Here is a 144179-nt window from a genome sequence, read left to right on the forward strand (position 1 = left end):
CAGGGCCTTCTCGGTGGTGGCTCCCCGGCTATGGAACACCCTCCCCAGAGTTATACGGCAAGCCCAACCCTTTTGAGTTTTAGAAAAGCCTTAAAAACATGGCTTTGTGCCCAGGCTTTTAATGAATAAATGATAAAGACGACCCAGATTGTTATATAGATAAAGTTGGAGGATATTGGACAAACGGATTTTAAACACATGTTTTATGTTTTATATTTTATACTGTATTTAATTGGTTGTATTTTTTATATGTTGTTGTTTTTAATGATGTATAGGCATCGAATTGTTGCCAATTGTACGCCGCCCTGAGTCCCTCCGGGTGAGAAGGGCGGGATAGAAATATTTTAAATAAATAAAATAAATAAGTATCTATCCACACTGTGACCAAGTTCCTTTGGGTTAAATTGCATTCATTCCGTGGCTGCAGAAAAACAGAAAAGTGCCAACGGAGGAGGAGGAGGAGGATTTAAGAGAAGGGCAGGAAGGAGGCCTCAAGGCCAGGGAATGGAGGCGAGGAGGGGAGGCAGAGGCACCTGCGGGAGGGGCGGGGCTAAGGCGGCTGCACCTGTCGGCGAGCCTCCTCCTCCTCCTCCTCCTCGAAACGCGGGGCGCGCGCGTCGTGGTCTCGCCTCCCTCCACGCGCGCGAGGGGAAGCGCAAGGCGAGCTCCCGCTCCGGCCTCCGCCCCGCCTGGGCAGGATGGTGGGGACGATGGGCCGCCTGCTCCGCAGCCTCATGGACTCCCAGCCCGTGGCCCGCTTCCAGCGCCGCTGCGGGCTCTTCCCGGCCGAGGACGAGGAAGGAGCGGTGGTGGGAGCCAACGGCGGGCAGCCTTCGCCCCGGCCTCGGCCCGTCTGCAATGGGATCGGCCCCGCCGAGGAGAGCCGCGACGCCGCCCCGAGCAAAGCCCGCAATGGCTGCAGGCAGGTAAGGAGGGCTGGCAGATGCAGGCAGGCCCCACCTTCCCAACAAGACAAGAGAGGTGCTGTGTGCTTGTTCTTCGGCTGAATTGGTTGCATTGTAACTCCAGCTAAATATCTATATGTGTGTGTGCTTATCTTCTATCTATACCAGGCATGGGCAAACTTGGGCCCTCCAGGTGTTTTGGACTTCAACTCCCACAATTCCTAACAGCCGGTAGGCTGTTAGGAATTGTGGGAGTTGAAGTCCAAAACACCTGGAGGGAGTTCAATTGTGGGAGTTGAAGTCCAAAACACCTGGAGGGCCCAAGTTTGCTCTTGCCTGATCTATACACACAATAAAAGTGAAACCCCATCAGTAATGGTTCAAGGCCACACTTGGCCGCACAGACCCAACATGCCCAACTGTGAATACAGGTGGAGTTTGGGGGTGATTGCTCTGGAAATCTGGAAGTTGTAGTTCACCTGCATCCAGAGAAACTGTGACCCCTCACCGACAGTGGGCCAGGACCAGACTTGCCACAGAGAAGTCCCATGATCAACTGAGCATACTGCAGGAGTTTGCTGGAATTGACCTTCGTATTGGGAGTTGTAGTTCACTTCATCCAGAGAAACAGTACCCCCCCCCCCCCCAAACAGTGGACTGGGACCAAACTTGAAACAGAGAAACCCTGTGACCAAGTGAACATGCTGCAGGGGTTTGTGGAAATTGGCCTTGATTTTGGGAGTTGTAGTTCACCCATCTCCAGAGAGCACTGTACCACAGAGACCTAACATGGCTAACTTTGAATGCTGGCAGGGTTTGCCTTTTTCAAATAACCTGGGCACCACCAGGTATCCAAGCTAGTGTGTGTGTGTGTGTGTGTAAGCTTTGGCAAGCATAGGGAAGGGTTAACACCCCTGTGGTGTTTGTTTTGCTGTCTGTTCAGAAGCTGTCCCTGTGATAATCGGATTTTGAAAAAAAAAATGGTCTTGTTGTGGAGACAAGGATTGGTGATAAAGCTTCAGTGGAGACATCTTTTCTCCATGATAACACTTTCAGGAGTGAATTTCCCCTTCCTAGGGGTAGATTTCTCTCACTTCCTGTTGTCTCACCCTGTCCTTAACTATAAGTCATTTGTAAGTCGTACTGGGTTTCATCCCTGAACTGCACAAGTCTCTTGTGTCATCAAGTTTCCAGTCCTCAATGAGTATCTAGCTAGTCTAGAGACAGGGCTGAGCTGCGGGATTCTGTTCTCTACATTCCTATGCATGTTTTCCCTAAAGGGCTTTGTTTTGCCTCCTCCTGCTAGCCACTGTCTCCAGCCCCTTTGATAATATAGCAATGGAATTCTGTGAGGGAACTTCCTTTTAAGTTTTTATGACTCTTAGCTGGCCATGTGGCCATTTGTCATTGTTTTCTGCTTTTCTTTTTACCTGTGAGGATGCACATTTTGCCTCTCTCTAGGCAAAATATAACTACATGAACTTTTTACCCTTTTACATCTTTAGAAGATGAGATTTAGTAAGCTAGATGGAACCTCTGGTGGCACAGTGGGTTAAACCCTTGTGCCAGGAGGACTGATGACTTGAAGGTTGGGTTGCTGACCTGAAGGTTGCCGGTTCGAATCCAACCTAGGGAGAGTGCAGATGAGCTCCCTCTTTCAGCTCTAGCTCCATGTGGGGACATGAGAGAAGCCTCTCACAAGGATGGTATAAACATCCAAACATCCCCGGGCAACGTTATTGCAGACAGCCAATTCTCTCACACCAGAAGTGACTTGCAGTTTCTCAAGTTGCTCCTGACACAAAAAGTAAGCTAGTTAGCTCCAAGACATTTTCTAACAAGAATGTATTTCTTTTACTTCAATAAATATTTTTGAACCTAAAATTCTGACTTTTCCGAACCATCCTGAGGAATTGAAGCTTATCCTAGCTCATCACACGTAAGTTTCTGCTGGTTATGAAGTTTACTTCTGGTGCTCTGCTATATTTATCACCCTAACTGAGGGTTATTTTTGAGCCTAACAGCTCAGATTTCCCAACAAGTTGGATGTTTGTAACTTGGGGACTGCCTGTAATGTTAATATTTTCACAATGCAGGGAAAGGCTGCTTCAGGTGCTTCCTTCTTAAAGGGAGGATGATCCACGTTATAGGCTTGGCCATAAGCATAGAACTGGAAGATACCACAATTCCAATTCCTTCCAAGCAAGAAAATATAATAAAAGCACTCTTGACAGATGGCCATCTAGCATTTAGCCAACAGAGAAGGACATTGCAGCCCCTTCCATACTGCCCCTCTATCCCAGGATCTTATCCCAGATTATCTTCTTATGCCAGATTATCTGGCAGTGGAGACTCATAATCCAGTTTAAATAAAATAATCTGAGATCAGATCCTGGCATTTAGGGCAGAGTAGAAGGGGACTGCTTTACATATTCCACTGTTAAACAGCATTCACCCTCAGGAATTTCTTCCTAATGTTTAAGTGGAATCTCTATTTTCCTGCAACTGGAATCCATTGCTCCGTGTCCTAGTCTTCTGGACAGCAGAAAACAAGCTTGCCCCTTCTTCAATGTGTCCTCCTTTCAAATGTTTTAATACAGCTGTCATATCCCCTCTCAGCCTTTTGGATTTCCCCAGTTTAGGCCTCTTCCCATCACATTTCACCTCTTTCCCTTTTTAAGTACACATTGAGCATCCCTTATCCAGAATTCTGAAATATTCTCAAATATTCTCAAAGTGCCCACCTAGGTGACATAGTTATTGGCACTTATCTGATCTCTGCTATCTGATGGTTCATGGTGTATTTAATAACGTTGGCTGTTTCGTTGCCAACTTTATTAAATGCATAAAATTAGCCTTCAGGCTATGTGTATAAGCTATATTGGAAATACCAATGGCTTTTGGGTTCAATCTTAGGTCTCATGTGCAAAGTATTTCATTATGCATGTAGATGCAAGTAGAGGTATTCCAAAATACAAAAAGAAGTAATTACTTCTGGTCCCAAGCATTTTTGATAAGGGATGACCAACCTATATACATGTGTGTTTGTGTGTCTGAGAGAGAAAAACTTCCTGTCTGTATATATGTCTGTATACAGCATGTTTCGAAATGATGGAACCAATTTCAAAACAGTATATTTCATAATGGCAACATACTACAATTACACATTGTGACGAGGGAATCTCTCTCCCTCCCTCTCTCTGACACAGTGAAGGTGACACACAAACACACACACACACACACAGCCAAACATGGCTCAGGGCAATTTGGTATAGACCCAACAGCATCAAGCATAGGATTGATTGCTGTTCGCAGGGAACCTGAAACATTAGGACTTGGCCAATTGGGCATCTTGCCAGCTTCCCAGATACAGCTGTTGATGTGCCTTTTGAGATAAACGCAAAATAGGTAATTAAGTTGTAAAAAAATAATGACAGCGGAGGATGAGAAATAATGGCTGATGAAATGAGTGCTTGGTAGCGCCATTTCGTGCAAGACCTGTCATTTGCAAAATATTGCTTTTTGTTTGTTTACATTGAAAAAATAGTAACGTTAGGCTAGTGAGGGTGAGAACCTACCTAGTCTTGAATGTTCGATTACTACTCTGGAGCCCAGGGTTTGAATCTCTGTTTAGAGATGGAAGTCCCCTGGGGCAAGTGACAGTCTCTGGGCCTCAGAAGAAGGCAATGGCAACCCCACTCTGAACATTGTGGGCTGGGATATAGAATTGAAAATGTGAGAGCTCTATACCTCTGATGGCCATGTTAATATAATAAAGTTTTGCCACTAAAGCAAAAGCCGCAAATAATACTTCCTGTCTAATAGATCATTGTGAAAATATTAACATTACAGGCAGTCCCCGAGTTACAAACATCTGACTTACAAACGGCCCATAGTTAAGAACAATGCTTGTTTCCACAACAAGCTGAATTTTTCAAAATCCAATTATCACAGGGACACAAAGTGAGTTGAAATCTTCTGAACAGGGGCATAGACAGCAAAGGAAACACGAGAAGAATGTTAGGCCTTCCCTGTGCTATCCAAGAATATGTGTGTGTGTGTGTGTTTGTGTGTGTGTGTGTGGTTGGGACTACACTTAAAAATGCACCTGTTCTAATTTATATACAAATTCAACTTAAGAATTTGTATGTAAGTGTTCGTAACTTAGGAATTGCCTGTACTTGAAATAAGTTGGCTAGTCATTGATCCAGACTAATTGACAAATCCCAGATTTTGTTTCTTATTCTGATTTTTCCAGAAACTGACAGAAAATATTATTTAAAAGGGGTGTATGGATGTCCAAAATAAAACTAGAAGAGAACAGGGGAAAAATCTGGGACTTTATGGACTTTTTCATCAATTTGGATACCTCCTTAAAAAAGTTTTAAGAATGGATGTCATAAGAAATTTCATTACCCGAGAAATAGCAGATAAATGGACCTTCCCAATTCCAAGTGCAGAAAGTCAGATGATGGTTAAAAGGTGGCATCGGGTTTAGTAGTTATAGTATAAGCCAAGTAACCTTTCCGTGTTGACATGTCATGCTCCCTTATCATTGGCTTGGTATACCGTATTTCCTTACTCTGCCTGAGGGTAAGGCTAGTCCTGAGAAAAAGTTTTTAAAAAAACAACTAAAAAAAAACAACCATGTACATACACACCCAGAAGCCTACACTGTCCAGGATCCATTAAAGACACTTCTGGGGGAAGAGGTCACAGAAGTTGACAGATTGGAGTAAGGAATAGGAATCTTTCTTTCCATGAACTTCTTTAAAGCAGTCTCTCTTTTTTTTGGAATTTGATATTTTTATTTGTTTTTACAACTTGGAATAATTATGTTAAGTGAAAACTGGATAAGGTAACATTAATGTCCTCTTTTAAGAGATGTACATCTTTGTCAGTTCTTGTTGGCAGGAATTGAAAGTTTTACTATGTTTGCCCTTGCAATAAAAAGAACACCAAACTACACAGTTTTCAAGAAGTGTTTGCTAGTCAGAGAACTTACTTTAGGTACTCATGTATATAAAGTTTAGACAACTCCCCAAAAAACTGGGTCAATTTATCCATGGGTCAATGTGAGTATTGTATCCTCTTATTTGAAAAAGGAACTATCCTTTTATGTGAGTCAAGTGGCATAAGGCAAAACATAGTCTGTCCTGGGAAAACCTAAAAGAGGCACCAGTCCTTTTTGCTCTCTCTATCATGGCACCATTACTTGCCTTTCTGAATTACTGGGTGGGCAAATGGTGGTCGTGGCCAGAATTGGCTGGCCATTTCAGGTGGCATTGGTGCTTTCCTCTCTCCACAGATAGAAGATATCAGCAGGTCATATCAAAATCCATAATTTTGACCCCCAAACCTGTCTTCAACTTTTACATCAGGTCATGCATACATGAGTATGTCTGGTACTCAATTTCAAAAATGCACCAGTTTTTCATGAAAAATATATCTTGAACTGTGAGAATTGTTAACCCTCTAGTATTCTCCTCATCAAGGTATCATCAAGCCCTTTTTTGGTATATCATATGCATTTTTATAATATTTTTTCCTCTTTTGCAGCCATTTGTAAGACTTCATATTAGCACAATAGGACTGTTTGCAAGTGATATGGCAGAAAGCTGGCAGGAGTAAAAACTGGACAGAAATTCAGCAGTGCCTCTGGGAAGGAATCCATTGGGTGATAGTGACAATTCTTGCCTTTTCTCAAAATTGTATTTAGTTAATGAGAGTTAAGGCCAGTTCAGTAGCTGTGTTCCTAGGTGGGCACCATATCCCCTAATGTCAGTGTACTTCCTGGAGCCCCCTTGGCGCAATGGGTTAAACCCTTGTGCCAGCAGGACTGCTGACCAAAAAGTAGTGGTGGTTCACATCCAGTGATCTCCCCATGCAGGGACATGAAAGAAGCCTCCCACAGGATAGCAAAACATCAAATATCCCGGTGTCCCTTGGGCAGCATCCTTGCATATGGCCAATTCTCTCACACCAGAAGCAACTTGCAGTTTCTTAAGTTGCTCCTGACATGTAAAAAAAGTGTGGTTCCTATATAATATTGGTAGGGAGAAGAAATGAGCGGGGAGGGTGTTTTTTTTAAACTTACATTATGCAGGTGGAGTTCAAGCTCGTAATTTGATTTGCTTAATTTCTGTTTCTCCATAATCCCAGCCTCATATATTAAATTGTGGGGAGTTTATAGGTAAGGATGTATCAATGAAGGATACACCACTATCTCCAAAACCTTTGGACATTTTCAGATATCAGTTTGTCTTCTTACTCTATCGTTCCATGTTCTTATTGATCTCATCTTTGTTGCTCATTTCCTCTGCTACAAATGATTTCATTTCTATCTGCCTTGTTCTCCTCTTCAGCTACCTCTCTTCTTCTTCAGCTCAAGTTGGATTTCTTTTGTCATATGAGCCAACCTTTTTCTCCCCAAGATCTATTTGAATTTTCAAGGTTGTTTTCTTTTTTTTAATGGATAACCAAATTTTATTGCTCTTATTTTACTGTCTTTGTTTTTTCCTGGTTTGTTCAGGGAGATACTGTAGTAGGTGAGTAGGTGTGACTAGATGACTTTACTTTATTACTCTGTGAACTTTTCCTCTATCATTCCACACTGTGTGGCACTAACATTTTCATTATTCTTCCACTTTTTAATTCCCTCTCCTGCTTTCCCCCCCCCCAAACAACAGAAATATGAACATGTCAAAAGCTTGCACTGAAATTTTCTGCCTTTGGGATTGGCCCAGTTGTCACAATTTTGTTGTCATAGAATCAGAGTTGGAAGAGACCTCATGGGTCATCCAGTCCAACCCCCTGCCAAGAAGACAGAAAATCACATTCAAAGCACCCTCAAAAGATGACTTTTATATTGATCCTCCCTCTATTTCTTGTAGATCCTCTCTTCCTTAATATTTCTTTTTTCCCTTCTAATGTGAGAACCTGTGTGTGTGATCATGTTTAGAACTAGCATACTGTTTGCCTTTCTATTGCGTCTTAAATTCAAAAGCTATATAATTTCATTGCATTCTTTTACCTTTGAACCCAATCTTGAAGTGGATTAATCTGGGACTCATCTTTTATATGCTCTTGAAACTGCTTTAGTGTTTCCAGTGATGTTTTTCTACTAAAATCTCATTCTCAGTCATTTGACTATTTCTAGGTCTTCTAGTGATAATTTGCACACATGCACATGCATTCATTTCTTTCCAGTTTATTTGCTCCGACACTTATTTGTTCTACTTTGGAGCCACATCTTAATTTCTGTGGTGAGACATACGCAGGCTTCTTCTGTACCTGGTTTCTTAATCCACACTTTATTTTTCTATGATTCTGTTGTAACTATGCATCCTTATCTTGTGTTTCTTGCTTTTATTCCTCTCCTGTATTTCTTCACATTGTTTACTAAGGCACTCCCTAGCCATGATTCCAACCCCACCTTCATGATAGTTATCAGAGAGCAGCATTAGCAGACTTCACTTCAGTTTTATGGCAGTGACACTGTAAGGTTGCACAAGTTTCTGTTTTGTTTCTTATTCTATTTAACATCTGTATGAAATCACTGAAATTGCCATTTGTGCATTTGGGACATGGTGGGCCCTTCCAGAAAAGCCCTATATCCCAGGATCTGATCCCAGGTTTTCTGTTTTAAACTGGATTATATGAGTCCCCACTGCCAGATAATCTGGGATAAACAGAAAACCTGGGATCAGATCCTGGGATACAGGGCCTGTCTGGAAGGGCCCAGTGTTACTATCTGCTACCCAGCTCTTCTTCTCTGCTCCATCTAAACCAGGATAGTCTGAACAAGGATTGCACTCATTCCTGAAATCAATGGTGAGCTGGAAAAGGGCGCAAATGGAATTTAAATCCAAATATGAATATGAATTTAAATCCAAATATGAAGGCTTTCTTGTCAGGTGGTTTTTTGATGTACCAATCACTATAACAGTGCACCTACGAAGGGACAAATACATGAGTCAAAGCTGAGACTGGAGGATCAAGCGGCAACTGCCTGTAGCCAGCAAATGTAACCCATGCTCTTCATTACTTCTTTCTGTTGGACTACTCCAATACACTCTACATGAAATTCCCCTTAGAGGCTGTAGCCATTGCAGGAGGCCACTGCCCATGTGGTGACAGAGAGGTAGTGAAGGATTTCAAATTATTTTAGAAATCTGTTTTGAAGTGTCTGCTGGTGTGGAATGACCAGGCTGATTCAAAGTGGTATTGTTAAACTGCAGAGCTCTAGAATAGGAACCAAATTCTTAAAGGCCCATTTCCCAGAGTACACTCCCACCTGAGATTTAAACTCGAGTGAAGTACACTTTTGGCACCCCATAGTTAAAGGGGTCTCAAGGAATATCACTCATGGCAGGATTTTGTCAAGTCACAGCTGACGTATAACACTCTTCTGTTTGCAATTCACTAATCCCCATTCTTTTCTCATCCAGGAATCAGCTAAAAGCATATTTATTTCCACAACCTTTGGGGAAACAAGCAAATATTTGTTCTGCTTTCACATATTCGGCAGTCCCTCCCTCTTCCCTGCTACAACCATAAGAAAGACTTAAAAACATATCTTCTTCCCAGCTTGGTTTGATTTCTGGTATTGTAATCATACAAGAGAAAGGAAAAGAGACAGACAGACTATGGGGAGGATTCAATATCTCATCTTCTATTTTGATGGAAGGGTTGCCTATGCAGAAACAGGTGTATGCTTCAAGTGCATTTATATTAGCCCACAGAAAGCGTATCTCAATTTAAAATTTGGTAATTCATTACCATGTCCAAATCTTCCATATGATGCTGTTGCTGTCCTGTAATATAGCTGATGCTTTTAGATTCAATAAGTGAATTCTTCAGAATCCATCTTGCCTCCAGTCCTACATAACTGAATCATTGCTTAAGATGAGATAAATAATTGATTCCATTATATGTATGTTGCAATATTAAAGAAACCTACAGTCTTAATTAAAGGTTCTGTTGCAATCATTAGTTTACTTAAAACATTAGTCTGTCAGAGAGATTCTTTTAAAATGTTTCCCAACACATGCATGAATTTGGCTACACAGAAGCAGGATTGACTTGTGCTTTCCATTTGTCTGATCCACAGTAAATCTGACATTATAACCCCAAATCTCTGCACCATTAGCAACTCATTTCTATGTAAAAGATCAATACAACGATTTCATTCACATGAAAAAGCTTTATTTTAAATGCTGTGTAGCATTTTGAAGAGATAAAGTTGTGAATGCAGCATTAGGAATAAGTAATTTTTGATCATATCCTTCCATTGTTTATATGGAATTGAACCCAGTATTGCATATATTTCAGTATACTTGAAAGTATAAGCAGTCACTTCACAAGTTTCCACATAAAGAGGCTGATTGAAATACCACTCGAATCTTATTCAATTATAGAACAAACTCCAAGAATGGCTAAGTTGGAAGGGATGGCAAAGACCATATTGTCCAACCCTCTGCCATGCAGTAATGCATAGTTAAAGCATTCCTACAAGATGGCCACCCAACTGCTATTTAAAGGGCTACAAAGTAGGAAAGTTCACTCCTTTGAAGAGATTTGACTGTTGCACAGCTCTTATTGCCAGCAGGTTTTTTCTAATGTTCTAATTAATTTTCTTTTAATTAGTACATGTTCTAATTTGTGGCACTGAAGGAAACAAGCTTATTACCTCTCCTACATCAGGGCTTCTTAAACATTTTCATTCACAACCCCTTTTGACCCCAAGCATATTGGTATAAAAATCATACACTTACTGATAACAGGTTGATTTTCCCCTTTGTGGAGTATAGCTGAAGCATTTTCTGCAGAGTCCACTGTAAATATTTCACATTGTTGCCAACAGATTTACATAAATGTTATCGAGAATGTATACCCCTGTTATCGAGAAAAACATGAATTATATAAAATTATTTGAACCTTCATGAACTGACAGGGCCTCAGCCTGCAAACGGCCAGCAGACTATTTCCTCCTCTTCACCTTCATTCACCAAGCCTCACTCTGGGAAATAGACCAGATACACAATGGAAAGGATCTGCATAATCTTCCTACTAAACATATCATCTTGGGGAGAATCACTAAAAAGGAAATGGCTAGCCACTCGGATCTCCCTGATACAATTAGGGCAAACCATGTTCATTTATAACTGATTTTCATTCGTGAACCTCCAGAAATCCACTTTGCTCCCCTTCACTCACTCATGAATTCTATAAGTATATTCATAAATGTATGTTTAATGTTTTTTCCCATGATTTTGGATTCCCAGCAGATCGCCACCCCAGGGAAGTCAAACAGGCTGCGACCCCCTTTTCCTTTCTAAAGTGTAATCTAGAATGTCTATCTAGCTCCACCTGGTTGCGTATATTCAATTCAAATAATCTTATCACAATAGGACAGGGGAGCGTAAGGTGAAAGTACTAAAGGCACACACAAAGCACTCTTCGCTCCTATAGATAAGGCCCATACAATTTGATTAGCTGTAACTTCCTTGCATTGATAAATTTCTGTTCCATTGACCTGTTTTCTGCTGTCATTGAGGGGATTTTCCAGCTTTCCATATCGATGAATGAGAATCAGTGCCCAATTGTACTGTTTCACCCATTGTACTGTTTATTATTCATAATTTATCATTATCTTTTACTGGGCCCACCCTGTGTACCTGAACTGAACTATTCAGTCAAAGAGTCATTTACATGTTATCATATCAAATTCCTGGTTTCTGCACTCCTCTCAGGGGGGTGGAAAAATGAATGGACTCAGACTTCAAACAAATGAATGACAGCTGTTTATTTTCCAGCCATGCAAAAACACCAACTAGTGATGACATCAGAGGGAATCCTCAGACAATGGGATTTCCCCTCAAATGCAGTTTGTTTCATAAAGATCAAGTAGACAGAACACATTGTAAAGAACAAAAATAACACTCTGGCCTTGCATTGCACATTTTAGTGCAAATATTAAGACACAAATAGTGTTCAATTCAGCAAGTATTGCAAAATGTCATGCCACACATCCTAGCTCTGTCATTTTTTAGCCAACCAGAGGTTGGTGTGGATATTCCAAATAGTTGTCAAAAATGAATAAATATGCTCATTATTTCCCAGTAAGGCATATCAGATCTTTGAGAGTGCAGAGTCTATTCTGGCATTCTTTCGGGCCTGAAATAATAAACCAGTGTTCTCTTTGCTTTCAATCTTGTTTGTGTCCTGATTTAACCTTTTGTGTGTTGTGACATGCCAGGCTCTGGACCCGTGATTTTAGCAGTTACTGAAATCACTCAACATTCAGAAACTTTCTGCCCTTGCCAAATTTTTGTGACCCTAACAGTAAGCTTGGAGTCAAGACCTTCAAATTAAGGAGTGTTCTAGATGATGTCACTTGAAATATGTAAATGTCACTTCTTCATATTTTCTCTGAAATAAATGTGCACAGTCCTATGTGCACAACCTTAAACAATTCATCATAGGATTTCCCCTAAACTATTTTTCATAGGTCTTGAGTTTTATGTTTTTTCTCATCTTGTTCACTCTCCTTTGGAGGCATTTGAACTGGTCAGTAGAGCTGATCCACACATTCTTCTGGAAGGTGGGGACATTTTCCAATCAAATGTCAAAGTGGATTTCATTCTTCTCAGGGCCCACAATGCAGTAGTCGATGAGGCCAAAGGTACAGAATGAGAGCAGAAAGACAGAAATTACTATCAATAATTACACATCAAATAGGAGATTTGAATTTTTTAGAGTAGGGCGGAAGCTGTGTTTTAAAAATCTAGGAAACCACACAGAAGAGACAATGTAGTCATGTGGGGAACCTCTAGATCAGAATTGTCAAAAATATTTGACCTACCATCCCTTTTTCAGAAAAAAAAAATCAGCTTACTTTTTGGACTATGTATTTCTGCCATTTTCTGGGAGGTTTAGGGCATTGCAATCAAGAAAGTCACTTTTCTAAGCTCTGGTTTTATTAGTATCCATAATGAAATCAAATGAACTTTCTTACAAGGGAATATTCTTACTGTATTCTTCTGATTGCCTTACATGCTTGTTGTTTTAATTCATACAAAATTAGGCTTTGGGTTCCTAAGTGTACTGTGTCTTCTCTTAGTACTTGGGTCAGGAACAATAACTAACCTAGGAGTGAAGGAAGTGCAATATACTCATTGAAAGAACACTCTTTGTACCATCCTGGAAAAAGAAAGAACCTATGAATAGAGTTGCCTCAGCGAATCATTTTGTTGCGCTGCCTGCTTTAGCTAATCTAGTTTATAGCTCAACTCATATTCATTTAGCGTTGTTACAGTTGTGCCCAAACAATGTCTTTATTTCTCTCATCTTTTTGCTTCACCTTATTTGTGTAAGGTAATTTAGGTTGCAAAAGCAATATGAGTGAATTAATATCCTTGATTTGAAGGGAGGGGTAGAATTAGCAATTGAAATGCCACAGAGCAAATGATTGTTTTAGAAGAAGGAAGAAAATATTGTTATCTCTAGTAATGAAGTTTATTTCATTCAGGTTTTTATACAGTAGTCCATGGATTTGTCACGTTTGTGTATGAATAACATGCTTTTCTCTCCAGTTTTAACCCAGTTCCAACCCCATGTATCACTCACTTAAATTACACTTGAGTTTTCCAAGTTACAACACAGAGGGTAAATCTATAACAAAAGTGGAAACTAGACAGGATTTTGTTATATGGGAAGAGATTATTACAATATATACATTTCAATGTTTAATACATCAGTCTGAAACAGTGTAGCACACTTACATCTTTAAGTTTGTCTGTGGTTATCTCAGTATATGGTGGTGGTTGTTGTGTGTCTTCAAGTCATTTCTAACACAACTCCAAAGAGAACTTATCATGGAGTTTTCTAGGCAGAACTATACAATGCTGACTCTCTGACAAGTTTACTAACACATATATATATTTCTCTCTTAGGACATTCTGCAGGACTATGTTGTCAAGAATTATTTCTACTATTACCTGTTCAGGATATCAGCTGCAATGGGCCAAGAAGTTTTCTACATTACATTCCTTCCATTCAGTTACTGGAGCATTAACCAATACATCGCTAGAAGGCTGATTATCATGTGGCCCGTAAGTACTGCTCAGTGTCTCGTTAATATAACATTCTGAGTACTTGTTCCACAAGATTTCTGGTTATATTTCAGGCTTTTTATGTATCTGTTAAAATGCTATAAAGTACAGTAGGTGCACCTATTATGTGAGCTTGTTGAATGCAGTTTCAATTATACACAAAGAGCTTTGCATATGATAGAATCACATTGGAGAACCTAGCAATGCCTAGAGAAGTGTTTCCTCTAAGCCTCTGGTATTATTATGTGGCTAACCTCTGATGAAAGGACACTTCCATAGACATCTATAGGTCCTCCAGCACAATTCTACGGTATGCTTGGGCAAGAAGTCCAAGGCATCATTCATTTTGGGTAAGAAAAATAAGGTTGTTACTGTATATGAAAATGATATTAAAAGAAGGACAAATCACTTGCATAGTATATGGGTCTATTGTATAACACACTGGATGTCTTCTGAAAATATTAAATAATATTTAAATCAATATTACTATATAATTTCAATTTTTAGATGAAAATTTTAATCAAGGGTTCCACCCAGTGTCAGACAGTCTCATAGTGAGATTTCCTTTTGCTCTAATCTTTTGCTTGTCTTCAGAGCATCCTTCAATCCTGCTACCAAGAAACACTGATAGATAGGACTGTACTGTACAGATTTCACACAGCCTGTAACTTTCAGTGTGCAAAATAATATACTTTGTTTTGTTTATGAAACATTCTGATTTCAGAAGTTATACCATATTTAGGTAAAAGTAAAGGTTTTCCCCTGACGTTAAGTCCAGTCGTGACTGACTCTGGGGGTTGGTGCTCATCTCCATTTCTAAGCCGAAGAGCCGGCGTTGTCCGTAGACACCTCCAAGGTCATGTGGCCAGCATGACTGCATGGAGCACCATTACCTTCCCGCTGGAGCGGTACCTATTTATCTACTCACATTTGCATGTTTTCAAACTGCTAGGTTGGCAGGAGCTGGGGCTAGCAGTGGGCGCTCATTCCGCTCCCTGGATTTGAACCTGGGACCTTTCGGTCTGCAAGTTCAGCAGCTCAGCGCTTTAACACACTGCGCCACCACCAAGGGCCCCTATACCATATTTACCAACATTAATATTTACCAACATTAATCTAAACCGCCCAAAATAGAAATATTGGGCTGACCAGTAGAATCCCAGCTAGAGTAGAAGACCTACTTGATCTGTGGAGTCTACTGTATTTGGAACTGACAATTGAATTTAGACCAAAAATTCTGGTGAGTGAACTGTTATAATAATATGATATATTAAATTGGGCTTTTATATTGGTTTATGATGTTTTAGTTAATTATGTATTGTGTGCAGATGTATTTGTATTGGTTTTGTATTTTGTAAGCCGCTTTGAGTCCCACCCATGGGAGAAAAGTGAGATAGAAATGAATAAATAATAATAATAATATTCTGAAAGTAGTACTAAATACCTACTTGAAAAAAGGAAGGATGGGTATTCATTGGATCCCCTATCCTGTCCTTTTTTTCTCTCTCAAGAAATAAATGATCAGTGTTGTCAAAACCAATGACTCTGAACATCTGCTGGTATATCTGATGTATAGGTACTTTCAATCCAGCACTTAGAACTGTACAAAAAGGCCTGGTCGTGCAATTTAGCCATCAAATCACAGAGTTATAAAGACAGACAGGGGTTGAATAGTTCAACCTTCTGCCATACAGGAGGCCGCTGCTAAATCACCCCTGGGATGGAGCCATCTAGCCTCTTAAAAGCCTCCAGCGAAAGGGAATCCACCACCCTCCAAGCTAAGCTACTGTCAAACAGCTATTAACTCTAGAAAATGCTTTCTAATGTTTCCCCAGAATCTCCTCTCTTGTAAATTGAGCCCATTGGTTTGGGTCCTACCCCCTTTATCAGCAGAAAACACTCATCACCTACATGACAGCCCTTTGGAGATGTGAGGAGAACTATCATACCCAAGTCTTTTTTCCCCAGGCTAAGCATACTCAAGTTCCTCACAGGATGTGATTGCCAGAAATTGTGAATGACACTCCTTTGACCAGTTTCTGACCCAGCAAGGCATTCTTGGTGTGGCTTCTTGTTTCTCTGCTCAGATGCTTGGCTTAGAACTCCCATTCAGTTTTGTCCCATCAGTTTCCTCACAGCTGGAGGCTTGTTTGAACTTGTGCCACTTGGAAGTGTTCTCTTCCACATGTTCTCCAAAAAGCACTTTGCCATAAGAGAACTAAGATGGCAGAGACATATGGTGGATTGTATTATCCTAGTTGGCAGGCAACTTAAATTGGCCTTCGTTTATGCCCTACAGCTGAAGCTAGATTGAAACTATTTGATCTGCATTTTAAGTTCAGGTATATAACAATGCATGCTTCGGTGCATTCCAGACACATTTATTCATCTTTGCTAATGATTTGAACTCTCTTCCTTTCTCTCTATTTTTAAGAATGAGTTCTTATAATGAAAAAAAGTGGCAAAAAGCAAAGTAAATAGCTTCCCTCTCTTGTGATTCAAAAATTGATTCTTGTGCATTATGATTTTACATTCATGCTTATTTTGAAATTCATCTAATTATCAACATAAAATCTTTTCCATCAATATGTGTAGTGACCTCTGCTGGAGCTTGTTGCATAATAGCCAAAATAGCTAAGTTGACACTTGTCAAGTAGTGTTGCGCTTCCCATTCCACCACATAGTTTGGATTCTTCTTGCAGAATCTTAAACAACAAGCCAGGAGGAAAGATAGTTTCCCTTCCTTGCGTCACCATACATTGCATTAGGTAACATCTGTAGGCACATAAGAGACTATTTGTGCAGTGATGCCATTTTTCTTACATTGCCCATTGAGTTCTCTCTCATTCTTCTAACACTTAAGAGGTTTTCTATTTGTAAATTTTATTAAGGAATTTAAAAAACAGTTTTGCAGTTAAATTTTTGCTATCTCATGTTATTTGACTACACCAATTTAGGCAGAAGCAGTGAAATATATTGTTAAAACAGGAGTGGGATAACCAAATGGTGAATGCAGGAGGTTGGAAGGAGGCACACCATTCTCTCATAGCCTAAGTTCCACTTGGCACTTGCTTTCACCAGACTCACTCTCTGCATGCAGCAGTGAAAGTGATATCCATGTAGCACTCACAGAGGAACTGTGTCCAGCCACTGCATCAGACTAATCTACACTGATTGTGATGAGTCATGGGCCATGTAATCCCATTCATGGCACTGTAGTCCCAGATGAAGAGGAGAACTTGGGTTTTTCACCGTCTCAGTCAGAATTGGAACCTTCCCAGCCAGATCTGGGAACCTTGCACCTGCAAGAGATTTGTCTTCCAGAAGTCTGTCAAACAAGCCCTGAGCCTAAATCTCCTGTGTTTTCTCGCCACGAGTTTTGTAAACAACAGAGAGGAGTTCAAGCGGCCTCTCGCAGGAGTGCTAGGATAGCTGCTAAGAATTTAGCTGATTAAGCCTGTTTTCCATGAGAAACTTTAAGGAGTCATGCATCTGGACTCAGAGATTAGCTTTCGTTTCTGGTTCCCCAGTGAACTGTTCTTTGGTGGGAAAACTAGACCCTATTTAGGTGTTTTACCCACAAAGGGATCTTGCGGAGTCAATTCGTCAGCTACTGGAGTAAGTTGTGTGTGGACAGCGCGCTCCGTTTCCAAGCCTCGTTCCTGTTTCAAGCCTTGTTCCTGATTCCAAGCCTTCGCTCCCGTTTCCAGCCTTGTTTACCTCCACGGACCTTGCCTTGTTTTCCAGGACTCAGCCTTGCCTTGTTTCCCGGGTTTTGCCAAGTAATTCCACGGACCTTGTTCTCGCTCCTCGTTCCTTGTTGCCTTGTATCAAGCCTTGTTTCAAGTTATTTCCTAGCCTTGCTCAAGTTCATGGACTAAAGGACCTTGTCATCTCCCCTCACTTTGCCTGGCAAAGTGAGTGTTTCGGTTATTGGATTACAACTTTGGACCTTAATATTTCATATTGGACATTGTTTTCTTGGACTAATTTTGACCTTCCCTGAAAGGTCTACTTCTGGACTATTTCATACACTTGCTTTTATTAACTTTATATATTTCCTTAATAAAGATATTAGATAGAATCTGGCCTCTGTGTATGGTTATTGGTGCTCTGCAGCCTGGGTCGTGACAGTTTGACTCCGCCACCCTAAGCACCAATTAACCTAGGCCAGAATGTCTACCGGAGCCGGACCGGGAGGCCAGCCACTCAGCTACACCATCGACAAGGAGGAAGTGGATCGCATCCGTGATAAGCTCAATGCGCAGGAGGGAGAAATAAAGGGATTGAAGGAACGCGGAATCCGTCTCCCGGCCCTGGCGTTGCCAACCAAGTTTTCTGGAGAAGCTTCTAAGGTTCATGTTTTCCGTCGCCAATGCCAGGCTTATCTAGAGGCCCGCAATGCCGAGTTTCCCCAAGAAGACATCAAAGTGGCGTGGATCTACAGCCTTTTAGACGGGCCAGCGGCCAACTGGGCGACGGCACTGTTCGACCAAGTTTCCCCACACCTAAGATCAGCGCAACACTTCTTGGATCACATTAAGGCGACTTGGGGGATCGAAGACAATTTGGAGGCAGCCGGCCATAAACTCCGGCGCCTCTCTCAGGGGGACAGACCCTTGTCCCAGTACATAGTCGAGTTCCGAGTGCTGGCCCACAGCACCGGATGGAATGATATAGCCCTCAGAGGACAATTTCGGGAGGGTCTCAACATCGAGATGTTGGAGGAAATTTCCAAGGTGGATCCCCCCCACTCTCTTGAAGCACTCATTGATCAATGTTTACGAGCTGAAGTCATGCTTGCCAACAGAAAACAATGGGTCCGAGGCCAGAGCGGTAGAGCTGGGGTGAAACCTCCCGCTCCCACCAGCGTCCAGCCGCGTCCAGTATGGAGACCCCCACCACCAGCCCCATACCCCAGGGGGAGCGAGGAGGTGCCGATGCAGTTGGGCAATGTGCGTCCCAGGTTAGATGCCGCCGAGAAGGCCCGCCGCCAACGCCTAAATCTCTGTTGGTACTGCGGGAACGGGGGCCACTTCGCCAGAGAGTGCCCAGCCAAAGGGAAGCCCGCCGCCCGTCTGGCGGCGGCGTCCTCCACGGAGACTAAGGCGTCTGAGGCGGCTGGCGCACAGCCGGCGGGGGAAGCCAGCGACCGGGCGTAGAGAGGCTCGCCAACCCGGTCAAAAAACCCACTCAAGAGCCGCCAACCGGGGTCCTATTTCTTCTAGTGGTCACCTTGTGGTCAGCAAAAAAGGGGCCAGTCATGGTCCATGCCATGATAGACTCAGGAGCCACAAACAATTTCATTGATAGAGAGTATGCCGACTCTCTGGGATTACAATACCATGACTTCAAGAATGCCCGTGTGGTGCAAGCCATCGATGGCCGCCCCCTCAAGACGGGTCCCGTAAGCCAGTGGTCGGAACCCACCAGAATGTGGATAAGGGAACATATGGAAGAGATTTCCTTCTTTGTTACCGAGGTTCCCCATTTCCCTGTGATTTTGGGAATTCCATGGCTGACACTTCACGACCCAAGCATCTCCTGGTCCAACAGAGAACTGCAGTTTGCTTCAAAATATTGCCAAAACCATTGCCTTGTAGCCAAGGTCTGCCATGCCACAGACACTGAACCCATTATCACCTTGCCCAAGAAGTACTCAGAATATTGGGATGTATTCAATGAAAAAGAGGCCGAGAGATTACCCCCACATAGACCTTATGACTGTGCCATTGACTTGGTGGAGGGGGCCCCGATCCCGCGAGGACATCTCTACTCCCTGACTGAACCGGAGCAAGAAGCTCTCAGGGAGTTTATAGAGTCAAACCTTCGCAAGGGATTCATCAGACCCTCTCAATCCCCAGCCGCTTCCCCAGTGATGTTTGTGAAAAAGAAATCCGGGGAATTACGCTTGGTGGTGGACTATAGAGCATTGAACAATATCACTAAGCGGAACAGCTATCCCCTGCCCTTAATCTCGGACCTACTAGACCGACTTCGAGGAGCCAAGGTCTACACCAAGCTGGATCTTCAGGGGGCGTATAATCTAGTTCGCATCAGAGAAGGGGACGAGTGGAAGACCGCCTTCCAGACTAAATTCGGATTATTCGAGTCCCGAGTTATGAATTATGGATTATGTGGAGCTCCCGCAACGTTCCAACATTTTGTCAATGACATCTTTCAGGATTATCTAGATCGGTTCTTGATCATCTACCTGGACGATTTTTTGGTGTTTTCTAGATCACAATCAGAACATGAGAACCACGTCAGAATGGTGTTACAACGATTGCGAGATCATGGACTTTATGCCAAGCTGGAAAAATGTGCTTTTGATCTACAAGAGGTAGATTTCCTGGGGTACCGCGTCTCGCCACTAGGGCTCTCCATGGACCCGGCAAAGGTTTCAGCAGTATTGGAATGGCGGGCGCCCACCAACAAGAAAGAGGTGCAACGATTCTTGGGGTTCGCGAACTACTATCGCAAGTTCATTCCAGACTTTGCCCGCTGGTCTGACCCAATCACCAGCTGCATCCGTGGGAAACAGCCCTTCCGCTGGACAGATCAAGCAGAGAAAGGGTTCCAGCAACTAAAGAAATTATTCACGTCCCAGCCAATCCTTCAGCATCCAGATCCTGAAACCCTTTTTGTCGTGCAGGCGGACGCCTCCGATGTGGCAATTGGGGCTGTACTCCTACAACCGGTGGGAGATCATCTTCATCCTTGTGCCTTTTATTCCCGTCAATTGACCGCACCAGAGAGAAACTACACCATTTGGGAAAAGGAACTATTGGCCATAAAGGCAGCCTTTGAAACTTGGAGACATTGGTTAGAAGGGGCCAAATTTCCCATTGAAGTCCATACTGATCATCGGAATCTAGAGCATCTAAGAACTGCCCGCAAGCTAAATCAGAGGCAACAACGCTGGGCTTTATTCTTTGAACGTTTTAACTTCCAAATTCATTATGTAACCCCAGCCCAGACCAAGCAAGCAGATGCTCTGTCACGAAAACCGGAATACACTGCAGGGCGCAAGGAGACCTTTGAATCTCAGCTGCTACAACCCGAGAACTTTGCCACGCTCACAGTGGGAAACACCAAATCCACTCCCATTGAATCAACTCCCTCTACTCCAGGGCCCCTTTGTGCTCAGGAAATCAGGGCCAGCCAGCAAGTAGATGCCTGGGCACAGGACCAACTTCGCCAAGGACTACATTTTCCCTTTTCGCTTAAGGATGGGCTACTTTGCTATAGAAATCATGTTTACATCCCCCCAGGACCGGGCAGAGAAAAGGCACTTCGTCTGTGTCATGACTGCAAGCCAGCAGGGCATTTCGGACTATTCAAAACTATGCATTTGATCCTAAGAGATTTCTGGTGGCCCAAGATCCGCAAGGATGTGGAAAAATATGTCAACACCTGCCCAGTATGCCAGCGCTCCAAGACAAGAAGGGAGAAGCCCTCAGGGCTTCTGCATCCCCTCCCTACCCCATCCCACCCATGGGAAATAATCTCTGCGGATTTTATCACTGATCTACCACCTTCCTGTGGATTCACCACAATCCTAGTGGTGGTGGACCTTTTCACCAAGTTAGCCCATTTCATTCCCTGTGAAGGCCTTCCCACGGCCAAAGAGACTGCAGATCTATTCCTCCAACATGTTTTCAGATTGCATGGATTGCCAAGAGTTTGGTCACAGACCGTGGGTCCCAATTCACCTCTGGTTTCTGGAAAGCACTACAAAAACTATTGGGCATAGACTCTCGTTTATCTTCGGCTCATCATCCCCAAACAGATGGGCAAACTGAGCGCACCAATGCCACTTTGGAACAATACCTTCGCTGTTATGTGAACTACCAACAGGACAATTGGGCTTCCCTGTTATCGTTGTCAGAGTTTGCCTACAACAATGGGGTCCAGGCTTCTACTAAATAAACCCCGTTCTTTGCAAACTACGGCTTCCATCCACGTTTCTTTCCTCCTGTCATTGAAACCTCAGAAGTTCCCGCAGCAGAGGACTGGCTGCAGGAACTCACAGCGGTGCAACAACTCTTGCTCCAGCAACTAGACCAAGCCAAGGAGGACTATAAACGTCACGCGGACAAACATCGCCAGCCGGGCCCCGAAATCAAGGTAGGAGACCGGGTTCTTCTGTCCACTCGCTTTTTGCCCTCCCATCGCCCTTGCCGGAAGTTAGATGCCCGTTTCATTGGCCCCTATCCAGTGGTGGCGCAACTTAACCCCGTGACTTTCAAACTCCAACTTCCGCGCTCAATGCGCATTCATCCAGTGTTCCATCGCTCCCTACTCCTTCCGGCGGATGGTGCGCGCCCTGATACAGACCGGCCGGCCCCCCCTCCTGTTTGGGTAGATGGAGAGGAGGAGTTTGAGGTTCAGGACATTTTGGATTCTCGCTTTCACCGCCGCCGCCTACAATATCTCATTGACTGGGTGGGTTTTGGCCCCGAGGAACGCTCTTGGGAAGACGCTTCCACAGTCCATGCTCCTGATCTAACCCGCCGCTTCCATCAGACCTATCCCGCCAAGCCGCGGCCTCGCGCCTCGGGGAGAGAGTCCCAGTTTGAGAGGGGGCTTGAGGAGGGGGATAGTGTGATGAGTCATGGGCCATGTAATCCCATTCATGGCACTGTAGTCCCAGATGAAGAGGAGAACTTGGGTTTTTCACCGTCTCAGTCAGAATTGGAACCTTCCCAGCCAGATCTGGGAACCTTGCACCTGCAAGAGATTTGTCTTCCAGAAGTCTGTCAAACAAGCCCTGAGCCTAAATCTCCTGTGTTTTCTCGCCACGAGTTTTGTAAACAACAGAGAGGAGTTCAAGCGGCCTCTCGCAGGAGTGCTAGGATAGCTGCTAAGAATTTAGCTGATTAAGCCTGTTTTCCATGAGAAACTTTAAGGAGTCATGCATCTGGACTCAGAGATTAGCTTTCGTTTCTGGTTCCCCAGTGAACTGTTCTTTGGTGGGAAAACTAGACCCTATTTAGGTGTTTTACCCACAAAGGGATCTTGCGGAGTCAATTCGTCAGCTACTGGAGTAAGTTGTGTGTGGACAGCGCGCTCCGTTTCCAAGCCTCGTTCCTGTTTCAAGCCTTGTTCCTGATTCCAAGCCTTCGCTCCCGTTTCCAGCCTTGTTTACCTCCACGGACCTTGCCTTGTTTTCCAGGACTCAGCCTTGCCTTGTTTCCCGGGTTTTGCCAAGTAATTCCACGGACCTTGTTCTCGCTCCTCGTTCCTTGTTGCCTTGTATCAAGCCTTGTTTCAAGTTATTTCCTAGCCTTGCTCAAGTTCATGGACTAAAGGACCTTGTCATCTCCCCTCACTTTGCCTGGCAAAGTGAGTGTTTCGGTTATTGGATTACAACTTTGGACCTTAATATTTCATATTGGACATTGTTTTCTTGGACTAATTTTGACCTTCCCTGAAAGGTCTACTTCTGGACTATTTCATACACTTGCTTTTATTAACTTTATATATTTCCTTAATAAAGATATTAGATAGAATCTGGCCTCTGTGTATGGTTATTGGTGCTCTGCAGCCTGGGTCGTGACACTGATATAGAAATATGCAGGCTTTTGTGTTTGGCAATATACTTCCTCTTAAAACAGGGCTGAACAATGGTGGTCCTTCAAATATCATTGGACTACAACTCCTCATCAGCAATAATCAGCATGGCCAAAGGTGCGGGATTATGGAAAATGCACTCCAAAAACATCTGGAGGCCCAAAGTTGCCAACTTCTGATGATGCTGATATTATTATATTTATTTGCATCCCATTTTATCTCTGTGATTGAGATGCACAGTGGCTCACAGTAATTAATGAATAATACAATTTCACATTTCCAGCATATAAATATTAAAATAGAATTAAATATACATTATCTGACTTACTGCTGCTCTCACCAATCTGGACATTGAATTCAAAATAAGTAACTCTTCTCCCTTTCTACTTAATCTAGTTCAAGAGAAAAAGCAGAAAACTTTGATTTAAAAGGTCCATGATTTGGGAAGAATTAGTAACTAGTCAAACAACACTTAAAACCAGGTAGCCTAAAACACGTCAAATGACAATTCATGTGATATGACAATTCATATGGATGAACACGAATTAGAGAAATTCTAAGGAAGGATGTGGTTTCTTTGACAAGTGTTACAAAGAAATACAACAATTATATCTCGTACTAAGGTCATTACTTTTAAATCCTGTGGTAGAGCAAGTTTCCTCTTGCTTTAATACAAGTGCTGCTTATTCAGTTTGGCATCTTGTGTACAGATGATTAAGTAACTTGGATGTAAATTACTAACACTTGAGCAGGAATTGCTTTGGAGCTTTGCAAATATTTTCACACCCTGCTTATTCTTTGACACCTACAGCCAATGTATTGAAGGATTGTCCTTAAACGATGCCAAGGGAGTGTCCGATTCAAGGTGATATACTACAGGAAAAAAAAATTGAAGTACTTGGCAGTATCTAGCCAAGAGCTTAAAAGTCCCTGAACAAATCTATTTTTGCCTGAAGATGTGAAGTCTCCACATTTTTATGCAGACATTTTGGTGAGCTCATTTTTGGTTTTGTATGCTTCATGTCGATTTTATCGATTGTTTTACTGATAATTGAGGTTTTATTGGTATAATTGTTTTATTGTTGTATCATTGATATTTGATCGTTTTATCGGGCTAGGCCCCATGTAAGCCTCCCCGAGTCCCTTCGGGGAGATGGGGCGGGGTATAAAAATAAAGTTATTATTATTATTATTATTATTTATTACATGCATTTATACCCCACCCTTATTATTATTTTGTGCGCATCTGTTCTCAGAATTTCACCTCCAAATTTAGTACTCATTTTTTTCAGCTATTTGATGAGGAACCCTTCATTGTATTCTAAGGTGAAAATATTTACAATTCTCCTCCTACTAGAAGATTGTTTACACAGGGTGAGACTCCCTTGCAAGAACTAAAACCTGAATTTACAATAGAATTTGAAAGAAGACTGGATCCAAACTGAGGGACATGATGAAAGTGGGTTTCCTTAATTGGTCCTTTTGATGGCTGCTCCTCCAGTCCAGTCCTGCTGCATAGAAGAATGTGGGGTCCTGTTGAATAGGGTGCTGCAAAAGGCAGTCCTCAAACTGATCAGAGGTGACTTCCCCAAACGGAGATTTTTTGGTCCATGGAAGGTATCACTGGGTGCAGCTCTTATGCAAAGTTGGAGCTGTCGAGTGTTAACTGTATAAAAGGAATCAAGTCAGAGATACCCAACTATGTTGCAATGGGGAGTATGTTTGCAATTTGGAGAGAGTCATGCATCAAGCACCCATGCCATGAGTGCTAATTTGGTATGGGGGGTTGGCCATTCACCACATAGTCACTGTGATGGTTGCTTATCAGTCATATACACATATACACACAAAACCATTCCCTAGGATGGCAAACTAGTGAAGGTAGATAGGTTCTGAGACCCCACACACCTTTGAATCCAAAGTTTTTGTTCCAAGAGAAATCCATTTCACAGAAAGGCAATTCAGTGATTTCACCAAATCAATTATGAAATTAACTTGTTCTTAGAAATATACTTCTGCATCTCTCAAATAGAAAAATAATCTCCCTCCAGATTAAAAAAAACCTTTAAAAGTAATTAATTCATGTTGCTTATTAAATAATTTATAAAGTTATTAATGTTGTCAATATCTCTATCAATGCATTTTAATGTACCTAGGAAAATTAGCTACTTTTACTTAGCTACAAATTACTTATGTATCCTCTCCCAAATTGATACCACTTCCCCTTCTTATGTTACTTTTTGAATGTAGCAATCTGTCAGGACCCAGGCTGCAGAGCACCAATAACCTTACACAGAGGCCAGAATCTATCTAATATCTTTATTAAAGAAATATATAAAGTCAATAAAAACAAGTGAAGAATATAGTTCAGAAGCAGACCTTTCAGATGAGGTCAAATATAGTCCAGAAATGTATTGTCCAATATAAGATATTAGAGTTCAAAGTTATAATCCACTTGACCGAAACACACACTTTGCCAAGCAAAAGTGTGGGGAATGACAGAGTCTTTAAAGTCCAATGTAGCTTGACACAAGGCTGGAAAATAAACTTGGTTCTCGGCTAGATTCAAGACTTGAAACGAGGCAACATGAAACATGAACAGAGTCCAAAGAAGTCCGTGAAACAAGGCAAGGCTGGAAACTTGATCCAGGAAACAAGGAACTGGGGTTACGAAGTCCACACACGATCTCTCTCCTCAAGCTGAACAATTGACTACGCAAAGTTCCCCTTGCAACCAGAACCTATATTGGGTCTCGTTTTCCCGCCAACAGAACACTTTCCCTAGAGAACGAGAAGCGAAACCCAACTCTGTCCAGATGCATGACTCCTTAGAATTTCCCAAGGGAAGCAGACCTAATCAGCTAGTTGTTTGGCAGCGATTCTCAGGCTCCGGCGATTAGCCTCTCTGGCTCCTCTATCTCTATTATAATTGTCCCTCCGGGAAAACGGGGGGGGGAATTCTGCCCAAGGCCTGTTTGGCTACATTCTTGAGGACAAACATCCTCCAGGTGGAGAGGCTCCGATTCTGGCTGAAATGGCGGAAATTCCATGTTTTCCTCTTCGTCTGCCACAATAGTACTAGGAACAGGACTACAAGGCCCATGAGTCATCACACAATCTAATATTGTTATGAAAAGACAAAAAAGTAACTACCAGAAAATATTGTATTACTTGCATTTTATTATTTCTAAGCTTCTCTCCATACATTTCCTTTCATAAATGTGGAGTTATGCAGCCTATTCATCCACTACCCAGGCACATACAGGTTGATCTCTTCTCTAATGTGAACCATCACAGAGGAAACCTAGGTAAAAAGAAATGTATTTTTAAAATTTAGAGTAGATGGGCCACTTGACCTTGGGATTGCCATGAAAGATGTGATGCAGTTTGAGGACTCCAAGATCACATAATGCACAGAATTCTTCATTGTGTCACAAGTTTCAGCATCCATTAATCACAAGTTTCAGTGTCCATTTAAAACAACAACCGTGGATAATAGTTTCTTAGAAAACAGCAAGTAGATCATAGAAATCTGCCTAATTCTCTAAAGACCAGACTACATGCTGATTACAGAATTAGTTCCTATATCAAGAGCCAAATGATAAGTCAAACTCAGCTGTCCAAGTTGTGCTTGAGATTATTTCAGGTGGGAAGAGGAGTAGGACTATAAGTCAGCTGTTTCCAGTATGACAGGGAAACAGATTCTTGTTGAACGCAGTGGCTGTTGTCCAGTAAATGGGGATTAGAAGAATTTCTTAGTCCCTGTGTATCCTCTAAATTGTGTAATGATCATGAATACAGAACGATTATGAAGTTATGCATTCATTACTGTCCAGCATGATTCTGGGTCATGATTTTAAAGACATCTGTTAAATTAGATAACTAGAAAAGTAATTCCTTTCCTAGAAATTGTGGATTCTAGATAATTCTGTGCATTGTCTCTTTCTAATAACACTTAAATATGCCAAGTTTATATCTCACTTGGAATATTTCATACTGTTTCTTATATCTGCTATGGCATATTGTGAAGAGGGGTGTGATAGTGAGAGCCTGTCATTGTTTGGTCCCTGTGATCATGTATTGCCCTGAGATACATACTCTAAATATGTGTATTAGGGAAAATACATATAAGATGTATAATAAATTAGGGAAGAGTTCAAAAATGAATGGACAAACTGGACAGAATGCAATTGTGATAAAATATAGTGATAGTATGGATCTATAGGGTAAGTAAAATATAAAAAAACAATGCAATCAAAAAGATATAATAGTCTCTAAAAACAGAATGGCAGTCAGCTCTACATGTCCACTAATTGAAACATCCCTGGTTTTAAGGTACCCGACCACCACCACTAAAAAAAATTCCCAAAATCAAGCCTTGATTTTTGTCATTTTATACAATGAACACCTTATGTGTACTCTGCTGTTGTATGTGATGGGTTCTGAACATCCACCAATGTTGGTATCAATGATGGATCCTAGAACTAAATTCCAATGAATATCATTGTTGCAAAAACACCTACTGGAAACAGACTGCCCCAACCATTTGGTTGTCTGAATTGTGTTTTTCTTGTAATGGTAGGTAAAGGGGTAAAGGTTTTCCCCTGACATTGCCTAGTTGTGTCCAACTCTGGGGGTTGGTGCTCATCTCCATTTCTAAGCTGAAGAGCCGGCATTGTCCATATACACCTCCAAGGTGATGTGGCAGCACGACTGCTTGGAGCACCATTACCTTCCCACCAGAGCAGTACCTATTGACCTACTCACATTTACATGTTTTCGAACTGCTAGGTTAGCAGAAGCTGGTGCTAACAGTGGGAGCTCACCCTGCTCCCTGGATTCGAACTGCCGACCTTTCAGTCAGCAAGTTCAGTAGCTCAGTGGTTTAACCTGCTGCGTTATAGGGGGCTCCTCTTGTAATGGATCATTGGAAAATGATTTTCAAGACTTCTTTAAATGAATGCCGGAGTCAGTAGTACTCTCATTGGGCAGTTGAGAGAACATAAACATCTAGATGCAGTTGTCTTCTGTTACAGTAAATGTTGCTTTTAAATTAGGCTCACTTCCAAGAGGAAGAGACTTTGTCTTGAAGATTGCATTTAGATTTAGACTAATTGGTTAAGAGCTTGCTTTATGGTATTGAGTAGGCAAGGAAGAAGGCTTGGGTGTGTGCCTTTTTGTCATGATTTGAAACCTGAGACAGAGTCATTCTTTGGATGGATTATAAATTAAGTACAAAGCAACTTTGTATGTGTGGGAGAGGATGGAACAAAAGACATGAGCTGGATAATATTTAAAGTGATCAGATAGCTTTTGTATAGAAATTAGTGAAGCACAAAGGAAGTGAGACACTGTACTCAGCGGAGACTGTTGCTAGTGTGAGTGGGGCAAAATATTCCTGCCCCATCAGCTGAACAAAATATAATTGTGCATGTGTCCTGCCATGCTCCATACACAGGCATGCATATACCATTGTCTCTTTTGTCGTGTAGCATCCCATCCTTATGGAAAATGGGTGACCATGTCACTTTACCAAGACAGAGTCTGTTTTCAAAGAGTGTGGTGTCCAAAGTCTGCCTGGTTAGACCTCTTCAGGAAGACTGCTTCCAATTCTGGGCAGCAAAATTTAAGAAGGACATTGAGAAGCTGGAACTTGTTTAGAACAGGATGAACAAAATGGTCAAAAGTCTGGAAGCCAAGTCATATGAGGAATGGCTCAGGGAGCTGCGTATGTTTAGGTTGAAATATAAATAATTAAGAGGGAACATGATAGCCATGTTTAAATATTTGAAACCATGTCATATTAAGGAGGGGTAAAGCTTGTTTTTTTGTATTGAGACATCCTTATGCAAGTGTTTCTGCCACACTTACACAGCGTTAAGGAAAATGAGTCACCTACATCTTTGGCCTGATGATCCGTCTAGCAAGACTCTTGACTTCATGCATTTGTGGCATCTGTTCTGTACAGAAAAAACTGCAGTGAACCCATGTGCAGGTTTGGAAGAGAGACAATGTTCCTTTTAGGTTCCAAATTACTATGAGAAGGTGCTTCATCTTTTTTGTTTAAACCTGGAACTAAACCTCTTTCACTTGCAGCCCTCTATTATTCCTTCATTTCTTTCCTTCCTTGGAATCAGGAAGTATTGAAGGTTGCAGTGAGGAAACGAAGGCAGAAAAAACTTAACAGCTTGAACAGAATACCACTTGCTCATCACATGGTTCAAAGCTGTTGAAAAAACATCTCTCTCTTTCTCTCTCTCTCTCTCTCTCTCTCTCTCTCTCTCTCTCTCTCTCTCTCTCTCTTTTGAAAGAAGTGTTATATTTCCCTAGTTATATTATACATAAATGTTAAAAAAAACAATGAACTGGGAAACAAAAAGGGAAAAAGCATCCTTTTCTGACGGTATAGAACTGAGTAGGTGCCATCTTAGTATTTTGTTGTTCTCATTATCTGATTTACTTGTTTTATTTAAATTATTTTAGAAACAATTTCCATACATTCACATAATGTAAAATAGTGTTGCCTTCCATATCAAGTTCACAGTGAATATGTTAATATTGGTCACAGAGTAGCCTTGGTTAGCGTGAAAGTACTGCTAACACATTTCCCTTATCTTTGGACATGTGCCTTGGGGTATAAGACTGCTATCAAACAATTTCTAAGGAAAGTTTTGTGCCTATATTTGTTCAGTGTAATTCCTCTGTGTGTCATTAGTGCATCTCTATTATTTTGCCATTTTGTGAGAAAGGCCAGCATGACTAAAAAGGATGCAAACACTGGATGAGAGATGCAAACATTGCAGGAGACTTGGCAGCAAGTTTTTTGAGTTGGTTCATCACTGCCCTCAAGTGGTAACTTGCATATCTGAATGAACAATTGAAACTGAAAAAGTAAAATTCAGTGATTTTTAGTGCAGTTGCTTTACACGGACATCAACATGCCTCTTCCAACAGGATCAAGTGGTCTATTTAGAGGTATGTATGAAAATTTAGTATCACAGCTAAAGGAGACAGATGTAGGAATGTGTCTGTGGTAGTCATCAAACATATCCCCAGTCACATGACCTAGTACAAAAGGATTCAATAATTGTGGCCCTCCAGATGTTTTTGGACCACAACTCCCATCATCCCTCACCCCAGAGCTCTTTGTAAGATGGGGAAGCCCAATATTGGCAGGAATGTTGCTGATTAATTTTTCCTACTTGCTGGTACTCGCAGGAGGAGGGTAAATTACTTCCTCCATTCCTTATCACAGAATACTCTTAAAAGCACCATGTGTTTTCCGTATGTTCATTGTAGTTTACTGTCAAATAAGTGTGAACAGGGTAGGTTGTAGATAGCCTTTATTGTTCTTGGGAGGGCTTAGCAATAGTGACAGATTTAATAGTTCTTTACATTCACTGGGGGACATTCAAATAGCGAGAGAAGTGTTCTCTTTGGGAATCCTTTGGTCCTGCAGCACAACTCACTGAGGGAAATTGACCATAGAATTGCACTGGAGGATCCTAGAGATTCCTAGAGTAAACATGTTATTCAAATCCTCTAATAATCAAATTCACAAAATGGAAATCTGCAAATATGGAAAGCTGACTGTACATGTCTCATTGATAATTCCTGAGGAGACTCAATTACATAGCAGTCTTATTGGAACAGTAGGCCCAAAATATCTGGAGGGTCAAATTTTCCTACCTCTGTAGTACGCAGCATTGGTGCCAATTGGGCCTCATTATTTCTCAACCAAGGTGCCATAGCAGAGAAGGCCTCATTGTATGATCTCAGGACCATATTGCTCCCAATAGTGGAATACAAAGAAGTGTCTTTCCACTAGACTTCCCTTGTCAGGGAAGCATATACAATGAGTCTTGCCACTTGTTTAGGTCAGGCTCTCTGTGACAACCAGAGTTCCCATTGTCTTCCCTTCCACAGTAAAACACTTGTTTGCTATGGTTCTGGAGGAGGCCTTTAACGTTTCCAGGAATGCTGCTTCTTCTTTAGCGTTGGTTCTACAACTGAAAGCTCTTGCTCCTTTTCTCTTCCATGCATTCTGCCCTTCATACCTTGACTTTCCCTAAGCAATCATTCCTCTGTATTCCCTACAGTGCCTCTTGTTTTTAGGGTTTGTTTTGCAGTTTTCCTTGGTACTGAAGAAGTTAAACTGGAGCTCTGAATGCAAACTAAGTAGCATGAGGTGGATGCTTTTGCTTCAGTTTTTCAAGCACCGTACAGAAAAATTAGTCATGCTTCGCCCCTCAACTTTCACGAGTCATACAATTTAATCCCCATGCATTGCTTTGAAATTGTCAGGCCGGCTATCTTGCACCACCCATTATGTTTAGGTTTTGTTGCTTCACAAACTGAAGGCAGAGCTCTAAAACAGTTTTTTGTATTGCAAGACAAAGAGATTTAATGACAATAGATTCTTCAAAAATAAATATAATCTTTTCATTCTTGTTGCTTTTCCAATTATCACTCTGCAATTCATCTCCAGGATTCATACATTGCACTGAAACAGAGATACCTTTAAAAGGTAATTTGGCAGAAAACCAAAGCTGAAATCTATCTTTGCAGAAAGCATAGGTCTTTATTACGCAAGGCTGTCCAGTCACAATTTTAGCGTGATGATTGCAAGTTCCAAAGGAACTTATCACAACAAAATCAGTGCTTGTTTTTTCTTTTCCCTCTGCCACTCATATCTTCTTCTGTGTGCCACTCAAAACGTATTTCATTTCCGCTCAAAGGGTCATTTAAAAAGTTCAGTAACACGTTACGTCCGAAATAGTAAAATTAACTAGGATTTTTTAAATTACAAAAATGTGAGTCAAGCACTGAAAGGGTTAAATAAGCTGGTGTCACCCTGAGTGAGTAGCCTGAAACCTGTTAAGAGTTAGTGGGCCAAAGCTAGTGTCCTCCTGAGGAGTGTGAGAAGGCCTGGTATGAGAAGCTTCAGTGAGAGAAACCCCAAGTTGAAGGCTTTATGTGTGAAGCTCCAGTGTGAAGGCTGTTGTGTGTAAAGCTCCTGTGTAAGTTCAGTGTGAGAAGAGGTTCTGTGAGAACGAAGCTGTTTATCTGCATGAGAATGAAACCCAGCATGGAAGCAAAGAAGGAAGTACTGTATAAAGAACTTTGAGTTATGGAAACCTTGTTTTTGTAAATAGGGCAACCATATTATTTTGCTACAAAGAAAAGCCTCCAAAGAAAGAGATAACATTGATCTTTATATTTTTGTTCTTTTTATCACTTTTGGCTACTGGTGCTGGTTCACACTGCTGCTAAGAATTTACTCTGCTGTACATTTATGGGGAAGGTCTTTTGTTAATAAGCCCACTTGTCCAACATGTCATAAGACTACTGTTTCTTTTTCCTCACTTTCTTACACTTTCTCTAACTTATCACCACTCAAATAGAATTCTTGGGATGCAAACAGCGGATTCTCTGCTTCTGGTAATGGAAAGGCTCACTGTTAGCAATTGTTGTCCCCAGCTGTTGACTTCCATAGCATTGCAAGCAATAAAATGGTAAAATTTATCTCATGAATGCAAACATCCTAATTCTGCTACAAGTCATAATTTCTTTTTCTCCTTCTGTGTTAGCAAGAGATTTAAATGTTGAGATGGGTCATCGGAAAATTAGTTTAAAATTCTGTTCTGTGCATAGATTACCATAGGGTTCCTATGCTCATAGGGCCCTGGGTAACTGCCTATGTGTTAAAACCACACTGGCTATGATGCATTTGCAAGATTCCAGACATGTGGCTCTTAAACATGGAATAGATGGCCGTCTCTCAGGAGTGCTTTGATTATTCCTGTATGACAGGGGGTTTGACTGGATGACACTTTTGGTCTCTTCCAACTCATTCTGTAGGCATAATTTTCCTCCCCCGTCTGCGTAGTTGCACAATTATGGAAAAATTACATATGAACTGAATAGGGCCATACATGGAAAGAAAGGTGGGACTAGCTACATGTAGGACATCAGTAGAAGGAACAATAATAAACAACTTGTCATTAAAACACTAATGATGATAAAAGTGAACATTTTATTATCAGTGTGTTTCAATTGCTTTCAAAATGTGATTATTGCAATAAAACAGCCTCATGTGATAAAGGCCATAAAGTCTCAATTGCAAATAAAACTGACTTTGAGAAAGAAAGATTTGGGGCAAAATCCAGTTATTAGTCTCAGTTACAGTTGACCAAATTAATTTGCTGAATGGCATTCTAAGACTTGTGTAAGTCCCAATATTTCAGTGGGTCTACTCCAGTTGGAGAGTAGTTGAATTTAGATACTCATAAAACCATGATTTATTGATTTATTGTAATGATTTATTCTAATGGTTGCTGCAATTTCTATTCCATTAGTATTTTTTAAATCTAGCATAAAAGGTTAAGGTAAAGGTTTTCCCCTGACATTAAGTTAGGTTGGCAGAAGCTGGGGCTAACAGTGGGAGCTCACTCCGCTCCCCGGATTCAAACCGCCAACCTTTTAGTCAGCAAGTTCATCAGCTCAGCAGTTTAATCCACTGTTATAGCTTATTTCTGCCTCAGTTTGTGTGAAGGTTTTTGAAAATAATGTTTTTTATTCATCCTTTTGAAAAATACAGTACACACTTTGTTTCTTTAAATTTAGGTAAAGATGAATAGTACTTTTCTGTGTAACATATGAGGTTCTGGGTGTTGACATTGATATACATATTTAGAACTCCATGCAAGTGCTATGTTGCTCTTCTCCGAATCTCCCTCTTTTTTCCTCCCCATGAAGAGTTTCAGATGGCATAGTACAAAAATTGTTTGTTGTGTCACACAATATGGGTATTTGTAGTGGTAATTTCTGTTCTTTTTGGTTGCATTTATTTTATATGAACATAAATATATGTTTCTTGGAGCTCCCAGTGGCACAGCAGGTTAAGAAATGGAGGTGAGCACCAACCCCCAGAGTTGGACATGACTGAACTTAATGCCAGGGGAAAACTTTTACCCTTACTATATGCTTCTTGCAGATGTTGACGGGGTTTTGTACTTATAATTGATCCTCTGTACAGGGCCGGCCGGAGATATTTTTAAATGTTAAGCGGGGGTGCTAAAAAGCGCCACCGCCACCGGCCCCGCCTCCCACGCCCTGGCCCCGCCCAGCGTGCCCTGGCCCCGCCTCCCACGCTGTGTGGGAGGCGGGGCCAGGGCGAATAGTGCGGGGGGCGGGGCCAGAGTTGGCCCCGCCCCCCGCCCAGCGTGCCCTGGCCGCGACCAGGAAGTAAGGCCCGAATGGCCTAGGTGTGCTGTGCGCGTGCGCACAGCACACCTAGGCCATTTTGCCCTTAGTAACAAACTAAGGGCAAAAATGGCTTATCTGGCTGTGCGCATGCGCACAGCACAGATAGGCCATTTTTGCCCTTAGTTTGTTACTAAGGGCAAAATGGCCTAGGTGTGCTGTGCGCACGCGCACAGCACACCTAGGCCATTCGGGCCTTACTTCCTGGTCGCGGCCGGCGATCGCCCGGGCGATCGCCGGCCGCGACCAGGAAGTAAGGCCCGAATGGGCTATCTGCGCTGTGCGCACGGGCACAGCGCAGATAGCCCATTCGGGCCTTACTTCCTGGTCGCGGCCAGCGATCGCCCGGGCGATCGCCGGCCGCAACCAGGAAGTAAGGCCCGAATGGCCTAGGTGTGCTGTGCGCGTGCGCACAGCACACCTAGGCCATTTTGCCCTTAGTAACAAACTAAGGGCAAAAATGGCCTATCTGTGCTGTGCGCATGCGCACAGCCAGATAAGCCATTTTTGCCCTTAGTTTGTTACTAAGGGCAAAATGGCCTAGGTGTGCTGTGCGCACGCGCACAGCACACCTAGGCCATTCGGGCCTTACTTCCTGGTCGCGGCCGGCGATCGCCCGGGCGATCGCCGGCCGCGACCAGGAAGTAAGGCCCGAATGGGCTATCTGCGCTGTGCGCACGGGCACAGCGCAGATAGCCCATTCGGGCCTTACTTCCTGGTCGCGGCCAGCGATCGCCCGGGCGATCGCCGGCCGCGACCAGGAAGTAAGGCCCGAATGGCCTAGGTGTGCTGTGCGCATGCGCACAGCACAGATAGGCCATTTTTGCCCTTAGTTTGTTACTAAGGGCAAAATGGCCTAGGTGTGCTGTGCGCACGCGCACAGCACACCTAGGCCATTCGGGCCTTACTTCCTGGTCGCGGCCGGCGATCGCCCGGGCGATCGCTGGCCGCGACCAGGAAGTAAGGCCCGAATGGGCTATCTGCGCTGTGCCCGTGCGCACAGCGCAGATAGCCCATTCGGGCCTTACTTCCTGGTCGCGGCCGGCGATCGCCCGGGCGATCGCCGGCCGCGACCAGGAAGTAAGGCCCGAATGGCCTAGGTGTGCTGTGCGCGTGCGCACAGCACACCTAGGCCATTTTGCCCTTAGTAACAAACTAAGGGCAAAAATGGCTTATCTGGCTGTGCGCATGCGCACAGCACAGATAGGCCATTTTTGCCCTTAGTTTGTTACTAAGGGCAAAATGGCCTAGGTGCTTGTCGCGGTTTGGCGTGGGCGCGGGGATTGAAGCCCCGCAGGCCCGCGCCAACACCGGAGGCGTCGGTGGCGCTACGAGTCGCTGTCGACGCCTCGACAGCGCCCCTAGCAGCCAGCGCCCGAGGCGGCCGCGTCCGCGGCCGCCTAGTAACAACCGGCCCTGCCTCTGTATCCCCAGCTTGTGCACCCACAAATGCAACTAACCTCAGCTCAAAAATATTTTTGAAAGTATTGGGGCAGGGGTGGAAATCCCCCAAGAAACCTTAGTCCTGAACACTGTTCTAATGTATAGGCATACCTTGCTGTAGCTTCTCATTTTTTCACAGATCATCAGGCTCTCTCTGGCACTCATTTGAGTTGTTTAACATCTTTTATGTCATTTTACTGTGCTGTTGTATAAAATGGGATTTGAGGATCCGTGGAGAGGAGCAGGAGGTTCTTGAGACAAACCCCAGCTGATACCAAGGACTCGCCTTATATTTCCAAACCTTGGATCCTAATTGACAGTGATTATATTTGGATATGGCATACATTTATCATAGCAAAACAATGTATACTTCATGTTGGAAATTTCATTTTTCAGTGATCAGCATATTTTATTTTATACATGTATGAATGCATATTCACAGATTCCAACCTCAAAGTATGTGCCTAAGCCATTATTTACTTTTTAAATCATTTTTTAAAAAGTAGTTCTACATTATAAATTTTGCAGTACATCTCCAGTAGTCAGCCTATGCAGCTCTATGACACTTCTCACATGTCTTCTAAGTGCACGAGTGGTTTCAGCTGAACCCCTTATTATTAATTGCCGTTTTATCAGTTACTGGTTGCAATTGTATCCCACCTTTCATTCAGTGAGTTCAAGTTGCTGCACATGCCTCTCATTTTCATTTCCTTGTTATTCTCCAACATTATTATAATGTAAGTGAGGCTGAGAGAGAGTAACTACTCAGTGAGGATTTGAACCTTGCTGTCCCTAGCCCAGCTGTCTGACCACTATACCGTATTGGCTCTCATACCAATTCATTCTGATGCTAACCCTAAAAACAAAACAAAAAATGATGCTAGCTTGAAACATGCCACTCTAACAGGATATCAGCAGTTGAACTCTCCAAAGCCCATAAAGACTGGGGATGTGATCCATCATTTCGGTGTTATCACCAGATCCAACAGCATTAGAAAACCGGTTTCCTCCACTTCTTAACCCAGCTGCACAGTTTTGTATTCACTACCAGTGGCTTGTCTTCAGGCATTCTGCAGTTGTGTTCTGAACAAATGCCTTCTTGTTAAGTGAAACCCATGTGTGGAAGTGTAGCTAAAATGATGACAGAAGAGCATTCACCAAAAGAAGGTCAGTTTTCCCTGAATCTGCAGATGTGAACTGATAATAAAAACCCCACTTAGCCTTTTTCTGTGATCTTGACCGTATGATCCGACCAGACACCAAATTAGTACAGACACAATTCATAGTTAAATATGTTTCATGGCCATCAAAGGGACACTAACACTTCTGAAACAGTATTTTATGCCAGCAGTGAAGGCAAAAGTAGCTGTTGACGTGCTCCAAATCCTTTATTGGTACATGTGTGAAAGTTTGCTGATAAAGAGATGTGGAGATGGCAGCCAGATTCTGATGCTAATGTTTTCTTTGACTTGGTGTTACTGTATATCATTTGATCTTCAGCACTTTCATAAACTTTTCAAAATAACGCTTTGTGTTTCAAATAACTTCTTAAATACATAATAAGCTATGTGGGATTTTCTCATTTTTAGGATGAAAAATTCAGCCCCAAAGGACAGATGTCTTTTTCACATTAGGCATGTATAGCATTATCGGCCATAGCCTCATCCTATGGAAAACTGGGATTTGTAGATCCATATGATACATGTAGACATAGCCAGAGAGCTCTAGTGTCTTACCAAACTACAAGTGCCAGTATTTTTGGATGCAGCCATGGCAGTTAAAATAGTTTCAAAGTGTGATAATTGTAGGTGTAAAAGAGACTGTGATCTTGATAGAAGAGTGGGAAGTACTTCAAAACTGAAACTGGAGTTACATCTTGGAACACTGTGCAAAGAAGAGGGAGGGAGAATGAAGAAACACAAATCCTGTAACTAGAAGATAATTTATGATATTGCAATAAGATTCTGTAGATTCTGTTTTTAACAATCTAATTCATGGCTTTCCAGAGAATTCCTCGAGGTGTCTATAAGTAATTAAAGGAAAATTATGCTTCAGTTTTTGAACCTGAAAGTAACTCTTGCTGTTTAGGTTTATAATGTCTTGATGTGTCCTTAGAAAATATTATTTGCTCTATTTATAATGACATTCCTTTACTACCTCTCTATAAACCCCTATTTGACAATGGATAGAAAGATGTCTGACTTGAGATGGATTCTCCCAGCCCTTGTGATAACATTGAGTACTGTTGGTACTGGTGGCTACTTGGTTGCCAAATCAGTGGGGTGGGGAATACCCTTCAGGTTCTTGTCTCAACTTCTAAGGAGCTATCCAAGGTGCTAAATCTATTTGGATGGTTAAGTTTGGCATCTTGGATAGCACCTCTTAACTTTTTGGTTAAAACCCAAGGTGGATTCAGTATCCCATTGGAAACCACAAGCACTCATTAGTAGAGTTCTAAAGTGGAGTTGGTCAAAGGGCATAATGTGGGCAGCCTAACTTGTTTCAGAAGACTGTGAAGATAAAGTAGGGGAGGCAAGCATGTATATTCCCTCCAGATTTTTTTAAAAAGGAAGCATAATTAAAAAAACAAGAAAGTCCTGCTCTTGGGTATTAATATCACTGGCGATAGCAGTGATTTGCTAGACAAAAGAGCATCGAGTAAATTGCTCTTTGAGACTTGAACATAAGGCCATCTGTGTTTGCTATTTTCAGGTGATCATGTATATCGGCCAAGTCTCGAAGGATCTCCTGAAGTGGCCTCGTCCTTGTTCCCCACCAGTTATCAAGCTAGAAGAAAGGACAACCGCTGAATATGGAATGCCATCCACTCATGCAATGGCAGCAACAGCCATCTCTTTCACTTTTGTTCTTGCATCCACTGATCAGTATAAGGTAGGGACAGTAAGAAGCAATGTGTAACCTTTCTAGAGCATTTGACACTTCCTGCCAAAACATTTAACTGGGTCTCAGCCTCTAGGGATTACTCCATGTGTTGTCTTCTTTTTCTTTACTGCCATCTCAGATCAATCTGCTCAGGAAATATTTCTAATTAGAAGCACTGGTGATTGCAGTAACTATGACTGCCAGGTGACCTGATCCAAATGTTGTTGTGTTGCTTATCACAAAGCTAGATGATTGCATCAAGGTTTTATCATTCCTAGAGATTGGACTGAATCCATGTGTACCTGGGTTGGATCAACATATACAAGTAATGGTTTTTTTAATTCAATAATTATTTTGATTTAGTCATCTAGATTTAGTTTCAAAGTAGATGGATTTGAGGCTGTGTTAGTCATGACTATTTTGTCCCTCCACATTTCCAGGTTCTGTTTTTGTGAATTTGATTATTAGCAGATTCAATTAATATGTTTTCTCTAGGAATCTCTAGGTCCTCTAGTTTAATCCCATGATCAACTTCCCCATTGAGTTACAGAGCAGAACCTAGATATTTCTAGAGAGAATAAATAATAATAAAACTTTATTTATACCCCGCCACCACTTCTCTAGACATCTGAACGTGTTTAAGCATCATTCTGTGATCAACTTCTGACACTGTACAACCTGGATATTTCTTGAGAGCTGTTCTCTCAAGTTTAAAAATATTTTTTATTTCATTTTTTCCCATTTTTAAGAGATTCTGTGTCCCTACCCCCTGTGAATGTAGATGCTAAGTTCGTCATGACTATTTTGTCCCATTGTTTTCAGTTCTATGAAATCTAGATCCCAGTCCTACATCGCATGGGTGTACAAAGATACTGTAATTGCTTTGGCTTCCAGTCCCTTCCTGAATTTGCCTTTTCTAATCATTGGACTCTTTCAGTGAACCTTTCACTTAAAGAGAGAGAACCCTGGAATGTGTGAGGCCAGTTTACACCAAAAGTGCACAACCCTTGCAGCCCTGAAGACCATATATGATGTCTCCTTGTAGTCAGCCATCCTGTCTTAAGAGATTGTTTTGGTAGTGATCTGGTTGTTGCTAATTTGAATATAGATGGAAAGAAAATCCAAAATATGTAAAACAATGAAAACTGGGTTTGGTGAGTATTGGAAAACCCTTGTGAAGAAAATCCTATATGGATGGGATTTTTTGAATAAAATTGTATTTCTGAGAAGAAAACATGTTTTCTCAATAGAAAACTATTTTTGTGTAGAAAAATTCTGTATAGTGAACACATGTCCTACACAGAAGATAATGCTGCCCCCCCTCCCCGAAACTTGTTTCATATATATACACAATAAGTCTAAAGCTGTGTGTAGTTTTTGAAAACTGGAATTTTCCATTATTTTCTTGCAGTGGGGGAAAATTGGTGAGATTGTGCATTCTTGTCTGTGATAACAAAATTTACAAAATTGTGCATTCCGAGCTCAGATTGGATACTCTATTTCAATGTGATGTTTTCATCTTGACTCCATTTCTTGTAAATAAGCCAAACACACAAGTCTAGAAAAAAAACTTCAATCACTACATAATCTCTATTCCTCTTTCTCTCTTTCCTTCAACTTTGATCACTGTGGGTCTTTACATTCAATAGGTTAGATCCAGATGTACTTATATTTAGATATCAGTGGACTTGGGTTAATTATGATTCCTGTAAGTCTTGTTGATTTCAATCAGTTTGCTTCTAGTATAAGTACAGAATCAAATACATAGAGGCACAGAATCATAAAGCTGAAGAAGACTACATGGGCCATCCAATCCAACTGCCTGCCATGCATCCTAATGTTTATTTTTGCAATGCTGGCATCTTCTCAATATTGAAGCCTGTAGTTTTCATCCTTTGCAAATAAATTATTTTAAGAGCAACATGAATACATCACTGTTACATATTTCATTCCAGGTTGAATTGAAATGATTATTTTAATTTGCAGAATTTCTAATCTCTCAGAATAGTTATGATGCTGAATTCTAGTTATAGCTGGTCTGTTGGTGCTTATGTAATTGTGTAAAGCATGTAATAACCAGTAATATTTTCCATCTACTTTTATGTTCACAGTTCCCCTTGATGCTGGGACTGATGGGGGCCTTTTTCTTTTCAACTCTGGTATGCCTCAGCAGAATTTACACAGGAATGCACACCGTGCTGGTAAGGTGATTTCCCATTCGACGGATGCACTCGCTGCTGTGTTGCCACTATATTGCTGTTCTTGGCCTGAAGCATACATATAAACCAATACACATGCAGTAATACACTAGCACTAAAAATCTCAACATACTCCATGTAATCTGTATCACATCCTGTATTCCAAGAACAGTCCTTTTACAGTCAGATCTTAACATACGATTGTTAATCTGGTCATCGTATGGAGCATTGTGGGAACTGTGGAGTCTGTGGGTTACATGCAGTTCTTTGGGGAACCCAGTGCCGCCCTGGGGACCACCCCCAACCTTATATGTTTATTTTGTGTATATGACGTCTTTGTGTTGTCAAAGGCTTTCATGGCCAGAATCATTGGGTTGCTGTAAGTTTTCCGGACTGTATGGCCAATTGGCCATGTTCCAGAAGCATTCTTTCCTGACAAGTAAAACATCAGGAAAGAATGCTTCTGGAACACGGCCATATAGCCCGGAAAACTCAGAGCAACCCTATGATGTCTGTTTAAGAAAGATAGCAGTCATTCCAGGGGTATATCTGCATTCACAGTAACGACAGTGTGATACTGCTTTAACTGTAATAGATCTGGCCTAAAGGATCTTGGGATTTGTACCTTTGTAACTTATAATATATAAAACTTTATTTCTATTCCGCACTATCTCCCCAAAGAGACTCAGGGCAGATTCCAACAAACAACTGCATACATTCAATGCCTTCAAAAAACAGATAAATATTGGCATAAAATCCCAACAAGACCCCACATATGAATACAGCATTAAAAACGTAACATCAAATTAAACCTAATATCAGTGAACTGAGTTTAACATCAATAACCTAACTTAGAATTCTCTGCTCTATTTACACCCTGCTATTATAGTATTAGAACTCCCTAACAAAACAAAACAAAACAAAACAAAACAAAACAAAACAAAACAAAGGCTTGTTTAAATTGAAATAATGGTTAAAAGGGAGACTATTACCAGTCTTGTCTTAACCAGTGATCCCATATGAGTCAGTAAAATTCTCTACATATTCGTTTCAGTACTCAGTGACAATAAAAGACTTATCTATATTCAGATTGACCTGGTCATGGTGACTTTCTAAATAGCAGGATTGTACGAAAAGACTTACAACTTTCTGTGCACAAGTATCTTCCACAACCTGGTGCCTTCCAGATGCATTGGGCTTTCAGTTCCACTTATCTCCAGCCTAATATATACTTGGTGGCTGGGGAGGTTTACACTATATTTTACATATAGCTCTGCCTGCAAGAGTTCTGATATCATAGGGTACTTTCCAAAAATGTTTGTCTAGTGTAGTTGGAGTGGCAGAATGAAACACTTAAAACCTTTTGCTTTTCTTCATAAACCAGTCTAACAGAACTGGTTTTGAGCTGCTCCCCAATTACCCAGACTCCAGCTATTAAAATTTCATCCTCCTTTGCCTGGATTGAACTAGGGAGAGGCAAAAGCTCCACCCTTTCTCCTGTCTTTATGGTGGTTTCCACCTTAATCCTTTCATGACTTCCTCATTGTGCAAAGTGAGTGAAGGAAAATGTAATCCTCTCTCAAGAAATGATGAAACTAAGATTATGGGTGGGCAAAGGTTTGTATTAACAGAGAAGTGTTTGAACTTGTTTTAAATGTTCTCCTGAAACTCTTTGCTTTCACAAATTAGTCATCACTTGTTTGCTGGGTGGGAGGGATATTGATAGTTTTCTTTATCCTTCAGGGACTAAAATCACTGAAGGAAGAGTTGTATGTGTGATATATAAATATACACAGTACATCTTAAATAGTATCTTCATTCTCTAAACCAGTGGTTCTCAACCTGTGGTCCCCAGATGTTTTGGCCTTCAACTCCCAGAAATCCTAACAGCTGGTAAACTGACTGGGATTTATGGGAGTTGTAGGCCAAAACACCTGGGGACCCAGAGGTTGAGAACCACTGCTCTAAATATACAAATAGAGGGGTACCGTTTGATCTTCCCAGATTCAAAATCCAAAATACTCCAAAACTGTCCACATGGGTGGCTCAAATTGTGACACTTTTGCTTTCTGATAATTCAGTGGACACGAACTTTGTTTTATGTAGAATTAATAAAACATTGTATATAAAATTACCTTTACGCTATGTGTGTAAGATGGATATGAAACATAATGGGATTTTATGTTTAGACTTGTGTCTCAGCTCCATTATATCTCATTATGTAAATGCAAGTATTGTAGAATCTGAAAAAAAAGTCTAAAATACAGAATGCTTCTGGTCCCAAGCATTTCAGATAAGGGACGCTCAATTTGTTTTCCCTACCTTTACAAAATCCTCTTCCCATCAATTCCAATGTTTGGAGGAGAGCACAAGGGGGAAGCATTTTAGCTCTCCATTTTGTCAAAGGTGTGGCTGAAATCTAGAGTACATATATGATTTGCATATTCTTGTGGCTCCTGCAATGAAATAATGTGCGGGTCTGTTGCGGGTGTGATAAGTCAAATTGCTTTTCCAAAATTTCTACTAAGCTGCTTTCATGGTATGTGTGAATGCTGGACTTCAGCTTTCAATCTGTCAGTGGAAGTAGCCTCTTTTAAGTAATTAGGTTGATGTATACTAAAGGCGTTCCATGCAGTCATGCCAGCCACATGACCTTGGAGGTGTCTACAGACAACGCCGGCTCTTCGGCTTAGAAATGGAGATTAGCACCAACCCCCAGAGTCGAACACGACTGGACTTAACGTCAGGGAAAACCTTTACCTTTTATACTAAAGGCACCAGATCCCATTTGATCTTGGGAGAAAAGCTGTGTCTTCTCTGATTAGGACTTAAATAGGAGATCGCCAATGAAGAAAGAGGAAGAAACTGGCAAAATTACCCTCTGAGGATTACTTGCCTATGAAAACCTGATGAAATTTATGGGTCACCATAAATCAACAACTTGAGAGCACACACACTCACATACATTTTAAATAGTAGTGCGATTCATTATAATTAAATTGGAGGGATTTGGGATAATTTTGTTTGTATAATACTCCATTTAACAAGAGATTATACATGTAATAATACTAAATGAAATAAAATTGATTCAAGTGTAAGTGGTGGCTGTACTTTCATTTGTATCACTCAGAAATATAATTTTTTAAAACAATAAAAAAATTCTGCCATTGCTCCTGTGCCAGTTGTCTATCTGTGTTGTAGCAGAGGTAAGAACATATTGCATATCCACTATCTTTTTCTTTTCTCCTGTATCTTTCCAGGATGTGATGGTTGGGAGTCTGGTCTCAGTGCTATTAACTGTCGTCATGTATCCTGTTTGGGACGTCATTGATCACCTGATGGTAACCAGCCCCTTGTGCCCTGTCTTCTGCATTGTTGTGCCCCTCGTCTTGTGTTACAACTATCCTAAACTAGACTACTACAGCCCTACTAGAGCAGACACCACCACGATTCTGGGAGCTGGAGCCGGAGCAATTATAGGATTCTGGATAAACCACCAATACATCTCAAATACTTTGACTGAAGCTGTTTCACACAGTGTTCCTTTTTTCACCAATGAGATTCTCCTGACAGCGCTTGCACAGTTTTTGGTGGGAATAGGCGTGGTGCTGGTCACACGGCAGATTATTAAAAATGTGACTCTGACATCATTGTGTTTTTGGTATGACGTTTCTATGGATGATTGTGGTGCTAAGCAGCAAGTAAACATAGAAGTGCCTTACAAATATATAACGTATTCTTCCATTGGCCTGAGTGCTACAGTGCTTGTACCACTACTGCATAGATTTTTAGGCTTATATTGAATGCTGTGCATTTTTTTAAGGAAATAGTTTGGATGATGGAATGCAGTAACAAAAAGTGTATAATGAAGAATAGAGATTTTAACAGAAAAGTGTGCAGCCTTTCTGTATAGCTCTAAAGCTTAGGTAATACTAGAAATCAGAAGGGCCGTTCTTGATGGTCTACCATTCTGTGGGGACATCATTAATTGCCTCTGCCTTCCTTCTCAGCTTTTGTGGTTTGATGAGCTTCCTAAACATAGTCAAACTTTCCACTTTGTAGTATTAGAAGGTGAGGTGTTAAAGGGGAGCTGGCTTTAACTGCTGCTCCACAAGAGCCGTAAGTTCTAAGTTCTTCCCCTTTACCAGTTGAACTCTGTATGTACCAGGGCCAGTCTGGTTTGTTATTGGTTGAACACAGCAGGCACAGTCCAGCTGTTCTCCAAGAATTTGCTATGATATAGTTGGTAGGAAGGTATGCATGGAACCCACTTTACAATATCTCAAGTAAGAAACAGACCCTATCTCTACTGACAACATAGCAGTATGGCTGCATAGAATCCAAGGGTACTCTGTAGGGTAGTGGTTCTCAACCTGAGGTCCCCAGGTGTTTTTGACTTACAACTCCCTGAAATCGCAGCCAGTTTGCCAGCTGTTAAGATTTCTGGGAGTTGAAGGCCAAAAACATCGGGATCCCAGGTGGAGAACCACTGCTGTAGGGGGACATATTCATATAAGTAGTGGCATTATTTATGTGGCGAAGAGAGCTGAACAGTTGCATCTGTATTCAACAAGAGGCTGATTTGACATTACCATGTAATGGTGCCCAGTGCCCATTGTGCAATGGTACCTACATGAGTGACTGTTGGGCATCATGCCCCAAACTGTATCAGTGGTTGTTGTGAATTTGGGATGCTCTGGCAGGTACCATTATGCATCTTCACAGTTCACTGCAACAGGGTGTCCTTGGGCCTCTGCAGCTTAGTTACTGATGCACTATTGACTGCAATGTTGAATCTTGGCCGGGAATGTCTGTGGAGTAACTATGGCTGAAAGCCCAATTATTAAGCAATGACCGTATTTCTTTAGTTGTAAAAAGCCATAGATTTCAGTACCACCCCCACCAACCAAAATACATAAGACATACCTGTGATTCTAAGATGCACCTCATTTTAGAATTGTTTTTATAAGAAAAAAATACAACTTTGAATTGAGGAAATGCACAGTATATCATTAAAATAACTCCCCAGCACCAAAACTATTTCAAATGCTAGTCACTTTGAGTCTCCTTGTGAGAAAGAAATACAAGGATACAAATATAGGATACAAATATTTTTACGGGGGATTTTAACGCCAGACTAGGCCCTTCACCTGTGGCCTTTGCGTCCTCTATAGGCCTACCCAGTGGGATACCCTGTTGGTCTTCCTGCGACACAAAGACCAATGCAGCAGGTGCAAAACTTTTATCACTAATCAGCAAATGCAGCCTGCTAATCCTAGGGGGCAACGGTCCTAACTTCAAATACCCCTACACATACCATGGGACACACACGAGTAGTGTACTTGATTTCATCTGCGTCTCTGTTGGAAAAGACTATCTCTTTTCACAAATTGAAGTTCTCCCCAGAGCTGATAGTGATCATCAACCAGTCAGTGTTAAGATCAAGGTACCATCAGACCTTAGATCTACTAATGAGCTAGATCACTGGATCACAAACACCGAGGTACGACTAAACAAAAGAATCAGGTGGCATAAGGTCAATACCGATGCGATAAACAAGTCCCTTAATTCCATAGACTTTGCACATTGGTCAGCCACAATTCAAGCCCCCTCATCCCATTGGACGGCAGTTAACTCAGCATTCGAGAATATATGTGACCAACTGAAAAACCATTTAACTGTGAATGCTACCCCATTAATTTCCAAAAGAAATAGAGCGGACTGGTTTGATACTGATTGCCTATCCATTAGGAAAAGACTTAAAAGCCTAATGAGAAAGGTGCAGGGGTCTCAGTCTAAGACTGAACATAACAATATGTTAGAACTGAGAAGGAAATATAAGCAAACCATTAGAGCGAAAAAGAAAAACCACTCAATTTCCATCTGGAACGAGTTAGAACTCGCAGCTAAAGGGAGGAACACAGTCCTCTTCTGGAACTCAGTAGCTGGACTTCTCAAAGAAAGGAAATATGCATTTGATGCCCCTATTCCTGCAGCAAACTGGGAGAACTACTACTCAGAACTGTTTGCCCCTTCACCCCTTCCAAAGAAATATATTACTCCTAATATAGAAAGCCCTGAGAATCTGCCAGACTGGACCCCGACTACTGCACAAGAAATAAAGGGTATAATCAAAAGCCTTAACAACAATAAAGCCCCCGGAGAAGACTTTTTACCACCAGAGTTATTTAAATCCAACCCTGACTGGTGGGCCCCCTTAATAGCAGGTCTATGTAATCACATAAATAACACTGCCAATATTCCTACAGGTTGGAAATTGGCAATAATTATCCCTATTTACAAAAAAGGGTGTAAAAAAGATCCAAAAAACTATAGACCTATCAGCCTAATAGATATAGTGGCCAAAATCTACTCTAAAGTGCTTCTTTCTAAATTAGAACTTTGGGAATATGAAAATAAAATCCTGCCAGAAGAACAAGCCGGCTTCAGATCAGGAAGATCCACCATGGATAACTGTTTTGTCATAAACCACCTAATTTATAAACATCTAAAAAAAAAGAGCAGACTTTATGTTGCTTTCATTGACTTAAAAGCAGCCTTTGACAGTATCAACAGAGAGCTCCTATGGCAAAAATTAACAGTACATGGTATAGACCGTAGACTACTACTCCTGGTCAAAAGTTTATACTCCAATAACCATATCCAGGTTAGAATGGGAATCAACGGTGCCTTGACAAAGAAAATAGATTCTTGCAAAGGTGTAAGACAAGGATGTTTATTGGCCCCTTTACTTTTCAACCTTTATATCAATGACCTGCCAGAGCACCTCAGCAGCCCCGAGGTCCACATGCCTAAAATAGGTAACAGACACATAAATACCCTTCTATACGCGGATGATATGGTTTTGATGTCTAGTACTCAAATAGGATTACGAAGACTATTGATTAAACTTAACACCTACGCCCACAAAAACGAGTTGACAATAAACAAATCCAAGTCAAAAATCATGGTTTTTGGAAAGCACCCATCTAGACACAAATGGGTTCTAGATGCAGAGTGTATAGAACAGGTGAGCTCTTTTACATACCTAGGCTTAGTATACTCAGAAACTGGCTCTTGGCTGGCACACTCCCAGTCTTGCGCGATCAAAACTAGGGCACGCTCCAATACACTGGCAAGATTGCTAACCCACAGATATCCTGGCTCTTTAACTCCAATAATCAAAGTTTATAAAGCAAAAATCCTCCCCATAATATTATACGGAGCAGAAATCTGGGGCCTAACCAGATTATCAATATTGGAACAAACACAATCAAAATTTTTAAGACAGATCCTTGGCGTTGACACTAAGACCACCGCTGCTGCAGTCAGAGCAGAGTTAGAAATATATTCTATTGAAGGACTTGCCAAAATCAGGGCCTTTAATTACTGGGCTAAAATAAAAAATCTCGAAAATAACAGACTCCCAAAATTGTGCTTCTTAGAACAATCTAATGGCCAAAACCAGGATTCATGGGCAGAACAACTAACTAGGTATCTTCACATCTGTGGATTACAAATTACTTCCTTAGGCCAGAATAGGGAGGCTGAAAGAAGGACAGTAACCCAAAGGATCCTAGATATTGAAGCCCAGAAAGACATAGCCACCCTGTCAAACACAGGATCTCTGAAGTGGTTAGGACGTTTTAAACATAATTTCCAGCGGGCGTTATACCTAAAAGCAGATATGCCACGACATCTAAGAATCGCGTTCACCAGGGCAAGATTCGAACAAAGGGAGTCCATGGAGAGACATGGCAGATTCAACCACATCCCATATGGAGAAAGATTATGTATTTGTGGCGCCCCTGAAGTCGAAAATTTGAACCACACTTTGCATAATTGTAACTTATACGAAAAAGAAAGGAAACAATACTTATGGCCTTTTATTTGTAATAAAACAAGCTGGGACATAGCAGCCAAAACTACATTTTTATTGGCCGGTTATAACCCCATTGTGACAACAAAAGTGGCCCTGTATTTGCTTAAAGCTGCTAAAAGGAGATCGGAGTACATAGATCAGATTGGGGTGCAGTGTAGGGGTGATGAGGATAGTTGATGCATACATCTATGGCTAAGCTACTTTGGCACCAAGCTGGCAAATACCTGTATATTTTTATTTTATTTTAAGTGTACCAGATGTATGTTGTATTTCATGTTTGTATTGTCTGTGCTTGATAAGGCCAACTGGCTAATCAATAAATTGTTGTTGTTGTTGTTGTTGATACAAATATAAAATAAATAAAGCAAAATAATGGGAGGGAAAAGCCATAGTCACTTTTGGTCAATCCAAGAACACTTTTTTGGCTGATTTTTTTGGCCAAAGTACAGTAGTACATGGAAGCCAGCAGAAGTGGGACACTGGCCACAGTCTCAGGGATATCCAGCAAAGAGGGCTATCAGTTTTAACTTCTCGGTGTTAAAATCCTTTCCAACTTGCGACGGTAGTTGTGCTAATAAGTGATGTCATGCCTAGGTTGTCTGAAGGTGACATTTTTCTATGGCAGAGGTTTATATTGTTTTTCCAAGATGAACCAGCATCTTGGCTTGGGTCTTGTGCAAAGCAGGCTTTTGAATCAAATTGCTGATCTGGGCTTGAATTCTCTCAGACGAAGCATTCTACTACTTTTAGCTTTAATATATTCTGTCAACAGATGTAACATAATTCAGCAGCTTGACAGTTCTTAAACTCAGTGTTGGAAGACGTTTTTCATACATAGACAAAATATTTAGCTTCTAAAGCTTTGCTGTGGTACAATTTTCAGACACTGGTATCACAAAGTAAGGTACATCTCCTTTAAATTGCTCAGACTGTTAAAAGTTATGATTTATAGGTGACTGAGAAATAAAGCACAACAGCAAATGTGGCTATACTGTAGATGTAAAGTTTTTGTTTGCTTGTTAATGCTAGATCTTTGTATCCTTATCACGAGTCATTTCTGAACAAACTGATGGTTCCCTTTGCAGATGAAGGCTTTAAACAAGAACTCGGAAACATGGTAGCATTTTTCTTTTTGATAGCTTTTTAGAAGGCTTCTCTGTAGTTAAGCTTCAGAATAGTCAACTCAAGTTTTAAAAATACAAAAGGGCACTGTTGTTCTAAGCATATTGCTAAATTGCTACAAGGTTGCAGCTTTTCATAGATTATTTCTATAAGGAAGTAAACATAGCACCATTTAAAATCAAATGCTGTTTCAGCATTATGAATTAGCTGGTGTCTCGATATTGATGTAATTTTAACAACATCCCCTCAAAACCCAAATCCCTATACCTCATGGCTGCTTAAGAAGGGAGAAACTTCAGTATTACACTAGGTTGTAGTTTAATAAACAGTAAATGAATTTCTATTCCCTAACCTTTTGATATCTACCATGGTTTGGATAAGGCATATGATATGTAATGAATGGGTTGCATGAAGGGCATAAATCCTGAAACCCATGAAGTTCTCATGTCAAAACAGAAAGTCCTCAGGGGCAGAAATGGACAATACAAGGAAAGCCAACACTATGGTCTATTTGTGACGTTATTGTATGGGTACTGGAGGAGGGAGGCCAGGGAATAGGAAATGCACACGGTCCCCATCCTATTTCTGCCACTCCTTCCCAATCAGTACCAAAATGGCAGAAGGTGGCATATGCATGGAAGACATTAAGAACTCCCTCCCATCTGCCACCCAGTCTTTTCTTGTAAGTCCTTCATCTTAGAAAATGTTTGCACACAAATTATGTTGGGTTCAGTCTCAGGAAAATATATCGCAAATAGATTTCTTAACTGTCTGTCAGAACTTGGATCTGGGTTTAGCTTTAACTTTCATTATTTGCAAAATTGTTTTCACGCAATGCACCAATCTCATTTTGTTTCGTGCACATTCATGCAAGTTCACATTTATAAACAACCACCTGGAAAACTTCTATTTTTGTATCGTTTAACTTTAAGTTGTCAAATATGTAAATTGTATTCTACCTCTACCATTATTTAAATTTTAAATATTTGCAAAACTCTTTTTATTAAAGCTTATTTTGTCATCTGTCTGTGTGTGTATATTTATTGTTGTGAGCCAAATGCAGCTTTCTCTAATATTTTCATGCAAATTATGTTAATGCAGATATTGGAATCAGTATTTCACAGTCAGCACTCAACTGACTCAACTCAGCACTAACTGCTTGAAAACAACAAATAAGACTAGCCTTCAGCATTGGAGCCTTGTGCTTTTAGTTTGTGATAGGCAAAGTGTGTGTCCCTCCAGATGCTGTTGGACTACAACCCCCCGTCAGTCATAGCTATCTCTCTTTCCTCTGAAATCACATAGTGTGTATGTAAATGGCTTCACAAATGCTATAAACAATACAAGTGCTACTCCATTACTCCATTCTCATTGTTGAGTTCTTACTTGCGGATTTAATCTGCATTTAGTGTATACTTCAACTCAGAATCTCAAAGCAACAGGGCAAATTGTATACATCAACTGTGATCGTGCATCTTGAGAATAGCTTGTTAGATAATGTACTTACAATATTAATAAATATAATTTTGTAGCAGAAGAATTATTCCATGTTTGCATATGTTTGATTCTCTTCTTTTAACTGCAAAGACCCAGTACTTGCATATGTGTTGGGCCTTTTAATAACAGACATAATGCTGGTCTCTTTCAGAGGAAGTAAATAAATATGTAGAGACCAGCATTATGTCTGTTATTAAAAGTCCCAACACATATGCGAGTACTGGGTCTTTCTCCTGTTTTTAATGGCCCTGCAGCAAAGGCTTCTTCTAGCAGGTCTAGATACTGATGATTTCACCACATTCTCCATTGGCGCATATTTACAGACATAGGTAAATACAGGCCCTTTTTGCTTTTATTTTGCTCCCTTATTTTACAATAAAAATGGCTGACATGCAGCTATACACACTGTAGGAAGTGACTAACAAAATTACTCTAATTTGGAAGGAATATATCTCTACCCTGACCTCTTCCAACAACTGAAGAGTTTATAGAAACCTGAGAGAGGGAAAACTCATTTCTGTTAACATTTGTTTGACTTTTTAACAATACATTTCTTAATTCATGCAGTAAGAAAAAGATTGTAATTCCATTTAGACAACTGCTGAAACACGGAGTTTCTATTTTGATGGCTGCAGCTTCATTGCACCCAAGAAACATTTTATCAAAGGCCAAGAGAAGATTGATCCAATCCATTTAAAGGTAGGGATGAATATTTGATGTAGCAAGTGGTTACTGTGAATGCAAAATGATGTTGCTGTCAGGATTTCACACGAAAGGTTCAATTGTAATTTCAAGAACAGAGCAGGGCATAGTGAGCTCAAATTTGGTGATAACATCCGGGTGAAGGACTCCTAGGTTCCCAATACTCCGCCCTTTGGCAAAGATTTCAGCACAGCGGCCAGGGAAAAATGCAGGGTCTGAAAGAAAAGAGAGGGGAAAAATAATGACTGTGCCTCATAGAAAACACAGGACGACTATCAAGAACAAATGTTATTGTGTTATACCATGTTTTGCTAAAAAAAATTAAAATGGGCTCTCATTTTGTAGCATTAGCAGAATGGGACTTTTGTTGGCATAAAAAATAGCTATGCCCAGGTTTTGCCTGCAGCCCAAACTCTGGGTAGATAAGGAACAGACATTACAATACAGCAGTGATGCAGTGCAGCTGCTGCATATATTGTAAAACAAAACAATGCTTTCTGGATTGATGATGATTAGAACAATAAAGCTTCTGGTTGTCAGGCAGCCAATTCTTTGATGGAGCCCACTGCAGCTAAAATGCTCCTCTTTGCACTAATACCCCAGTTGTCTAAATTCTCTCATTTCTCCGTTCAAATCTTCTGAAACTATAACAAAACTAGTCAATCTATGCTTATTTTGATCATGACAAAGTCATCACACAGGAACTTTCCCATGTAAATCTGATGTAGCTACATTTTCATATAGGCACAGATCCAACACTTGGAGTGAGGGCAATTCTTAAGAAAACTATGACTTATGCTAATGCTCATACGTCTGCTCCCGCCCTCAAATATAATTGCTGTTTCATAGGAATGAATAACTATGCAGACACTGTGTGAAAGTTATCTAGAGATTGTACACTGCAAAGGAAGAAAAAGGATGATGGGTGAACACTATACTTGGGGTATGTAAAAATGTGAAAAATCTAGAGTATTACCAAATAATAACTTTATAATAATAATGATTTTATTTTTATACCCCGCCTCCATCTCCCCGAAGGGACTTAGGGCGGCTTACATGGGGTCAAGCCCAGACAAAACAATAACAGTATTAAACACATCAAATGAAGAAAAGATATGCACAGTTATAAAAATTTTAAACATTAACATATAAAGATAAAATACCAAACTTAATAAAACATGATTTAAACACAGAAAAATCATAAAAACAGACTGAATAAAGTGTGCCATGTGAATTTTGTAAACACGAGGTAGATGATAAAGTGCTGCAAATTCGTGAGAGAGCAACTTGGGATGGGAATGGACCCTGTGGCTGTATAAAATTAACAAGGCAAGAAAAGTGCAACCGGTGAGGAAATGGTCACAGATATAATAAGATAATAAGAAATACAATATTTATCATGGAGCTGGGCAATCCTTATCCAAAGGCCTGTGTGAAGAGCCAGATTTTCAAGCTCTTGCTAAATGCTACCAGGATGGGGGCTTGCCTAATCTCCCTGGGGAGCGAGTTCCAGAGCCGGGGGGCTACCACGGAGAAGGCCCTCTCTCTCGTCCCCACCAACCATGCTTGTGAGGGAGGCGGAAGCGAGAGAAGGGCCTCCCCAACGAACGAAGAGTTCGTGCAGATTCATAGAGGGAAATGCGGTCCCGAAGGTAGGTGGGTTCCGAACTGTTCACGGCTTTGTAGGTGATCACCTGAACCTTGAATTGGGTCCGGAAGGTGAACAGCAGCCAATAGGGCTCCTTAAACAGGGGGATAGACCGTTCCCTATAGTTAGCTCCAGTTAGAAGCATGGCTGCTGAGTGTTGGGACTAGTTGGAGTTTCTGGGCCATCTTCAAGGGCAGCCCCACGTAGAGTGCATTGCAATAATCCAGTCTAGAGGTAACTAAGGCATGGACTACCATGGAAAAGAGTAGTAGAGTTGGGTGTCATCTGTGTAGAGGTGGCACCGAACTCCAAAACTCCAGATGACCTCTCCCAGCGGTTTCATGTAGATGTTGAAAAGCATGGGGGACAGAATAGAACCTTGCAGGACCCCACAGGTCAATGGCCAGGGGTCTGAGCAGGTGTCCCCCAGCTTCACCAACTGGGAATGGCCCTCCAAGAAGGACTGGCAGCCTTCCTGGCTGCCCGCAAAGCCACGGAGTAGGCCTTAATAGCGGTTCTAGCCCATGCTCGATCAGAGACGCTGCGGATTTTCCACCAGTAGCACTCTAGTCTCCTTCCCAAGCGCTTCATCACTGCCAGCTCCTCCGAGAACCAGGGAGCTGAAGTGACTCTTCGCAATGAGAGGGGACGTTCAGGAGCGATCATGTCTATAGCCCTGGTCATCTCGCTGTTACAGCAATTCACCAAGGCAGCGACAGGATCGTCAGCCTCCATGACAGGAAGATCCCGAAGAAACTTCAGGAATCCGTCTGGATCCATAAGTCTCCTGGGGCGGACCATCTTAATGGGTCAACCACCCCTGTGGAGCTTCGAGGTCACGGTAAGTCTTAAACTGATCAGGTGGTGGTCGGACCATGACAATGGAAGAATGTTTTGCTCTTCCACGCTGACCTCACCATCTGCCGCAACGAAAACCAAGTCAAGTGTGTGTCCAGCTTGATGAGTGGAACCAGATATCACTTGGGACAGCCCCACGGTTGTCATGGCGACAATGAAATCTTGAGCCGCACCTGTTGAGGCGGCCTCAACGTGAATGTTAAGGACCCCCAGCACTACCAGTCACTGGAAGTCCAACGCCACACCAAAGATCACCTCTGCTAGCTCGGACAGGGAGACTGCAGTGTCGCGGGGTGGACGGTACACTAGTAGAATCCCCAAGATGTCCCGGGTTCCGACCTTAAGATGGACACGCTCAAAACCTGAAAATTGCGGGAAAGCGCATCTGACCAGGGAGATGGACTGCTGAAAGACCACCGCAACCCCACCTCACCCCCCCCCCCGGATCTGGCCTGCTGATTCACCCCAAAACCTAGAGGACACAGCTGGGCAAGAATAACCTCAGAGGTGGTTGTTACCTCTCAGAATTCCTAACAAAGAAACAAGCAACACATGTTAACTGTGAATAATTCTCCCAATGCATTTTTCTTGCAATGAAAGTTGTGGCAGTGAATCTAACCCTTTCTCCTGAACTCTCCAACTCTTAAGTACTGCCCGGTTTAATCATGGTTTGGCTTTGAGCTGAACATAGCCCATTCTGCTGCTATGTAAATATTAGCAGCAACATTAGCCAGGGACCAGCCCAACAGAACACTACAGGTGGAAAAGGTACGATGTTTCAGCTTAAACCACTTTCTATTTTTGCTTAACTATTATTCTCCACAAGCATATGTCGTGTTGGTTGGGGCTGATGAAAGCTAAACTCACCCAAAATATGTAGATTTCAGATTCCCCATTCCCAATCCATTGGCTCGAGTCCCTGGAAGCAAAGACGTGGACTACTTCATGACTCTCTAAATGTATTCATATATTTAATCCTGGTCAGGATTCTATTTAAAGTACTTCATTACAGTTCAGAGACATTCTAAGCTTCTCCATTACTTTCCTCCTCAGTTGCAAGGTATGCTTTGTCTCAAAACAAAAGGGTTATCATAACCAACCACTCATATATTTTTTGTAAAGGTCCCAAGTGTTAGTTGGTTTAACAAGAGCCATATTATAGCTCATATTGATTCATTTTCAGACTACTCACTTTTGTAACAACACAAAGTCACGCACAGCCCCAGCTATTTTAAAAAGGCATCTCTGTATCAGATAATCTTCAATAAAAATTCATAAAGCGCAGGGCTGCTGAAGTCATTGGTTTCAGACACAGTTGAATTAATGCAAAAAGTCCAAGTTACATACTTTAAAAAAGCTATTAGCAAAAGCCTCCATGACATATCCCAAAGTGGCTCAGAAATTATCTCACAGGAGCTGGAAACCATATCTTAACTACATAGTTCTGGAAACACCATACTTCAAGAAGCTGTGTTACAGCAACATGTGTCCATTTCACTCCAATTTAGGGAAACTGCTACAGGAGAGATCTCTATTGAAAATCAAATCCAACTCTTAGCTGCATTTCAAATACTGCATTGCCAGAATCCTACTGTGTGAAGCCAGATTTGTAAAAGGAATGAGAGAAGGCTATAGAAAGACAGCTGGAAACATACCACCCCAAATATTTTCTGTAAAAGGGAGGCAGAGGTTCTTTTCAAAAACATTTCCCTATCAAAGTTTAGCTACAGAAACCAAAACCAAAAAAAAGAGTATTCTACAAAATCTTCCCAGACATTTACCACTTGAGACAAAGGAATCTGAATATAAACTATAAAGTGTGACAGTGTTCTATGTCAAAAACTCAGGAAAGATAGCTTGGCAGTAAGAATAATTCTGGGCTATCTCTTCCTCCATGAAACAAAAGGTACACATACAAAATGATTGCTTGATTGCAAGAATGTTTTGGCTGAAGAAAATTGCTACAGCTCAATACAACTAAACAACTAAAGTACAAAGTGTCTTAAGCAAATATATGGAATTCACTCCTGAAAATTATTTATATAGTCACCCATCTCATTATCTTGGCAACTTACAAAGAATGAAAATAAAGCAAGTACACATAATATAGTTTCCAAGGTCAGAAGGGGGGGGTATAAATCTAATAAATAAATAAGTAAAATATAGCACAGCTTGGATCAAAACCAGAATGGCCGTATCTACATTATTAATTCATTAGTGGCCAGGTATCATTCATCTTATATAGATTTCATTTTCAAATACAAACTTGAAACTGCCTTGCGAGGGAGAAAGGAACATAGGTCCAATTCAGCTCATTCACCTACTGACAAGTCTTAGTTCTTCCAAGAGTACCTAGAACAGCATTAAGAATAATATACTAGGACAAATCCTCATTTCCTCAAGTGTTTCAAACACTTGATCAATTGGATTTACTATTATTTAAATGTGAAAGGACTACACTTCATCTCTATCAGCTCGGATCAGCTAATGTTGTTTCTTAAAAACAAAGATAACCATGCTGGTTCATGATTAAAAACCCACATTTGAGCAATGCCTTTATTGGGATCAAACAAAATGTCACAATAGTGTGGAAGTTTTCAAGTTCTCTGGAACAGAGATTCTTATACTGTGGGTCCTGATCCCAAATAATAATAACAATAACAACAACAACAACAACAACAACAACTTTATTCTTATACCCCGCCCCATCTCCCCGAAGGGACTTGGAGCGGCTTACATGGGGCCATGCCCGGACATAACAATATAAAAGCGAACAATGCAATAAAACAAACAATCAACGAAACAACAATATTGATAAAAACAGTCATAAAAAGTCAGCATACAAGATAGATATTTAAAAACCTGAGTATTTACGAAGGTGCAAAATATGTTGAGGTCATCAGGGAGCTGGCGTAGTCATTAAAGTGCTAAGTGTGATACTGAGAAGGCATACCTATGGGTCTATGCTCAGTGGGCAAATAGGTTGAACCTACAAGGGTCAATCATCAAAGGCCTTCTGGAAGAGCCAGGTTTTCAGGCTCCTCCAAAAACAGAGGAGGGTAGGGGCCTGTCTGATCTCCCTGGGGAGTGAGTTCCAAAGCCGGGGGGCCACGACGGAGAAGGGGTCCCCTTAGCTCAGTGTTGGGATCGGAAAAGGCTTCCTCCCCCATCCACCTCCAGTAGGAACAGGCATGGCAGTGGCCCCTGCTGCTATGAAAGGGAAGAGAAACAGACCCATCCTGGCAGCCAGTCATGTGGAGGGAAGTAACCATTTGGCAATGGAGGAAGAATGAAAAAAGGCAATGGATATATGTAAGGGTGAAGAAAGAGGAGAGCCTCTCCAGGCATTTATTGGTTTTCCTTTTCCCCAATCAAACCCTGATATATTTGTTCTGTATTGTTTTAAGGTTTTCACCTGAATCTTCCTGCAAGAGTTTGGCTTGCAAAAGGATGGGCCGTCTGCATCCACAAATTCTACCATCCACAAATTGAATATCTATATCTATCTCAAACCTTGACTTTTTATATAAAGAACATCATTTTACTATATATCCTTATCTATCATGGGATTTGAGCATTCATGGGTTTTGTTATCCACTGTGGATTCTGGAACCAAAGCCCAACAGATACTATTTTTTACTTAAGAGGTTTGATTTGTATGTACCTAGAAGATAGCCATGCTCTAATTGTTATTGCTATGGTACAACTGGATCTCCATATCCACAAATTTAACCATCCAATATTCAAAAGAAGTTTAATTTGTATACCTATTTCATATACTCAGACACCCAGGGTTACATTAAAAAATAGGGCAAAAAAGTTGAAAAGGTTTAAGAATCCCTGCTCTAGAACACTTCATCAGTTCTACCAAAAATTAAAAAATTAAGTGTCAAGAAACATTCAAAAATTAGACCGGATATTGGTGACAATCACGAGTCAATGCTCACCCAGAAAAATACTGTTGACTGAACAAAGGGTATAAATACCTTAAAGGCACCAGATGTCATCTAACCTTGGAAGCTAAACAGGGTGAACCCTAGTTAGTACTTGAATGAAATACTTCCAACAAACCTCAGGTACTGTGGCTTATTTCAGGGGAAGACCCTGGCAATATTACCTCTGCTTATTCACTGCCTAAGAGACTACTAGGAAATTCATGGCATTGCCATGAGTACAGGCAACATGAAGTCACATATGTATGCACACACAACCAAACACAATCAATGGTCAGTGTGCAAGTATGGGGTTTCACTTAGCAATATATCCTGTTTAAACCACCCCTTTAAAAAAAAAGCATAGTTGGTTTCCATCTCTGAAAGATACAAAGGCTAAAGGAACTTGAAAATATATCCCTTGCTTTGGGCAAAACATTCAAACTCTGTAATCAGGATGAAAGAGAAATTCATTCTTTTAGTGTATGAACACATGAACATACCCCATAAACATGTGCAAATATCATTTAAATTCAAGAATGTTATAAAGTTCAGTGGGATTTCCATATCCACAAATTAAACCATCCATGTCTTAAAAATATTACATTTTTAAAATAAAAATACGAAAATCAAACACTGATTTAGCTATTTTATATAAGGGACAACATTTTACTACACCATTATATACAATGAGACTTAATTCCTTGGGGGGGGGGGGGAGAGGTAGAACTAAATTCCAGAAAACACCAAGGGCCCACTGTATACCAAGACGTTTTTTAACCAATCATTGGCTCTGTTTTCTGGCATTACATTCAAATATTCAAGACTATGCATCTCTAAGCAGCATGTGAGTAATATTTTACCAAAAGCTGCACAAAGAGCACTGATTATTGGGCAGTATGAAAAATGGTGGGAAAGTTACAGTTCTCTAAATGTTGGACTGCAACTACCTTCAACCATGTAAGGGATGCTCAGAGCTATAGTCTAACATCTGGAGTCTCAATTTGTTCAGTGGCAATAAAATGAGAAAATAAAATAGTACTTATATTAAAAATCAAATTAATAATACTTGATATGAAAATCAAATTAAAAGTTATATATACACCTATATATACCGTAATTAAGTTACTACATGGTCATGGCTTTGGAACTTTCAGAATACATGCAGAAGAGAAGACTATGTACCTAAGTACTGTGTACAATTTTCATAAAGTAGAACTAAGAAACGTGAGAGCATAAAGTTGTTTATAACAATTTCAGGAAAATGCATGTGTATGGGAATAAAAGTTCTGGAGTAATTCCTATGGAAAGGACTGTACATGGAAGTAAGAAACAAAAATAAATTTGTAATAAGAAATGGGAATCCTAAATGCTTTGAGGTTCAAAGAATTCAGTTATTACAGCGATTAAACATGCCCCTAAGAACCAATAATTTTCCTGGTGTTGAGACTGCAGGAGAGCTTTGATTACTCAGACCATAACTCTTTGGTCACTAATCCAAAGAAGTACCTGGTCTTTAGCATATTTTCTGGCTAATTGACCTTCAAAGGGTTTGCTGAATTCTCTCTGTGCTTAGCTTTCAGGCACTTTATAGGACTTCTATTCTCTGTCCAGTTTCCTTCCCTTCTTCCCATGTTTGGGAGAAAAAGATTAAAGGAATCATAGGAGATCACAGAATAAGAGGAAGCTTTAGAGATAGTAAGACTTCAATTCCTGTACATTGAAAATAAATACTTATGTAACAGAACAAAGTTCCAAGTCATATTTTCCACATTTTGTTGTTACTGCTCAACTCTGAATTGTAGTGGCCATTTCATGGGCATTCTTGGAAAGATTTGTTTTTCACTGAAGTTCACCATTGCCTTCCTCTGAGACTGAGAGAATGTAGTTTGCCCAAGATCACCCAGTAGGTTTCCATCAGGGCTGTAGCGGGGGGGGGGGGGGGGGGAGGGGAGGCAGGGGTTCAACCCCCCCCCCCCCCCGAAATTTTTCAGGTTAAAAAAACCTGGTTTACTCATGAATTTTAACTGGTTAACCAACTCCCCATGCTAAGTCTATGAGACGCAAAAAAAATTAAAAGTCCCTCCAGAATTATAACACTATCTCAAGCAAATATTGACAGGCCTGTAGCGGGGGGGGGGGGGGGGAGGCAGGGGTCCAACAACCCCCCCCCCACACACCCCCTAAAAAAATGTTCTGGCTACAGCCCTGGTTTCCATGACTGTGCGGAGTTTCAAACCCTGGTCTTCGAATCATAGTTCAATACTCAGACGACTACCACACTGACTAACTGAACATAAACTGGAGCATACCAACCTACAAATACTTATCTGAATATGACACACAGGTTATATAGTTATAGTCGTAGGAGGCAGTCTACCCAACAACATTTATATTTAGTGGTTTTCCAGTGTGTATAAATAAATCTTCCATGGCTGGTCCATCCCTGAAATACTAATGTATCTATAAAAACTTTCTAATATATGATATGAGAAAGTAATAACCAATATGTCATGCATGTTCTAAAAATATTTCATTAAATATACGCAATGTTATGCACTTTTCTTGAACATGCATGTAAATAGCATTTGTTTCTCCAGTGAATAAAACAAAGCTTTTGCTGGTTGTTCTGAGTTACAAGTAATATTGTCCTTGATTATATATGACTTTTCACTTCTAAACCAAAAACAATTCACCACAAACTAGAACTAGTTACACACTCTTCCCTGCAAAAAGAAAAAAGAAAAAAGGGGGGGGGGGTGGAGGATGTGGGCAGAAAATTGAAGGTTTTCCCATTACAGGCAAACAAGTAATGTGATCTAGGTAAAGACCTTATGCTGGAAATGAAACAGTTAATAGCCTCTGAAGGTCTTAATACAGGTAAGCCTAATCCTCCAGTTCAACAGCAGCCTGACATCCCTTTTCTGAACATCAAACAGAAAAACTCCTTATTGTATCTATAAATCAGTGGGACAGGTGTGATAGTCTGCACAGGTATGCAGATGCAAGATGAAAAAGAATAATTACTTAGTTAACCCATTCTGGAGTGTTTTCAAACAGAAAAGAAATATATTCATTTTATAACTTCTACTGTATCAAAAAAAATGAAACAGGTCAATGCTTACATCACTCTACCATCTATTTTTTCTCCATAGTATTTTCATGTACAACCTCATGTAGGTTATCACCAATGGAGTAAATATGTTATACACATTGGAAACCTGAAACTATCAATCCAACAATGAGAACCTTCTTTCTGTCCCCTTCCCATGCAGAATTTCATACATTCTTTTTCCCCTGCTGAGTGAATTCTATAGCAGAATTAATCTTTCAATGTCATATTTGCTATCATCTGCCAGGAATGGCTTTCTGCATTTGTAAGAAAAAGAAGGAAAGGACAACCATCCAATATGCAATATTCTAAAACAAGTAAGAAAGTGCTTTAGTCTAACAGGTCATTCTTATACTATTATTAGGATGATCATCTTGGGATAAAGAAATACAAAAGAGATTCTTCTATGTGAAATTACAATTCCTATGTAACTTTCAATTCTTATGTGACTTGCAATTCACCCAAAGCTTCAGTTCTGTTCATTCAGATTTAAACAGAGACAGGTGTTAAGACAATAATTGTAACATTGGTGGATAAAATCAATCACTTCTTCCTATGAAGGATCATTTTGCATGCATAACATCTATGCTTGAATGGAACTACCAGTTACAATTTTCTGTTCTTTGTACGTATATCAGACAATTGAGGATTGCTGAAATATTATCTACAAAGCTCTAAAGTGATGACTTTATACTAAAATATTTAGCTATAATTCGTTATTGCCATATATACTCATGTATAAGTCTAGGGAAGACTTTGTGGCCAAAATAATGGCTTTTGATATGACATCTGGATAAGTCAGCAGTCATTTCTCAGAGAGGGGAAAGCACCAGTGCCACCTCAGGAACCAGCTGCCCCTGGTTGCCTCTACCACCATTTTCCGACCTAGGCATTGAAAAAAAGGCCAGAAACAGTGTCACAGTTCAGAAAGTAGAGAAGGTTGATGCTTGTTTTAGGTTATCCCAGGAAAGGCTAAACGCTATTGAAGATGGGGGTGGTTCTTTTCTTGATAAGAGTTACGGTTCGGTACTTACATTGACCCGTAGATAAGTGGACCCTAGAGTTTTTGATAATTTTTTGACTGAATTCCTAGACATATATATGTGTGTGTGTGTGTGTCTGTGTGTGTATTATATACTTTGGGTTTTCAAATCACAAGATGGAAGCAGTTACAAACAATGACTAACCTCATTTCTGATCAGGGTAAGAGAAAAAGTTACAGTAATGCATGGGAAACTAACAATCACTGTTTCTTTTGCTTGTGCCTTCACGTCATTTCCCACTTTGGTGGCTAAGGCAACACTATTATAGGATACTAGCTGTGCCCGGCCACGCATTGCTGTGGCGAAGTATGGTGGTATGGGAAATAAAGTATTGAGGAATTGGTGGTAGTTAAGGTAAAGGGTCAAGGTTTTCCCCTGACATGAAGTCCAGTCGTGTCCGACTCTGGGGGTTGGTGCTCATCTCCATTTCTAAGCCGAAGAGCCGGCGTTGTCCGTAGACTCCTCCAAGGTCATGTGGGATGACTGCATAGAGCGGCGTTACCTTCCCGCCGGAGCAGTGCCTATTGATGCACTCACATTTGCATGTTTTTGAACTTCTGGGTTGGCAGAAGCTGGGGCTAACAGTGGGGGCTCTCTCCGCTCCCCCAATTCAAACCTGCGGCCTTTCGGTCCAGAAGTTCAGCAGCTCAGCGCTTTAACATACTGCGCCATCAGGGGATATTATTTCCTAAAGGTTGTGAATATACAATATTTCTGATTGTTTTTTTTGTCTGTTGGAGGCAAGTATGAATGCTGCAATTAGGAAAAATGATTAGGATGTAATGGCCTTGCAGATTTAAAGCCTGGCTGTTTCCTCCCTCAGTGATTTTTTTGTTGGGAGGTGTTAGCTGGCCCTGATTGTTTCCTGTCTGGAATTCCCTTGTTTTCAGAGTGGTGTTGTTTGCGATATTTTATGTGCTTCTACTGTCTGTGGCCCTGAGGAAACAGAGGATTTGCCAGTCTTTGATGATGGGAATACTTTGTTGGGAGGTGTTAGCTGGCCCTGATTGTTTCCTGTGTGGAATTCTCCTGTTTTCAGAGTGTTGTTCTTTATTTAGTGTTCTGATTTTAGAGATTGTATTGTTCTGTTTTATTATACCACATTAATTTTTATATATTTTGATTTTAGTGTTTTTGAATACTTGGAGCCAGATTGTATTCATTTTCACGGTTGACCGCAACACAATAATAATAATAATAATAATAATAATAATAATAATAATAATAATAATAATAAAAGTAGTAATGATAGTAATAATAATGACTTCGGTAATACACAGTGCTTCACTGCCTTCTCAGCTTCCTTTCTGGAAGAATCCTTTCTTGGGAGGTGTTAGCTGGCCCTGATTGTTTCCTTTGTGGAATTTCCAATTTCCCTGCTTTATTTACTTTCTTTATTTACTGTCCTGGTTTTAGAGATTATATTGTTCTGCATTATTCTATCCCAGAAATTATTTCATATCAAAGTAGAATCTCACTTATCCAACATTCGCTTATACAATGTTCTGGATTATCCAATGCAGTCTGCCTTTTCATAATCAATGTTTTTGTAGTTCATTGTGATATTTTAGTGGTAAATTTGTAAATACAGTACAGTAGAGTCTCACTTATCCAACATAAACGGGTCGGCAGAATGTTGGATAAGCGAATATGTTGGATAATAAGGAGGCATTGAGGAAAAGCCTATTAAATATCAAATTAGGTTATGATTTTACAAATGAAACACCAAAACATCCTGTTAGACAACAAATTTGACAGAAAAAGTAGTTCAATACGCAGTAATGCTATGTAGTAATTACTGTATTTATGAATTTAGCACCAAAATATCACGATATATTGAAAACATTGACCACAAAAATGCGTTGGATAATCCAGAATGTTGGATAAGCGAGTGTTGGATAAGTGAGACTCTACTGTAATTACTACATAGCATTACTGCGCATGGAACTACCTTTTCTGTCAAATTTGTTGTATAATATGATGTTTTGGTGCTTAATTTGTATAACGATTACCTAATTTGATGTTTAATCGGCTTTTCCTGAATCCCTTCTTATTATCCAACATATTCACTTATCCTGCCAGCCTGTTTATGTTGGATAAGTGAGACTCTACTGTATATTGATAATCTTAAATTATCTTCTTAGAACTGGGTTATATGAGGCCCCTTCTTCACAGCTGTATAAAATGCACACTGAAATAGATTATATGGCAGTGTGGAGTCAAGATAATCCAGTGCAAAGCAGATAATATAAGATTATAAATGGGTTATATAGCTATGTAGAAGGGCCTTGAGTCTACACTGCCATATAATCCAGTGCAAATTAGATAATCTGTGGAAGAAGCCTAAGTGAGGCCTAAATTTGCCTGTCCCCTAACTGAACGCTGGCTGTCCTTTGGCTGAATTGGTTGCTAGGCAACCAAGTGGGCAGAGATTAGCCCTCTAAACTGGCAGAAATTGGATAAAAACAATTATTGCTCTCCCTCTAATTAGGACTTTATTTTTCTTTTGTTTTTGTTGTATCAACCCTGAGGCGTGGGTGATGGGTTGTGTTGTCAAATTTCGAGGTTGGGGGGCCTGTACTTTTGTTGTTTTGTGGGTCGCCGTGATGCCATCACTCTTTTATATATATAGATATATTCTTGGGAAGATTCACTCAGAGGGGATGTATCCTTCTCTGAAGAAGAGTGTATGAGACTTGTCCAAGGTCCCCCAATGGTTTCCATGGCCACATAGGGATTTTAGTATTGGTCTCTCAGAGTCCAAATCTAACACTCAAACCTCTACATCATGCTGGTTGTACTTTCCCTACATATTAACTAAGCCAGGGATGGAGAATGTGTGGCTCAGTGTTGCTAAACGGCAGCTGCCATTAGCCGGCAAGGTGAGGGATGGTAGGAGTTGCAGTGGAACAACATCTGGAGACCCACATGTTACCCATCCCTGACGTAAACACTTGGCTTCATGTCAGCTTGAACCTTGGTCACCAGCGTACAGTTGTTCCTGCAGCTCAAGTTACTATAAAACGTAGAAAGTTCAACAGTTCATTCGTCAGGGTTTAAGGCATATTAGATATTTGTAAAAGGATTTCTTTTCTTTTCACGAAAGCTCAGAAAACTAACTAACTTAGTTTGCATAATGCCTGACTGAAACAGCCTGCAATGCATTTGTAACGCAAAAGCCATTATAAACTCTGGAGGAGAGTGTGACAAATCAAATACAAATGTTTCAGCTTGGATTGGTCTTTTGGAGGGAACTTGTTACTGAAGAATGATTTTTATTTTGTTTTCACTTCTCACACACCTTATCAGTCCTCAACACACCAAAAAATGCCAAGAAGAAATGGCAAAATCCAGTAATTCATTTCCTGTCAACCTTAGAATTTGTAATCTGAGATGTACTGTAGGCCTGGCAACCATTTAGCCACTGCCGTCATGTTTGGGCCACCATAAGATCTTGTGGGGAATGCATCTCCTGTTTAGAAACAGGATAAACTGAGGATGAATCCTACATGTCTAATCTGCAAATGCACAGCAAGTGGCAGGGCACCAGTTACTGGCTCTGCCCATAAATTTATCAGCATGCTAGGAAACCTGACACAAATAAAACTAATTAATGCATCAAATAGAGAAGTTACTGCATTGTGAAATGTCTGAAGTGGCACTTACAGCGGTTGCTTCGGCTTCTGTTTTTAAGATCTGGGACCTGCATCAATGGGTCTGACCAGCTCATTGTCCCAAATGACATTGAGATTCTCATTACATTACAGCAAAGTTAATCTTGCACTCCTGAGAGTTGTTTTTCATTTATGGTAATACAAACATGCAGCACATTTTCCAGCTGATGTAATGACTGTCTGATTGCCAGCCAAACTCTAAATGAAAAGCTGTCACTATAGTTTACTGTCATTGGTGTTCTCTACACAGTACCACACCTTCAATTAAATAAATGGATGCTAGAAATAGATAAGAGTAGAACATTATCTAGCAGGAACACTTATGGAGAAGCTCAATATGTAGAGAAGAAAGATTCAAGATTTTAAAAAGGGGACATTTTTTCTCAAATTGCTGACTTCCAAGCATTAATGAATGAATGAATCTTTATTTATAGCTCGCCCTATCTCCCTGAAGCGACTCAGGGCGGCTCACAACAAAATATACAATGGCAAATATTCAATGCCAACAGTAATACATATCATTTAGTTGATAATGTATCAGTATCATTATTGATACATAATTGCTCTTGCTATCTGATCTTTCTTCCGAGACCAATACCACAGCAAAAGCTGCATTGTTTCCTTTCTTATGCTGCACAAAATGGCAGTGCAATTGGTGGAACTACAACACATAGCTTGATCTGCAAAATCCCAAAATTTGCAAGGCCATTTATCTACATTATTTGTGCACTATATAAAACATGAAAGTATTATGTGTCTTTTAAGGACTAAATTCTCTGTTATTTCTGAACGTGGAGGAATGCTTTGGAATTTAAATACGGAACAATCCAATAACATAAAATATGAGTTACTTCTAGCTTGTTTAAATAAAATAGCCCAGGGTTCAGATAAAAGTGCAAACTCTCAATTAGAGGTGGAAGCAGATGCTTTCAATTGCTTCTTCACAATTGTCCCAGAGGAAAAGAGGAAGGTTGGAGAGCATGAGCCCAAGGCCCATTGCTATTAATGCATGTAACACTAAACCAGGACAGAAATCATACAAACTGCAGGATGCATGAAATCCGGGGGGGTGGGGGGGGGTGGGGTATAACCACTGAATGCCCAGGCCCTCTAGGACTCCCCCAAATCTTAATAATGTTATTTACAGTCCATAGTTTGGACTATTTGGGAACCTCATGTCCAAACTAAGATAAAAAGAAAAGAAAAAGTTGAACAGGAGCAATATTAATCAGTTCCAAAATTGTTCCAGAAACAGGAGGCTTGCAGTTAGATCTACTTGGTCTAAATTAAAAAAAAAAAACAGCATCACATACTTTCTCTAGAAACTGGGAAGAGTTGCATGTGCAATGGCCAGAAGGGGACAAGCCTGGTAAATGACCTGTCATTGGCAGCTATCATACTGTTGTGCCTCTGAACATTTAACATTTGATCCCAGTAAAGTATACTGAATTTCAAGATAACATATGAGAGAGGTTCTAAATAACATGAAATAAAAACAATCTGGGAATTATCTCAATATGAAATTTTTACTTCATGGTTTTTAGGAGAAAAGAAAAAAATAATTTTAGAAGGTGAAGAACAATTTAACCACATCAGTTGATTTCCATAATAAGTTAGACATGTCTAGTCTCACTAGAATTAATGGGACTAAATTGTGCCACTGATTCCAGTGAGGCTAGAATGTCACTAATTCATCTGGACCCAACATTGAGACTGAAGTTTGGAAAGGGGTGCTATATTGAAGAAAGTTCTATAAGAATCCAATAAATTTCAAATGATAAACATTTTGAATTGTCCCAAAATGCTCCCAGAAATGAACAAGGGTTCAACTTTAACATGCTTGTTCACTTGAGGCTAAATTTTACCCTCAGTATATTGCTTGACTCCAATTACACTAAACACTAGTGGGAAAGCCTGGGGAACATCATAATTTCACCCATATCTTCAAGCATCAGCAATTCTTGCACAGGTGTTGCTACAAGGCCATAGAGGTTATGACCCAAAGATTAACTTAATGGATATTTAGGCATTAGTGGAACAGACTGTGATCTAGCATCCATGCTTAGCACATATGGAACAAGAATGAGCATAAAGCAAAGGGACACCTTATTTTTCCAGCTAAATTGGGAAATGACTCCGATCATTAGAGAGATCTTAGCAAGCATTTTAAGTATAAAATGTACAGTCATTGACTCAAGCTTCTCAAACTGAAGTCAGTATGTAATTGGATGCATCTACTTGCAACAAATACATTGACTGAGCAATAAGAAAACATAGAAATATACATCCTTACACTGATTTATAGCACAATTTTAATGCTTGCTTGACAACAATGCAGCTAAGTTGTTTAACTCTTTTAAAAAAAGAATACTTTCTCAAAGAAGCTGTATTAATGACCCTTCTTCTCACGCTTTTTGATCCAACTGTAGTGGATACTATGTGCAATCAAGTAGACTCTGACTTAGGGTGATTCTATCATAAGGGTTTATCTTGGTACGGTTTAGTTAGAGGACAGTTGCCATTGCCTTCCACTTGGGTTGAGTGAGTGATCTTTGCTCAGGTCCAAGCAGGGATTTGAACCCTGGTCTCTTAGAGACCTAGTCCTGCATTCAAACTAGCATACAGTACCATACCAATTCTCTGATGGCTTCATACTATTGACATGAAACTTCTTAAACCTCCTAGCCACATGGTACAAAGTAAATATCACCTAAGATGCTACCACAAGTTCTAGAACCAATACACCATAGACTCTTATTGCAAAAGAGGATGTATTTTTGTTAAATCTCTTCCATCAACAGAATGACACATTGTCATGGACCTTATGCTGTGCAAGCACAAAGAAGCTTATACAAGGTACCTCTGCCTTATTCTAAACCATTTGATCCTCTCACAGTAACCAAGTGCACACCTTCCTGATTGCTTAGGGACACTGCTCATAATTTGTGAAGGACTGTAGGAGAAACACAAAGCTGGCACGAATAAAATGTCCTCTAGTGTGACATTCCTTCCATATGTCTTTTTAAGGATGCAAACAAGTATCTCCAAGTAATTGCTTTTGCATGTGACAAGCTAAGTCTTATGCATTTATCTTTATAAATCAGGGATAAAGATTGTATTATGGAAACTAGGATTAATAGCAAAAGATACAGCAATCTGGCATATTCTCTGCTATGGGGAGTGACAGGAAAAATCAGTGCATCTGCTGAAAGCAATTGCAAATCTAAAGACAAACATCACTATCTAAGAATGAGTCAGACACTGCCCCATGCACTTAATTTTAAGGGATGTGCTTGCAATTACTTAACACAAATAAGGGCATCTAAGCTTTTGTTACCTTCACTTGCTTTTATATAATATCCATTCTCTTTACTTGGTGAAACATCCAAGAGCTGCATAATTCTATCCAGCAAACCATGAATTATTTCAAAACCCGGATTTTTGTTATAGTAGATGGCACAGAGATGTCTGTGGTTTCTAGCACCAACATCTGAAGAAAAAGAAAGGCCAAATTAATAACTTCATAAAATCTAGATTTAAAGGCACTTCAAGGATTAAGTACTGTCTAATATCATATACATTTTGCAGAGTCTGTAGGTGTAAAGGAAAATAGACATTGTAGAAATTTATTGATTTTTTAAAAGAATTTATCAGACAATTCATGGCAGCTCACAATTAAATATCTTGCCTGATTCTGTTTTTAAAAAGGATTCTAGAGTAGAATTCTTCTAGAAATTTGCATTTTCCAGTCTTAGGGCGACTCCTAAGTAAGAAGTCTAGGCCTTAAATTAACATCTCTAGTGGCCTCTTCTTCACAAGCACAGCATACAGATTTGAAATACTGCACTTGATCATGAAGTTATTCACTAGAGAGCTCACACAGAAAAATTGCTGCCAAAGCTAAGCTAAACTTTTAGGGACAAATCTCACCTTTTCCAGATTAGCAAGAAACCTGTTGCATCACTCCATACAATATTTCTGTTCTGTTTTTCAAAGAAGAGAACTACCATGTATGTTAGCATAAATTACACATGTACGGCAGAGACTTCAAAGTGCTGTCTGAAGACACTGTTAAATGCAATTTGCAGGACTGATAACTGACTTTACATAACCCAAGAAAATGCAATAAAAACCAGACTGGTATATGCTGCCCCCTAGCAAGGAACAAAGCACAAGACACCCGGATTGAAAGAGTTTATCTTTCATACATTACTGTCTGTGTCACTAGTGTTAATAACATTTATCTATTGCCTAAAACAATCTTTTCATGCAATAACAAAATAAATAAAAATGAAGTGTCTTGCTAAATTCAGCATCTTTCCCTGAAGCCTTTCTCCCTAACTGCTTTCCCCACAAAAAGGACTCTCTTACACTGCTAGTGTTTAGCTGAAGGCACAGAGCGTGAGAAGAGAGGATTCAATACCAGGAACCACCATGAATGTCCTAAAACTCTGCCAATTTGGGGTACAATCCAATGTAATATAAAGCCTAGTGTCCTCTAGCAGATTATTTCCAGACACTGAGAAGACCTCTTCTCCTCCTACACCTATACATGGGCTTGGGTGTATTGTGCTTGTAAGTTGCACCAAGGGTTTATAGGGCTGAATCAGGATACAGAAGGCATGCAAAGATTTCTGACTCTCTCCAGGAGTGAGCATAGGCAAAAGAAAAAATAGTCTCTATCAATCCTACAGGAAATGTCTGCAAATGTGTGCTATATCCATGGTGGAATCTGATACTGCTGATGTTTTAAGACAGTAGAAAAATCCTCTTACCCTTGGTCGAATCTTTCACTACAATGTCAGAAATTTCAAAGAGTTTCAGTGGTAAAGGCATCTTCCGATTAGCCGCCACAGTTTTCAGGATCCCAGGCAAGAGGGTAGTGCGTGCCACCTGCAGGTCACAAAGGGAACTCTATATATACATCCAAAGACATTTCCCACTAAAAGCAGACTATATCAACATAGGCAAGAACAGGATATGAACATTCATAGTAAATATGATAATTTCTCACTGATTTCTCAGTGGTTCCTAGTCTGCCAGCAAAGCCAAAAATTTGCAGCATTGGACTGGAAAAGTATTCTGTGTAAATTGTCTTGAAATCTTAGGCCAGCGAAATGTTCAATAAAATTAACTGGAATATAGAGCAACGATGGGAGGTATCATAAAAGATCCTCCAACTCACCCAAACACTAACAATAAAACAACAAGTATTAAAAATGATAAGAGCAGTCATTTGAGTGACCTTCACATTAAGAACCAACCAATCTAAAGTAGGAAGGATGAGTGTAGCGTAACACAGCAACTATGCCATTTGATTCGGAGTCCCGCCAACTCATGCCACTCAAGGAGTGTGTGTCCAGTGGGCCCATCATATCCACAGGAATTTGGTGCCGAGATCCACCAGAAACACTAAAAAACACAGGCAGCCATGTCCCATATTATAAATAACCTTGTCTATTTACTAATATGGGGCACAACACTCTACAGTGAATTGAAATTATGGATCTGGACCCCATGGATCTAGATCAGGCATGGGCAAACTTTGACCTTCCAGGTGTTTTGGACTTCCACAAATCCTAACAGCCTACTGGCTGTTGGGAATTGTGGGAGTTAAAGTCCAAAACACCTGGAGGGCCAAAGCTTTCCCATGCCTGATCTAGAGGGTTCAATGTATGAGTATCTGGTCTTTTCCTCTCCCATTGTGGCAGATTATCATTTTTTAAACATCTCTCATTGCAAGCAATGGGGTAACTTTCATTGTGCTTCCTTCTGGCTAGAGTAGCTGAGTGATTTAAGAAACTGGGAAGATGAGGCTTTCGATACAGTGGATACAGGGATAACACTGCCTTGTTTTGGCAACACTGCATTTGTGAGACTTATTCTTGCTACTGTAGAAAGAAGACTACCTGATGCAAATTTATGCCTGCAGTTCCCAGTGGGAGAACTGAGGCTGTTGGAATGGACCAAGCCTCCTCAGCCAACCCCAGAGAGACCTCCTCCACTGGAGAGGCCTTCAATGGCCCCATCTACACTGCAACGTATTGCAGTTTGAAACTGCAGTATATGGTCAGTGTAGACTCATGTAATGCAGCTCCATCTAGTTAAACTGCATTATATGAGTCTACACTGATAAAATGCATTATATGGCAGTGTAGATGTGCACAAAGAAATATCTCTGCTGGGTCCCAAGTCTCTTCAGCAAAATAGGTTAGGATGTCATTGTGATTCGTACCCCATCACACTAAAATACCACTAAAATGCCATCATAAAGTAAGATGTTTTCTTATATTATAGCTCATTTAAATTTTCAGGCAAAAGTATAGTTCATACGTGTTAAACTAAATCGATCTACCATTCTTACCTGAAACTCTGCTGTTTTGGGATTTGCTATATGAACAGCTTTTGTTGCCGAGATGTCAATTCCCAATTTATTAGCAATGTCTTCCTGGGAACACTAACATTAAGGGGAGGGAAAAACGAATTAACTGAATTCATTAATAGTAATTATATCACCAGTATAAATGTAACTTTCATTAAAAAAAACTCCAGGACCCTCCCTCCTCCAATGTTTTAACCTGGGTGCCATGGTACCAGCGGTTATCCAACTTTGTATGATTATGCTTTATTGGTATGTACTGAACAATACATTCTGTGTATTGTGACTATATTTTCTAAATATCAACTCAGATTTCATTTTCTTGAGTAATATTACAATCGACCATTTAATAATACCATTGTTATTAACATCCCGACATCAAAATGTGTTAAATACCAGTATAACCCGAATCCCTATAATAAGTACAAGGTATTACAAATACATTTTTCATATTGTGCCACATTTAGAGAAAAAAAAATCAAGCTGATTCCTAATGGTACAACTCTCAATTGCTAAGAAGATAAAGCTAAGCAGAAGACATGTCAGTTTTTTCCAAATTATATACACTGAACAAAAAAGCAAGATTGAATGACTTTTTCACAGCATATGTAGATCAAAATAATACATTCCTTTTGCAATCATGTGTTGATTTATAATATATTTGGTACATATAAGGACATTAATGCCAGACACAGTTTGTGAACAGTATTTTTTACAAACTAGCTACTATATTTATTACCCACAAGGAGCGGTGGGTAATAAATACATCATCATCATCATCATTATTTCATCAATTCTAAGACTCACATTTTCCCTAAACAAGCATCTTTAAAAATTGGGTGTGTCTTAGAATCGCAGGTATATCTTATGTATTTCTGTTGGTGGTGGTTGAACTGAAATTAGGGTGCATCTTACAATCTATGGCATCTTACAATTGAAGAAATACAAGTTTAATCCAACGAATGCATGTGTACACTCCACATGGCACATCAGAAAAAAGGTTAACAGTATATAAGAGACTGTGACCCAGTTTTCTTTTTCACTGAAGCTATAGCTGATGAAAGGCATGCAGCACCAGTAATGTTTCCATGGTCTCCATGGGCAGTGCTGGATGCAAGAGCATCCCCAAACTTCAGGGGAGTGCAGACCCATCCCAAATGCAATGAAGACACTTTCCTAGTCAGATTAACTGTCTGGGCTTAATTTAAATGTATATAGCCTCTTCCAGACTGCCTGAGTACTTCCAGTGAGAATAAGCAGAGATGTGTGCCATCAGCATATTTATAGCACTACATTTCATGCCTCAATTACTTCAGCTGTCTCATTAGGTGCTCAAAAATGCTAACCTAATAAGAGAATGGAACGCTAAGGTGATCCACAATAAAATTCAGCAAAAACAAGAAATCCCCAAAATTAACAGCCTACATTCAAGAGCAGAATTTCTGGAATACAGTGTCTTGAATCTGTACTCCTCGGGTCTGACAACTTATGCAGGACACTAGGAGAAGACCAGGAAAAATAGTAGGGTGCCTGTCTTTTTTGCCAACAAAGCTCATCCATCAGAGTAAACAGGATAAAACCAGATCTCACGCTAGAATGTAATTATTGCAATCAGCCAGCTGTTATTATAATCTTCATAGTCCAAGTGCTTCTTAAGAAGTTGTCTTACAACTGTCTTTTTCAAAATGGCAAAGACCATACCCTCATGCAAAAAGGCAAAAATCACCTCTTACGCCCTTCTCTTCTAATATTGCATGTCTAAAACTTAGGTTTCCACATTAGGAAAACCAAAAATTGTTTTTTGTTGAGAAGAAAGCAAGACCTATCAATTCAGTCATAACCTTTTTGACAGAAAAGGTAAGGCTGGCAGATCCAGAAATATCTTATGAAAAAGGTTTTTCCACTCAATCTTAGTTCTTGTGATGACTCATGGGCCATGTAGTCCCGTTCCTAGTGCTGTTGTGACAGATGAAGAGGAAAACTTGGGTTTTCCACCATTTCAGCCAGAAAGGGAACTTTCCCAGCCAGAATTGGAGCCCTTGCACCTGCAGGAGGTTTGTCTTCCAGAAATCTGCCAAACAAGCCCTGAGTCAAAATCTCCCCCATTTTCTCGCCGTAATTATTATCAACAACAAAAAGGAGTTCAGCAGGCTAATCGCAGAAGCCTGAGAATCGCAGCAAAGCATTCAGATGATTAAGCCTGCTTCCATGAGAAATTTTAGGGAGTCATACATCTGGACACAGAGATTGACTTTCGTTTCTGGTTCCCCAGAGAAGTGTTCTTTGGTGGGAAAACGAGACCCTATTTAGGTTCCTTGCCCCTTTAGGAATCTTGCGGAGTCAATTCGTCAGCTACCGGAGTAGTGTGTGTGGACAGCGCTACTCCCGCTTCCAAGCCTTGTTCCCGTTTCCAAGCCTCCGCTCCCAGCCTTGTTTACTCCCCGGATCTTGCCTTGCTTCCCGGACCTTGCCAAGAAATTACCACGGATCTTGTTCTTGCTCCTCGTTCCTTGTTGCCTTGTTTCAAGCCTTGTGTTCCAAGAATCAAGTTACTTCCTAGCCTTGCTCAAGTTTCATGGACTAAGGACCTTGTCATCTCCCCTCACTTTGCTTGGCAAAGTGAGTGTTTCGGTTATCGGATTACAACTTTGGACCTTAATATTTCATATTGGACATTGTTTCTTTGGACTAATTTTGACCTTCCCTGAAAGGTCTACTTCTGAACTATTTCCTACACTTGCTTTTATTAACTTTATATATTTCCTTAATAAAGATATTAGATAGATTCTGGCCTCTGTGTATGGTTATTGGTGCTCTGCAGCCTGGGTCGTGACAGTTCTCAAGACTGCATGAATGCCTTACTGCTGACGCCTCTGGAAAGAACTACCTGCCTCTAAAATTCTTATTGTTCCTCTCTTCTGCTTGCTGAATAGATTGGATTGGGAGAAAAAGAAGCATAGGGTCAGTCGTGCTGATCATTAGAACTCATGTTCCACTACCAGCATGAGTCATAGAAATCTGAACCAATACATTAGCAAATCGGAACCTGATAAGAGTATCACAACTCTGTTGAGGTTTGAACTCTGGTAAAATACAGCTTCCTCCATTGATGCCTTAACATTCATTAATAAAAAAAGTTTACACGCACCAGAGCAAAAGTCAGTGCTTCGGTAAAGCCTGCTGCTGCCAGGTCTTGTCTCAGAAGTTCTGTGAGCTTATTGAGAGGAAGCTGGAAGAGAAAGAAAGCATTTTTAAAAAGTCTTTCAGCTCAATGAATTAGAAAAGAACCATGGAAACTGGCCTAAAAGAAGGTAACTTCAGCTAGCTACATCTGGTCATTACAGAGGAAATGCAATTCCCAATCAGAGATTTAATATGGCCTCCAGGTTTTAAACCTTGTTTCTTTTCTTACTGTTTTTTAAAGCTCATCCAGTGCAGGTCTTTTGAGTTTCTCAGATCAATAGGGCATCTGTTTTGTATCCATGCTATGGTAAACTCCCTTTACTATAAGACATGACAGAATATTGTTTTAATTCTTAGAAAACTGTGTCTCACAGCCCTTCTGGCATACTTCTAGCCTTCAAACTGACAATACAGACTGTTTACTCAAAGGTGCAATCTTACTTGATTAGCTATGGTGTATGTTTTCGGGATAGTCATCTGAATGTTATTATAGCCATACGCTATTGCTGCGTCTTCTATGATATCACATGCATGGATAATGTCAGGTCTGGTAGGAGGGATTTCAACCTCTATATTGTTCCCATTCCCTATGACGTGTGACTTCAAACACATCCTGGTGAGCAGCTTTGCAAGGTTTGATGGAGTCTCACTAAAACAAAAGCAAGAGCAATGTTTTAAAAAAAATCGCATGTTTCCTTCTGAAATGACTGCCTTTCACATCCTATGATTAAGCATTGTCACTTGAAAAGAAGTGCAATTCACTCACAAACCAAACTATGAAATAAATAGTTGTCTCTAGAAAGACAATCTTGACCCATATGATGCTTGACGTGCATTTAGTACATTAGAAACTTAAACGAGAAAAAAATCTATGTTACATTTTTCAAACATTAATGTGGGAAACCTCAGCAAGTATCCTAACCCAATCTCCTACTTAAACCAACATGTATTCTCTTTATATACATCTGACATGAATTCCTCAAAGTTAAAATGTACTACAGGTATAGGAGAAAGCTTGCAGTAAGAAAAATATCCCAATCTCAAAAAAAGGTTGGTTTTAATCTGTTAAAGCTGTTTGCTTGAGGAACTGTGATCTGAATAAAATGGCATATATAACATTCTGAACTTTCTAGGCTTTCTGTGGACAAGGGAGAAAAATAAGATACTTTCTGAATGTCTCACAAAGTATACTCTGTCCTAAAGAAATGTATTATAACTTAGATAGATGAGGCTACATAGATAATATTACTAGAAGAGAAAATTGAGAAGTATCAGGAAGATGGTTTAAGAGAACATGATATGGAAAGATTCTGGCAAGTACCTATAATTTGATGATAATAATTTATGGCATATACAGTAGAGTCTCACTTATCCAACACTCGCTTATCCAACGTTCTGGATTATCCAACGCATTTTTGTAGTCAATGTTTTCAATATATCGTGATATTTTGGTGCTAAATTAATAAATACAGTAATTACTACATAGCATTACTGTGTATTGAACTACTTTTTCTGCCAAATTTGTTGTCTAACATGATGTTTTGGTGCTTCATTTGTAAAATCATAACCTAATTTGATGTTTAATAGGCTTTTCCTTAATGCCTCCTTATTATCCAACATATTCGCTTATCCAACATTCTGCCGGCCTGTTTATGTTGGATAAGTGCGATTCCACTGTACAAAGGTTTCAGTTTCCGTTCTTTGCAAAAAGGAGACTGATAATGGATTCTATGGGGTATCCTTTTCACTAAACAACAGTATGAAATATAATAAAACCACATAGCCAGCAATATATAAAAAATCAAAAAGTACCATGCTTTATTCCCCTGGGAAAGAAAAGAACCAGGCCAGCACACCTAAAATCTGATACAAAGTAACAGGCCAAGTCATGGTCCTACAGATAACCCCAACTAGAGCAGATTCACTGAATCTATGGAATTTACAAATATGTCAACTCAAACCCATAATTGATTCAGTTGCTCTACTCCTCTAATATCTCTATATCAGAATATGTATTGCCCCAAGTGCATGACTATAAAACAGGATACTGATCAAAGCTTGAAGTCTTTCGGTAACAACCTCTAGAAAAAAATTTAAAAAACAAACCTGAGGGACAATTTTGAGATAATTTTACCCCGTGGCAGCAAACTGTCTGCAAATGTGCCAAGTTAATTTTTCAATTCCCAGACGCCCCAATACCTCCCAAATGCTGATGTCCAGCAATATAGAGGCCAAAACTGGCCCTCATGCTCCATACAACTGGCCACTCAGGATTTACATCAATGGCTTGCACCGCCAGAGCAGAGTCAACAACAACTTTAATATGAAGAATAGCTTCTTTCTCCAAACTCATATTTGGAGATGCAGCATGGCTGGGTGAGATCAAGATCCTTCTGTGTGTTAAAGAATGGGAATTTATGGCTCTTTAAATCAGAGTGACTGGTAGAGTGAGACGAAGAGATTTCTTGACAGCAGTGCGGTAACTTTCTTGGCAGCATAATTAAATACTTCAGTGGAACAGCACTATAAAACATGACTTTGGAGCTACTGTACCTTTTTGTTCAAATCTAGCCATGAAGACTAATAACTTAATCATGGGGCAAAATCTGTTTAGAAAAACAGCTGGCACTGTATCACCATCATGATAGTATGCTACCCTTTTGTAACACATGCATATTCTTGGCTCCTAACCAAACACATTTTATGTCAATTATGAAAAAGATTTGTTCAGCTCTACTGCCATTTTTATTCTATTTGATACTTTATTTTGCAAAATTGTTACTATTTTATTGTATTTTTGATATTTTATGGCACTATCTTTTGAAGAGAATTTCCCATGGAGTGGGTTAAACCTCACAGTAAATAAAATATAAATCTCTTGGCTTGATCAGTTAAACAGGATCAGTTTATGCTTGTTTTAACATATGCTCAAAAATGAACACAGCATGCATTAGAAATGTGGCACAGATGCTATGAATATCATTGTTCATATTATCTGTGAAAGTAGAGAGATTTAACATACCAGATTCCTATTTTCTTGTTCATTATCTCAGGCTTTATCTTTTCACGACGATAGGGCAGCTCCTACATGAAAAGGAGGGGAAAAGGTTTTCACGTACATCAATGCATCTCCTTCGCCCTTTCTCTCAGTATCAAAATTTGTTTTCATAGCAAAACATTTGATTATTCAGCTCTCAAAGGTAGTAATCAGATACATGCCATTTTTAAACATGACAATTTTTCACAATTCTTCAACAGTCACACAACAGACATATTCTCCATGTACTGGTGTAATAATTTAAAAATAACACACCAACCATCAAAACATATTGTAGAAAAATAATCATTAAAAACCACAAATACTCCTTCTTCTACCATTTAATCATAAAACTTTGATATGGTGAGATCCTTAGTATCTACAGTCTAAATTAAATGTATATGTAAAGCAAGGCAATATTAATCTTGCATGAAAAGACACAGGACAAAGTTTTCTATGAAGCTTCTCTTTTCTCCATATGGAAAACTGCCACTACACACAGAATGTCCCCAGGCTCTCAGCCATCAAGATGTTACTCTCTAAGCTCTTCCCTGCGAAATTATCAATGTATGATAGTCAAGCTCATCTCTATTGCCAAAGTATAGCATAAAACTCAGAACAGAATGAAGTCTCAGTGCCATAACTAGCTGCTGGTATCTTCCCCCTTTCTCAGAGCTTAACTGACTCTGAGCAATAGGGAAATGATGGTTAATCACCAGCGAAGAGTGGCAAACTTTACCACTGCACACTTTCCAAGCAAGTATATGCAGCAACAGAGCCAATCCTATTATCATGAATATTCTATTCTAATGTGTCTGAATGCTATAACAAAAGGTTCCATCACATGGTCCCATCTGGTTCCTGATGCTATTTAATATCTACATGCATCAAATAATAATACTCCAGCTCTTGAGCAGTTCAATGTGATCAATTTTCCATGATACAAATGTTCCACTAATTCCAGAGTAGTGGTTCAGTACTTGAATGAATACCTTATCCCAGAAATGGGCTCAAGGAAGGAAACAAGATGACACTTAATCTAGACAATACATAGGTCATTAGGGATGAGAAGATATCTTATTCTATGTTCTATGTATCATAGACTGGTTGTATGTATCATAGACTAGCCCAGCCTTCCTTAAAAGGCTATTAGAACAGAAGCCCTCTTGACTGGTGGCTTCTCAAGATGCACCTTTTTGTAGCTGTGGTAACTTCTCAGACAAAGATCTCTCCTCAGTCATCCAAGTTTTAGCAATTTAATATACTAAGAATGGTAATATTGTTCCTTTTAAAAAGTGGATCCCTAAAAAAGCACATTTTAGCCCGTGATGTTTTTAGTCACTTCTGTTATACTCACTGGAAAGATGTGACTTTTTCCATTGGGATAAAGCACTTCAGCTGCTTCAGCACTAAAATAATGAAAACAGGCACACTTGTTGAAAGTGCAAGATACAGAAGGTATGTACATATCAACAATAAAAATAATTCACACTAACTCACGTGAATGTTTTCTGACAATATTCACTGAACATTGCGACGAGGATATCGAGGACAATTTTTGCCTTAAAGATAGACAACAGACACACTTATTGAATTAACATATGTGACACATCTTGAAATATAAGATCACAATGTACATTCACAAGAAGATACCTAACTATTGTACTAACTTTCAGAAATAGCACCTTTCCAAACAAAAAAGTAAGTTCCGTTGAGTTTTCTTCTCTAAGTGTACCAAAGATGCTGGAAAATCAAAGCTTTAAGTGACTATGGCTCATATAATCATGGATCGTACCTTAAATTCTCAGAGGGGCTAAAGTTTAGCACTGGTCCATCAAATCAATATTATAATGATATTCTAATACTGGCTTCAAAAATAGGTTTCTTTTGCACAATATCATCCCAAACTCACACTAAACATCTCTGTTTAAAACATGGAATTTATTGACACAAGTTTCTATAGTGAATTATTTCCATTAAATTTTGCAAGTCTGAACTATCCTTTGTTGTACATTTTGGTTCTTTAACAAGTTGATTTACCTTGGTAAGATCTGTAGCTGTACATTCAATCAGCACATTTTTGGTGTTCAGACTTATTTTGCTATGATCTCCTAGAAAAAAAGAAACCAAATATAATTATCTGAAGTTGTTCAATGTTTTAAAATGTTACTCTTTTATTAGAATATGGCTCACTTCATATATCCTTCTACTGCTTAAGCAGCATTTCCACTGAGCATTAAGAGTTAGAGTTACTTGCAAGACTGATGAGGCAATATGACAAATATGCATCTGGGCTAGGATCCAAATAGGCTTTTTAGCCATGCACAAGAGCTTGTAGGTGTCCAGGAGGGCTTCTTGCCTTAGCACAGCTGCTCACATGGTTCAAAAGGGTATTTGAAAAATGTCCCCCTTCCACTACAGAAGCACTACAGTGTTCGGTTTCTAGACAGCACAGTAAGCTACTCTCAGGAAGAAAAGGCTGTGAAATCCAGCTGTGTAAGGTTACATATGCAGCTTTTGAGATGGATGTCCTGGGAAAGTGGGGGAGAGTGCAATATGTTCAACAGAAATTTCATAATAATACTAATTATTATTATTATTATTATTATTATTATTATTATTATTTTAAAAAGATATTAATCTTGCAGTAAAAACAACAAAGCATAATGAAAAATTAATAATACATGTTCAACTGGACTTAAGCCAAAGTAATGGTATTTCTTTTTAAAAGACATGCAGACGGCAGTATCCCAGGAACTAATAGGTATTAACTATAATCCCCAAAATGTATGTTTAGAATATGCTGTTTGACTCAAGAGACTGAATATAATGTAGATGCTGTTAAGCAGAGCAAAAACTTAACAGTAAGCCCAGTCCAGGATTATCTGCATGCACAATATCATAAAAAAAGCCTTTGTTGGCAGTATCCCTGCTTGGGAAGTTTGGTAAACAATTGAATAATGGGGAAATTAACATATACACAGAAATTATTAATCATATCCTGTTTGTATTGGACCCAGTTAGACTTCATAGAATTTATACAACACCATGTTGCTATTGTAAGCAGCCTGAAATAAATGTGTTTAATATAAAGTAGTCTTGGTTAACCAAGCCCCGGTTAACCGAGCCTCTGTATTATCCGAGGCACCACCAGAGCACCCCTCCCTCTCCCTCTCCTTCTCTCGAGCAAAGAGAGCTTGAGAGGAGAGGGAGAAGGAGGGGCCTGGCCGAGGGAGATCCAGGACACGTGGGGCGTTTCTCAGAGGGACAGGCCCTTGCTCCAGCAAGGGACTGTCCCTCCGAGAGATGAGGAGCGTGCCGCAGGTTTTCCTTGGCCAGGCCCTTGCTGGAGGAAACTTTTTCCTCCAGCGAGGGTCTGGCTGAGGGAGATCTGAGGAGACATCCCTTGGCGACCACTCGCTTCTTAAGCGCCCGTGAGTGTTGCTAGGCAGCAGCACTCACAGGCGCTTCCCTGGGCCAAGTGGTCGCCAAGGGACGGAGCCCCGTCCCTCGGCGACCACTCGCTGCTTGGGAAGCACCTGTGAGTGTTGCCAGGCAGCAGCAGTCATGGGCACTTCCCTAAACCGGATTGCTGGGAGGGATAATAGGGCCTCCTGGCAATCCGAGGAGTTTGGTTATCTGAGATTGGGCCCACCCCATTATCTCGGATAACCAAGACTCTACTGTAGTAATAGAAATTGCCTGTGTTCGCTTGTTTCTACCATATGTACATGTGGATGAAACTTAAATACCATAACATTGATTGAATGAAATTAAGTTTAATTTAATCTTTGTTAATTTAAGTGTCTAGAGTAGTATAGTCTTCATTTGTTACATGGCTGATTCTCTTAACCTTCCCTAGAGGTGTAATGACGGTTAGAACAGGGATAAAGTCATTTCTTCGGGGGATCTCTGTTAGCTATAATTGGTCTAGAGCAAGCATGGGCAAACTTCAGTCCTCCAGGTGTTTTGGAGTTCAGCTTCCAGAAATCCCATCCATCTTACTAGCTGTTAGGAATTGTGAGAGTTGAAGTCAAAAACACCTAAAGGGCTGAAGTTTGCCCATGACTGGGCTAGAGATAATAGCAATTTAAAAAAAACATTATAGATGTGACTACCATAAATGACTCGAATGCAAACAACAACAAATTGTTCCGCACAAACCCTACTATGCTTCACCTCACATCCAATTACAAAAGGGGGCAAATCTGTCATGTTATTTTGCCTCTCCTGGATATTTTCTAAACCACAAAGGGAATTAGAAATCAAGGCAGAAAGGGGGGAATTATATTCTTAAAATTGAAATCTTAAATCTTGAAATCACACACAAAAAATTTTGGATTGTTGGGGAGGCCATGGAGGACTGTATGCAGACTGCAGGCTACATGTTGCTCACCTTTGATTCATACAGATAAGCTAACAAATACAATTAGATTGAGATAACAACAACAAAACAATATTTGCTGACCATGTAATACAACAATGAGATTCATGGTGCAATAGAATCTTATACTTTATTGGGTACAATTAAAAAGCAGCAAATAACAGAAAAGGAGCAAAGAAAAAGCATACCATTAATTATTGGTGGCATTGACAGGACAACACCATTGCTATCATAGATAACTGGATACTGTGGTTCATTTTCAATAATATGCAGATAATGTCTAAGATGGCTGTCCGTCTAAAAAAGTAAAACATAATTAGAATGAATGCATTTCATTCTCTAGATATTACTATAAGAATGTAATGTTTAAATTCCTAGATTTAAAAATTTGTATTGTGAATACCTTGACCAGGAAACTAAATATATGCAATGTTGTTCAATTAACTAGACAGATCAACTTTATTCCTTGTTCCTGGTACTATGATTTCACTTCAGAAGCCTATAGTGATAGATTAGCCATCCTCAGTAGCAACATAACTTTTTTCTTTTTTAAAAAAAAGGAAATTATCCATCCCATGCTGACATTGCTACTTCACAACAAATAAGCTGTCTAAAAGTTTCCATAATGAAAATTGAGATTTCAAGAATTGCAAATATTAATCTCAACCTAATCAATAGGAACTTCTTAAAACAATATATGTAAGTTCCATTGATTTAACAGTCTACACTAGCCAGAAATAAAAAATGGACTTAGGCTAAAGCAAATATTCAGGGGTGGCTTTTGCGCTTCTTTTATAAGAGAAGAAAGTTCAATCTCCTTTAACCACAAAAGTACTAACACATTATTCATGTTAGAATTTTTTTAATTTGCTTCCTATAACAAATTATATACAGCTTAACTCCATTCACTCCCATTCCTACTTCTCAGGTTCACATTTTTAAGTGTAAATCCAACCAAATACACACACACACACATACACGCATACTTTCGATAGTGTAGGGAAGGGTTAACACCCTTGTGATGTTTGTGTTGCTGTCTACACTTTGCTGTTGCAAACTGGCAGATTTTGAAGATCTAGAGAGACACAAAGTTTTAGAGATATCTACTGAAACGTATGCTGTGCACATATGCACACATATACTAAATTGCCTTTGAATGTTTCTGGTGAATGGTTTTCAATATATTACAGAATGCTGAATAAGAAGCAACAACAAGCTGGGTTAAAAGAACAGGAACCTATAGGTTTCAAACAACATACCTCTAACAACACATGCATTCCTTCTAGAAACACATTTTATTGCTTTTAAAGGCATTTACCCGATAGAGATCCATGAGTTCAGCAGCAGTGTATTCCTTGTCTTGGTTTAAGGGTTTAAATTTAATTTCAGATGGTGGTTTAGCTGTGTATGTGAAGGGTCCACAAACTGTATCTAAATCATGGGTACCAATTGCAACTAATGATCTTTTCCTAAAAAGAAAGCAAGCCAATTAAGCAATGCAGATTCTTCCATTAACATGGGCGTTTTAATTAAACAATGTGCTGAGAAAAATGCTGGTGTAGAATATTTATAGAAAGGTTAAGTTATATTTACTTATTACTCCAGGTGAGCACACAAGAAAATTTACATCAAGTGTGACAACATATAATTATGTACTTTAAAATCACATGGCAAATACTCAATCAAATGTAATCAAAATCATTACTGCTATGAAACATGGTTTCATCATTAAAACAACCAATTGCATAATGAAATGTATTAGTGCCAACTAACCTGCATATGTTCTGGTGTAATTTTTCTTGTAAGTCAATGAAGCTATCATAGCGATCCTTGTCAAAAGTTATATTACGAAGAACTGCAGCCACAGCATAAGGACGGACTTGGACAGTCTGCATTACAAAATGGTACAATTATAGACAGTTTGGTATGCAAATATATACATATACATTGACATTAAAAAGCAATCAAAACACTGATGCCTTAATAAAATTAAACCTTCCATTTAATCAATCGAACAAAAATTAATTATACAAGAAGGAAACATTTGATGAGGAGCTGAAGAATTACAGATGTAGTTTTTGTAGATTTTAAACTTGAATGATCAATTGCTTCTGTCCCAACCCTATACTCATACCACACAGGATACCATTTTCAGGTTTCAAGTATATATTGTGATATGAAAGCTTGTGTTGTTCAAAGATTTTTAGAAAGTAAATATTTCACTGAGTGAATGTAAACCCCATGCATAAGCTTCAGCAACTCTTTGGATTCCAATCTTTGTCTTGCTAATACTGAGTCAATGGCTTTTAGATTAATGGGTGTTTTATTTTGTAAAAACACAATTATGACAGGCTCTGAACACTATCTAAGAATATTCTCATATCACAAGGCTCTTGACAACTGGAACACAATGAAATACAGTGAACATGGATTTCATACAATGTATGAACTTTTACTCCCACAGTATGTGTTCTGTAAATACTACTGTAAGATTCAGAAGTCAGATGTTTTGATATTACTGCATGTAAATGGCCATCTTGTGTGGCCCATATGATCTCTTCCAACTCTATGCTTCTATTATCTCAAACTAGAAGTCATGTTTTACCATGTATAGGTATGATTTTGAGAGAGTACAAAATTCCCTTTATTTTAATAATGATAAATATTATTTTCAAGAATAATATTTTATATTCAAGCAAAATCTTTATGCCTGAAAATACTGAAATAATATTTTCACTGAAAACAAATAATCACTGTTTAGAATTTCTAAAGAAAGAATGCACAAATTAGTCAATGGCCAATAATCACATTCAGCAAATAGGTGGTAGTGTGGCTGTCTCCTAAAATCAGATGTGACTTGAACTTATAACTTCTCAAACGTCCCTCCAAAAGAAGTTCCAAAAGCAACTGCAAAAATATGACTACATTCACAGAAAAAGTATCATTTGGTTATAATGGAATCAAAGTGGACAGCTACAACATTGCTAGCTACTTCTGCTCTACAGCAACAACTGTGACTAATATTAATTGTACAATCTAAACATCAGTTCAAGATAAAATTCCGTTTTATTTACCTCTTCTGTAATAACAAGCTTTTGAATTTCACCACTAGGTGGCGTAATCTTTTTGTATCGTGGGGCTCGAATTCTAAAAGAGTAAGAATTGAGATTATTTCTTCACATTAAATGACAATATTACAGGCATAAAAAGAAGGGATACATCAGAGCATCCCCTCCTGAATAAAGTCACAAAACCATGTTCTGTCATCTTACCATTACTCACCAAAGCATGAAGAACAAAGACAGTATTCAGCATTTGAATAGTTTAATTTCTTTTCTTTTTTTTCAAAATCTTAAGATTTGCTGAAAACCTGCACTTTGCTTGCTAAAAAGATACCTATCTGTGTTCTTCAGAGGTGTTTTCTAAATTTTGAACATTCTCATATCAAAGAACATATCATCTTGTGTAGTTCACATATGTTCACTGTACGGAATTTTTAAACACTCGCAATGGGTATCCGAGGCTGCATATCAAAACTCAACTGTTGACTGGGATCACAGCAAGCATTTGCCAAACAGATGGTTGGTTCTGATCAATCGAATACAGCTGGGAAATGATGGTCTATAGATCATGAATTGAGTTCCCTCTCTTTCCCAGATTACTGCAACAGTGAAAGCTTACAATGATAACCACCTGTTTGGTAAACAGTAGGCTTGCTCAAATAATTCGATTTCCCCGTTACCCGTTATTAATTCGTTATTTTCGTTTGTTTTGAAGCAATATACGGCCTTGATTGTCCACACGTCTGGATATCGCGGTTTCGAATCGCGAGAGGCCGTTTTTTTCGTTAGGAAAAAAAAGCTTTTGCAAATCACCCAAACTCCCACCATTCAGGCCCTTTCCTTTTGCCCCTCAGCAAAAGGGGCGTCACGGGCTCAGCCAATGGGAGGGGGCGAGGGGGAAGGAGGCCGAGGAGGAGGAGGAAGACGGAGGGGGGAAATGGCCGCCGCCGCCGCCGCCTCGCCTCAGCTCAGGCCTGGTGTCTCTCTGTGAGGCGGGAAGGCGGCGGATGGAGCCGGGAATGGAGAGACCGAGAGAGACAGAGAGGGGCCCGGCGGTGAGGTTTTGACGTCTGTGCGAAGCTAGGCAAGTGGGGTTTATATATCTGTGGAAGGTCCAGGGTGGGAGAAAGAACTCTTGTCTGTGGGAGGCAAGTGTGAATGTTGCAATTGGTCACCTTGATTAGCATTGAATAGCCTTGCAGCTTCAAAGCCTGGCTGCTTCCTACCTGGGGGAATCCTTTGTTGGGAGGTATTAGCTGGCCCTGATTGTTTCCTGTCTGGAATTCCCATTTTCTGGGTGTTGTTCTTTTACTGTCCTGATTTTAGCTTTTCTGTAGCTAAAAATGCATATAAAATTGATTCTATAGGGAGGATAAATGATTGGATTTCAACTCCTACAGCTTGGCTTTCTCTGCCAATAATGGTACCCATCTTGGATATTGTAAGGGATTTTTTATTATTATTATTATTATTATTATTATTATTATTATTATTATTAGACCTTGCTCCCAGGAAGGTGCCTTCGCTGTGGCTCCCAACTTATCTATCTATCTACCTTTCCACATATTCTCCACATTGTGTGTATGTGTATGTATATTATATATATATATACATGAGCCCCGATGGCGAAGTGTGTTAAAGCACTGAGCTGCTGAACTTGCAGACTGAAAGGTCCCAGGTTCAAATCCCGGGAGCAGAGTGAGTGCCCGCTGTTAGCTCCAGCTTCTGCCAACCTAGCAGCTTGAAAACATGCCAATGTGAGTAGATCAATAGGTACCGCTCTGGCGGGAAGGTAATGGCACTCCATGTAGTCATGCCGGCCACATGACCTTGGAGGTGTCTATGGACAACACTGGCTCTTGGGCTTAGAAATGGAGATGAGCACCAACCCCCAGAGTCAGACATGACTGAACTTAACGTCAAGGGATACCTTTACCTTTACCTATACACACACACACACACAAACACACACACACATATGCAGGGACTATATATATATATACACAGTATATATCACACACACACCAATTTAACAAAGTTTCAGCCACAAAAAAAGTTTCTGAAGTAGAACAATGACTTTCACAGTAAAGACAACCCAATTTAACAGGAAATAAGACTTTCAAACCAGGAACAGATTTCTGCAATTATTAAAAAATGGTTTATTATAAAAGCTATGAAAATTCGCCAAAAATCAGAGGATAAGGGAAACGTTCCAAATTTTGGTGAGCTATCAGTGTTAAATGTGTTCTACCACTGTACCAAGTTTGAAGAAGATCACTCAAAAAATGAGGGTGGGAGAGTCCTGTAAAGTCCTCTCCCTCTGTGCTGTTTTTGGGAATTGCGCATGTGCGTCCGCCATTAACGAATTAATTTAGAAAATAACGAATTTTCGTTAATTTCGAAATTTTTTGGGGGCAAAATTCGGAAATACCTTCAAAAACGAAACGCTGCCCCCCTCTACGTTTGCAACGAGTTTAGAATCAAATTTTTCGTGGATCGATCAAGCCTAGTAAACAGAGACTGAGACTACATGTATAAACCCAACAATTGCACATGAGGGTCCCTACTAATATCTTATAAACAGCATTTGGACCATTGCAATTATCTGAAAGTCATTTTAAATAATATTGAAATATCATGCACATTTATTTAAGAAAAAGTTTTAATTAACACAATAAGATTGGTTGTTGACAAAACACAGTTATTGAGAGAACACAGTCTCATGGTGCATGTCTGAGAAAGTCTAGACTACTTATATTTGACAGAACTTCTTCCTCATTCGCGCAGTTGTTTCTGACTCTTCGTGACCTCATGGACCAGTCCACGCCAGAGCTCCCTGTCAGCCATCGCCACCCTCAGTTCCCTCAAGGTCAAGCCAGTCACATCAAGGATACCATCCATCCATCTTGCCCTTGGTAGGCCTCTCTTCCTTTTTCCTTCCATTTTCCCCAGCATCATGATCTTTTCCAAGCTTTCCTGTCTTCTCATGATGTGGCCAAAATACTTCATCTTTGCCTCTAATATCCTTCCCTCCAGTGAGCAGCCGGGCATTATTTCCTGGAGGATGGACTGGTTGGATCTTCCTGCGGTCCAAGGCAATCTCAGAATTTTCCTCCAGCACCAAAGTTCAAAAGCATCTATCTTCCTTCGCTCAGTATTCCTTATGGTCCAGCTCTCGCATCCATAGGGTACTATGGGGAATACCATTGCTTTAACTATGCGGACCTTCGTTGCCAGTGTGATGTCTCTGCTCTTCACTATTTTATTGAGGTTAGTCATTGCTCTCCTCCCAAGCTTTTTAATAATTCTAATAATTACTTCACTCTCTTTAGAAATCAACTAAAATCAAAATACTTTGTTTCTTCTTTCTAAATAAGCTTTGCTGGCTTTCAGAATCAATTGCGTAAATGCTTTTTGGGTTCAAACAAATTTAAGTGCTTCCTCTGATTGCCAGCTAGAAGGTCAGCATAATTATCATATAAAAATAATATTTCCAAATACCACATTACCTCTCTTTAAAGACCTGAAGACCTCTGACTAGACCTTCCAAGCAAAGAAGATCATAGCGATTAGCAGGAACGTCAATTTTAAAAAGAATGACATCTGATGCACCCTCTGCTTTTCCATCACCTTTCTCTTTACTTATTATTTCCTTCTCAGAAGTCTGAAATAAACAAAAAAATCAAGAAATAAATCTCAAAACCTTGTACAATATGTGTGTGAATTGGGAAATATTGTGAGTTTAATATGCCCTCATACAAAGGTTAACAAACAGCTACGGAAATAGTTGAAACCTAGCTTTTAATAAATTTAAAATGTAGACCAATCAGAATCAACCCAGTCCAAATTGGCTCAAATCATCATAATACTTGATAGAATAATCCTAAACATGACTAGCAAAAATATGTGTCCTACATTCAATCAAGTTTCTTCTAATAACTGCACACATGATTTCAGCCTATGTTAAAGAAAAAACCTCCTAGTTTGCACCAAGCTACCTTAAAGATAATTGATGCCCTGGTTAACAATATGCACCTAATAGTACATAATGATAGCAATTGTTCCTCCAATTCAGTTTCTCAAACTGGGCTCCTCCAGATGTTTTGGACTTCAGCTCCCACAATTCCTAACAGCTAGTAAACTGGCTGTGATTTCTGGGAGCTGAAGTCCAAAACACCTGGAGGAACAGAGTTTGAGAAACACTGCTCCAATTATACATTAGACTATCACACTCCTTACAACTACAGGGTGTTTCAAAAGGATATGATTCAGTTTGAAATTTGATGTTGTCCGTACAGCAGGTGGAGGGCATACAACTGTAACATGTTGCCATTATGAAATACACTGCTTTGAAATTGGATCCACCGACCCTGTATTTTTTAAAAGATGTAAAACTATAGATTCATGAAAGATCCCCATTTTCTAAAAGAAAATGCAAGAAATCCCTCAAAGTATTTATGCTACCAGTTACCTGCAGGTACAATGTTAAGTTTGCATAGGTAGCAACAAACTGATGGGGTGCAGAATAGAAGACATAATGTAAACCTAATAGATTGGTTGCCAGTGCTGAATGTTTTAAAATCCCACAACTTGGGGACTCTTTTTACAGCAACTAACTCACCATAATCAAGACAAAATACAGTCTGTAACTCAATGTTGTAATATTTTGGAGGCCTATTACAGAAACAAGGTACATTGTTTACTTCCTGCTATCCTATTCACAGGGTATTGAAAATTTGAGAAAAAAACATCCAGACTATATAATGCTCTGAGATTTCATCATAAGGCCAAGCTATTTACAGGATAGGATAATAATGGTTTTAGAACGACAAGAATTAGATTGCACTATGTACAGTACATCATAGTTTACATTGCTTTTTTTTACAGGCCTCACACCTGGTAAAACAGACTACAACCCATAAAAGCTGACACTGGATTTTTTCTCCCTCAAGGCAGTCTCCTAGGTGCTACAGGATTCCTTTATACATTTCTATGGCTTTTCAAGTATAAAAATAAAAACAATTACTTACAATCTCATCAAGTTCCAAACCAAATTCAAAGCACAGCTCATCAAATTCTTCATCCGCTGAAATTAAATCACAATACATCAGATTTTTCATCCTATAATTAGTTGTAATATACATAAAACTTTCTATCCAGCGAGTCCTCTTTCTTTAAAAAAACAAAAACAAAAGAGTATTATTCTGTCTTGATATATAATTAGGATTTACTCCAGGAGTACAGACAATGGTGTCCCAACTGTGAGGAAAAGACATGTTCTGCTGCCTTGGAGACTAGGGCCCCTTCCACACTGCTGAATAAAATCCCACATTTTCTGCTTTGAACTGGAATATATGCCAGTGTGGACTCAGATAACCCTGCCACTCTCCCCAAAGCCTCTTTTCAACAACAGTACAACATTCCACCTGAATGGAAAAAATAAGAAAGAGAAAAGGGCTTTTACAAAGCATCCTGACCACAAAGGGGTTGAAGAACTAAAACAGGCATGGGCAAACTTCAGCCCTTGGGGACTTCAACTCCCACAATTCCTAACTTACTTAGTTACTACTTAGGAGATCCTTCATTGTCCAAGTATGATGGCCTTCCAAGTGCAGTGTTTTGGCGGTGGATACGTAGGTGATTGTAGAACCCTATTTTGACCCACATGTTCTTCCACAGTGAGGGCAATGTTTTCTAAGTGGAAGGTTGTACTGGTCAGGGTTGGCCTGACACGCCTTCCTCTTGGCATGTTTCTCCCTTTCACCCCCCAGTCATGCCTCTTCAAATTCCACAGCACTGCTGGCCATAGCTGACCTCCAGTTAGAGTGTGCAAGGGCCAGGGCTTCCCAGTTCTCAGTGTCTACACCACAGTTTTTAAGGTTAGCTTTAAGCCCATCTTTAAATATCTTTTCCTGTACATCAACATTCTGTTTTCCATTCTTGAGTTGGAAGTATAGTAACTGCTTTGGGAGTCGGTGATTGGGCATTCGGACAACGTGTCCAGTCATGCGGAGTTGATGGCGAAGGAGCATTGCTTCAATGCTGGTGGTCTTTGCTTCTTCCAGCATGCTGACATTTGTCCGCCTGTCTTTCCAAGAGATTTGCAGGATTTCTTAGAAGCAACGCTGATGGAATCTTTCCTGGAATTGAGTGTGACGTCTGGAGACAGTCCACATTTTGCAGACGTTTAACAGGTTGGAATCACAGAATCATAGAGTTGGAAGAGAATTCATGGACCATCTAGTCCAACCCCCTGCCGAGAAGCAGGGCATCGCATTCACCCCCGACAGATGGCCATCCAGCCTCTGTTTAAAAGTCTCCAAAGAAGGAGCCTCCACCACACTCCAGGGCAGAGAGTTCCACTACCGAACTGGCCTCACAGTGAGGAAGTTCTTCCTAATGTTCAAGTGGAAAGACAATAGCTTTGTAAACAAGCACTTTGGTATCCCTACAGATATCCCAATCCTCAAACACTCCCTGCTTCATTCGGGAAAATGCTGCATTTGCATTCCTACAGTCTGTTAGGAATTGTGGGAGTTGAAGTCCAAAACACCCCAGGGGCCAAAGTTTGCCCAAGCCTGAACTAAAGCCATTTAAGGCTTCAGAGATGGTTCTACAGAACATCAAGGACACATCAAATTGTGATTCCTCCATCCCATTGGTCTTCCTGATATTCTGGACTTCAGCTCCCAGAAGCCTCAGCCAGCCTGGCCAACGATTAGGAATTCTGAGGGCTGAAGTCCAAAATATCAGGAAGAACAACATTTAGGAATCACTGGCATAAAGTGCATTAAAACTGTAGAATGAATGCAGCTTGGCACCACTTTAACTTCTATGGACTGGTGGGAGCTGTAGTTTTACAAGGCCTTTAGCCTTTTCTACCAAAGAGGGCTGGCCTGCACTAAACTACAGCTCCTAGGATTCCATAGCATTGAGTCATGGCAGTTAAAGGGGTACCAAACTGCATTAATGCTACTGTGTAGAAGCACCCATTCAAAGGCACCGAGGTTGAGCCATGACATTGACATTTCCCTGGCAACGGTTTCCCTGGCAACCCCTCAGGCCTAAGGAAGGAGGGCTCCAAAGACACCCAACCGCCCTCCTCTTCCTCTTCCTTCTTACTGTAACTCCTTCCCAGTGCTTGGAACAGCAGCTCCCGCTTCACGCTGACAGTCGGCATGGCTGACTGGAAGAGAAGCACATCAGCGCGCATGCGCGACTCACACTCTAACGACGAAGGACCCTTCGCCGGGCAGGGCCCGTCCCTCCACGGCTACCAATAGTTCTGTCGTTACCCGTGCCTGCTCCAATGGTGCCCTTCCGATTCCCTCTTCGGTGGCCTAGAAGAATAAAGCCCTCGATATTATCCCCCACGCGTTAAATATCCCTGCTGTGCTTCGCCGAGAGATTAAGAACTTGCACGAAATTTGAGTTGTGTGTTTCTATCAGGCGTACTATAGACAGCTGAAATTTTAAGTGTTTCATCAGCCGGAGTCTCTGAAGACTGACATAGACGTAGACAAATTGAAGGGACGGACTGCACTTGACTTCCGGTCTGGGGAGGCTGGGGTTTTAGCTTCCGTGGTGTACTGGTTTCAGCGGTGGACTGTGACTCTTGGAGTCTAGGGTTCGATTCCTGCTCGGTCCTGGAAAAGACACGTGGGTGACTTTGGTCAAGTCTGTAAATAGAATTAATGTACAGTAGAGTCTCGCTTATCCAACGTAAACGTGCCGGCTGAACGTTGGATAAGCGAATATGTTGGATAATAAGGAGAGATTAAGGAAAAGCCTATTACACATCAAATTAGGTTATGATTTTACAAATTAAGCACTAAAACATCGTGTTATACAACAAATTTGACAGAAAAAGCAGTTCAATACTCAGTAATGCTATGTAGTAATTACTGTATTTACGAATTTAGCACCAAAATATCACTATGTATTGAAAACATTGACTACAAAAATGCGTTGGATAATCCAGAACGTTGGATAAGCGAGTGTTGGATAAGTGAGACTCTACTGTATTGTCGAAGGCTTGCCATGGCCGGAATCACTGGGTTGCTGTGAGTTTTCCAAGCTGTATGGCCATATTCCAGAAGCATTTTCTCCTGACGTTCCGCCTACATTTATGGCAGGCCATCCTCAGGTTGTGAGATCTGTTGGAAACTAGGAAAGTGGGGTTTATATATCTGTAGGGAGAAAGAACTTGTCTGCCAGAAGCAAGTGTGAATATTGCAATTGGCCAGCTTGATTAGCATTAAATGGCCTTTCAGTTTCAAGGCTGCTTCCTGCCTGGGGGAATGCTTTGTTGGGAGGTGTTAGCTGGCCCTGATTGTTTCTTGTCTGGAATGCTGAGTGTTGTTCTTTATTTATGCTGGACCACTCTAACAACCACCATGTCAGACTACACGAAGAAGCAATTGAAATCCACAAACATGTGGGCAGTTTCAACAGAAAGGAGGAAACCATGAAAATGAACAAAATCTAGCTAAAAACCCTAAAATCAGGACAGTAAATAAAACCATTTTCATAAAATGGGTTGTTGTGCATTTTCCGGGCTGTATGGCCATGTTCTAGAAACATTCTCTTCTGACGTTTCGCCCACATCTATGGCAGGCATCCTCAGAGGTTGTGAGGTATACAAAATGAGCTGGAGCAGCACCAAACTACAACTCCCAGCATTCCATAGCATCAAGCCATGGCAGGTAAAGTGGTGTCAAACTGCATTCATTCTACATGATAGATCAAGCATGGGCAAACCGGCCTGCCAGGTCTTTTGGACTTCAACTCCCACAATTCCTAGCAGCAGATAGGCTGTTAGGAATTGTGGGAATTGAAGTCCAAAACACCTGGCAGGTCGAAGATTGCCCATTCCTGAGATAGATGTACCCACAGTCAGAAAATACAGCCTTGATCCATCTTTCTTATGGCTCATCTTGAGTGTCAGCTAAATTACGTGGTCCCACATATATTAGTATTGTAAAATAACAAAAAGTAAAACAAAACTTCTGGATCTAAATAGGAATGCTACATTTGTGTGGTGTGGTGGGGGCATGTCAACTTTATAAGGCAGTGATTGGAAGCAAAACAATGGCAAGGAGTTCTGGGAATTGAAGTGAAAGAACATCTGAAGCTTCCTGGTTTCAGAAATTCTGCTGAAGGGGGCACTGTTGCCTTTTTCAGAATATAGGGATTTATTACAATAAAGTTCTTTAAGTTTGATTTTCAATGTTTTTATTTGTGAATTTAATATTTTGAATGCTTTTATTTCTTAGGCCCCTTCTACACTGCCATATAATCCGTATTATCAAATCAGATAATTCACATTACGTGCTTTGAACTGGATTATATGAGTCTACACTGCCATATATCCCAATTCAAAGGAGATAGTCTGGATTTTATATGAAAAGTGTAGAAGGGGCTTTAGAGATACTGATGGTTTGACAGCAGTAGATAAGCTCTGTCTATTATAGCACAATTCCATGCATATTTATACAGAAGGTATCTCTTTTTCACCAGACCTTGAAAATGTTACTATAATCCCAAGAGTGCCCCAGTCCACGTTGCCTGGTGTGAATCTTAAGAGTATTAGTCCTAAAGATTAATTTTACTATTTTATTCCCCACTGAATGTACTTGGAATGATGGCCATAGGCTTCAATGTTGCAACCGTTCAACTGAGGAAAAAATCCCATCAAAATCAATGGTACCTACTTCTGAATAGAAGTATGAAAGGATTGCAATACACTTGCCACTTTTCCTCCAAAATGGATGCTTCCCTCCACTTTATTCTTACTGCAGTCCTGTGATGTTAATTACTCAGAATTTAAGTCCTATATTTTAGCAATTTCTGCTTTTACAGCACAAAGTGATATAATAGAATTAACCACACATAAAGAAGAGCTGCAGATTTTCAATGGGATTTTGCTTTCAGCGGAAAAAGGAAAAGTACTGTACTCTTTAAAACTAGCAGAGAGAGAAAGATAAAATTCATCCCTTTTTAATAGATTGTCCTGTTCAGTGTCATCCCTCTTTTCCAACTTTGTTTATCCACTGAGGGTATCCTACAACACAATTTTGTGAGAAGATCAATAGGTATTGTCTCAGCGGGAAGGTAAAAGGGCGCCCTGTGCAAATATGCAGACATGCCATCAACAGATGTCTATGGACAACAGGCTCCTTGGCATGGAAAAATGGAATAAGAGCACCTCCCCATGGCCAGATTTGACCATCTTGGTACAAGAATAACCCAATGTAAAGCACATTGCAGAAGTCCAACCTTGAGGTTACCAGTGCGTGCACTACCATCTAGATGGGCTGGGCTGTGGCAAGCTGGTTAGTAGGCAGCTGCAATAAATCACTATTAACTGAGAGGTCATGAGTTCGAAGCTAGTCCGGGTCAGATTGAGCACCCAACCATTAAAATAGCCCAGCTCGTTGTTGACCTAAGCAACCCGAAAGATATTTGAATCTATCAAGTAGGAAATTTAGATACTGCTTATGCGGGGAGGCTAATTTAACTAATTTACAACACCATAAAAATAGTCCAGCAGTGTGCATAATGAGGAAGTAATCCATCAAGGACTCAGTGTCACAGTGGATGATGAAGCAGCTGCCCCCCCTGTGGAAGCCGGAATCTAGAAAATGTTGAATTATCTCTGTGTCTTTGTCTCTGTATGTTGTATGGCATTGAATGTTTGCCATGTATATTGTGATCCACCCTGAGTTCCCTTCGGGGTGAGAAAAGTGGAATATAAATACTGTAAATAAATAAATAAATAAATAAATAAAGGATGTCCTCCAAATCTAGGAAGGAGTGCAATTGGTGGATCAGTCAAAGCTCATGGTAAGCACCCCTAACCATTGCATCTACCTGAGCTGACATTTGGAAAGATGGATCCAGGAGGACTCCCAAGCTGTGAACACAGTCTTTCAGGGAGAAAGTCTTTCAACCCCGTCCAGGACTGGTTGACACACCTCCATCTCCAGATTAGGACCCTTGATGGCAAGCACCTCCGTTTTATCTGGATTCAGTTTCAATTTGTTTTTCCTTATCCAGCCCATTACCTCTTCCAGGCATTCATTCAGAGGAGACACGCTATTCTTAGCTGAAGCTGTTTTGAAAGGCATGGAGAAATATATTTGGGTGTCATCAACGTACTGATATCCCCCCGCTCCATGGCTATGGATGATCTCTCCCAGAGGCTTCATGTAAATATTAAAGAGCATTGGGGATAGAATGGCACCTTGTGGGATACCACATAACAGCTCCTTTTTTGAGGAGCAGCTATCCCCAATCGCCACTATCTGGAACCTGCTTGAGTGGTATGACCAGAACCACTGCAGCAGATTCCCAGCCCCTCCAGGCATTCCGGAAGGATACCATGGTCGATGGTATCAAAGTCTGCTGAGAAGTCTAGAAGCATGCCAATTTTGAGGAAAGATTCAGTTGTCATTCCAGGTGGAGTGGAGGAGAGGGTTCCCTCTTGCTCAGAAAGTAGAATATTTTTTGCCAGGCCTGTCCCACAGACTCATTTTTTTGTTTGTTCTGGGCAACTGGAAAGCTTGCCTAATCTTCTGTGGCCTGTACCAAGGAAGCATCCAGCTCTGGGATTTCCTCTCCTGGATTTTCTTTTCTACTGTAGAACAACTCCACTATCTTGGTTGGTTTTAATTTAATCATATTAGGGCATCTATCCACTTTGCATCCAGTTCCTGGCTCCTGCAGGATTCTGAGGTTTGTAGTTTAGAGAAGGACCTTTAAACTGCTCAGCCAGAGAGGTCCTGGGCCTCACTAAACTACAAATCCCAGAATTCTGCAGAAGGCAGCAACTGGATTTAAAGTGGATAGATGTTCAAAGAACAAATGAATCTTTAAGAATAGAGTGTCACAGTAATGCTTCTTACAATCCCTGCCGAATCCAAGCTACTCACTCCCTAACACATACCCACACACATATATATGCAAGGCTGTTCTCGCTTTTCCTTTTCTATAATTGCATTCCTATAGATAGCTGTTTGGAATTAAAACTCATTTCAATGTGGCAGAAAGGCCACAGAGGTGGTGGAACAAGAGAACAAGTCTTTTCTCTCTCCAAAGAAGAAGAAGGCCCCTTCTGCACAACTGAATAAAATTCCACGTTATTATTTGCTTTGAACTGGAATATATTCAGGTGTGGGAATATCGCCGGTTGTGAGACAAAATTGTGGATCTCCACATGTCTGTATGTCCCTGCAATCAGAAATCACAGGGTTTTAAATTTAGGTTTGTTCCTGGGTTTTAGATGTTTGTTCCTGATTGGTCAGTTCCTAAAAAGAAGTGACACTTGAGTAGAAGGTGAAAACTTCATTCTGGCAAGAGGAACTTCATCCTTCAACTGTTTAATGAAATTTGTGGCACAAAAACAAAGTTTCTGGGGTGGAACAAGTACTTTCACAGTAAGTAGTACACAATGAACTTTCAAATCAGGAACAGCAATCTGTTGTTTCATGCCACAAATACACAACCAAATCTGTCTGGACAGAAGTTTCTGGTGGACATCCTGCTGTGGCCATCTTAGGAGCCACTAAATCTCACAACAAAGCATCAAGTGTGGAGGACTACAGAGGCAGAAATCCCGGGACCAACAGGTCTGTATGTGGACCTCTTCTGAAGTCCCAGGATATTTGTCCCTCACCAAAACCCGTGGTTTAGTGTTGTCTGGAAGTGCCCCCAAGCCCGTTCCACACAGCTGAATAATATCCCACATTATCTGCTTTGAACTGGAATATATGGCCTTGTGGGCTCAGATATCTCAGTTCAAAGTGGATAATATGGGATTTGATAGCCTGGGTTAGATGACTGTGTGGAAGGGCCCTTAGAAGAAGAGGAAGAGGAAGAAGCAGCCCACAGACTGCTAGAACCCTGTGGCATTTGTGTGTGTGTGTGTGTGTGTGTGTGTGTGTGTGTGTGTCAGGAGTGACTGCAAGTCGCTGCAAGTCGCTTCTGGTATGAGAGAATGAGCCATCTGCAAGGACATTACCCAGGGGACGCCTGGATGTTTGGATGTTTTTACCATCCTTATGGGAGGCTTATCTCATGTTCCCCACATGGGGAGCTGGAACTGACAGAGGGAACTCATCCACACATAATCAACAAATTTGCAGATGACACCAAATTGGGAGGGGTAGCCACACTCCAGAAGACAGGAGCGGCATTCAAAACGATCTTAACAGATTAGAGAGATGGGCCGAAACTAACAAAATGAAGTTCATCAGAGAGAAATGCAAGATACTTCACTTTGGCAGAAAAAATGAAATGCAAAGATACAGAATGGGGGACGCCTGGCTTGACAGCAGTACATGTGAAAAAGATCTTAGAGTCTTCGTGGACAACAAGTTAAACATGAGCCTACAGTGTGATGCGGTGGCAAAAACAGCCAATGGGATTTTGACCTGCATAAAAAGGAGTATAGTGTCTAGATCTGGGGAAGTCATGCTACCCCTCTATTCTGCCTTGGTCAGATCACACCTGGAATACTGTGTCCAATTTTGGGCACTGCAATTGAAGGGAGATGTTGACAAGCTGGAATGTGTCCAGAGGAGGGCAACTAAAATTATCAAGGGTCTGTAGAACAAGCCCTATGAGGAGCAGCTTAAAGAGCTGGGCATATTTAGCCTGCAGAAGAGAAGGCCGAGAGGAGATATGATAGCCATGTATAAATAATGTGATGGAAAGTCATAGGGAGGAGGGAACAAGCTTGTTTTCTGCTGCCCTGGAGACTAGGACGCAGAACAATGGCTTCAAACTACAGAAAAGGAGATTCCACTGAACATTAGGAAAAACTTCCCAACTGTGAGAGCTGTTCGCCTGTGGAACACTCTGCCCCAGAATGTGGTGGAGGCTCCTTCTTTGGAGGCTTTTAAGGAGAAGCTGTCGGGGGTGCTTTGAATGTGATTTTCCTGCTTCTTGGCAGGGGGTTGGACTGGATGGCCCTTGAGGTCACTTCCAACTCTATGATTCTATGATTCAAGTCAGCAACCCAACCTTCAGGTCAGCAGTCCTGCCGGCACAAGGGTTTAACCCACTGCGCCATCGGGAGCTCCACCATGTGGTTAGAAGAAGGGAAATAATTTTCCCAAAACACTTCTTAGATAGAGCCACTGAAAATTAAAATAATAATTTAAAAACAGCTAACTCCATTGAAATCAACAGGATCTACTTCACTCCAGGGGCTTGATCAATACGTTGGGAATGAAAACATGAATGTCAAGTGGGCCCTTTCCACAATATTCAGGGATCCCATAACTGGGTCTTCTGCGAAATGCGCTTTCTGCTTCTGCCGCCCACTTTCCGAAGCCTCCGCTGCAAAACCGCTCCCTTTTTCCTGCAACAAAGGGCCTTCAAGGGGGTCTCGCCCCTTCTTTTCAAACCTTCAAAAGAGAGGCTTTGGAGGGAAAGGGCGAGACCCCCTTTAAGGTGTCGGTTTCCCCTCCTCCGGCTGAAGCCCAGAGGCACGGACGGCGTCTCCAAGGCGGATCCTTGTTGTCACGCCGAGAAAGGCGAGGGCCGGACTGAGGGGAAGAAAAGTTTGGGAAGGGGGATCCCAACGCCTCCAGGACTTAAATCAGGGTGCTCCCTTCGGGCGACCCGCCTTCGCTGTCCTCTGGCTCGGAGGTCTCCAGACTTGGCCCGCCTGCCCCCCGAGGGCTCGGACCCCGCCTCGCCTCCTCCCTGCCTTGCTGTGGCCACGGCCTTTCTGGCTTGGCTCCCGCTTGCCTCTCCGGCTCCCAGGTGCCATGAAGGTCGAGTTTGCCCCGCTCAACATCCCCTTGGCCCGGAGGGCGCAGACGGCCGCGGTCTTCCAGTGGGTCTTCTCCTTCCTGCTGCTAGGTAACCCATGGCTCTCCTGGAGGGAGCTTCTGCCGCCTCGCTTTGCCTCCTTGCTTGTCTTCCCTGGTCATGTTTGCTCGGAAGTAAATCCGTGCCCCTCCGGTGGTCCATGCTCTTGTTACATCCCCGTTTAGACTACTGCAACACACTCTGCCTGGGGCTGCCTTTGAAGACTGTTCGGAAGCTTCAATTAATCCAACTGGAGGCAGCCAGGTTAATAACTGGAGCGGCGTACAGGGAGCATACCACTCCTCTGTTAAACCAGCTGCACTGGCTGCCAATTAGCTACCCAGCACAATTCAATGTGCTGGCTTTAGCCTATAAAGCTCTAAACCAGGGGTCCCCAAACTAAGGCCCGGGGGCCGGATGTGGCCCATCGAAGCCATTTATCCCATGGCACAAGGGCATAAAGGGGTTGGGCTAAATGACCCAAGGGGTCTCTTTTTCTCTTACAACCCCTATTATTATTATTATTATTATTATTATTATTATTATTATTATTATTATTAACATTAAGGCTGGGTGGCCATCTGTCAAGGGTGCTTTGCTTGTGCTTTTCGTGCACAGAGGCAGACGGGGTTGGACTTAATGGCCCAAGGGGTTTCTTTCAACCCTCTTTATTATTATTATTATTATTATTAACATTGAGGCTGGGTGGCCATCTGTCAGGGGTGCTTTGCTTGTGTTTTCGGTGCACAAAGGCAGAAGGGGATTGGACTCAATGGCCCAAAGGGTCTCTTCCAACCCTTTATTATTATTATTGCTATTATTATTATTATTATTAACATTGAGGCTGGGTGGCCATCTGTCAGGGGTGCTTTGCTTGTGTTTTCGGTGCACAAAGGCAGAAGGGGATTGGACTCAATGGCCCAAAGGGTCTCTTCCAACCCTCTTTTTATTATTATTGCTGTTACTATTATTAATTATTATCATTATTATCAATTATTGCTCGGTGGCCAACTATAGTCCGGCCCTCCAACAGTCCAAAGGATTGTGAACTGGACCCCTGTTTAAAAAGTTTGGGGACCCCTGCTCTAAACAGTTCCGGCCCAGCTTATCTGTCCAAATGTGTCTCCCACTACGACCCACCTCAAAGCTTAAGATCGCCAGGTGAGGCCCTGCTCGCGGTCCCGTCAGCCTCACAGTTGTGGCTGGCGGGGACGAGAGACAGGGCCTTTTCAGTAGTGGCTCCCCACCTATGGAACACCCTCCCCAGTGAAGTCAGGCAGGCTCCCTCCCTCCTATCCTTCCGTAGGAAGGTTAAAACTTGGTTCTGGGGCCAGGCTTTCGAATAACAATTAGCAGCACTAATTATTATTATGTATGCTGGAACTCAATTGACAGACCCAGTCTTTTAGACTCAAACATGCCCATCTGTATTTTATAAGTGTTTTTATGAATGTCTGATGTAATTTAATAACTTTTTAATTGATTCACAATGTATTGTACAATTTTATATATGTGTTTTATTGTAAGCCGCCCTGAGTCCCCTATTGGGTGAGAAGGGCGGGATATAAATATTGTAATAAATAAATAAATAGTCAGTAGGTGACCATGAGCTTCAGGATGGATTCATGCACACAAGAGCTTCAGGTCAACACCACTGGGGATGGGGAGAAGTTCCCAGTGTACATGTGTAGGATCGGAATGTGCTACACTTCTCTAGGGAGGCCCTTCCCAGGAACTAAAGGTCCATCTACATCTACACTACATAATGAATGCGGTTTGACACCCCATTAGCTGCCATGGCTCAAAGCTATGAAGTCACGGGAATTGGAGTTTGACAAAGTCTTGTAGTTTTATAGCCATTCTCTCCTGACGTTTCGCCCACATCTATGGCAGGCATCCTCAGATGTTGTGAGGTATATTGGAAAAAAACTAATCAAGGAAGGTTTATATATCTGTGGAAGATCCAGGGTGGGAGAAAGAATTCTTGTCTGTTGGAGGCCAGTATGAATGTTGTAATAAGGATATAAATAAGGATACAAATAAATAAGAATGTAAATAAAGAGCATCACTCTGAAAACAGAGGAATTCCAGACATGAATCAATCAGGGGCAGCTAACACCTCCGAACAAAGGATTCTCCCAGGTAGGAGGAAGCCAGGACATGAAGCTGACAAGGCCATTAATGCTAATCAAGGTGATTAATTACAATATATCTCACAACATGGCCATACAGCCCAGAAAACTCACAATAACCCTGTGATTCCGGCCATGAAAGCCTTCGACAACACATCTTGTAGTTTTCTCTACCAGAAAGGGCTAGTGCCTCACCGAACTGCATGACATGGGATTGGACTGGATGGCCTTTGTGGTCTCTTCCAACTTTGTGATTCAATAATTCCATAACATTTAGTGCTGGCAGTTCAAGAGGTGGAAAATTGCCTTCTTTCCAGAGTATAGACCCAGTGCACCCTCTGGGCCCTTCCACACAGCCATATAACCCAGAATATCGGCAGGAAATCCCACAATTTCTGCTTTGAACTGGAATATATGGCAGTGTGACTCAGATAGCCCATTTCAAAGCAGATATTCTGGGTTATATGCCTGTGTAGAAGGGCCTTCTCTCTCTCATATCTGACATGCCTGGGATCAGAAGTGTTTTGGGTTTGGGATTTTATCCAATGTTGGCAAGCCTGTATTTTCATACACCTGCCTCGTGATATATCATGACATGGGTGCAAATCTAGTCCATTGATATTTCATATAGCTCTTATACAGTTTTTGGAATTTCGGATAAGGGATGTTCGAATCATCATCAAAGCCATCCTGAGCAAGTTATAACCTAACTAGTAGAAACTAACAACACATATTGGCTATCCCTTTCTTAGAAATTTGAAATATTCCAAAATTTGACATTTTGGATATGGGTAACGGATATAGCAAAATATTTGCTTTCTGGTGGTTCAGTAACATTGCTTCATGAGCAAAAATATTTGAAAATGTTCTATAGAATTAACTCCAGAGGCTATGTGTTTAAGGTGTGTATGAAAATGAATTCCATGGATCTCATCTCCAAGATATCTCATTATGTACTATTCCAAAATTTCAAAACACTTTTGGTCCCATGCATTTTGGGTAAGGAGTACTCAATTTGGTAAAAATACTGTACTATTAGTAATACATAAGGATGAAATGGGTCGAGTTTGCTCCACTGTAAAGCCTGCATGAGGCCAGAAGTGGGTGCAGTCATAAACAAGTATTGGGCCTTATGTGTACTTTGAGAAGTAAATCTCACTAGCAGATTTATTTGCATGCTGTCATGGAGTAAGGCCCATTGCAACAGGTAAGTCTTACTTCTGAGTAAACTTCAACAGGGGCCCCTTCTACACTGTCATACAATCCAAATATCAAATCAGATAATCCACATTATCTGCTTTGAACTGGATTATCTGAGCCTATACTACCATATAATCCAGTTCAAAGCAGATAATATGGATTTTATACAGCTGTGTAGAAGGAGCCAGAGTCTTCTCAAGTCCTGCAACCATTTATTAGTGAAAAAGGTCTTGCCAGGTGTAGTTAAATTACATTTTTCTACTTTTAAGTAAATATAGGTTTGATTTGACATCCATATACAAGAAGTCCTTTTTGAGGGCTAAAAACTGGTTGACTGAATTATACATACTGATATTGAGTTTGGGCTGCTCTTGCAAGCTAATTAATGCCTTGGGGGGGGGGTTGGCATTAAAAATGATGTAGTGGATCAAAGGTTCTCAGTAATTAATTCAGTTCTTTGGGGACAGAAAAGTATTTAGGTAATAATCACTATCAGGGTAATATGGAACAGTAATTCCAAATAGGAAAAAAATAATATTGCAAATTGCATCACTGAGAGGAAGCAAAAGCAAATTAGATGCTACAAAATTACTTTGTGAGTAGAACTGGATGCAATTGCATGTGAGAAAACTCTGATTACACCATGAATTGCACCATATTGCTGCTGCACTACCCACTTTGTTGGACTTGGAATGTTCATGATGAATAGAAATGGCTTTAAGATTTTTATGTTTCGGAAAACACACAAGTAGGAGAAGCAATCTATGTTTGTCAATGTTATGTGCTTCCAAGTAATTTCTACCATGTGGCAAACCTAATCACAGGTTTTTCTTGGCAAGATTTATTGAAAGGCCGATTGCTTTTGCCTTCCTCTGAAGCTGAGAGAGTGTGACTTCCCCAAGGTCACCCAGTGAGTTTCCATGGCCTCAGGGATTTGATCCTGGTCTCCAGGATCATAGTCCTACACTGAAACCACTATATTACTAACTATAATTTGACATAATTTTGTGGACATGCAAGGCTTGTGTGGTTTTGTTTCCAGAGCCCTTATTTATTGTGAAAATGAGAAAAGCCACCCCACTTTCTGTTCATTTTTGTCACTCTGTTATCCACTTGAAGTGACCTGTTTCCAAGAAGCTTCACTGCAACTCCTTTTGTTGTTTACTGAACTGATGGGAGTTGTAGGTTTTAAAAAACACCCTGAAATGACATTCATGTGCTAAGGTTATTTATTTATTTATCGTTTCAGAAGCAAACCGAGTATACAGTTGTAAAAAGAACTTGGCATTATATTAAATGTCCTTTGACCATTGTAATTGAATAAAGAATAACATTGCTTCTTTTGCAATATAAAAGGTAAAGGTAAAGGTAAAGGTTTCCCCTGACATTAAGTCCAGTCGTGACCGACTCTGGGGGTTGGTGCTCATCTCCATTTCTAAGCCGGAGAGCTAGCGTTGTCCATAGACATGTCCAGGTCATGTGGCCGGCATTACTGCATGGAGCGCCGTTACCTTCCCGCTGAAGCGGTACCTATTGGTCTACTCACATTTGCATGTTTTCGAACTGCTAGGTTGGCAGGAGCTGGGGCTAACAGCAGGCGCTCATTCCGCTCCCGGGATTTGAACCTGGCACCTTTCGGTCCGCAAGTTCAGCAGCTCAGAGCTTTAACACACTGTGCTACCAGGCTGTAGTTATCTGAATAGTGAGAAAGATAGGGCCTCATGAAATGGCAGAGGAGAAAAATCACAGAGTTCATATACTGCTTTGTGTTATGCTTCTGGTCTGCTCAGGTGCTTATTTATTTGTTGTATTGGAAGTGAACCAAGGGTACAGCTGTAATATATTTAAAACAAAGTTAAAAACTTGGTATTATAATAAATGTCCTTTGACTATTGTAATTGAATAAAGAATAACATTGCTCCCTTTGCAATATAAACTGTGGTTATTTGAATAGTGAGAAAGATAGGGCCTCACGAGATGGCAGAGGAGAAAAATCACAGAGTCCATATACTGCTTTTTGTTGTGCTTCTGGTCTGCTCAGGTGCTTATTTATTTGTTGTATTGGAAGCGAACTAAGGGTACAGCTGTAATATATTTAAAACACAAAGTTAAAAACTTGGCATTATGCTAAATGTCCTTTGACCAGTAGTTGGCCCCTTGGAGTGTCTCTGGTGTTGCTATAAGAAGTTCTCCCATTGTGCATGTGGCAGGGCTCACACTACATTGTAATAGGTGGTCTGTGGTTTACTTTTCTCCACACTCACATGTTGTGGACTCCACTTTGTGGCCCCATTTCGTAAGGTTGGCTCTGCATCTTGTGCTGCCAGAGTGCAATCTGTTAAGCGCTTTCCAAGTCACCCAGTCTTCTGTGGGCCCAGGAGCTGGGGTTACTCCATGTTAAAATATATAAAATAAATCCCCAAGCATGTTCAAGCAATACTTTTTATTAGAGCAACACCAAAAGAAGACACAACATTCAGTGGGCAGGCTTTGAAAATAAAAGGTTTCTTCATCAGGTGGTATTTTTTATGCCTGGAGGGGGGGGGGGGGGGAAAGTACAGGGGGTGTATTAGTGTTAAATGTCAAAATGTTGCCAAGTTTTCTTTAAATAGTTTAAAAGAAAAGAACTGCAGACCATTAACTTAGGGTCATCAGGCTACACCTCCAGGGCTCATGGCCCTGTTGGGAACAAGAAAGGCAACTTTGGTTTTGTTGTAAGCCAATAAAACTTGGCTCTTCATTAGAAAAGACAAAAGACTCCATTGAAACCTGAAATGTGTCCCTGGGCAGCAGTTGCCTCTCCCTGCCATAGCCATTTGTTGTTGACCAAGCTTCAGTTTTCTTAACAATTGCTTTATGTTGAGGGAGAGGGTTTAAATCGCATTCTTTTCATCTTTCACTTTATAAAGAATTGCTCATTTCGCATAAGCCAGAGGTGTGTGTTTGCTTAGCTATATCCATAAAACAGTATTTACATTTGGGTGTTGCCTATTCCACTGAGTTTTAGGAGAACAGGGGTTTGATGAGATTGATACTGTGTGGCAGTAATGAAAACAGAATAGTTCTCAATCTGTTTTTAATGGCTTCTGTCAGTTTTCTCCTGCTTTTCTGAATCTCATAAAAGCAGATATGTTTGAAAATATTCAGTACATCTAAGAAATCACCTTACATTAAAGATATAAATTTCCTTTTGCAAAGCCACAAGTACTTACAATGCAAGTTCTCAGCTGTCCAACTTTACGTTTCCTGTTCTGAAAGCAAGGCTACTTCTGCAATTCTAAACGCATTTGTCTTGAAGTAAGTTTTAATCATTTCAAAATACTTCCAAGTAAGTGTGTTTATTGTCATAGCAATAGAGGAACAGAGATCTAAGCCATTTTGCCAAACATGGACAGGAGTAACCGAAACTCAGCTCATCAATGCTATTATTAAACAATGTCCAATCATCTCTCAGCGATAATTCACATTCTCTCCTAAGGTAAATACTGGGGGGAAAAACTTCAGACTATTTTATGGTACAAATGTCATCTTTCATGAAAGCAACATGCCAGATATTTGAAAAATGGGTGAAAGTTCAGAGTACAATATTCTTTGGTCACTGCTAAAATAATATCTGAGAGGTGCTAAATGCTTTTCTGTAGTACAGACATTATTTATTTACTTACTATATTTATATCCCACCTTTCTCAACCCCGAAGGGGACTCAAGGCGGATTACAGATAGGCAACAATTCAATGCCTTAAAAACAATATTCAATTAAAATAAACATTGAAGTTAAAATTAAGATCAAAATTGCAATACATTAGAACATTTAAGAACATTACATTGTGGACAATGGGTAACATTTTCAGAAGAATGTTGCATTAAACACCTGTCAATAACGTATACGTTAATTTCATTTCTGCCAGTTAAAGATGAAGGTGTCAAAGATCTAGTAAGGGGATGTGGTGGTTTTTAACTGTTTTGGTGGATTTTAACTGTGAATGTTTTATGCTGCTTGTGTTTGATTCTATTTTAATGTTTGCATTTTTGTATATTTTAAATTGCATATTAATGTTTTTATGTCAAGCTGCTTTGAGTCCCTTTTGGGGAGATAAAGCGGGGTATAAATAATAATGATAATAATGATAATGATGATGACGATAATAATAATAATAATAATAATAATAATAATAATAATAATAATCAGCACGCTGGGGGCAGTGCCTAAAGACCTTGGCCAGCACTTAAAAACAATTTGCGCTGACAAAATTACCACCTGTCAGCTGCAAAAGGCCACCCTACTTGGATCTGTGCACATTATTCACTGATACATCACATAGTCCTAGACCAGTGGTTCTCAACCTGGGGTCCCCAGATGTTTTTGGCCTAAAACTCCCAGAAATCCCAGTCACTTTACCAGCTGTTAGGATTTCTGGGAGCTGAAGGCCAAAACCATCTGGGGACCCCAGTGTCCAACGTGTGATCCAATACAACAGCCAACATAATGATCATGTTTGCTGTGTACTAATCTTGTTGTGTATCAAATGATAATAACAACAACAATCTGTGAATAATCATCCGACCAAAGCTAACTATCTCTTTGGGCAAGATAACACTTTCAGGGAGACCTGTTGGCTATTTAGCAAACACAACAAAATCCTGCTAAAGAGTGATACCATTATTGGCTAAACAAATCAAGAAAATATATTATGCACATTTTTGATGCTCCACTGGCTCCTTCATCACTCAAAAGATATTTAAAGTGCCTAAAGGGAAGAAAAGTAACCATGGGAAAGATATAAACCTACATTGTCGAAGGCTTTCATGGTTGGAATCACTGGGCTGCTCAGAGTCATCCTCACTGATTGACTTTGTAAACTTCATGGCTACTCAAATGCTAACTCAAGCTTGCTAATTGCAAAAAGACAAGGGTTCTTTCTCCCACACTGGACATTCCACAGATATATATGTACACTCCACTTGCTTCACTGTCAAAAGAACCTCTAAAGATGCCAGCCACAAATGCAAGTGAAACGTTAGGAGAGAATGCTGCTGGAGCAAAGCCATGCTGCCCAAAAAACTCACAGCAACCTACATAAGCATACATTTTGTATCTGATGTTGTTTCTGTTGTACAAGTTGAGTAATCCTTTCCAGAAATCCAAAATCTGAAACTCTTCAAAATCCAAAATTATCCACATAAGCTGACTGAGATAGCAACATCTTTGCTTTTATAAAAGCCCATCCCATTTAGTTTCTAAATGCCAGACAGCTCAGTGACGTTTCCGGTTACTAGGTGAAGAGCAAAGAGTCATCCTGACCTCCCAAGTTTCAAATGTTGGGAGCAAGCATCAATGAGGACCTTTCCGTCTTTGCTAAAGAATTCTCATGCCTCATCAAACTAAAAACCCCAGGTTTCCACAGGATACAATCCTGGCAAAATGTAGGATCAAAATGTAGTAAGAAAAGGGTCTTTATACAGATATGTATCTATCCTGTTTTAAACAGATCTTTTCCCAGACTTGCCTAGAGATGTCTCAGATTGAATACAGGACCTTCTGAACTCGGCTGGATGAAGTCATTTTTGTCATACAGATCCAGACTCCCCCAGCTGGGTTTAGGAATTCCAGGAGTTGTAGCACCTCCTGACAAGACACTTCCAAGATCTTCATTAAGCAGTATAACCCCTCAAACATTCCTGTATATGTCAGACATACATAGTACAGATTCACACAGAACACACACATGTGCAAAGTGAACAATTGTGGACAAATATGCAAAGTGAAGATTAAAAAAACAGATGCCACCCCCACTGTCTGAAAAATTGACTAGACCAAGATTGTTGTTTTTAACAAATTTTTCTATCATGTTAGAAACAACTTGAGAACATACTGCAAGTCGCTTCTGGTGTGAGAGAATTGGCTGTCCACAGAGACGTTGCCCAGGGAATGCTCGGATGTGTTAGGTGGGAGGCTTCTCTCATGTCCCCACAAGCAGGAGCTGACAGATGGGAGCTCACACTGTCTTGCAGGTTCACACCTGCAACCTTCAGGTCAGCAGTTGTCTGGAAAATTGACTAGACCAAGATTGTTGTTTTTAATGAATTGATGTGTACCCCTCTGCACACCAAATATGCATCTAATTAATGTTTTTAAGGGGATTACAGAGGCTGTATTTAGGTTTCTAAAGGTATAACTTTATTCGGGATTCAAAAACTGGCAAAGAGAGCTTATCCCAAAAGTGTTCTCTGCAAAGTTAAAGTGCTAAAGTGAGCTAACTCCTATTCATTTAATTTGCCCTGCAAAGTAAAACATGGCACTAATTGGATTAAACACAAAAGAGTTGCCCAGTGCTGTAGCTCCAACACTGACTAATGAAGAGTATTGGATCTGGCAAAGTGTTGGATGTCATGGTGGAAAGTTGCCTCACTTAACTGACAAAAGAAGCAAGCAAGCTGAGAGGGCACACCATGCCAAAGATTAATCTCCCTTCTCCAACTGTTTGCAACAATTTCCTCCCTTGTATTTTTTTTTCCCTACAGTTACATTAGGTTTGGAAAGGCCTTTCCCCCATTCATGTGCAGAAACCTTTGCTTGACTTGAGCAGCAATGAGTCCTTTCATCTGTTCTTTCTGAGCCCTGTTTCTCATAAAGTTACACTCACCTTTATCCAAGATAAAATACCCTCGATCTGTATAAATGATAAATAAGAGAACAAACTGCCACAGTTGTCTGTTCTTCTTTGGGTGATACCCTTTGGCAAAAGCTAGAGGAAAAGCATGACAGATGAACTGTAAGTCAGAAGTACAAAGATGGTGCTTTGGTGAATTCAGGAGATTTGAGCCATTAATAACCACAGAGAAGGACTTTTAAAGGATATACAAACTCTGCTGTGGCAAACTAGCCGCCTATCCTAGGGCCAGCCCTACCATTAGGAAAAAGCAGCCACTGCGTGAAGCACATTGGGGTATTAGAAAATGGTCACCAATTGTTAGTTATTACATCCACTATTTATTATATTTTCAAGTTAGAAATTAGAAGATGTGCTTGCGGGATTCTTTATATTTTGAGCCAAAACAATTTGGCTGGCCTTGGGAACAGTTCCCCATGACCAGTATTGGCAGGGTGTTCATTTGCTACTCCATCTCAGGCAGCAAAGTATTTTTGGTCAGCCCCAGCCTCTTTGAGCCACAAGGTTTGACAGGAAGAGGAGAGACATTTGTCAATTTTTCATTCATGTTGAAACCACACACGGATAAACAATCTGCTTTCCACATGTTTGCAATGTTATGTTTCTTCTGCTTAGAAATTATATTTGCAGCACAGAATCAGACGTCTCACGAGATACTTAAAATACAATGCAATGCCATATCTGTGGAACCAGTATCTGCTGATTCATTTATCCATGTCTGAGAAAATAAGTCATCTCAAAGCATTTTCTAGGTCCTTAAGGATGACTTTATGGTATTATTAGGCCAGAGGTCCATCATTTCAATAGGTTATCTGCAGGCCCGTAGCCAGGATTTTGATTCGGGGGGGGGGGGGACTTTGGTTCAAGGGGGGGCTGAGTCTGAGTGATAGAGAAGTTATTGAGCATGGTGATCAGATCATGATATGAATAAACATAACAGTTTAAATAATAAATGTAAGGCCTTCTCGCAGACCACACTGAGAATTTCGGGGGGAGGGGGGACTGAAGCCCCTTGAGCCCCCCCCCCTCCCCCCCCCCCCCCCCGGCTACCTGCCTGGTTATCTGGGAATGTATTATATGGGAATGTATAATCAGCAACAGATCTGGAATTCATGCCACATAAATGAGATTAGTCTTTATCAAGTTGTTCACAGTTTATTTAACTATGACTATAACTATGACTAGTCCTATAAAATTAATTATGGGGTCACCATAAGTTGACAGGTGACTAGAACCAGGGCCGTAGCCAGAAAAATTTTTTGGGAAGGGTTTTGAAAATTTCGGGGGGGGGGGGGGGGTTAACCCCTAGCACACACCCCTCCCCGCTACAAACCTGTCAATATCTGCTTGAGATAGTGCCTGGAGGGACTCTTAATGTTTTGTGGCTCATAGACTTAGCATGAGGATTTGGTTAACCAGTTAAAATTCATGAGTAAACCAGGTTTTTTTTATAACCTGAAAAATTTCGGGGGGGGGGGGGGTTGAACCCCTAACCCCCCTCGCTACAGGCCTGACTAGAACGCACATATGCATACATGATGATGATGATAATTTTTATTTATTACCTGCCTCACCTTACGGCTCGAAGCAAGGCACAACATAGTTAAAATAAATCATAATACTAAAGTACTAGCAATACAGACCACTCTGTCTGTCACTAAAATACATTCCATAAAAAGCACATATTAAAACATATTCTGTTAGGAACAAAACCTAAAAGACAATAAAGATAGAATGTGAATTTAGAATGATGAGCTGGCTTTTTTAAAACAAACACACAAACAGATGAACAGTTCCTAACTGAAGCTATAGGTCAGGCCTTGTATGCAGAGCCCTATTCAAATGTTTAGATAAATACACAAGTAGCAGGATGTGCCAATCTGGCTGGAGAAGGGGAGTATACTCACTGGGGAGTCCTGGGTGTTGTAATGACTCAACTTTTTGTCTCTGATTTGCATGCAGAGAGTAACAGATAGAGTGGTCTGTATTGCTAACCAGGCTGTCACTTTTCACCAAGATTCTTCTCTAATCCAAAATTTACACAGTTAGGTCATTAACATGCTGTTGATTTTTCAAAGCCGCTTAAGAAATCTCTGAGTGATTCTTGTTGATCCCTTGGAGTCATGAGTTCACCTGGCAATTTTGCTTAATTCAGACAGACGCAGTTAGGTGTGGGTGTCTGAGTGTGTTTGGAGCTTAGCAATTTGGAATTCACTTGTCTTTACATTAGCTGAGTTAAAATAAAACCCATAACCTAGTCTTGCCATCTGATAGTGGAGTTCTTTTGAATAGCCTGCTGAGGCACTAGTCATCCCTGCATTGTGCGGCTTGCATGCCTTGAGGTCATATTGGTATTAAGTCATGGAAGCCTGCCAAGGAGCTGAAAGGGTGGTAATTCTGTCAAGTCAAGTGACACTCTGTTGAGTCATCTTCATGCCAGGAACTCATTGAGCCACAAACTCAATACAGTCATCTCACCGCGTGTAGACAAATTAACCCCAGGATACTTTTAAAGGGCTTTTGACATATAATTAAAAGCTGGAGGGAAAGCAAAAGTGATCTCAGCCTGTGTTTTTGTCTGTTGTCCATACAATTGGGAATGCCGAGCAAGCTCTAACCCTGTTGGAGTTGAGCACTTTGGGAAAGAACTCCCAGTTTTCAGTCTCTTTAAAGCCTTCCAAAATCCACATTAACATCAACCAGCTAAAAAAAAACACAGAATGCAGGCACATTTTTGAGAGCTCTCCAACCCATTATCAAGGAAGATAATAAATGTTTGGAGGTGGAAGGGAACGGGAAAAAACCCAATTTGATAATGAAGTTGTGATTCACAGCACTGAGCTGAAATAAGGAAGGGGAGGTTTCCAGACATTCAGACGAAGCTCTGGCTGCTAGCAAATCTTGTGAAGATTTCAGATTTAATCTTCAAAGTGTTTTCTTATCCCTTATTGGGGAAAAGTCATTGCCTTATCTTCTTCTTTATCTTTCCTTATCATTTCTGTTGGTCTTCTCTTCATTACAACCTGCCTCCACCCACTTCAAATAATGCAAAACTAGCCAATACTCTTGATTTGAATGGTTTGCAGAATTTGTATATTTTTTTTGGGGGGGGGGATGTAATTCAGAGCTTTACTTAAAGTCTGGAGCATCTTAAAGGCAACTGAAAAAGCAGCATTCTAAAAGCAGAAGACTAATCAGGACTGTTCCTGTCAAATCAAGACATTACAGGGTATGCAAAATGAAGCTGCCAAACACTGGTGGAATGGCTATCAGTAGGAACTTGAGGAAACCAGATTGGAAACTCCAGTGTCCCAATCTCCACGTAGGGTTTGTGAAATTAGATGGCAGAATAAACTGATCACTGATGAGATTGTCAGCACCAATCGATACATTCTATGATAACTTGTTAAATTCTGGCTTAGCAATACAGAATATTTTAAATGTCATTCACTTTTCATAGGGTGCTAAAAGCATTCACTCACGCAAACCCTTGTTTACATCAGTAGAGAAGTCTTACAATATTTTAGAACATAGAGTTTTGGGTTTTTTTCTAAATCTTTAAGGGATACACAAGTTCCAGACGTTAGGGTTAGTAAGCACTGGGAAAACTTCTATATGCAGTCTCAGTGGTTGAACTTGGGCCGTGGAGTGAATCACCTACAACAAGAAAGGAGAATAAAACTACTATTGAGATTAAATTGTGAGTAGAGATTTGTAATGCTATTTTCTTTCTTTTTTCCTTTTAGCACAATGTTGCTGTGCAATCTTTATGATTTTCGTGTTTGGAGATTACTGGTTTATAGCAGCCGTCTATGCGCTCTGGCTCTACCTTGACTGGGAAACACCTCAAACTGGAGGGAGGAGATCTCAGTGGGTCAGAAACTGGACTGTGTGGAGGTATTTCAAGGACTACTTTCCAATTCATGTGAGTAAGCAAAATACCAAAACATAGTGAGTATCACTAATTGGGAACTGACTTCTTAAAATCTAAATTCATTCTGATCCATGAAAACTTCAATGGGTGTGATTTTTTAAATTCAGTATATGTCTCAAAGATATAGTTGAAAAAATGTGCAATTTATCCTGGATAGTAGTCCCAGTTAGGCTATTTTCTACTTTGTTTAAGGAAAATATGTGTATTACTTTTGAAAACATTCCAGTATCTCAACTATTGGACAGCCTATCTAGGTGTTACAGTCCAGAAAAAAACTTTTACACACTCCAGCCTGGGCCGATACCATAAAGAATATTGTGCTCTCAAACCACTTGCTTTAAATGAGAAAGCTACCTTATAGAAAATATATTTATAAGAACTTCTGGTAAGGATGGGTGATGAGATGTCTGGATTTATTATCTTACAACAGAGGTGTTGAACGTTAGCTGTCCAGATGTTTTGCAAAGAAAAACCTCTTATTGTTTGCCATTGGACTTGCAGTTGTCAATATTGTGCATCTTCAAGTTGTTTCCAACTTATGATGTCCCTAAAGTGACCCTCCCACAACCTTTCCGTGGTAAGATTTGTTCAGAAGGAATTTGCCTTCGCCTTCTCCAGAGACGTAGTTTAGCACTTAAACCACTACACCACATTTGCTCTGGCCATGTATGTTGGGGCTTTTAGAAGGTCCAAAATCCTAAAGATTCTCTGGCCATCATAAAACATGCTATGTTGCCACTTACCTGGAAGAAAAACAGGGGAAATAAAAGCCATTCTGAATCAAAAAGCCCATTTAGTTTAACATTCTCTTCCCAGAGTGGTTAGACTAAGTCATTAGAAGCTAAAGAGCCTCCCTCTGTCATTCAGAAATTGGCATACTTATTCAGAGTCATATACAGCCATCATAGCTAGGAACCTTATGCTTCATAAACGCATTGACAATTATTATGGTGTTTCTCAAGAAACGTACACAGGTCTGTGGAATTCTTATGAAAACCATATTTAGGGTGCAATTCAGTGCATTTACAACATAGTTGGTTTTTGTTTCTGAGTAAAAATATATATTGTGCAAGAACAACGTTATGAAGTTGAGGTGCCCTGAGTTAGTACTCAGCAAGAAAAAAACCCTCATCCCATCTTTTTTTAAAACAAATGTCACTGTGTGTTCATTTCAGCTAATCAAATCTTCGGATTTGGATCCAAGTCAAAATTACCTCTTTGGATTCCATCCTCATGGTGTCCTTGTGGCGGGAGCCTTTGGAAACTTCTGCACAGAATACACAGGATTTCAGAAATTGTTCCCTGGCCTGACTCCATACCTCCACATCTTGCCTTTCTGGTTTCGATGTCCCTTTTTTAGAGATTATATTATGTCTGCTGGTAAGTCAGATTGGATCACCTTAACAATTTCTTTTAAGACAGGTAGCCCAAAACTTTTCATCATATCCAGTCAGTATGGTTGTAGGCTGGCACGTGTAAAATGGCAACGCTCTATTTGGAGGGCTTCAGTCACTGTAGAGATCCTGCAGTGTCCTTAACAGGTCAATTCCCCATCTCCAAAACTGGCTTTCCCACTCCTGGAGAGCTCCAGAACTAACCATTTCTGTGGGGAGGGGTGTCATAGAGGCACTTCTGATTCTTATTTTGTTTTAGGGTTTTGATCATTTATGGACTTAGCAAGACCTCTATCAATCACTGTGGGTTGAACATTGGCCCCACAGATTTACTAAAGTTACCCATTCCTGTTGTAGTCCAGTACATTGGGGGAAATACTGACAGGGGTGCTAAGTTTCCTTATGTAAATATATGAATGAATGTCTCTTCAACTCTGCAAAATGGTATACATTTGGCCCTTTATCAGGCATTTTCTCTCATGGAAGTGTGCCAGTGGCAGAAGTGGGTAATCTGGGGTCCTTATCTCACTACACTGTTATAGTGCTATTATTCTAGGTTAATTGCCATGGCAACATGCTGTAGGAATTGGACTTCGTAGTTTAGAGAGACCCAAAAGTTCTGTGACTGAAATTCTAAATACCTCTCCCTGAACTCCATAGGATGTTACTACGGTAGTTAAAATGAAATAATAGTTCTATAACACTATAGCATAATAAGGCTCTCCATCTTGTTATATATTTGGCAATTTTCTATGTATTCCTCCTGCCCATGAAACTTCTCCCTTGCCCATGCTGCTGTTTGCAGCATTAATGTTTAATTTTAAGATTGTGTACTGTGGTCACAAATACCTTTAAGAGTCTGAACAGTATAGATAAAATTGTTGGGCTTATTTGTTTTGTGTTGTTACACTTTCAGGACTGGTTTCAGCATCCAAGAAGAGTGTATCTCATGTGTTGAGCCATGAAAAGGGTGGAAATGTTGCTGTGATTGTAATTGGAGGGGCAGAAGAGTCTTTGGATGCCCATCCTGAAAGCCTCACTCTTAATATCCTCAAAAGGAAAGGCTTCATTAAAGTTGCCCTGAAACACGGGTAAGTTTCATACCTCAAATGTCATAATACATTTTGCAGCACAGGACATTGGGACACTGGCTCAAAGACAAACTCCTGATAACTTGTCTTTGGGATTACACTGAAGTTATGGATCTCAAACAGTTCACTCACCTTTTTCCTAGCAGCAAATGTTCCAGATTGTGTGTTGTTAAGTCAGCAATAATACAATTTCTGCTTGCACTTCTTAATGGAAGTTTTGCCCAAAATAGAGAAGATTCTTTTAAGTTTGGAAAAGTTACGTTTTGGAATTCAGTTTTCAGCATTTTCCAGTTAGTATGAACAGTGGTTGGCTGTGGTTATACAGGGAGCTGTAAACCAATCCCCTCAGGTGGGGGAGAACCACTGCTAGAAAGCCTAAAGACACCCCAGACTGTTGTACACAATACAACTTTTAAAATTATAGTCCACATATGCAATTGGCATCTGGGTAGGAATCATGAAGTCAGGGATGCTGTAGTTTTTAGCTTTGAATACGTTTTTATGGATTTTAACTAGACTTTTAATACCATTGATATTTAATTCTGTTTTAATGTTTGCATATTTGTAGATTTTAAATTGTATTGAAATGCTTTCAATGTAAGCTGCTTTCAGTCTCTTTGTGGAGAGAAAAAGCGGGACATAAATAAACATAATGATCATAATAATGAACTTTAATAGAGACAGTTGTAACTTCTTATTGTATCTCCTTCAAACACTCAAAATATTTTTTGCCCTTGGTATCTGCTGGGGATACCAAACTCAGTGGATTTTTAAGTCCCATTATATACAATGGCATGGTAAAATGATGTCCTTTGTGTAAAATGGCAAAAGTAACATTTGCTTTTTGGATTCCCCCCCCCCCTTTATTTAAGTAAATGTTTATGTTAAAAATGACACCTAGTTAAATATAATTTAAAAGCCTTTTAAATTTGCAGGGGAAGAAGGGGAACAGCAAACTGGTGCTCTTAAAAACACACTTTCAACAACCATGAAAGTAGTCTAATTTTTTTTTATCGTGTCAGAAGCGATTTGAGAAACTGCAAGTCACTTTTGGTGTGAGAGAATTGGCTGTCTGCAGAGACGTTGCCCAGGGGACACCTGAATGTGTTGCCATCCTGTGGGAGGCTTCTCTCATTTTCCCACATGGGAAGCTGTAGCTTACAGATGGGAGCTCCCCCGTCTCACGGATTCAAGCCACCAATCTTCCGGTCAGCAGTTCAGCCAGCACAAGGGTTTAACCCATTGTGTCACTAGTCTAAATAAAAGACCCCTTACCAGCAAGTTGAAGAAGAAGCACGGGTGGCACCTTAAAGCTCTGAGAGCAATGTCTGAGAAATACTTTTTTCCAAGGATCTGAGAACTTAGCCTGGCTTGTATAAGATTTAGCCTAGATCCAAAGGTTTAGTACAAGTTTTTTTTTTCTTAGCTGCTGCCTAGAGACACGTGGTATCCCTTGGTAATTCTTCACCCAGATATTAGCCAGGCTGAGATGGATAGTATACTGTAATTAGACAATACAAAAAGAAGAGATATAGGGTGAAATCACTTCCGCTGTGAAAAAGAGTCAAATAGGTACTCATAATGAAATGTAAAATACACTTTCAGCTCTAGAATTCTATATTTCTAAAGAAACTTCCTGTAAAATATGCTCAAGTGAATACGTGGGAGCTTACTTCTGAGTAAGTGGGATATAGGACTGCAGCCTTGAGACAAATGGTTGAACTTTATTGCACTAGTGAAACTACATATGTGGAAACTTCCTTTTATTTTGCTTTATGTACGTAATACTATTTGTAAATGAGCAATTAGCCAACAGCAACCCTACAGACCTTTTCCTTCCTATGGGGATCCTTTCTGATTTCGAAATGTATTGCATCTCTTGACACATCTAATTTTATATCTGGGTGAAAGAGATCTCCAGCTGCAATTTCCTGAACTTAGCCAGCAAAATCACATTTCTCTTTCCACAAATATATTTTATTTGTGTCTCTTCTAAATGTCTTAAGAGTATCTAAGTAACTTGCAGAGATTTGCAAATTAAATATGGTGAAGATTCTATCACAAACCCACATTATTGGTATGATTGTATAATGTGGAGAATATTAAACTAGATGAATGGATTATCGAACTTCATGCAACGAGTCCCTATGACAATATATATAAAAAATTGTAGTTTGACAATTATAACCATCCTAGGCAAATTATCATTTCTTTAATTGCCATGGTTCAATGTTAGGGAATCCAGGGAGTTGTAGTACGATTTTATTTATCGTGTCAGAAGCGATCCAAGGGTACAAGCTGTAATGTAGTTGAACACAAACAAAGTTTTTAAAAAACTTGGCATTATACTAAATGTCCTTTGACCAGTAGCTGGCCACTTGGAGTGCCTCTGGTGTTGCTGTTAGAAGGTCCTCCATTATGCATGTGGCAGGGCTCAGGCTGCATTGTAGTAGGTGGTCTGTGGTTTGCTCTTCACCACACACATTCACATGCTGTGGACTCCACTTTGTGGCCCTATTTCTTAAGGTTGGCTCTGCATCTCGTGGTACCAGAGCACAGTCTGTTCAGCACCTTCCAAGTTGCCCAGTCTTCTGTGTGCCCAGGAGGAAATCTCTCATCCGACGACAGCCACTGATTGAAATTTCGGGTTTTAGCCTGCCACTTCTGGACTCTCATTTGCTGAGGTATTCCTGCAATAATCTCAGTAGATCTTAGGAAACTATTTCTTTATTTAAGGTGTTGGCGTGCTGGCTAATACCTGAACAGGGGGTGGTCTGGAGATGTCAATGCCTTGGTCCTTTCATTGCTGGCTGCTACTTCCCAGCGGATGTCAGGTGGTGCAATTAGTATGATGACACATCAGCATTATCAGTAGAGAAGAGTTAAAGACCTTGTAAAACCACAGCTCTTATGATTCTATAACATTGAACCATGGCATTTAAACAGGTGTCAAACTGTATTAATTCTTCACCCTATATGAAAGCTGTGTTTCAGATCATGGCCTTAATCCTATAGTTCATTCCATGTAGAATAGACCTGTTGACTCAGTGAAATTTACCTACATGTTTACTCACCAGTTAGCAGTTAACTTAATGGGTTTACTGTAGCTTGGATTAACCAACAGGGTTCAGACTTTTATGTACATATTCGGAATAAGTTCTTGTTCTACAAAACTGCTCATAGAATCCCTTATTTTACTTCTATCATAAGTCCATGAAACAAACTTCATAAAAGTAGGTAAGAATTGAGTGCCATTTGTTTCCAAATGATCATTATAGTAAAGGGAAAAAATACTGACTAGAGGAGCAGCCATAAGCTAGTAGCTTTCCCTTTTGTTTCCAGAAACATTGCTTGGATCAAGTTTTGGGATTGCAAAATTTAAGCGAAGGGAACATTTGGACATCACTGACTAGTGGATTAGGAGCTGCTTTATGCAATTTTTCAAGAACTTAATGGCAAGGAGGCCCAATAACCTAGATGAGATTTTGTAACTTGAAATTTGAGTATGAAATAATATGAAATGTCAAGAATTGGCATGTCAAGTATTGCTCTCCTCTTTCCTCCTCTAAGGTCTAATATTCTAAAAATTGGACATCTTTTCCATGGCCCTACTTTTAATTCCTATTATTTTCCACAATAGTCAAGCACAATGTAGTAGGCCCTCCATATTGCATTTAATTGGATAAATGGGTGTTCAGTTTTACTACTTTGTTAAACTTTGCTTAAGGTCTGTAGATTACTAGATGCTTACTTTTTTTTTTAAAAAAAGGTCTAATCCAGTACTAGAGTGAAATTTTATGAACTTGGTGTGTTTAAACATAGTTATTTGTGACAATCTTCTTTTTATATCTTTATCTTGCCTAAGTTCTTAAACCATTGATGTGAATTGCATCAGTAGAGCCTATTGTGTTATGTTTGTTTGTTTTTTCCTGAAAGGGCTCAGCTGGTCCCAGTGTTTTCTTTTGGTGAAAATGAACTGTTCAAGCAAATAGCCAACCCAAAAGGATCACGGCTCAGGGCATGGCAAGAGAAATTGCAGAAAATTATGGGATTTGCTATGCCTTTGTTTCATGGCAGAGGGATCTTTCAATATAGTTTTGGCTTGATGCCTTATAGGAAACCTATCCATACAGTTGGTAAGTAGGCTTTGCAACTTTCAATTCCATATGTGCACATTTCAAATATATGCATTTGTGGCTGTGTGAGCCCTAACCAATAATCTTTTGTATAGCATTCTCTGCACAACCAGGTTAAAAGAGAAGGAATGTTTGAAAATGACATTCAGTGTATTTTAAAATACATTGTGATGATGAGGATTATTTCTTACCTGCCTCTCTCTATGGTTTGCATCAGCGAACAGCAGCATATTAAAATGCAACATGTACTTTTCTCTCCTTAATTCTCCATGCTTTGGTTGTGATGCAATTTCATAGCTCATAGTATATAATATACTCCTCTATTCTGAATATTCTATACACTGCACCTCTGTGTATGGTTTATTATTGGCAGCCCTACATTACTGTCAAGAGTCAGACGCCAGTTAACATACAAAACAGAGTTTATTCCGAAGATAAGCCAGAAAATAACATAAACACAGGAAATATCCTTGAAACACTTCACTTTTCAGTGTTTCGAGAGTAGATTGGACAATAATAACTCAAAAACGAGTCACGCTAATTTCCCATGCTGGCATTCAATAAAAAACTAAATAACGCTTCAATTCAGCTTTGGAAAACAAATAGAGTTAATTGCTGGAAAATAAACAAACTAGAAAAGCAATAAAGCTGCTTCCACGGTGCAGATACGCCGAAAGCCTCAAAGGGATGATGAATAGCCATCGTCAGAAGAATCCAAGGTCAGGTCAGGAGGCAGCAGAAATTCCGAAAGACAAACCAATAGTCAGAAGCCGGGAGTAGCCGTCAGTCAGAGGAAGTAGACAGAAGCCAGGTCAAATTCAATCCAAAGTCCGAAGAGGGTGCAGTCATCCAAAACAGGTCCACGATAAGACACAGCGAGAGCCAAGCTGGGTGATATCAGCAGATTCAAATCATAGTCCAAGTCCAGTCTTCATGGAAACACAGAGATCCCAATGGCGCCTCAGCAACACCTTGTCACACGCAAAGTGCAGTGGCCAAACATTCCCATTTTATTCCCCTTCCTCCTGGGTGACCAAACACTCACACCCAAACACCAGGTGTCCCAAATCTACTCAGAGTCTGAACTCCACACAGCTAGAGCTCGTGGATCTGGAGTACCTAGCAATTCGTCGGAGTCCCAATCATCCTGCCCACACTTAGCCCCATGAACACTTAAAGAACCATCCTCCCTTCTCCAAGCATCCCAATTGGGATCAGCTCCTGCAGAAACCCCAGGTTCAGAAGTATCCATAGACTCCAAATCCCTAGACATCTCCGGTGGCTGTGCCCATTCAGTGCCCGCTTCCCCAGCCACCACCTGTTCCTCAGCATCCATCTCCCCATCTGAATCTTCCTCAGAAGATCCCCCATATAGCTCTCTAAGTCGCTTCCTGCGCAACTCCTCCAGTGAACCCTCATCACGAGGGTTTTTTCTTCCTCTTCGAATTCCATCACCATCAACCATAATCCCCGAAGGCGCAGTCACAACAATTACAAAGTCAGTGAAGTCTAGAGCATATGAGATGCTGGATTTGAACCAGAGAGATGGGTTCAGTCACTAGCTGTTTGTGAGTCCTATTACTTCCTACTGTCTTTAGCAATTGCATTTTCTATCAACTTACCACAGAGGTTTATTGTGAAGATGAGATGGGATAATCACCAACCATGCAGGTCACACTCTAAAATTAATGCAGTTTGATACCACTTTGACTGCCTTGATTCAATGTATGGAATCATGGGAACTAGAAAGGAGCAATGAGTTAAACCCTTGTGCTAGCTGAACTGCTGATCTGAAGATTGCCGGTTTGAATCCACAATACAGGGTGAGCCCCGTCTGTCAGCTGTAGCTTGCAGGAACATGAGAGAAGCCTCCCAGCACATATATAACACATCCAGGTGTTCCCTGGGCAACGTCTCTGTGGACAGCCAATTCTCTCACACCAGAAGCGACTTGCAGAATGTTCTCAAGTCACTTCTGACATGATAAAAAGGGAGCTAGAGTTTTCTTTAGATTTCTCTGCCAAAGAGTGTTGGTGTCTCACCAACTAATAAATCCCAGAATTCCATGGCATTGATCCATGGCAATTAAAGTGGTGTCAAAGTGCATTACAGTAGAGTCTCACTTATCCAACATAAACGGGCCAGCAGAATGTTGGATAAGCGAATATGTTGGATAATAAGGAGGCATTAAGGGAAAGCCTATTAAACATCAAATTAGGTTATGATTTTACAGATTAAGCCCCAAAACATTATGTTATACAACAAATTTGACAGAAAAAGTAGTTCAATATGCAGTAATGCTATGTAGTAATTACTGTATTTACGAATTTAGCCCCAAAATATCATGATGTATTGAAAACATTGACTACAAAAATGCGTTGGATAATCCAGAACGTTGGATAAGCGAATGTTGGATAAGTGAGACTCTACTGTACTTCTATAGAGTAGAGCCAGCCCAAGAAGAAGATTCTTTTTTTTGTGTGTGTCAGGAGTGACTTGAGAAACTGCAAGTCACTTCTGGTGTGAGAGAATTGGCTGTCTGCAAGGAGGTTGCCCAGGGGACACCCGGATGTTTGATGTTTTACCATCATTGTGGGAGGCTTCTCTCATGTCCCCACATGGAGCATGAGCTGACAGAGGGTGCTCATTCGCACTCTCCCTGGATTTGAACCGACAATCTTCAGGTCATCAACCCAACCTTCAAGTTAGCAGTCCTGCCAGCAAAAGAGTTTAAGCCATTGCACCACCGGGGGCTCCAGTGTATAGATAATAATTAGTTCTTTGTAATCTTATACGATTTTGCTTAAGGTAAAGGTAAAGGTTTCCCCTGACTTTTAAGTCCAATCATGTCTAACTCTGGGGGTTGGTGCTCATCTCCATTTCTAAGCCGAAGAGCCGGTGTTGTGCGTAGACACCTCCAAGGTCATGTGGCCGGCATGACTGCATGGAGCACCGTTATTTTCCCGCAGAAGCGGTACCTATTGATCTACTCACATTTTCATGTTTTCAGATTGCTAGGTTGGCAGAAGCTGGAGCAACAGCAGGCGCTCGCTCCGCTCCCGGGATTAGAACCTGGGATTTTTCGGTCTGCAAGTTCAGCAGCTCATTGCTTTATCACACTTCGCCACCGGGGCCCCTGTAACAATTTTGGTTACCTACCTAAAATTGGATGGATTTATCCCATTAAGACGGGGTAGTAACCAGTGGTCTTCCATATCTTCATGAACTACAGCTCCTATTATCCCTCACCATAGGCTATGCTATTTATAGCTGGTAGAAGTTGCAATGTATCAAAATCTGGAGTGTCACAAATTGCCGTCCCTCTCTGGGATATTCATAACTTTTTGCTTTTCATAACCACTTGATGCATTTTCAAGTGATAATGAAAAAAATTTGGTGCTTCTGTGCAAATGTTTTCCCCACCTCCAGTTTAGTACTGCACTAGTAATCCAGTCATTGGGAACATCTGGACAAGCCTTAAATACAGGAGTGTGAGTGTGTTTTGGGCAGATAATTTCACAATTCGATCTTGAAGGACCTGGGTAATGTGTTGAGTTCCCTGTATTCATGTCCTTTTCAAATTACAAACTTTTAACAGCAGGCTCTGTTGTTAAGATCTTGTAAAACTGTTCTGTCAATAGTATTTAAAGAGCCAGAAGAGAGCTTCAAAGCTCTTTTGCAAGAAGTAATAGGGATAAAGGACTGAAAAACCACTTCTGGCTCAATAGCTGATAAAGAGAAGTGCCCTTCTAATATATAGCATTTTTCTGCTACATCTTTCAGTATAATGTGGTAAGTCTCAAAAGATGTTGAGAGGTTTAATGTACTTAACTTTATGCTTGTGTGATTTTTGTCTTGTATTTTATGCTAAATGTGCTTTGATTTGTATTGTATTATGTTGTGAGCTGCTTTGGGTTCCATTAGAAAAGCAGAATATAAAGATTATTATTATTATTATTATTATTATTATTATTATTATTATTATTATTATTATTATTATTATTATTGTATCTTAAGTACAGTTTTGAACTCCTTGGGCAAGGAAGCTGAAAAAGGAAGTAAATGCTATTGCAAAAGTCCAGATTCTATTCTAAAATAATGAGTGCACTTATTTGATATTGTTAATTAAAATCAAACTTGGCCCAGTTTGCCTTCGTTTAATCCTTGTTCTATTTTTAACTTATGTTTGACTTGGTCATTTTTATTATTTTATTATTTTACTATGTCATTGTGGATAAATGTGTTTTATTTTACTTTGTTTTGTTTGAAGTATGTATTTTATCTTGTTTCATTGTGATTACCTGGGTTCGGCCCCATGTTAGCCGCCCCAAGTCCCTTCAGGGAGATGGAGGTGGGGTATAAAAGTAAAGTTGTTATTGTTATTGTTATTGTTATTGTTATTATTAACTAGCAAGAGTCTTAGGGTAGAGCCGCTCATTTAAGTTGCAAACTTGAACTTTTTAAAATCAAATCAATTGCAAAAACAAGCAAATTCTTAGGAAATGCTAACAATGTGTGATGGATGAAATCATTCTGGTTTTCCTTGATCAAAATTTTTAACCTATGGAAATATTTTAAAACATATAACTGTTGGATCAGATAATGATCATTTAATAATAATAATAATAATAATAATAATAATAATAATAATAATAATAATACACTTTATTTATATTCTGCTTTATCTCCCCGGCGGGACTCAAAGCAAATTACATTATACACATAAAGGCAAACATTCAATGCCTTTTACACAGTGAACAACAGAGACATACAATACACAGGCAGACTAAGGTAAAGGCTTTCCCCTTTCATTTTCGGTGTCTGGAGGCAATGCTCAACTCCAGCCATGGAGATGTGCTCTTGTTCCATTTTTCCATGTCAAAGAGCCTGTTGTCCGTAGACCTCTCCGATCATGTTTCGCTGGCATGTCTAAACAGGGTGCCCTTTTTTCCTTCCTGCCATACCTATTGATCTACTCGCATTGAATGCTTTTGAACTGCTAGATTGGCAAAAGCAAGGGCTGACAGTAGGAGCTCACCCCAACCTGCGGCTTTGAATTGCCAACCCTCTGCTCAGCAGATTTCCTGCAGCTAGTGGTTTAACTCATTGCGCTACCTCATTTGACTTACTGGCCATTGCAGATGGTGTCCCATAAGAAGGAAGGGCATCTTGTATGCCCAGAGAAGTTTAATGTTCTGTTGTTTTACAGCTTGTTTCATATCTTTAACAGTCTATTAGATCACATGTGTTTCTGAAAATGTTTAAATACATAGATAATTCTTTGTATGTATTTCATGGGAAACAGGAATGAAGGGAAAGGATGAAAATGCCAATTTAATTAAAACAAAACCCCAAAATAATACTGCAATTCTTGACATAAAGTGCATTACACAATAGAATTACTGCAGCTAGGGCAGAGCTGAGTCGCAATCCAACCACTTCTGGGGAAATCTCACGTTGTTCACCCACATAGAGTAGTGGAATTGCATCATCTATACTGTAGAATTAATGCACTTGGACAACACTTCAACTGCTATGGCTAAATGCTATAGAATCACAGGACTGGTAATTTGGTGAAGCATAAGCACTCTTTGGCAAAGAAGGATAAATGCCCTTGCAAAATCACAGCAATCATGATTCCATAGTATTGAGCCATGACATTAAAAGTATAGTCAAAGTGCATTAATTCTACAGTGTATATGCTGCCCTAGAAGCAGAGTATTAAACTATGGGCAAAGAATGAGAGACCTATCCAGAGGTTGTTGGATTATAACATACATCAGCCATATCTTTCTTAGTTCTACTGTGATTGTAACACACATCACATGTAGCTAACATAGAAAATGGTTAGAAGCTGCAGTCCAATATCTGGAGGACCACATGTACCCCATCCTTCATTTCTATAGATAAAGATGGAAGTTGTATATTTTTGACTGTTTTTTTTTTTGTTACTTCGTAGTTGGGAATCCTATCACTGTGAAGCAAAACCTCAATCCCACCCTCGACGAGATTGATCAATTACATGAGAAATATCTGCAGGAACTACAAAACTTATTTGACAAAAACAAAGAAAAATATGGCATACCTGAACACATGTCTCTCATCTTTACCTAAGTGCAAGTACATGGACTGTCTGCAGCAAATGCCTATTGATGAGCATACTTTTCCTCCACTACTCTCTCTTTCTATTCAAAGCTTTCAAGAGTTATAGTCTTCTTGTGGAACTGCTGTCATTTTGTGTTAAGAAAAGAGTTATTGGTTTCGAAGATATTCTTGATATTTACTCATTTTTTTCTATATGAAATTGACTTTCCTGATTTGTATGAGTCACTGGCTGTAAAAGCTGCTTCTCTTCCAAATGGTTGTGTTTTTATTAAGGCATTCTGTAGTTCAGTATTTCTCAGTCTTTTTTCCTCCAGATACTTTGGAATTCAAACTTCAGAAGTCTTAGTCACCACAGCCAATGTCAGGAATTTGGAAACAGAAAGTGAACACAACTGGAGGACCAAAGTTTGAGAATCATTTCACGATGCAAAAAGTTGTATTCCAGTGTGATTTCTATCAAATTGGCAAGGGTTCCTAACTCCCAATTATTTAACTCTTACGGCAACCAAAGAATTCTCTCTTGTCTTATACTACTATGAAAAAAGCCCACAATAACCCAAAGTGAATTTTCATATGTTTCATTCTGGTACTCATATCAAGTTACTGGCACAAAATCCTTAATTCCAAGTGTATGACTTTTCTATCAAAAACTTGTTAGTGAATAGTTCTCTCCAAAAACAAAAAAAAACCTCTGAAGCCTGCCAATTTTTGTGTTCAAGAACACTGCAAATCTCTAAGAAACGGTTTCCTCTGAGTCTCTGTTAGCAACAATAATGGATCGGTACAGTGACAGAGGTGTGCACATAAAATTAGGGTTTAGTTCCAAAGTCAACAGTTGTGTTTCCCTAAGGATTTTCTTTTGTGTGACCTCCTCTTGAAACAAATAGAGATTTTTAGAGAAATAAACAGTCCCCACGAAACAAAACCCAAGCCCCAGAAATCTGCTCTTGAACTGATCATTTTGATATCACGGTGGATACAGTAGGCAAATTACAAATAAGGTGCTTTCAGGAAAAGGGAAAAAAGTGAATTTGAGAAATATGCTCCAATAATTGGAGGAGATTGGTTGACATTGTCATTTTTAACTGAGAATAGGTTGGTCTCTCTGTTTTTGTATCTTTGTATTTATGACAAAGATGGCAGTCTTCACTGGCATTAGGGCCCCACAAAACCCAGATCCATTTTTTTAGCTTAATAGTCTCCATATGCCCTCTAGGATTATGGAAAGAATTTTACCATGGAATTTGGCCTTGCTCTGGTTTTTGTGGAGATGGTGAAAAGCTAGTTGGGTAAATGAAGACATGACTAAGGACCTCTTCACATGGGGCAAAATAGCACCATTTTGACGCTTTTAACCGGGGCTTCCAGAGCGCCATCAGATAACGCACAACAGGCCTCACCCACATTCCTCCTGAAGTGGAGGGGAAGCGTCAAAATGTGTTTCCTCCTCCACCACGGGGAGGAGAGTGTTTTTCAGGTAACTCTGGTGGATCTACCCACACTTTCCTCCCCTTTTCCCCATATGATGGGGGAAAGGATGGTAGGGCAATGCATGTTGCCAATCCTTTCTTTCATCTGATGGGGACAGGATGCCAACACGCCCTGTCCTGTTCTCACTATGTGATGGGAGGAGGAGGGAGGGCTCATGGGTCACCACGAGGCACCCCACATGCCTTTCGTCGGTGACTGCTAGTGCAACAGCACAGCCCCTGTGGACCATATGAAGAAGTCATCAAATCCTGTGCCTCCCAGAAGCATAAGGGCCCTTCTTACGTTGTTTTAAAAGGTGATTCTGGGAGCCACAAAGGCTGTGTGTGGTCAGTGGATTGCACTTCAGCCCTTCTTATCTGATAACTCAAGAGATTTTTGAATGTTCATCTCTGTATAGTTGTCTAGGTATTGCTCTATGTTTCCAATTATGCAATATAAATATTTAGTGGACTAGGGTAATCCTAAGATTATGGACAGAAAACTGCTACGGTTTTAATGGAGGTGTTTTTATGAGCATGACTTCCAGTATTCATAAATATGTACAGAAAGTATTGTGAAGGACCCCCTTTCAACTATTTGTTTTGACTTTAACCTACACATTTCCTTTAGATTTGGTATCCTTTGACTATTTTTATGAGCCCTCGTTACAAATTCTGTCAAATCTCCATTAAAAGGTGGGACCCACAGAGTGTGATTCAGAAGGAATTTTGTATAATGTATTTTGCACTGTGAAATTCATTCACCAAAGGGACAGATGGGAACAGGTGCAATTGGTGTTTTGTTCTACAATTTTGTAAACAACAGCATCATTCTGAATAATCCATTTTAACCTTTCAGGCTGAAAACAGCAATGTACATATGGAATATTTTCATTAAACATTTCTTTTTTAAAAAATTCTTGAATACTATCATTTTTGTAACTTTCTTTACTCTGTCAATATTGTCACCATCATTACCAAAATCTTTCACTGTTTTACCCTTTGGATTTATTACCGTGTTTTCAGTTCCAAACACATTAGTTAGTGAAGGTCATTGCATCTTAATAACCTGTAGGAGATCTGATTTTTATTAATGGGACTCAGAGACATTTTAGAACTAGAGCAGTGCTTCTTGGCTTAGTTCCGTGACCAGTCCAATTAAGGCTGGATCTACACTGACCTATAACCCAGTTTCAGAATGTAGATTAACTGTGTAGACTGTAATCTAGTTCAGTGCAGTTAATCCACATTCTGAAACCAGATTATAGGGCAGTGCGGATCCAATTTACTTTGCAGATTACTAAGGGAATGAGATGATGTCACCACTCAGTGTAGCCAATGAGATTTGGTATGTGAAGATGTTCCACCATGGTACTACCTTTCTGTGGTGATAGGTTTATGGATAGTCTCCCATGTCAGAAAAGCATTTGGTGAGGACCCAGATTAAAAGTGTCCAAAAGACACTAGACAGCAGTAGTAGTGCTGTATGAAAGACATTGACAGAGGATCTCTCAGGGATGACAGCAGTGCCACTATAAACTAAACTAAAAATAGTTGAGATGTGTTAGTACTTTGCAGAAGAAGGCACGGTAAATGTCTTTTACCATGGAAACCATATGTTTCATCTAGGAGATAGTGTCAGAAGATGACACTGTGAAGTTGGAAAGCACTCAACAAGCTACTGGGGTACAGCAGAGGAGAGGTATGAGCGTCACTTTGGCCAATGGCACAGCTGGACTCAAGCTGAAAGGATGTTCACCTGTTCATGTACTCTGGGGTGAAAAGAAGGTTTGCAGGTACACAACATGTATTACGGGTATATGGTATGTGAGAAATATGAATAAAAAAGAAGAAATCGAACATATAAACATTTCAGCATTTCAGGGTCAGCAATTAAATGACAGAATGAGACATTGTAGGTCCATAGTGTTTTAATTAGGAAATGAAAATCTTTGCTGCAAAAGCCAAGATATAATGCCAAATCAGACTGAATAATATAAGAATTCAGAGGTCCCATCAGTACAAGCATAATCCATGTTTATGGATTCTCCACAAAAGCCTTTTCCTGCTTTTTTTTCTCTTTCTCTCTCTTTCCGGCCTCATTTGCCTCGAGTGGGGGACTTCAGGAAGCGATGGATGAGGAGAAGCCACTACCACCAGGACCCCGCTCTTGCCTGATTTGTGAGGCCGCCCACATGCCACGGCCTCCACCTCAGGTAGAGTACCACTCAGCCCCCTCACCCCCATTAGCCAAAAGATCCAGCTGCTGAGTCTTTCTTGTTAAGGTTTCGGCTGGGTCCTGCCCGGTCCTTTTTCAGTGGTCCAACAGCCAGATTGCTGAATTTCCCTGAATCAGGAAACATCAAATGGAACACACCTACTCCCTGTTTATGGTTGGTTGTGATTTTCTTTCACATTGAAATTTGTACATACTTTATCCACATATAAGGTACATATGCATTTTATATACAAATATTCCCCACCAAATAGAATGGGTTTTCCATTTTTTCTCAGTTAACATGTATTTAGAAATATCCTTTTTAAGACATGTAGATTGTTTGGTACATACTTATTTCTCCCCAAAGTGTTGAAAAAGTGCAAAGTGTTGAAAAGGTGTGTTTCATCTCACAATGTGTTACTTTGATCAAGACTATCACATTTGATTTCCATTCCAAATAATTTTTAATTATAAAGTAAGAATGGGAATCATGACACTGTTAAATTTCAACCCCAACCAGTATGGCCAGAGGACAGGGAGTTTGCACTATAGCAGAGGTGTCAAACATGTGACCTTCCAGATTTCTGGGCCTCCAACTCCCAGAAGCCCTAGCTAGCTGGTCCAATGGCCTGGAATTCTGGAAGCTAAAGTCCAAAACACTTGGAAGGCCACAGCTTTTACTATGTTCTGCAGTAAAAGAATGTGGCAGTTTGGTTGAAGAATTTGGAAGATTTTGACCATGGAATTCTAAATTCCTAATTTGCTATTGTTGACAATTTCACTGATGGCACAGTTAATTGTATTACTTTCCTCTTTTTTTCTTTTCTTTTTTTTAATTCCAGTTCTACATTATTGAATGATGTCTTGCCATTAGATGGATGCATTCCAGTTTAGTTTGAACAGCTGCTTATCATATAAATGTAGGCAACACAACCCAAGAACTTTGAAGTTAAAGAAGACCAGGATAACAAGAAGACTGTCAATATCTTTTCCTGTTGGGAGGGTCTCCAGTGTCTGAGTCAATCTACAAAAATTGCTGCTGTTAACCCCTTTCCCTTTCTTCATTCTGGCTGATGACAGGACAGATTAGTTGTGATATCTGAGCAGCTGCTCTCCTTCAAAGGTTGGCCTGCTGTCAACATTTGCTTTTTCCACCCACCTTCTTTTTGAAGCCAAGGCCTTGGTTTTTAAGCTCAATTCTGGTCATGTCTCAAAATTTTGTGATATGTGTTTGGATGTGAGCGAGGAAATGTGTGAAAGAAAAAGAGAGGATGGGAAAATAGTTCTTTGAAATATATTCAGAATCTTTCAGCAGTTATATTGAATAAGACCTGCTATTTTAAACTACAAGCTCAGAAGCAATATAACAAATGGCTTGATTCAGACTGAGGAAGATTTCTGTATTTTCAGGAAAGGTAACTTAGAATGAGAACATGTTTCCTATTAGAGCCAAATGAGTTATCATCATAACATAACCAAGCAATAACCCAACTAGGGATCACAGAATCCATTGGATGTTTTCACTGCCCTTTGAATGTTGCGCTCTGATGTCCCCTCCCAAGTCCCAACTTAACTGTATCTAGCATACCAGTTTATTATGATTATATTGAATGAAAGAGTGAAAATAACAAATGATTTTTACAGCAATGTGTGTCTTTCTTCAACTTACTTATTCCATATTGTGTTTTTGTTATCCCTGTTTTTTTAAAAATGGCTTTACTAAATCAGTTTGAAGTCGATGTCTTTCTATGATGGTTTTACCAGGATTCCCATATAAGATGCTACAGTATTTATATTGACAGCAGTCTTCCACTAGGCTAATTTCCAGATATGTCATACAATCCAGCCCCATTCAAAGGAGTTGGTGTTTGTGATATTAGTCCTCTTTCCATAATGAAATGCAAGCAGCACACTGTGACGTAACATAAATCAAGAAGAGGCAGGAAGAAAGCCAGATAAAAGGTCATAATGAAGTATTGTCTCACTGTAGGTAGGATGAATGAAAGAAAGCAACAGCTGCTTCATAGTACAATGCTCTCCACTTTGATAATGGAAAGTCAACATTCCAGGTTGTTACTATGGGACTAGAAGGAGTGAATTATCATTTGGAATATGAGAAGGAGACGATCATCATTATTAGCATTGTATAATTTCAAAGCAGTCTTAAATATTGAATATGTTATCCTCCTGTTACAGCTGGGCTCTTTCTCAAGTTAAAATAATTGTCTAAAGTCCGTTGGCCAACTCATTCCCTGTTACATTCGGTAAAATGAGCAAAGCAGAATTATCTGTAGGAAATTTGGTCCAGAAAAAGTAGAAACTTGAAAGTCATAATTTCAAACGCTTGGCTTTAAAAAGCACATTTCATAGACAGGGTGAGGAGTCTATGGCTTGCCCCTGATGCTACTGGACTCCAGCTAGTGGTCCAAGATCATGGGTATTGGGAATTAGCCACAGGTCACCTACTCCTGACATAGAAAAATATGTCCCTCTTGTCAATCCTTCATGGGAACATATTATGTAAAAATGAATTTAGATATTTCTGAAATTTCTGTAATTAATTTCCTAGAACAGCCAGACTGGCTCTCTTTTCTTGTAGTTTGAATCCTTTGCCCCATGTCCTAATTTCTGGAATGGCAGAAACGAAGTTGCTTTAATTTTCAATTAATGGAAGCATTAATTTTTGGACCACAATTCCTGAAATCTCTTGCCAAGTAAAATTCTGGAGGTTTGGATTTTTTTTTTTAAAAAAAGGAAAATTTCCATGTTCTTGGTCTGCCAACACTGTTGAAGCTAATTCCTTGGCATATTTGGTGATGATCTGCAAGATTTTTTTTCATGTCAGGAGTGACTTGAGAAAAACTGCAAGTCGCTTCTGGTGTGAGAGAATTGGCCATCTGCAAGGATACTGTCCAGGGGATGCCCAGATGGTTGATGTACCCACATGGGGAGCTAGAGCTGACAGACAGGAGCTCGCCCCACTGTCTTGATTCGAACTGTCTACTTTCAGTCAGCAGTCCTGCTGGCACAAGGATTTAACCCATTGCACCACTGGAGGCTCTGCAAGATGCAAGATGAATATAGTAAAATCTATTACCAGTACATACATACCGTATATTTTTATTGTACTCTCTGCCTTTTGAAACTATCTCCTCTCCCATCTGACCAACTGCTAAATTCCCGTCCCTAAGGTATACAACTCAAGCTATTTACTTCGTACTATTTTTTGACAAACCTGGAAACACCATTAATAGTCAACAGTCTTGGCCCTATTATCTAACAAAATATCTGTACAGTAGTTTCCTTAGTATAGTTGGCCATCTAAATTTTGGGGTTTAACTTTTGCAGATTTAATTATTCATGGGTTTGATGCTGGATTTCTTCCAGCATGATTCTATGATCAAAAATTCCAGTGCAATTCTATGGTCTGCTATTAGTGGAAATTGATCAGAGTCATTCTGGAAAACCAAGAGATTCCTAAAAAGGTGTTCTCTCAGGTTAAAAAGAGTGTTTTTCTTCATGTTTTTCCAATTTTTCAGGGGTCCTGTGCCTTTAACCCCAGTGAATGTGGAGGGCTAACTGTACTAAATCCATCTGCTCTTGGCAAAATTATGAAGGGGAAGAGATGTGGGGGCATTTCAGTGAGGACTGAACTCATGGAATACTGAACGTTACTTGTCCCTTGCTTGTTGTTTTCCCCCCCGTCTGTCGTGTCTATTCCTCTGAGGTTCTCCCTTGCGTAGAATCCCTTCCCCCAAACTTTGCTTTCCATTGAGCAACTTAACATCTTGCTCTAGAACCACAGAATGTTGCGTAACGAAAAAAGAGGATAACACTTCATGGGGGCAGGGGCTGAAATTATTTGACTTTTGGAAGTTAGAAAACAAGCTTGCTAATGAAGGCCAACAAGGTACAATTATGGGGATTGGGACCTCCATGTTCACAAACACTTGAGCCATGAAACTTACTGGTTGACAGTGTATTGGTCACTCTCTCTTTCAGCCTCAGTCACCTCCTTCACACAATTGTTGCAAGGATAAAATGGAGAGGAAATCAGTTGTGTATGCCACTATGTATTCACTGAACATTTTCTTCATTAGGACATACATTTAACAAATACATTATTTGGTATTTTGACTAATACAGTATAGTGAAAAGTGTTTATATAGGATTGTTACTCAGTGATGGAGCATATGTTTTTAATTTGAAAATACTGTGATTCAATATCTGGCATTTCCAATAGGGCTTGGAAAAATGTGTGGTTGAAAAAGAACTGCTGGTGCGCTGCAGATTCCCATCATCTTCCTGGTCAAAATTTTCTTGGGATGATGGGAGTTAGAACAAACAACTCTGCATATGTATGCTTGCCCACAATGTCCTGCCTCATGCACAGAGGAGGAGTTGTTTAAAGCTACGGACAATGCAGTTGCTGTTGCCCATTTTTGGTCTAAAACTATTTAGTTGCTTGTGATTTCCTTTCCCCCCCCCCCATCATTTTAAAATGTATTTGTTATGCAATGCTTTTGACATGAAATAAAAAAAAACTGATTTAATGTGCAGCCCGCCCGCCACATTTGTATGGATTTGGTTGTGATGTCTTTGACATGTATATTTTTATATTTGATATGTATATTTTTAATTCATAATGTATTTTAATGGTTTTAACTGGTTTATGTGTTGTTTTATATTGATTGGTATGGGCATCTAATTGTTGCCACTGTTGTAAGCCGCCCTGAGTCCCTTCGGGTGAGAAGGGCGGGATATAAATATGAGAAATAAATAAATAAATAAATATGGTGCAATACATGGTACTCTGGAGAGTACCAGGTTTGGAATAGTGATATAGGCAGTAAATTGATCAAATAAAAGCAAAGCAGATCAAACTAGCAGAATGGGGCTCGCTTTGATTGGGTCTCCCTATAGAGAGAGAGGTGGAATTCAACAATTTGTTCATATGCCAAAGACTCTGCAGAGGCTGAGGGGCCATAAATGACTGGGTGATTTTTATAAAGAAGACATTTTTTTTACAGCTAGATAACATTAGGTTAGTTTAGGTTTTGACCTAACACAATTGCATGGGGCATAGCCTCAGTGTTTTTCATCCATCCAAAATAAGTGGGAATTAAAACTATATTTGGACTATACCTTTATTAGACTTTTCACAACCCCTTTGAATCTTTTGAATTTCATCGAATTCTTCATATGGCTAGATGGAAGGGAAAAAAAGGAAAAGATTGGCAAGATAGATTCCAACAAATAAGGCCAGATATAGTATAGTTAAACTCAGATGGTCTTTACTTCATCTAAGTTCATATGCATTTCTTTTTCCCAATTATGGAAGATATGAAAAATGAATGTATTGATTTGGAGAGCCATTACAATAGAATTAGAGCATCTGAATAGAATAAGTTCCCAATTACAACTGATAATCATATTACTGGAAATGCAGAAGAAGGAAAATGCTGTATTGCCAGCTCAAGTAGAGGTTGCCTTGTTCAGTAATGCAGGTCAGGATTATTACTAACAGGTTTTTTTTTGAGAAAATGTTGTTGTTTGGTCTTTTGCAAGTCAACTCCAAATTGCAGTGACCTCCCCATTATACAGTTCTCTTGGCAAGTTTTCTTCAGAAGAACTTAGCCTTCCTGTGAAACTGAGAGAGCTTAACTTGACCAGTGTATTTCCATGGTTATGGGGAGATTTGAATGCTGGTCTCCCAGAGTATTAATCCAACACTCAAACAGTTGTACCACAGTGGTTCATAGCAAATGTGTGTGTGTGTTCATAGCAAATATGTGACTTCAAGTCATCTGTCAACTTACGGCAACACCAGGAATTTCATGAGGTTTCTTGGGAAAAGAATATTCAATGTGCTCCTCTAGATGTTTTGGAATTCAGCTTTCACAATTCCTAACAGCTGGTAATATAGCTGAGATTTTTGAGAGCTGAAGTCCAAAACACCTGGAGGAGTAGAGTTTGAGAAACACTGACTCAAACAAACCTAATGTATATTTCCTTAGCTCCACTAGATGGCATCTCTTCTTTGCATCTGCTTTCTGTTGTTCACTAAGCTGTAGGAGAGAGAATACATACTTGATGTTTCAGACTTCGATTTTAAGCAAGAAAATGCAAATCTATTTCTGACTCAATGTCCTGTGCATGCTTCTTCTTTTGATGCAATAAACAGTAACATATAGCCTAAAGTCATTATTTCTGCATAAAATCACTAAAACACTAAGTAGGGGGAATGCTTTCCACTGTTTGTGACAAAGAGCTCTGTTTTGAACTCTCTGTAGAACAGGAAATGAGGTATTTTCTCAGAAATTACAGAGATTTTTTAAAAAGGAGATTAGCAGAGGAGTTATACAAAGGGGTTATACATTTAACTGTTTCCAACAGATTCTTTTTAGTTTCTGGCTGTACAATTACACCATTGTATTCCAGCGGAGACCATTTGTGAGTGTGGTGTCATCATGATACAGCTACATGGAGATGCATTTGGCAGTTGATGGATAGCAAGTAACTAGACACTAGGAGGGGTTGGAAGAATCATCTTTCAGTGCCAAGAAACCTTCATCCATCAATACAGCTGTCTAGATTTTCAGGTGGGTTTGAGAAACACTTGCAATCATGTCAGAATTGTAAATGTGAATACTGAACAGTTACAACATCATAATGCTACTTTATGACATCACAACTGCCTAACGGGATGCAAGCCATTGTTTGCCATTCTTCTGGTGACAATATATTATAATCCTAACATCATAGAATGCTAGTTCTGTGTGAATTCTGAAACATAATGATTCTGAGATACTGAGATCTGCAAGGATAAAGGCTGACATATTTCTAAGATAAAGGTAAAGGTTTTCCCCGACATTAAATCTAGTTGTGTCTGACACTGGGGGTTGGTGCTCATCTCCATTTCTAAGCTGAAGAGACACTTCCATAGACACTTTCTAGGTCATGTAACCAGCATGACTGCATGGAGTGCTGTCACCTTCCCGCTGGAGCAGTACCTATTGATCTACTCACCCTGCTCTCCAGATTCGAACTGCCGACCTTTCGGGCAGCAAATTCAGCAGCTCAGCGGTTTAACCCCCTGTGCCACCAGGGCTCCATATGACATATTTCTATCTCTGGGCAAAAACACATATAGTAAAATGTTGAAAATTAGTTATATTAGAGAGAAAACCTCACTCTTCCATGCCCATTGTCTCAGGCAGTTCAGTCTTCCCTTTTCTTTTTCAAATGTTTCAGTCACCTCTACTAATTCTTCTGTTGCTGTTTCTCTCTCTCATAGCCAACTCTCTACCTTTCAGAAAATGCCACTTGTCAAATAACTTGGATTCTGTCTGGATTTCATTATCACATTCTAGCCACCTGAGCCTAGTTTGTGATGATGGTTAAACCAGACAGTCTAAGATAGCACCATCACTCTGCTTAACTATTCTTAAATATTGGAATCTTAGGAGATTTATATGGGAAATGACATCATGTTATACATTGAGATGCTATACTTTCATAAGATCTTTCATAAGGACTCAGTCATTATATCTCTGCATCTCTAACAGGTTTTATACTAGTTAACACATATATGAATATTTCCAGATGGAAGACAGTTTCGACAAAGGTTTGCTTGATGCACCTTCCTCTTGGCATGTTTCTCCCTTTTGCCTTGCATTCATGCCTTTTTTTCACTTGTACGTCCGCACTGTGAAAAACCATGCAGATCCACATTAGGTCTCTACGATCACTTACAGACCCACTGCCAAGATTCTACCCTTGGAAAACAATCCTACTCAGCCATGAGTGATAGCCTATGATGATATATTATCCTCTTCACTAGTATAATTCAGCTATATATCCATCACCAGGTTTTTTATTCTATCTATATTGTCTGTTAAGACATTATAAATCTCTAAACAGGCAGTCATGTGTTAATCTCCTTGAGCACTGTCAAATCTTAACAGCATCTGTTATAATCATAAGCATATTAATAGACATTGATTACACTCATCATGGGATATATATCTATTTCATCATAGCCCAGATGTTTATCTTGCCAGTACATCTTCCAGTGTGTTTAGGCAGGTCATCAATCCAGCAGGAACAGTCCAACTATTTGAAGCAATGGTCTTCATCTGTGGAGACATGCTGAAAGGCAGCCTAACCTATGGCTCTATCTTGGTATCCTTTATTTTCTCCTTAGCCTTGCCTGGAATATCAGTTATCCAATCAAAATAATCAAAATCTTTGTGTTTGCTTCCTCTTATCCAATCAAAACATTTTGAGAAATGAGGGTCAGAGTCTTTGGTTGCCTATACTTCTAATTACATCAACCATCAAAGCACCTGCTAGGTCAAATTTACTGGATGTCCTTTTATTTCAATTACAGTAAGGTACCTTACATCCGCTAGAGGTTATTACAGGTCACACTTACTCATATCCATGCTATGGTTATTCCTAGTTCTGTCTTGGGACCTCTTCACAGGGAGCAAATTTTGGCGGCAACTTCAATTCCGATCCAGCTTTGCCACGGAACCCACCGGTTCCCATCACACACTGGAGAAGTGGTTCCATGGTAGCTCCGTGGCTAAACTGCTGTGGAACTGGACTCACCTGAGAAAAAAGCCTGTGTTGGAAACATGCGAGGCTCTCCATGGTTGTATTGCCCTCAATGGGGCAAGCAGAACAGCGGACACTTCTGCCCATGGGATAAGTTAAGGGAGAAGGCAGGACAGCATGGGGTGACAGGTTCCCACTCCCCTAGACATGTACCACCAGAATCCCCACAATCCATGATGATTCTAGCAGTACGTCTGTAGAGGTACTTGTTGTACACTGCCATATAATCCAGATTATCAAAGCAGATAATCCAGATTATCTGCTTTGAACTGGATTATATGAGTCTACGCTGCCATATAATTCAGTTAAAAGCAGATAATCTAGATTTTCTATGGCAGTATAGAAGTGGCCTGAGTAGCTGTTTTCCCAGACTAAAACCAAAGCCAAGTACTCATGGATACCTATCCACATCCTAATACTTCTGGCTTCCTATATTGTATATAATATGCACTCTGTGCTATATCTAAAAAGCTTCAGACTATAAGTGTTTTGGATTTAAGGTTTCTTAAATTTTTGGAATAAATATATTTGCATACATAGTGAGTTATCTGGGGTATGGAATCCAAGTCTAAACCTACAATTCATTTAAGTTTCATATAAATAGCCTGAAGTTAATGAAAACAGCATATTGTGCATGAAAGTTTGTGTACATAGAGCAATTAGAAAGCATCACAGTTATCCCTGTGGACAATTTTGGATTTTAGAGCATTCTGGATTTCCAGATAAAGAACATTCAGCCTGTAATAGATTACACTGTATCGTACACATATATTCCCAGGCCTCAAAAGATGCCAACTAAAACGCCTGCCTTATAATGCCACTGCCTTGTAACACTATACTCATCTCCTTTTTCCAGATGAGAAGCAAATGAAGAAGAGGCTAATACCGTGTTTCCCCAAAAATAAGACAGTGTCTTATATTAATATTTGCTCCCAAAGATGTGCTAGGTCTTATTTTCAGGTGATGTCTTATTTTTCCATGAAGAAGAATTAACATTAATTGTTGAACAAAAAAAATGAACATTTAATTATATACTGTACAGTAGTTGTCATCACAAACCAGCATAACCAAACAAACTGTGAATCTTATCAAGAATTTCTTCTTATTACCATTATTTCCATGTACAACAATTTATAGTACGTACATTGACCGATCCAGGCATGCTTCCAAACAAAAACTTTGCTAGGTCTTACTTTCAGGGGAGGCCTTATATTTAGCAATTCAGCAGAATCTCTACTAGGTCTTATTTTCTGGGGATGTCTTATTTTCAGGGAAACAGCGTAGTGTTCACTACCTCTGAGATCTTGCCATTGACCATGCAAAATGGAACTCAGGCAAAGGGGAAATATCCACAAACACATTGCTTTGCTTGAGCATGAAAGGACCTAGATCTGATCCCAGAAAAGCACTACCAATCCAATCTGACATAATATGAAGCAAGTACGCTTAACAGGAGAGCCTGTGCACCTGCAGAAAGGAAGTTTGGTTTTTGGGATTGCCTTAGGGTCCTAGCCACTCTAATCCACTCTCTATGCGCACACACTTTTATATCCATATGCTGGCATCAGTCGCAGTTTATCAGATGGTTTAAAGACCTGACAGCAGGTTGATCAGAGCAATATTTGACAGTGCTAATCTGCATTATGTAGGATTAACCAGTCAAAGTAATTAACTTACATAAGCTCTTTAGCAACTTTGGGCACTTGGAACTCCTATGGATTCTTTACAATATGATCTAAGAAACAGTTTGAAAGCATGTATCATGCTGGGGGTAAGACAATGAAAGTGAAGATTAAATACTTGTCAGCAAGGGGACAGCATTTGGATTGCCATTGTAGATGACAACATATGATAATCAGGCATACCTGAGTTAATAAAGCCTTTGGCAGTGAAGCTTTTTTAACAAAGTTTTTTAAAAATGACTTCTTGGCTCTGAACTTACTCATACTTTGTCTAGCTAGATTTTTTAAGCAGCATCACCTTTTAAATGATGATAAAGGAGGGCTACAGAAACACATACTTTGGGGGTCAGCTAAGTTAGAATTTCTACCCTATGTACCCCTATGTACCCTTACCTAAATGGCATAATGGGGTTTATATCTGATAGGATTCTACAGTACAGTGTGCAGTCAATTTTCTGTAGGTGCACAAGTTTCCAAAAATGGTATTGAAATGTGGTCAGACATAAGCTTCAAATTTTGAAAAATCAGATTTAAAAATGTTGAAAGGTGAATTGATGCTCCTGAAAGAATTAATTGTGCAGTGTAGATGCACCTCAGTGTCTGAATCATCATTTCACTTGCTTCACAACTCCACTTTGATCAGCTCATTGAAACAGAAAACCCTATTACTGCTGTTTTTGTCTTCTGTTTTTAAGACAGAGCTGTCTGATCACAGCTTGTGAAATGTTTAGTCGTGGAGTGGTGTTGGGGACAAATATAAAAACCAGAGGCATGTCTATGGCCAAATAGAAATAGCGATAGAGACATATAAGAATGGATTAATTTTTTAAAAGAGCTGGATAGAAGCAATTAGAAAAAGACAAGTGCAGATGCATCGCTTTCAATGGTCCTTGTTTGGGAGGAACAAGCATAATCCATCCTCTGCCATCCTACTTTCTCAGCTGCTTTTAATAAGTCCCAGTTTCTGTCTCCACTTCTCCCTTTCTCCTTATCTTACTACATTTGCACTCAGTTCATTCAGTAGGTGGGAAAGGAGTCATAGTATCACCCTTCCCAGCAGGCTCAGGCAAAAGCAAACCAGTACAGCCTCTCCTAGCTTTAGAACAATATTTGTTATCTAACATCAAGTTGTTTCTTGAGGGGAAACATAAGAAATAAATGTGTACATGTGTGTGTATCTTCACATCACCTGTCACAAAACCTTACTGGTTGGGGGGGGGGGGGTCCTTGAAGAGATTCCCTTTGAATTATAGAGCCCCAAAACGTTACACTAGCAGCTCTTTTGCTCACAGATACTTGGATTCCTCCCTTAACCTCTAATTTCCCTAAAATGGGGAATACAGGGTCACACTTTGCCCGCTCCACTGTAAAATCTGGAATAGATATATATATTTCCAAGGACCATTTCACACAACAAATCATAGTACTATGATTTCACATCCCCTAACTATACCAATTTAGCAGAAACAGTTCCAAATACCCCTATGTTGTCTCACTTTTTAAAATGTTTTAGGGTCCTTCCACACAGCCATATAACCCAGAATATCAAGGCAGAATAACCCACAATATCTGCTTTGAATTGGGTTATCTGAGTCCACGCTGCCATATATCCCAGTTCAAAGCCCAAAATGTGGGATTTTATTCAGCTGTGTGGAAGGGGTCTTGTGGTCTCTCTCCTGAATATCATTGACAGCATGAAGTCCATTAACATTTTTAAAAAACCAATCCAGGCCATCCTTATAACACAATATATTGGGAACATGTGCTACAGAAAAGCTCTAAATTTTAAGCATTCTTGGTAATGA

The 144179-nt window shown here is 40.2% G+C and overlaps 3 protein-coding genes and 1 long non-coding RNA gene across 6 annotated transcripts; 2 read left to right on the forward strand and 2 right to left on the reverse strand.

Annotated features, from left to right (window-relative positions):
• Positions 1–496: 496 nt before the first annotated feature.
• On the forward strand, positions 497–51416 carry sgpp2 (sphingosine-1-phosphate phosphatase 2). 2 transcript variants are annotated; one of them, XM_003218300.4, is made up of 5 exons: positions 497–926; positions 13862–14020; positions 39017–39196; positions 41299–41388; positions 44646–51416. In XM_003218300.4, the coding sequence occupies exons 1-5, from the start codon at positions 699–701 to the stop codon at positions 45186–45188; spliced, it is 1200 nt and encodes a 399-aa protein (XP_003218348.3). In that variant the 5' UTR covers positions 497–698; the 3' UTR covers positions 45189–51416. The 2 variants fall into 2 exon arrangements, with proteins under 2 accessions (XP_003218348.3, XP_016847591.2); XM_016992102.2 differs by lacking the exon at positions 497–926 and adding an exon at positions 24408–24587 and having other exon boundaries at positions 13883–14020.
• farsb (phenylalanyl-tRNA synthetase subunit beta) lies at positions 36690–94124 on the reverse strand. Of its 2 annotated transcripts, none has more exons than XM_062976573.1 (17): positions 94023–94124; positions 91931–91986; positions 90410–90564; positions 86913–86985; positions 85612–85727; positions 85157–85307; positions 84027–84135; positions 81495–81565; positions 80955–81016; positions 80812–80863; positions 79440–79501; positions 76859–77066; positions 76383–76463; positions 73220–73312; positions 71631–71748; positions 70193–70345; positions 36690–38188 (listed from the first exon to the last, which is right to left on the reverse strand). In XM_062976573.1, exons 1-17 carry the CDS (start codon positions 94111–94113, stop codon positions 38082–38084), a joined length of 1758 nt encoding a protein of 585 aa, XP_062832643.1. In that variant the 5' UTR covers positions 94114–94124; the 3' UTR covers positions 36690–38081. The 2 variants fall into 2 exon arrangements, with proteins under 2 accessions (XP_062832643.1, XP_003218316.1); XM_003218268.4 differs by lacking the exon at positions 36690–38188 and adding an exon at positions 52221–52803.
• Positions 94125–101328: 7204 nt separating this feature from the next.
• mogat1 (monoacylglycerol O-acyltransferase 1) lies at positions 101329–130764 on the forward strand. The gene is made up of 6 exons (XM_003218267.4): positions 101329–101771; positions 115470–115648; positions 116833–117037; positions 117968–118142; positions 122079–122278; positions 128238–130764. Exons 1-6 carry the CDS (start codon positions 101678–101680, stop codon positions 128390–128392), a joined length of 1008 nt encoding a protein of 335 aa, XP_003218315.1. The 5' UTR covers positions 101329–101677; the 3' UTR covers positions 128393–130764.
• A 70-nt stretch (positions 130765–130834) lies between these two features.
• LOC103278200 (uncharacterized) lies at positions 130835–137965 on the reverse strand. The gene is made up of 3 exons (XR_505877.3): positions 137890–137965; positions 137216–137276; positions 130835–132199 (listed from the first exon to the last, which is right to left on the reverse strand). It is a non-coding gene; the product is annotated as an uncharacterized LOC103278200 (long non-coding RNA).
• Positions 137966–144179: the final 6214 nt, after the last annotated feature.

Source organism: Anolis carolinensis, chromosome 3 (assembly GCF_035594765.1).
Source record: "Anolis carolinensis isolate JA03-04 chromosome 3, rAnoCar3.1.pri, whole genome shotgun sequence".
In the NCBI taxonomy this organism is placed as follows: domain Eukaryota; kingdom Metazoa; phylum Chordata; class Lepidosauria; order Squamata; family Dactyloidae; genus Anolis; species Anolis carolinensis.

Excerpts from the sequence above, each read along its gene's own strand:
- sgpp2 (XM_003218300.4), top strand. The coding sequence starts at position 699 with ATGGTGGGGACGATGGGCCGCCTGCTCCGCAGCCTCATGGACTCCCAG. Across the intron at positions 14,021-39,016 it reads GGCTGATTATCATGTGGCCC|GTGATCATGTATATCGGCCA; the intron begins GTAAGTACTGCT and ends TGCTATTTTCAG. Across the intron at positions 41,389-44,645 it reads CAGGAATGCACACCGTGCTG|GATGTGATGGTTGGGAGTCT; the intron begins GTAAGGTGATTT and ends GTATCTTTCCAG.
- mogat1 (XM_003218267.4), top strand. The coding sequence starts at position 101,678 with ATGAAGGTCGAGTTTGCCCCGCTCAACATCCCCTTGGCCCGGAGGGCG. Across the intron at positions 115,649-116,832 it reads AGGACTACTTTCCAATTCAT|CTAATCAAATCTTCGGATTT; the intron begins GTGAGTAAGCAA and ends TGTTCATTTCAG. Across the intron at positions 118,143-122,078 it reads AAAGTTGCCCTGAAACACGG|GGCTCAGCTGGTCCCAGTGT; the intron begins GTAAGTTTCATA and ends TTTTCCTGAAAG.
- farsb (XM_003218268.4), bottom strand. The coding sequence starts at position 94,113 with ATGCGCGCTGATGTGCTTCTCTTCCAGTCAGCCATGCCGACTGTCAGC. Across the intron at positions 79,502-80,811 it reads GAAAAAGTCACATCTTTCCA|GAGCTGCCCTATCGTCGTGA; the intron begins GTGAGTATAACA and ends CTTTTCATGTAG. Across the intron at positions 52,804-70,192 it reads TTATATAAAAGCAAGTGAAG|ACCCTGCATTTTTCCCTGGC; the intron begins GTAACAAAAGCT and ends CTTTTCTTTCAG.